Here is a 144,179-nt window from a genome sequence, read left to right on the forward strand (position 1 = left end):
GTTTAGACCCATATTATGGATTACTGACGTCATTGTTGCGTAACATTTATTTTTATTTTACGATCTTTTGTCAATAGCCGATCGTTTGCTATGGTTGACTTTTCAATAAGTCGTGGTGTGTGGTAACTGTCAGCTGAATATTTGTATGAGTATCATCTTATAACTTACTGACAACCTGATAACTTGACTGACAAACGGATCTTAATAAATAATCCTGACGTAAATGTGTTCTTCTTCTTCTTTTTCTTTTTTGGAGTTGACAGACTGGATGCAGCTTTCGTGTTATTCTGCCCCCTACAGTCTGAAGACGTATCTGCATTTAAGGGGTGTCCCATTTCTAAGTGACAAAATAACCCTCAACACTTGGTTTTGAGGGCCAGTTAAGATAATGGTTGAGCTTGAGGGTTAAGATTGAGGGTTAAGATAGGAATTGGAATTGGCCCTTATTGTCCCCAACGGTTCCATTTTTTGGTCAACCGATTGGAACGATCCGTGAGTTAAGTAATACTTTAATTACTTTAAAGAATTTCTGTCCGGATAAGGAAAATAAAGTCGCTGAGACGCTGCCAGACTCTGGTCGTCCACGTGTTATAATCTTATTTGGAGCTTGCTGTAAACCCACTTGCTTTCATGTTTTGTGATCAAACAAAATGTATTTTAAACCGCAATTAATTGGACTATCACTGTCCATCTGTCCTGTTATTTTTTGCCTCCTGAATTACAAATTGTGGTTATACAACAATCATTATGTTACAGTATGAGTAACAACAGTTATGCCCAACACTGGTGGAGACAAACAACCACAAGGGAGGAGTTGTGCGTCTGGTCCGTCTCCACCCCTTAATATTGCTTCTGTCTGAACAAAATCACACAGAGAAATTTGTCTGACATCAGCTTTCGCCATGCCTAATTTCTGTTTCAATTCACAGCGACACACACACACACACACACACACACACACACACACACACACACACACACACACACACACACAATGGGCACCCAAATGGACTCGTATCAAGGAGCAGCATGCATCGCAGGCAGACGGAGCAGAACAAGTTAATTTGTACAGTGCCAGGAAACACTAATTCCTTGTAGCGTTTGTTAATTCCCATCATGGGAGCAGAGGCAGCTCCTCTGTGAATAACAGCTTGGAGCTGTGACGGGCCAACAACCACCCATGTGTGTGTGTGTGTGTGTCCCTGTTTCTATTTGTGTGCATTATTGCTGCCGCAGAGGGACTCGGACTTTTGAGTTGAGGGATGATTATGAATAATTAATAATAAACACAAAGAAAAGTCAACTTTATGAGATGTGTTTTGAGATGTGTGCATGTGTGTCTGTTTACACGGTCACATGATGATGATTGGTCTAAATTTATATTTTCAAAAGGCATGAAAACGTGTGTGTGTGTGTTCCAAATAACTGGTGCCATTAATTAGACAGAACAAAATTGAATCAATACATGCAGTTCAAGGGCCAATTCCAATTCCTATTTTAACCCTCAAGCTCAACCCTTAATCTTAACTGGCCTCAAAACCAAGTGTTGAGGGTTATTTTGTCACTTAGAAATGGGACACCCCTTAAATGCAGATACGTCTTCAGACTGTAGGGGGCAGAATAACGCGAAAGCTGCGTCGGGTCTGTCAACTACAAAAAAGAAGAAGAAGAAGAACACATTTACGTCAGGATTATTTATTACGATCCGTTTGTCAGTCAAGTTATTAGGTTGTCAGTTAGTTATAAGATGATACTCATACAAATATTCAGCTGACAGTTACCACACACCACGACTTATTGAAAAGTAAACCACACCGGCCGACTATTGACAAAAGATCGTAAAATAAAAATAAATGTTACGCAACAATGACGTTAGTAATCCATAATATGGGCCTAAACTAAGATCATACAATGGTTTTCATCATTTTTATATCTCTATTAACAAAGAAAATACTTCATTTGTAGCGTACTCGCTTCGCTGCTTTCGACGCCATCTTTCTCATGTGAAAACAATGCATTCTGGGTCTCATCTCATATTGAGGGCGATACAGCCCTTAAACTTTCCCCTCAACTCAATTTTTCTGAGAATTGGGACAGCACTTGCACTAGAGGGAGCGCACATTTTTGAGATTGAGGGTTAAGCAAGGAATTGGAATTCACCCTAAGTATGTCTGTGTGTCCAAAATAACACATAAAGATATCTTTGTGGGGACATTTTGTCTGGGCCTCACAAATTTAAAGTGCTTTTTCAGGGTTCAGATCTGGGTTTAGAATTGGGTTTAGGGTTACGCACTTAGTTGTGATGGTTAATGATATGGTAAGCGGCTATGGGTCTATATTACTATATTAGTTTTATAGTGAAAAATACAGTATCAATTATAATATCGCGAAAGTACTCATGAATCACTGCACCATGTGGAACAACCACAGTATCTTTATTGAACTAATACATGATGGCAGGTGCTATATATTAATGTTTAAATCAAGTTCAAATAACCATAAGACATTTTCCATTTAAAAATGCCATACTTTTGCAGACTCAAATTGACAGACTTCTCGGACGATTTTTCAGTAAAAATTAAACATCTGAATACCAATTGTTAGATGCTTATTATCTATTAATAAAATGGTTTTATTTCACTAATTTTCCATGAAGCCAGCCCTCGGAAAGAATTCATCGAACCATGACACCGTCGTGGCCGGCAATAGGTGGCTGGCTCGACGACACGTATGGGAAATAATAAATAAATGAGAATGGCAGTCGGTAACAGTAACCATGGTAACTACACACCATTCTACAGCAGCTTGATTAGTTTCATATCATCTACAGGTTGTGTTAGTAACTTGTTTTGATTTGTATATATGAATATATTTAATTTTAGAAAGTTAGATAATTGTCTGGAAACAACACTTTTTCCATACTTATCCAGACCTGAAAATTACTCAAATTAAATCCCATACTTTTCCATACTTTTCCATGCTGCATAGGATACCTGCACGAAACCCATCATTCCAGACCACTTTGCTGTGTTGCTGTGTTGTTGCCCTGGTGGACTGTGTTTGTTCTGTGTGTACACTGTAAAATTCAACAACTAATAACATTATTACAACATATTTGTGTTTTGTGATGGAATTATAATGGGGGTATGAGTGCGATTTACAGTAATACACTAAATGGCATAATTGTGATGTTAAACTTAAAACAGTATGTATTATGTCTTAAAATATTGCTAAATCAGAGCATAAATGAAGTTACCGTCAAACAGTCGTCAGTTTACGTAGTACGGTAATAAACGAGCAAACACGGTATTACTTGGTCGTAGTGAAAGTCATTTTTTTAGCTGTGGATCTCTTCACATCTTCTCGTCAAATACTCACCCACTAATCATTTGACACTGTTGTGGTTACTTAGGTAGAGATGATTTTACTTTTTGCAAGTAAGAATTTTCAAATCTGCGTCATTGCACAAACCACAATCTTCTTCTTCCTCTGCTTTGGTTGTCCTTCAAGGGGAGGAAAAAAACAGATTAAACACTGCTCACAGCTTGCCAAATAGTGAGACATTTCATCCTTACACTCCTGGACATTCTCAACCTTATGGCAGGATCATGGTATCTGGTTTAAGAAGGTCTTTTCTCACCTTCCAGCTTTATCTATTTTGATGATCTGTAATATAATTAGAATTCAACATTATTTTGTGAAACTGGACCTAGCTAGGGCTGAGGAATGGACAGACGAATGTGATTAATGAGATGATCTGCTGCTGGATGACTTTCGGAAGATATTCAGGTTTTTCTATTTGGATTCCACTTGAATCTTTGATTTGTATTTCTGGATTTACATTTCAGTTGTTTTGAAAACATTGCCCATGTGTGGGGGATTTGATTTTTGCTAATAAAACCCTACAAACAGGATAAGAGCCAGCAGGATTGAGGTGTAAAGCTTGTTGAAATAATCAGCACCAGACATGCAGGGATGGTGTTATTTTTTCTTTTTTTTCTTTCCAGAGCTCTTATTATTTTGCAATTTTCCATAAATGGTACACAAAAAGCCTTTCAGCACTTGCCCAATACGCAGCGGGCAGATATGCAATCAGAAATAGTCGCACAGATTTAGCAGCAGAGTTCTTCAGCAGCAGCACCGACCTGAACTCTTCTCTTTCAAGTATTCTGCTTTCCTACCGTTCTCCTTAGCATAGCACACACAGCGACTAAGGGTGCTTTCACACCACTAGTTTGATTATTTGATCCGCACCAGGCAATACAATTGTTATTATGTAACATATGACTCCAGTGTGGTCCGCTTTCACACCAGCAAACAAACCAAAATTGGCCCGATTGACGTTTCATCAATGTGTTTATATCTTCCGGTAGAAAAGCGCCAATTTTGACTCACTATGGAGCAACACGTTCGCACATTGCTACTTGCTCTGATCTTTGTGTATTACATTCTCTGTATTGGCCATTTTTGGCAAAATATCCAATTTGAGAATGAGTCGCGGCTGCGTCTGGAGAACAGTCTGCTGATGCACTGGAGTCGGCGAAGACGTATAGCGCGTCATTTCAGGCAGAGGAGACACGCTATTTTCATGAATGTGGTCGTGCTAACTATGAGACGAAGATTGCTCCAAAAACCTACAAGGTAGGCTATGTCCATGGCATTTACTGCAGAATATGGTTTGGACCCGAGTTTGCGTTCTCACCAGAGGGAATCGCACCAGAGTCTGACATTTGGTGCGGAGTCAAGCGGACCGAGACCACCTCTTTTTGGACGGTCTCAGGGCGCTTTCACACCAACAGCAGTTTGTGCGCACCAAACGATCCATTTGAACCAAAAACTCTAGTTTGTTTCGTTTTCGTTGGTGTCAAAGCCTCAATCGCACTCGGGTCCGCACCAAATCAAGCGGGCCGAGACCGCTAAAAAGAGGTGGTCTCCAGACGCTTTCACACCAACTACTGTTGGTGTGAAAGCACCCTAAGACACATCCACAATATCTATGTACAATTATTCCCTATCTATAAAAACAGCACAAATTATTATTTCATATAAATGAGAGTTTATTAGGTGTGACTGAACATGCCCTCATTTCCTGGTTCACCTCCACCTATAGTAAGTCATCTTTCTCAAACTGTCATATTTCAATGATTAAAGAGGATTAAATCAGTGACCCACTGCATGCGGCGTGACTGTTACCCGATCTACAATGGATGACGGTGGCAAGGGGTCAGCGGGTCACAGGTAGTAATCATCTCTGAGTGCAATTTATATCCGCAATGACTCGACAGATATGTGCCGAGGTCTGCGTTGGAAGCCTTTTTACCCGTCATTCTCCGCTCTAATCACGCCTCTCCGGTTTGTCACATCTCCCTCGTCTTCCTCCCTCCCTCCCGCTTTTGAACCAGTGCTTTGATCACTCCGGTATCAGCTTGTCTTCCTGTCTTCTGACCTCCTTCACCGCCATTATCCCTGGCAGTGCCTTGTTCTCTGTTGCTATCTGTTGTCTTGCCAAGATTCATATTACAGCCCACATCCAATGAGAGCTATTAATAGCATTTCTTTCTGGCCTTTGGCATGGAATTATGTTAATATTTGAGATGGGAGTTTAAAGGCTAATTTATTGACAGTGTTTTCCTGTACACACATGTGTCATTCATCAGAAGAGTTCAGTTCATCACCTCTATCTTTTAGCACACAATATGTTAAATTTCCAGCTTTCTTTCCCATATATGTGTTGCAATCCCTATACATATCTCAGATTATTTGTAAAACCAAGTGGACAAAATGCATAAATACATAAATTCTCAGTGATGTTTTTTTAAATGTACTACTACTTGTGTGGCACACAATCTACAAATAAAAAAAAGCAGACACCCAAAACATTTGAAAAAATCGCCCACTCACAACACAACACAGTGACTTTGTTGGATGTTTCCAGAGGATTGTCACAGCTCAGCCTTAGCCACACAGCGTGGCACTGTGTGTCGTTTATGCCACAAAGAATGCTTTGCATGCTAGGAGTGGCAGCAGCTGCTAACGCGCTCTGTGTTTGTATCGCACGCTAGGTCATCGACATTTTTGGAAGTATTCCGTCACTGCTGGCCCGAAAACTGTCTGTTCATCTGTAATTCCCACTCACTCGCCGACTTTCACCTCAATTTCATAAGTTTTCTACTAACAGTTGGGCGTATAATCTACACCACATGGCTACATTATTAGGTTCACCTTACTAGCATGCAGTTGGATGCACTTTTGCTTTCAGAAGTCTTGGAATTGTATCCAACAAGGTGCTGGAAACCAAGATTATGGTCCACATTGACGACAGCATCATGTAGTTGCTGCAGATTTATTGGTTTTAGATTGGTAATAATCTATTACCAATCTATTGTCCACATTTGGTGAGCCGTTGAACTGTGTAGCTTCAGTTTCCCATGTTTAGCCAGACTGGGGTGGCACCTGGTGTGATCTTCTGCTGCTGTAGCCCATCAGCTACAAGGTTTGACCTGGTATACTACTTCCAGGTTTCCAGATTTTGGAATTGTTGGAAGAGTGCGTATAAGCCCCGCTAACCAAGCAGCAAAAACATTTAGACAACAGAAGAAGTTGTTTGTCAGGACCGTCATCCAAGCCTCGAACTTGTGGACATCCCGACTCCCCTTCCCAGCTGTGAGCCACTCGACCAGATGTGACTTCTTATTCCGTCCTATTCCCTGCGTCCAGACTTGTACCGCCACCCGATGGTGAGGTGGGATACTACAAGACCCTGACAGCATGTGCACGGGAGTATACCAGGGCCTTTTATTCAAACAAGCCTGGTCATTCTCTTCTGACCACTGCAATCACTTGGCGACCTTGAGTGTCATGAAAGGCGCCTTCAAATGTAATGCATTATTATTATTATTATTATTATTATCGACAATGCCTTTTCACCCAGAAAACCGCTTACTGGATAAAGATCCCAGTCTATCAGGAGTTTAAAAAATACTCCAGACCAGACGATCTGGCACCAACAACCATGCAACGGTCAAAGTTACTTAAATCATGCCTCAATGTTTTGAGTTGCTGCCAAGTGATTGGCAAAAACATCAAATATGCAATCCTTCCATATCCCTGGTCCACTGCAATAAAATGATGCAACGTTCTAGTGTTCCGAGAAGAACTTTCGGTAACGCTTTCTTTTACAGTCCCCTAATTACCTGGTATTTAGCTGGTAAATTCATGGTAACACTAAAGTGTTGCTAGGTAATTACCAAGGGTAATAAGATAAGTAAATACAGTGAAACCGTTGCCAAAATACTGGGTAATGCACGGTAATGTACTCGGTAAGTAAAGTAAAACTGTACTGTAAAAGAAAGCCAAGCTTGTTTCCATGTAATTACACACATTTTTAGGGTTAGGTTTGTTAGATTACCCCTTGGGTAAATAGCTAGTAATTAGGGGACTGTAGGTACCTGCTTATTACCAGTTTATAACCCAATAATACACTTACATTTACCATAGTTTTGCCATAGTTTAGCTGTACATACCTTCTTATTAACAGCAGTAACAACACGCTATAATTAACTATATAGTTACCAGGTAAATGCCCAGTATTTTGGCAACAGTTTCACTGTATTTACTTTCTTATTACCATTGGTAATTACCTAGTAACACTTTGGTGTTACCATGAATTTACCAGGTAAATACCTGGTAATTAGGGGACTGTAAAAGAAAGCGTTACCGAACTTTCCATATAGTATTTCAACTTTCAAGTTCTGCTGCTAAACGGACTGAGTAACCTTCACCTGCAGGAGCTTCTACTGCAGTTTAGAGAAATGCCTAATTTGTTTTTTTTGCTCAATGTTAACTCGCTGCTGTCCCTTTGTTTCTTCGGAACCTACTTAACATCCTCATTTCCAGTTCCTGCAGCTGAAGGGGCAGGACTGTGGTCCCCTCCCTGTCCCAGATTCAGCAGAGTTTGATGCACCACATTTTAAATACCAACCTTCAGTCCTAAGCTGCTACTGCTCACTTCCCACAGGATGTAGTGGTTCCATTTCAGCTTTTATGAGGTCAGGTATCATTCACCCAACCCTAGTTAGTTTTCATCCGAAAATATAAAATAAATAAATATATGCCGTCATCTCTTTTTATTTTATACTTTGATATTCACTCCGAGTCTGCCTTCCACCACCTTACTCTCTTCTCTACAGCTGTATATCTGTCCTACTGGGGAATAGAACAGACAATGTGGCCATCTGTGAGTCAATAATTTATAGCGCTCACATCAAGGATGTACTCTGCATTCAGTGTGTAAAATACTGCATTAGGGACATCTACCCTCTACATCTTAATGATCTCACATCTTCAAAGTCCTTTCTCAAGGCTCTTATGCCTCAACAGCAATTCTAATAAATGGCACAAATTAGCAAATAACACTAATTTAAAGGTGGATGGTTCCAAATCTACACAGACGCCCTTTCCCGTTCACATCAAGTACAACCCAATTAAGAGAATACATCGGAAAGGACCAGGAAAAAAGTTGCTTTCCACTGGACCCAGTGTCTTCCAGTGGTGACCCGGTGCTTGTTGTCCTCAATAAAAAAAAAGAAACAGAGAAATACCTGGAGTAGAGAGAGGAGAGCTTGTTTGGTTCAGGGGCTTAAACTTTACCACTTCACTGCTTCATGACATACTTTAAGATTTCTGTCAGGCAGTTTGAGCTTTTTCGAGGAAGTCGAAGTGTGCATTTGCTCATTTGAAGTTTAGTTGCATAATAATCAGCGTTGCACATTTGGACGTGTTTGATGTCGAAGTGAGACTTTGAAACCTCATTCATTGACGAGATAAAGATATAGAAACACATTTGGTGTGCAAAGGCCTTTTCCTTGGTCTCGCCACACATTGTACGTGACAAAAAAAACGTCACTACTATATAATATGTCTTTTCCCTTCAAAATTGGTTTCATTCATGGTAAACAGGGATGCTTGCTTATGGCAGATTCCATCCAAAACTGCCAGGCACTGGTGCACAGACAAATCCATCGCCTCTCACTAGATCCAACTCATCCCCCACATCAATCCCAAAGATCTCGACAACAGGGAGACACCTTTTATGTCTACCATGTCATGTTTTTTGTCCACTGTTCACCTCTACTGATTATCTGGCAAGAATGTCTGGTACATTTTGGCAGCGACATCAGGGCTGCTTTTGATTCAAGCCCACACTTAAGCCCCGCGACGACTGAGCTGTTGTTCAGTTTTAAAATCCACCGGGCGATGCGATGAGACAGAGCAACTTAGATTGCGGCGCGCCAGCTGTGGAGGCTGCTGCAATCTGGTACTCAGTTATTACCAATAGACAGCTGCAGTATGGTGAAGTAAGTCGTGTCCACGTGTCTCTATAAATGCGAGGAACATCTGTCCATCCGCTTGACTGTTGTCACATAATTCATGATGTCAGTCGCTTGACAAGCTTTTGGTGTCGGACAAGAAACGCAGGAGATATCAGTGGAAATGTAACAGCTGCCAATTGTAAATAACCAATAACCAATTCAAACTCTTCTTATTTCACATGGTCCTTTAAATCAGCCATTCTCAACCTTGGGTTCCCGACCCCAATTGGGGTCGCAAGATGATTTCTGGGGGTCGCCAAATACTTTTTGGAAAAATAACATATATATATATTTTTTTTTTAATTATTATTGATTTTTTTTTCGTCCGATCAGACGTTAGAATGACGACGAGCGGTTGGGCCGAAAAAGTACACTGGATACAGCAGCTTTTCACCACCTGACCGCCGCGAGAGACACAGCCGTGCCAGCGGAGAGTTTTACCTTTTTTTTCCTTTTCAAAATTTGACACGTGGACCTCAACAGTCAACTCTCAAAATGCTGTGTAATTCCCATCCCTAGTTATCGTTTCATTTCATTAAAAAGAAAAATAAAGTTTGCGTTATTTGTTTACATTTTAACCGGCTCAACTACCAGCAATACGATGGGATGTAGCGACAATTGTCCGTCTATTACTCGCGTGAAAAGTTACCCTCTTGATGCTGCTGTATGCTTTTAAAAAAAATCCAAAAGTGTTTCTAAATAAATACTAATAGCTGAGGTTTGTAAGTGCTTGTCTGATTTGTAAATGCGACGTAGCCAACGGTGTATTGATCGGTCGTTGTTTCAGCACCGCGGACAGTGCTTTATCCATCATATCCATCATGCGTTCACACCGGTGTGTGTATGTGTGTGTGTGTGTGTGTGTGTGTGTGGGGGGGGGGGGGTCGCGGACAGCCGTGCATGTTAAATTGGGGGTCGCGACTCAAAAAGGTTGAGAACCACTGCTTTAAATAATCAAGGTTACTATATGATCATAATGGGCTAAGAGAAAGACTGTAGCTTACAATGGCTTCAAAAGAACAAGAAAATACTCATCTAAAGCAGGGTTTCCCAGTTGTATATATGGAGAACACATCCACTTGGCAGCCCCGTTGGCTAAGTGGAAGGATAATTGGGCGTGTGACCGGAAAGGTCACCAGTTCAATCAATGGGACAGGTCAAGGGTTCGGGTGCTCCTGAGCAAAGGTACTCAACCCCTGCTGCCCCCTACGCCTGGTTTTTGTGTTCACCAGTGGTGTGAAAAGCAAGGAGAGCAAATTCAATATCACTAATCGGTGTGTGTGTGTGTGTGTGCAAATAAATAATAAAATTAGCTTTTCAAATAAGACAATCACAAAATATAAGACATACTATAGTTTTTTTGGACACATTTTAATTTTTAAAGCTGCATTGTGTAATAAATCTAAAGCAACTGGCCATAAAATCCTCCTAATATGTCACAGAGACTCAGGAATAATGTTCATATAACAAACTGAACTCACCAACAACAACAGTACAGACAAAATATTTGCATTAAAAAAAAATATTTTGCAGACTGCAAATCATGTTTTGGCGTCATGTGGCGCCACCTACCGCCGTCTACCAATCATTGCAGTCAGTAGAGTCTCTGCTGCAGAGCAACCACGGGTTGCCAGTTATGTCAGAAAATGAAACCTAAAAGACCTCGGTGTTTTGAATTTGAATGTAGTAACCGTTTTTGGCCACATTCTTACATATGGCAACTTTTTTGTCAAATTTGGACCAAAAAATTGATTTACATTTACATTATTTACATTTATCATGTATCAAAAGGCTTGAACATAACAGTAACGTGTGCACTTGATGACCTAAACTAAATCAGTGTCCATTAAGTCTGCTGGGTGAGCGATGATCTCTGGCAGAAGCAAACACTCATTGATTTTTACTGTCTTTGGCTAAATATAAACAAACTAATATCTTGGCATTTATCATCTGAAGCCGTTACAATCCGAGGTCGTCTGTTTCGAGGAGCCCGTCGGAATTTATTTCCCAGATCAGCGCACACACTGTGAAATTTGAATCACTGTCACGGTTGTACAATCGAGGTTCAATGACTGGGAAGGCAGGGCAAATTCCTGCGTCCGTTCTCGTCACTAACAATCTGTTCCTCATCGCTTCTGCCACCTCTGCCACTGTGAGGAGACGCGGCGCGGAGCTGTCCAGAAACCACCTCTATCTACGTCTTTTCACTGATGACTCACTGTGACCACAGCCGAGGTGATAATGTTTATTCAATTTTGTGTATGCACACACAGTCGTCTTGGCTCGTAGAGCCTAACACCATTAATGCAGAGTGCAGAGATTGCTTTTTTGAATCATTTAAATTTTGGATTGGACACTGTTTTAGAGCTTTACGCACTCTTTAGCGATATCGAATCTACAGGGTTTCAGCTGACACAGGGCGACAGGCAGGGTCATAACCCGGACAGTTTGCCAGTCCATTGCAAGGACACATATAGAGACAGACAACCATTCACTCTAACCCTAACCCCTAGGAAAAAGGAAAAGAGAGACAGAAAGAGGAGGAGAAAGATTAAAATAATCTAAAAGGGGAAGTATATAAGGAGCTGCAGTGGCAGACATTTCTGTGGGTCCTCGCCTGATGAAGGATCAAACGGATCTGAAACGTTCGCGATTGAGGCCCACATATGAGCTCGTTTCTTGTTTTAGTTTGTTATTTTGGGGGAATAAATACACAGTTCGACACTGGGGAACTCAAAATTATTTAATTGGCATAATCAAACACATAATAAACACAAAATGCTGTTATTATACATTGATATGCCACAAAACACATAAATACTTACCCGACCTACCTGAAAACACTTACCTGGGACATCCTGGAACCTGTAAAAAAAACAAACAGGACAAAATTAATACAAATTATATATACAATTGAGACTACGTAACAATAAATTAATGCTAAAAATCTAACCCTAACCCTATGGTCAATTTACAGAGTCCAATTTACCTAATCCCCAAATTGCATGTTTTTGGACTGTGGGAGTCGAAAAAGCCATGCAGAAAGGCCCTTGTTCCAACTCGAACCCAGGTCTCAGACCATAACGGGCAGTGCATTATCAACAATAATGGTTCCGCATAAGTCTGCAGCCACAAAAAAAAATCTGAAGTGATTCATTGTGCTGTCCTTGCTCTTTTCTTGTCTTTTATACTCACATAAAATGACTTACAGCTAATGATTCTCTTCACGGTGGACGTGGCTGGTGCTTCACGCATCACTTGACAGCTGCAGTCTCAAAAGGCAGATACTCAAATATAGCTGCTGCATCTTCACAATTTTACACTTGCCACTCTGAACTGTGGCTCGGGGATGCCAACGCCGACACTCGCAGAAAACAAGGGAGCGCGTAAAAAATCTCTGCAGCTTTTGATGGTTGACGACCGTTCAGCTGAGACTGACTTTTCCCTGCCAACACAGTTGTGTTCAGAAAAACTCCAGCGGTGACGTGAGTCCTGGTCGAGTGACAAATGTCGAGGACTTCACACCTTAGCATGCCGATCTTTACAAACCACACCGCTGATTCATTCACATAAATGCTTTTTTATTCACTGCATTCACTGGCCAAATACTCTGTGTATTACTGCTGTGTAACATCATTCCTGATCCTAAGGGATAAGTTGCCTATGTTTAACTGGAATATTAGAATATCAGTGCCCCAGGGAGTCATGAATTAAAAGGTACAATACTGCATAAAGTGGCAAATCACTGCACCAAATCTGTGTACCATAATATGGTAATAATATGGTACCTACCATTTAAAAGTAGGATTAGGGTTGGGTTAGGGTTAGGAACCCCAACGTTAGTTCCGTCCTATATGGCAAGGAAGCATATTGTCTGTCTGGGGTATACAAAAAATACCCAAAAGAGTAGAATATAGAAGAAACGCACATATAAAGTGAACGTCAAGGATTTTACACCTTAGCATTCTGATTCAGTGACACCACTGATTCATTTACATAAAATGTTTTTTTTTCCCACTGCTTTTACTGGCAAATACGCTGTGTATTACTGCTGTGTAACGTCCTTCCTGATCCTAAGTGAGAAGCTGCCAATGTTCAACTTGAATAATATCGCACTTTTATTAGAATATCAGTGCCTCGGGGAGTCATGAATTAAGAGGTATAATACTGCATAATGTGGCAAATCACTGCTGTTCCACTAATGAGTTCTATTGGAGGATATAACAATACTTTCTTTTTTTTGCCATAATAATAATGTGGTACCTACCATTTAAAGGTAGGGTTAGGGTTAGGAACCCCAACCCTAACCCAACGCTGGTTCTTTCCTATATGGCAAGGAAACATATTGCATGTCTATAACCCAAAAGAGTAGAATATAGAAGAAAAACACAAATAAAGTGAAAGGAACATTATGTTTAGAACATTATAGAACATTTTTAGAACAGTGTTTCCCACTCTGCTGTGGCAACCCGTGGTTGCTCGGCAGCTGAGACTCTACTGACTGCAATGATTGGTAGACGGCGGTAACCCCTATCCCTAACCCTAAGATGTTGTTGTTTCTTTCTTTGCTAAACAAACACATCACATACGAGTGATTAAACAGTCAGATTTGAAGGACCAGAGAGAGCGAGAGAGAGTCTCAAACATTTAGCCGATGCTCCTTTCACACAGCCTGCAAACAAATCACCACGTTCACTCCCTCCACTGTCAACTTTTTCAATACGCTAATAACAACTGTAACACCAGTTGTGCTATAAAAGCAGTACTTCTCTCATATTTGTTGGAAAAGACAGCGGGATGAAAAAAGAAAGCCTGCTATTAACTGCTATCATCCTTTTGTTGTGCGTATAAAGCATGTGCTGCCTCCCTAATTGTCATGAGCAAACACATAATGGCACAGAGGATATGAAGTGACACACACAGGCAGTGATGAGGGAGGAGAGGTTTCCGAGGACGGTTTTTAAACAGGCCAAACATTAACATAACACTGCTGCTCAAAATAAAGCAGGAAACAAAGACGTGACACTGTCTCTGACTACTTTATTTATTCATTTGTTTTAGTCCTAAAATCATTCATGCTTTCTTGGGGCACCCAGCTGTTTATCCTTTCAACGCTCAAATATACAAACATAATGAACAGCAAAGGGAGGAAAAAATATCACCTTTGTTTCTATGAGGCAGAAATACAAATGTGAAATGTTTCCAATTTTTTATTCTTTATACACTACCATTCAAAAGTTTGGGGTCACTTTTATTTTTGAAGATAAAGCACTTTTATTTCAATGAATATAACATTAAACCAATCATAAATACATTGTTAATGTGGTAAACGACTATTCTAGCTGCAATTTTTAATGGAATATGTACATAGGTGTATAGAGGCCCATTTCCAGTGTTCTAATGGTACATTGTGTTTGCTAATGGCGTTAGAAGGCTATTGAATGATTAGAAAACCCTTGTGCAATGATGTTAGCACAGCTGAAAACAGTTTTGCTGGTTCTTTGACGAAAGGGCAAAATTATTATTTCGAATACTATATTTTCTATTAATTTTGCAACTATTTTGATGAATAAAAGTGTGACTTTTAATGGAAAACAACAAAAATTGTATAGGTGACGCCACACTTTTGAATGACAGTGTATAGACTTGACCACACGTGTGAAGCAACACAGAGACAGAGACAGAGTGTTATCACTACCTGTTTGAGCAAATACTTGAATATTTTTTATATAAATCTGTCAACAAGGCCAAAGGGGGAAAAAAATAAACAGCCTGACTATTGCTAAGCTAAATTTGCTGATCTGAGAGCGCTTTCACACCAACAGCAGTTGGTGCGCACCAAACGATCCATTCGAACCAAAAACTCTAGTTCGTTTCGTTTCCGTTGGTGTGACAGCACCAATCGCACTCTGGTCCGCTTGATTTGGTCCGAGACCGAGACCGCCAAAAAGACCGCTTGACTCCACCAAATGTCAGACTCTGGTGCGGTCCCTCTGATGAGAACGCGAACTCTGGTCCAAACCATATTCTGCAGTAAATGCCATGGACATAGCCTACCTTGTAGGTCTTTGGAGCAATCTTCGTCTCATAGTTAGCACGACCACATTCATGAAAATAGCGTGTCTCCTCTGCCTGAAATGACGTGCTATACGTCTTCGCCGATTCCAGTGCATCAGCAGATTGTTCTCCAGACGCAGCCGCGACTCATTCTCAAATTGGATATTTTGCCAAAAATGGCCAATACAGAGTGTAATAAATGAAGATCAGAGCAAGTAGCAATGTGCGAACGTGTTGCTGTAGTGAGTCAAAGTGGCACTTTTCTACCGGAAGATATAAACACATTGATGAAACGTCAATCGGGCCAATTTTGGTTCGTTTGCTGGTGTGAAAGCGGACCACACTGGAGTCATATGTTACATAATAACAATTGTATTGCCTGGTGCGGATCAAATAATCCAACTAGTGGTGTGAAAGCGCCCTGAATGAATGGCAGCGGTCACTGCTTGCAGATTCAAAAAAACAAAAGAAAAATAAGAAAACAAACATTCAGAATCATATTTACAGCGGCAGTCGAACAAATCTCCCTCATATTCACACAGCTAATCCTGCCTTATTTTTTGTTTCTTTCTCTCATCTGAGTGCTGCACTGCAGCTGTGCCGGGAATCACACCAGACAAAGGCTCTCTATGAGACCCGCTGCACTCAAAATCCATTTTCTGTTACACAATGACATTACTTGACCACCTTTTTTTTGTTCCCGTCAGTACTACGCGCTCACAATGCAGTCGCTCCTCTGCGACAAAGCCCCGGCTCTTACCTGCACTTAAGTACAACACTGTGCATTAAAAGGCACTGCTTGTAATGAGTCCAAATCGGGGGCCATTATGAAGCAGCGCTCTTGAGTCGACTCTCAATGGCTGCGCTGTGCAGAGACTCTTTATTAAAACCTCTAACACCATTAGTTGAAGAGCTCTGAGATAGAGTATCGAGAGGCTCGGTGAGGGAAACTTGGCCCTTTGGCTAATGAGCTCACTTACGTAACTTGTACGATACGTAATTGGCCAAAGCACAACTCTCTTAATTTCTCATCTTGCTATGAGCACAATGACGCCGTCTTTGTTCGCCGGTTTTCAATCGCGCAGACCCTCGTCCCTCGTTTCACCTCCACTCTCTCCCCACTTCCACTTCTGAATCTATGTTTCTCACTCATGTTCTTTGCAAAGGAAAGCTTTGTCTCATACGCCCCCCCCCCAACGAGCCCACCACTCCAGTCTAAAGTGTCAGTAACAGCGAGCCATCACACCATTTGAGCCGTTAAGGTAAAGAGTTTACGATGCTGTGCTCTCCTGGTTCAGTGATGTGCGTCACTCCTCCGCTCTGCTCATTCCTTCTGTGTGTGTGTGTGTGTGTGTGTGTGTGTGTGTGTGTGTGTGTGTGTTTGTGCAAAACTTTGAGTACTCCATCAAAAAACTCGTAGACACTAATGAGTTTTACTTTGGTGGGATGTGGTGCTTTAGTCTGAGCTCGTTTCGGAGCGCTGTGTGGTGACATATCATCGAGGAAATGAAATGAGAGTGCTGTTTTAAAACACGTGCGAATTGAGAGTCGGAATTTTCTTCGTGTTTCACTGCTGCTTTTATCGATTTGATGGCGATGTTCACTCACCTGCTTCAGAGAACACATTCACATTTAAAGCGGACCTAGACCAAGTTCCAATTAACGCTGTTTTTTTGTGTGTATCTGTGTCATTACCTTGTTTATGAAGCCCTGAAGGTTCTAAACAAACAGTTCAGTCACTGCTGAGAACGCTGTGTTTTATTGTAATCTCGGGCTCAGCGAGATCTCTGAAAAAACCCGGTCCGGTTACGTAAACACCGGTTCTCCTGAGCAGCAGATCCTCCTGCTCCGGGCACTAGTCTGGGCACATCCGGTTGCGTACATTGAACCGCAGAAGAAGAATAATGTCCGTTGTGGAGGTGTTTCACAAGCGACAGTGTCTTCTGACTCTGGGTCTGACTCCGGGTCAAAGGTCGTCAAAGGGACTGCGGCGGGGAGTCGTGAAGAAGCTATTTTTAAACACTGTTAAAACAATGTTTTGATAATGAGTAGCTGTGCATCCACCGTTCCAGAGGGGCGAGCTGCGCTTCTGAGAGCGGATGTGCTGAATATGTCACTTCCGGGTACTGGCCAATCACAAGACTCTGTCTTCTGGGTGAGAGAGTTGAGTCTGAAATATCGCGACTGGGGAACAGCGTCAGAAAAGAGGATTTCTATCGGCTCGCTTACAGCAACTAGGAGGTTTTTGACCATAAAAACAAGTTAATATATGTAAGTAGACCTCCATAACTAACATATATGTGCAACAGGACCACTCTATGTGAGCTTTAAAGCCCAGGTCTAAATCTAGAGAAGGTAGTCATAGCAGGTTGTACGATACCAGTACTGGTTCCATCGAGAAATTCCTCGTTAGCTCGTGACTTGCAAAATCCAAACTCTGGTTTGGCCAAATCAAATCCTGTATTGAGTCGGTGGATGGGATAAACATAATGACGACAGAATTGCAACTGTCTGGTGTACAACTAGCATACCTGAAGTGATGCTGCGTCGAGTATTAGCTCTTCCAGAACTTGCAGGGTTATAGCAGGACTTTTTCAAGTCCCTGGGTGTCCGACAGAGTAGGCGGCTCACTGTTTATTGTTTATCTGAAACAAACCTGGTGTGTTTCTACTGCGGATAGGATTCCTCGCTCTTTTCATCCTCCACCCGTCTCCAGTGCACTGGCAAAACAATTTGCTTCTGAAAAACCTTTTCCTGAAGAAAAGGTTTTTCAAGGGTTCTTGGTAACACTAATGGTTCCAGTAAGAACCATTTTGATCCAGAGAACCCTTTAAAACCCCTTTCCTGGATAAAGGGTTTTAAATGAGTTCTTGGTGGAACCCTCAAAAGAATTCCAGGTGGAAGCTTTATAAAAAGGTTCTACCTGGAGCCAAAAAGGGTTCTCCTATGAGGACAATCCAAAGAACCGTATATGGTTCTACTTAGCACTTTTATTTCTAAGAGTGTGCTTTGGGGTTTCTGCTGTTTTTCTAAGATGATTTTGTGCAAAATAGGCAACAGTCGTTGGGCTCTGTTACCATAACATTTCTTGGCTTACAGGAATCTCTCCATTGCCCATCAGATTGAGGTATATGTGTCAGACCCAGACGACTGTGAGAGAATTTAAAACATAGTTCTCACTTGATTATGGTGAGTTTGTGGTCTCCACCGCTAGTTTCAGGTCTTCAACACGGAACCACCCTTGTCCTAACCCTAACATTCTTTTTGTTGTTGTAAATGACAGTCTCACTTAGAAAGACTTAGAGCAAAGCAGGTTAGTGAATTAAGCCATGGACAAAGTGTCATTTAGAGTTAGTACCTCCCAATGGTTGAAGGTAGGTGGACATGAAGGAGAAAAGCCCACATTCTCCTGGCAGTTTCAACAAATCTGATAAGTGTTTAGTAAAAAACAAATTACAGACCCGGGCTTTAAACAAACTTACAAAAGTGTTGTGTGACATTTTCTTTTCTAATTCATTTTTTTGTTTGATGGTTACTTACATGGAGAGAAAACTCTCTCTCTCTCGCTCTCTTTGTGGATCTGCCTTTGTGCACAGTGCTTTTGTACGACTGCCAAACAATTCATCAGTGGAGTGAAGGTGAAGCAGAGCAGCAGTGCAGTTAATATGCATGTCCTTTTTTTTCTGTGTGTACTTTGAACTTTTGCCTCTCCGAGCCATCGGAGAGTCGCAGAGATAAGGCGGCCCCGGCGAATGAAGGTCGTTTTTTATTATTTTTTTTATTTTCCACTTCACAATCGCACACATATGAAGAGATGGATAGTGATCGGTTGGCACAGTGTGTGTCGGAGCCTGTCGACCGGAGGACGTCAGCACTGCGGGGAGTCTGTAGTTCAGCTGCCTGCAGGGCTGTCAGCTGTCACTCTGTCCGCTCTCTCTCTCTTACCCACGCACCACAAGGTCGAATGTCAAAGCACATCAGGAGGCCGTTGCAGACATGTGGACAAACTAACATTTGCCGCTCTGCACAGGGACGGGCGAATGCACCAGGAGCTCTTCGGACATCTGCCTGCTTTCTATTTATATAACTAATTTGATTAACATCACGCAGCCAAAAAAAACTGTAGCAGCAGATGAATTAACATTTAATATTCCATTACATTCAAATTCAAAGTCTGGTTGGTTTTCTGTTCACGGTTGATCGTGGTTTTAATTTAAGAGTTCTTGTGAAGTTAACTTATATCGAGTGTTTTTTTTTTTTTGTGCCTCGCTCAGTGAAAATGCATAACAAAGTCTGATCCTTACATCCACTCTTTCACATTTCTGGCTGCCACTGGGGAGCTGAATTGGAAAGAGCCATCTGTCCAGGCCTGGAGGAATGGAGCGTAGCTGTTTCTTTGGCAGATCCACGACATGATATTGACCCCACTGATGTTTCCAATTAGACGCTAGTTTGCTTTAAAAAAAGAACGTCTCTCTTGGGAGTCCCGAGTGGTTTCTTTCAGCCTTGAGGCAGCAAACTTCTCTCCACACAGCGACTATTGTCAACCACATCCCCCCCCCTTGTCTTCTTCCTTTTTACTCCCTTTCAGCTGCCAAACTGCAAAATAAAAGAGTGGACTGAGTGGGCCATTCACACAAGAGGCCACACACTGTGCGTGCACGTCTTGAGCAGCTTATCTTCATGACATCAGAAAGACATGGCCGCTCTAAAAGGGTCGCATTCTTCACCACAGAGGCGCGTTGTTTAAGCCGAGGTCTTAAAGCATCAAACGTAAGCATATGACATTTCCTATGAGTCTGAATCAGCTTACTGGGCATGAGAGAGAATTAAAGAGTTTTAGCTCGAACAATAGCACGAACAATGATTTACGCGCTAAGTTACGGTAGTTAGTGGTGGAGGCAACTGTGCTCAAGTCTGGTTGAAGGTGACTATGACCTGGATGGATCTAGAACCTTCACAGACCTTGTTTAAAGGTTGCAAATGAGTTGAGTTGAGTGTGTGTGTGTGTGTGTGTGTGTGTGTGTGTGTGTGTGTGTACTTGTACTTGTGGCATACTGAGGACCAGTGAGGGTTTTTAACCAATAAAGTGAGGTTATTTTTATGGAGTGAGGACATTTTGGCCGGTCCTCACTTCCTTAGGTCGCTATATACCAAAAATTTTGGGTCAAATATTTTTTTCAAATTTTGGACGACATAGTATAGTCTGACGTTTTTGTCAAATTTTGGACCAAAAACTTTTGGCCACATTTATTTTTCAATTTTGGTCGACATAGTGTAGTATGAGGTTTTTGTAAAAAAAAATGTGCAGACATTTTACTACTGTTGTAGGTTGTTGGTTATTGTACTGCAACCAGTAGTTCAAATTTTGTTGATTTATAGTGGAAATGCTGGTCCTCACTTTGTCAGCAACCCAGTCCTCAGTATGCAGCAAGTACAATCATGTGTGTGTGTGTGTGTGTGTGTGTGTGTGTGTGTGTGTGTGTAATAAGATCAGATTGTATTGATTGAAAACAACAGGTCTACTGGTGCCAGACTAAAATATCTTGTAAGGTTAAACTTGCAATGATTTAATAATGTTTCTAATATAGAATCAGGTTATTACAGTATATGCACTTTACGATACTGATGCTATAGATTCGGATGCACACTCACAGACCGCAGGTGCACAACGCAATGCAATGCATTTAGAGATTACCGATGGAGATGAACGGTAACACACTAACACAACAACAATCTCAAGGCAGTACAGAGAACGGTCTGGGAAAAAGCGAGTGTACTTTGCCTACAGCGATGATGGCTATGATGATCTGGATGACTGAGGACTGTCACAGAGAGCTTCTGCCAAAGAAACATTACACAGTCGAGCTGCAGTTTCGTTTCTCTGGGCGAAAATGACTTTCCCCAATGCACAAACCACATGTGGATCCTTGAAGCAGATGGGCTACAGCAGCAGCAGAGGACCACACTGGGTGTTAATCCCATCAGCTACGAGCAGGAAACTGTGGCCCTAGTTCACATTGGCTCATTAAAATAGGACATGAGTGGATTGTGGAAATGTTTTCAACCTCCTGTCCTTACGCTACACTACATTAACTGAAAGTGCACAAGTGGGTATGAAAACTGTGGAACCGTCGAGTTTAAAATGAAAAAGTCATCGACGATCTGCCTCCGTCGCAGTGGCGTCGGCTCAATCTCAGAAATCGCCATTGTCCGATCATCAGTTTGTCTGATTTGTGCAACTGTGAATGGAAAAGAGAGCAAAAAAATTCCGAGCTGAGGATTTCCCATTATGTCTGTGTCAGTGTTCACGCATGAATAATGCACACATGCTTGTTGACATCTCATTAATTGATAGAATCCGCCCGCCTTGCTACCTTCAACCTTCTTGGCATGGATAAATGGGAGAACGAAGCACTGTGTGGTGGTGAGGGGGGAACTGCACGTACAATGATAGATGATAGAGTCTGAAACAGTGTGAGTGAATTATAAAAAGACAAATTGCATTTATTGTGGAGAGAATATAGTCTTTTCTGTTTACGACATAAGTGAAACACCATGAAAATGGTCCCATTATGCATTAAATGTGTCCTTATAAGAAGGAGCCGTCCCCCCAGGGTCTAAACACAGGGTCTGATGGTGGTGGCTTTTTCTCATAATGGGATTGGTGAATGAGCTGCGTCCACGTTTCCGTGCTGAGATTTTATTATTTGCTGTGCTGTGCGGACACAGAGATCCATGTCGTCAGATTTATATCCGATAATATGTGATCTCACGACATGAGTGAGAACCGTCGCATCAGAATCCGCGCGGCTTCCGTTGATGTCCCTAACCCTAACCCTATCAAACAACAAAAGTCAAGAGTGCCGTTCACTGGAGTTAAATCTCACCTAAAAAAGTTGATATTCCACTCAGTTCACTCACTCTGAACCTGTCGAGTAGTCCTTCAGTCCATAAAATGTCGAAAAGTACAGATTAGTGTTTCCCCAAAACTCAAAACGATGATTGTTTTTTTTTTAACCAAAATGAATTAGTTTAAATGATTTTTCTATCTCCTTTGAAACTATAATTATGGACATACCCAGAGAGAGCTTTGTTTTAATTATTAATTTAAAAAAAGACCACATTTGCACACCTACATTTAAGAGGTTTGCAAATATTTTATTATTATTATTATTATTATTATTACGATGGTGAATTTCAAGTCGATCCGAGATACTTTTTGTTTTTGAGACTAAACTCAGCTCACTGTCAAAGTGCATCAGGGCAAATGGATCATTTCCTGAATTTCAAAAATTAATTTAAATTATTCCTTAAGAGGTTTGCAAATATTTTCGACGAATCCTTGTTCAGGGCGATGCCGACTATTATGATGGTAAATTTCAAGTCATTCGGAGATACTTTCTTTTTGTTAGAAGAAAGTCAGCTCATTGTCAAAGTGCATCAGGGCAAATGGATCATTTCCTGAATTTCAAAAAATAATGAAAATTATTCCTTAAGAGGTTTGCAAATATTTTAAATGGATCCTTGTTCAGGGTGATGCCGACTATTATGATGGTAAATTTCAAGTCATTCCGAGATACTTTTTTTTGTTAGAAGAAAGTCAGCTCACTGTCAAAGTGCATCAGGGCAAATGGATAATTTCCTAAATTAAAAAAAATATATTAAAATTATTCCTTAAGAGGTTTGCAAATATTTTCGACGAATCCTTGTTCAGGGTGATGCCGACTTTTATGATGGTAAATTTCAAGTCGTTCCGAGATAAAACAATTTTTTAGAAGCAAGTCAGCTCTTTGTCAAAGTGCATCAGGGCAAATGGATAATTTCCTAAATTTAAAAAATGTATTAAAATTATTCCTTAATAGATCAGATCAAAATAATTTGTCTGTTGTCGCTTATAACGCATGCACAAAAGGTTCCAGTGTACAAATTGGTGTCTTTTCAGAGGACAGACATGAACATTGAATTGGAATGAATGGAATTGGAATTGGAAAAAGAAATTTACTTACCCTAACCATAAAATGTCAGGTTTTTCAAGCATGAAAAAAAAGAAAAAGTTGCTTTGACAAAGACAATTCCCCCCAAATTGTGCCATTGTAACAAACCCTGCATAATACCTGCACCAAAGCACATGTGATGGATGGTTCCCATTGCGGTGCTACTCCGCCGGATATGACGCAAGATACACACCAGATGTACGAGTCGTGTAACGCCGTGTTGGCAGCTCGATCAGTTTGCCGAGTGATTTACTGCTCCGGCGTTAAATGAAACCGTTTACTCTACACTATCATGTGTGACTTTTTTTACCAGCTGGATTAACTGTGCGCTTGATACGGCGGCGGGGATATTCATTTTCCATTAATAAATGGATGTGTTTGTATCCCGCGTCCGTACAGTACATCATCGCGGCTAAAGAACGCCGATGCCTCTTCTTCAAAGACGCTGTGCAATTTCAGCAATCGCGTGTGATCATTACAAATCACACTGTGTGGCACGGATCTAATAAACTCGGCCTGCGACATCCGTGATGCATATTAGTATGGAAAATAGAATGTAGTCGCTAGGTTGTGGAGCAGCAGACGTACTGCGAGGTAATAAGTCAACGGCCATATTTTAACCTCTGTGGAGTCTTGGAATGAATAAACACTCTTTACCAATGTCATCCCATCATGATTTGGGCAAATCTACTCTTCTATGAACGTGGACAACAATCAGACCCATGTTTTATTGATGTGTGTGGTTCTACTGTGCCATGTCTTCATGCACACTGCGATGGATTTACACCTAAGGCTCATTCACCCTGGGTTTTGCAGCGTCCAACGCAGAGGGCAAATAATTGAGAGGCGCACAGCATTGTTTAAGGAATTCATTTTGGGCAAACAAGAGTCAGTTTTTCTCAGTTGTTCATATACTAGGTTGGAGAGAATTTAGAAAAGACGCACTGCAACTTGTGCCTTAGATTTATTATCCGGAGTGATTTAGTGCTCTAACTAAATCTGTGCCAAAAACGTTCGGTTCACACACATTTGATCCCGGTGATTGGGCCACAAGATGCAGATTAAACCCCCTGCACACATATGACTGAGTTATAATCTTGGGTTAACCCTGCAGGCGTAGGCAGGTTTGGCACACTTCAAATACCGAGGAGGAGCCTGATTCAAAATGCTCTCATCCAGTTGACAGCTGTCACTCATCATCAACATTCTCCTAAAGTCTACTTTGAATATTTAATCCATAATCCATTTTTTTACATCCAGTACTTGACCCACGTGTTGCACATGCCGTGTGAATTAAATGTATGAACATTTGCATTGGTTGGAGATACCTGTGTTTTCCAGTGTTTAATCATAGTACATAGTAGTATGTTCAATAATATTGGCCCCCAAACTGCAAGATTAGACTCATATTTTATTATATATTTTTTTTATCTGTCTTTATTTGCATGTATTGCATGCATTCATCATGCATATATTTGCAAAGCATTTAAGTGCTCATGGGGTAATCAGGTAAAAATCCCCTTTGGGCTGGGATGTCATGTGGTAAGTTACGTCTGCCGACAAGTCTGACAGGATGATTGACAGCCGCACACCTTCCACTGAAGTGATGAGAATAACAGGACGGAGACGCTCATTACAATGTCATGAAAACGGGTGACAGGAATCGAACCCACAACCTTCGAGTTGAAAGGAGACTCGCTCTCCCACTGAGTGCAATTGGTTATCGGTGCAATAACATGGATGCTGGTCAATTATATATGTATTTATAAGTAAGTTCAGTTATTTATTTTTAGTTTTTGAATGGTGGGTTAAAACTGTTTTATGTTATGCCACCTTGTTATGCTACCTTAACGTTTATATAACATTTTTCAAGAACATACTAGCATTTAGCCTGCTAGTATCTAGTATCAGACACTAGTCTGCTTTCCTCTTAAAATGTAACGAACTGCTGCATCATCACAGAATATATGAAAAAGTTAGGAATCTCTACCTCGAGTTTGAAAAAATAGGGGCCCCCAAATAGTATCTCGCATAGGGCCCCCAAACTGCTAGAAACGGCCCTGCTTCTTGGGCAATTGTCCATGGATTGTATGCATGGATTTCCCAATCTCTGTCCCATTCTGAGGGAAAACCTGTCTGAACTTGTCCTCTAACAGTCTCTCCACAGCTGTTCTGTAGGATTTGAATCTGGTTTTTGTCTGGATTTGGTCTGCAGCCAGTGTTGTGTGTGTGTGTGTGTAAAGGTGAACTCTTGCCACAGTCTGAAGATAAAGTTCACTGTGTTCTCTCTCTGTGTTTGGCTGCGTTTATCTTCTCCTCAACTGTGACCCATCCTTCTGTGGAAAAAAGCCACACAGCGCGTTGTCGTCGTCGTCGTCGTCGTCGTCGCCGCCACGCTTCACCGTATTAGCCAGATAAAGAGAAGTGCCTCCAGCGGAAGTAATAAAGAGTTATGCTGAATGGGATTAATTATGAATTGCCCACTCAGATTTAATTTAGACAGCACTTTTCATACAAAGTGATGCAAATCAAAAGTGCTTGTGCGTAATAAAAAATAAATAAAGTGTCATCAGATGTATATTAATGCAAATAAGACACAACCACCAATTGGGAAAATTACAGATGATAATGAGATGATAAACATTACGCTGAACTAATGCTTCCATCACTTTCTAAATAAAAACGGGGGTAGAAACAAAGTCCAGATTTCAAAGTCGTAGTTTTCTGTTTATCGACTTTTTGAAGTCAATCAGGAGATAAGCATATATTGAATAGCCACCAGGGGGAGGCTACGCTGGTTGCATATGACAACTTTGTTTAATTAGAAGAAAATTTACCACATCACATCAGTGAGGAGTTAATGGTGCCAGGTCTTCTCCAATAGCAGGTGATATTGATTTTGTAAATTGTTCTCTCATTTGGAGGGAAAATAATTGACAAAGCCACAGTTGGTGTAGTGGTTAGCACTCTTGCCTTTGCAGCAAGAAGACCCGGGTTCCTGGGTACGAGCCCCGTTTGAAACAACTTCGGAACAAGGGCCTTTCTGCAAGGAGTTTGCATGTTCTCCCCGTGTGCGCGTGGGTTTTCTCCGGGTTCTCGGGCTTCCCCCCACAGTCCAAAAACATGCGATATGGGGAGTAGGTGAATTGGTCACTCTAAATTGACTGTCCGCCTATCGCCCAATGTCAGCTGAGATAGGCACAGCACCCCCCCGCAACCCTCTGGTGGAGGATAAAGCGGTAGATAATGGATGGATGGATAATTGACGAAGCACACTGCATATAAGTCAACCTGGTTGCAGGTGACGTGTGAACGTCCAGTTTCAGTCTATGGGCAGTTGTCTCAGTTTGGTGATGGACGACCCTGGGGCTTTGTCTCCATATACTCTGCCAATACTGACTCATTTTTATTAGAGTTTTCTATATTTAGTTGTGTGTGTAGCCACTTGTTGCCAGCAATCATTACACTGAAAGTGACTTATGTACAGAGTAGGTGTAGTGGAACTGTGCCCAGAGCCTTGGCCCTCTCTCTGAACTGTCCTGTGATTGGTCAGGTCCTCCCTGTGATGCTACAGGCAACAGCTGTGAGGTTGTAAAGTCTGTGCTGTGTTTTGTTTGCATTAGGGCTGTCAATCTGATCGGAGATATTTGCTTGTTGTCTTATCTATTCACGCGTTATCTTTAATTGCAGCGTGTTGAGCTCTTAGGGCCGACGTACGCGAGATACCTGAGTGAACAGAAGTGCCTTTTCTCTCTATTGCATTACAGGCAACTTTTTATTACTAAAGTGTATTGCAAAAAAGAAGCTTTGATCTGATACAGAAGTGGTTGGAGTGTGGTTTCTTGTAAGCACTCAGAGGGAGTATAAAAGAGGAACATGATGAATGAAGTGATTATGGACTGGTGTTTCACAGAGAGAGCAAAAAAACAGCAGCTCCAAGAACAAAAAAAATATATATATTTGATTGCTCTTACTCTGGCAATTTCCCTTAATAACTCCACAGTTGACACTCGGAGCTTTTAGAATAGAAGCATTATCACGATGTATTGGATCTTTTCCGCGTCTTTTAGTTGAGTGCTGGGGTTAGAGCACACCTTGTGACATGTGTGGCCTGATGTTGGGAAACATTTTAAGCAAACGTACCCTATGATACCCAGTTCAGTTTGGTGCAGTACGGGTGAGAATCACGGTCATCCAGGAGAGGCTCATAGTAGTAGTGCTGCTGCTCCTCCGCATTGAGAAAAGCCAGATGAGGTGGCTCGGGCACCTGGTTAGGATGCCTCCCGGACAAGGAAACCCCGGGGAAGACCCAGGACTCACTGAAGCGACTGTCTCTCGATTGGCCTGGGAACGCCTCGGGATTCCCCCGGAAGAGCTGGATGAAGGGGCCAGGGAGAGGGAAGTCTGGGCTTCTCTGCTCAAGCTACTATCCCCGTGACCTGACCTCGGATAAGCGGTAGAAGATGGATGGATGGATGGATGGATGGATGGATTGATGGATGGATGGATGGATGGTTTGAAACTGTAACGCTCAAGGTCAGCCATGTGTTTCAATTGAAAACAGTACCTTTTCACCTAATAGACAGGAGGTACCTCGAACGATGACCGAACGTAACTCAACGGACAACAATAGAGGCTGATTGACTCAACAAGAGTTTTTCTGAGAATAGACTGCAGGAGTTAAAGAAACACCGGTCGCAAAGTGGCACTTTTCTGTCACCCAATCAGCCGACTGTCGGGGGTTACAGCTAATTCACGTGAACAACAATGGAGCCACCGATTGCAATGTTTCGCATTTACCCAGTGGCTCTGTTGATGAAGATGATGATGATGATGATGAGATTAACAAAACATGTTCTAAAAATGTACCAACACAGGTGTGATGTCATAAACTATTATGCTAACCTCCAGAACCGACCGCCTGCACCACATGTGTCAGGAAAGTGTAACGGTGTAGACTCTAACTATGTCTTCCAGTATTTCTAGTAGCTCCAGTTTAGCGTCGCTTTTATCGTCCTTCATAGGGAAAAACCACATCAAAAGCAGCAGGCAGGATATGAGCTCTGCAATCGTGTGTGGTTTCTTGGAATTCTGTTCGCATTGTTGTAGTAAGCCAGCTAGCTATGCTTTGTTGGTTTTAAACCACTTTCCTGCTTGCGGTATTCCTCTTGAAAAACTTGTGTGGCTTATCGCCACAACTCGGGTGAATGGTCTTCAAGTGTCTCTTCAAGTTGCTAGGTTTTAATGCCGCCCCCCTGCCAATGTTTTGAGACACAACACACAGAGAGGTCTTTCTTCATCTCCTACCACATTCATGGGCACGTTAACGCACATTAACGCGCATGACGTCATGTTTACGTGACTCCCGATTGTAAAAATGAGTCTCTTAAGTAACGCTGGACTTTAAAAACAGAGGCACACATACGCAGTACACAGGTGCGCTGGCTATAGACCGCTCCAGTTCACTTGTAGGCGTGCTAGCGGTGCTAAAGGAGCTAACACAGTTACTACTACTACTACTAACTGGTAAACAGCCCTTTAGCCCCGTTAGCGTGGAAACCATCGTTAACGTGCCCAGCAGTAACACAAACTAAGGCCCACTTTACATTACACTTTTCACGATAGCGGCGAAATTTCCCACTGTCGCAGCGTTTTTTGACACACCGCCCTCTTTACTTGCTTGACTGTACAATCATAGCCGGCCTCCCTCAGCCGCTGTTGCATTTTTACGTAGGCCATCTTGTTCCTGGATGACTCCAGCTTCTTCTGGATCTCGTCCTCTGACCAAATACTGATCAGGCACTTGGTTTCCCGCGGTATATGCTAATTAGCGCGCGATATATGCTAATCGCCTAAACCCTGACCTCCCGTTGTCGCGAGCCCGACGCGTTCTCTTTATACGCACTTTGAAGTTGTCGGGCAACCACTTTGCAGTTGTCGGGAGACAGCGGGACTACGACATCAGGAATTCTCTTTACACAGGGTTCCCACTGTCGCGAAAAGCGTAATGTAAAGTGTGCCTAAGTGTCGCTTACTACAACTATACATGGACCTTGGGTCAGGTTTGAACAGAAACAGCAAACGACTTTGGTTCTGTGCCTGAGTGTGAAAGTTCCAGTCAGTGTTGCCGAGTGTTAGGGACAATCAGGAGGATCAGAGTTAGGAAAGGATGTGAGGGCGGGAAGAGCAACAGAAGCGCGTATTCGGGCTTTATTGTGCATTTATTATGTCGAAGCTACAGGAAACTTGATTAAGAGTCCGTAGCAGACAGCTGCAATTCAGCCTAATGACAGGCCCCTTCCTAATGATCCTTGAAGGGATAGTTATTTGCTTTCTTGCCAAGAGTAAGATGTGAAGCTCAATACCCCGTCTCATGGCTGTGTGCTAAATAGTAGGAAGCTGAAGCCAGTGGGCGATTGACTTCGCTGAGCATGAAGACTAGAAATGCGGGATAAAACAGCTAGCCCCTTTGAAGCTCACTAATTCAAATGTCACATCCCATTTGTTAGGTGGTGGCAAAAAAAATATATAAACTAAAGCATTGATTTTTAATGATGAATATTTTTCAGATCATAGGGCTGCTTTAGGAAACTGCCTTTTTTTGATTATTATTATTATTAGTATTATTGCTGGTTGGTACAGGGATAGAGAATATCAGGCCTCCAGGCCTGTGAGACAGTTTGATCTGATGCAAGACAGTTAATTAAAAAACTCCAAAAATACAAAATCCCACCCAAGCAGAGATGTCTGTGTGTTGTCTCTTTACAAGAGAGCACTGCATTGTTCTTGTTTAGTTTTTGTTGCACTGTATGCATTTATTATTATTATTATTATTTCATCCTGTCAAATCAACTCTACTGTATTTTTCTTTCTCTGAATTAGTAGGTTGATTGGTTTCATAATCAAGTGTCTAAACGTTGGACTCCAGTGTGTTTGAATTAGATTTTTTTTAAAAAGTTGTATCATAACAACTTGATTTTGATTAATTTAGTCCAGTAAACCTGTCCACATCCATAGCCGTTGATACTACTCGATATGTTGGCTGTTGACGCGTGGCGAGAAAACAACGGTCTTATGTGACACGAACTGTGATTTCATTTTTTTAATCCACTTGCTTTCAACCTGATCAATCGCTCCGTTACATCATCACGTTGACAGCGGCCCCAGTGCTGATTGGATCAGTTTACAAAGTGATGCAAACATCTGCTCGGCCACCACCATGTGCTAGTGGATGATCCGTGTTTTCTTTCTTGTGATTTTTCATGTTCTAATGTCTTACTAAATCCCTACCTGAGTGTATTTCTTTTTGTACCATGTTTTAGAAATCAGTTTTGTTTTGTAATGTCGGACCTTCTGTATCTTGTAGAGTTGACTTCCTGTTTTACTTTGTAAAGCTTCTTCCTTTGCATCTCCTTCATTTCACTTCCTACTACAGCGTAGCAATCAACACCTGGAACTAATTTTCACCTGTGTCTCATCATCTCGTTCAGCGAGTAGCAGTTGGTTTTCTCTGCTCACAGAGAGCACGCCGAAGTTCTCCTCGATGTTTATTTCCAAGCGTTTAAATCTGCCTCGTTGCTCTGGGTTTGTTTTCTTGGCACCGCTGCTTGTTTTCCCGACGAGTGCTCACCTTTACGCTGGGCCTGTTCCTACCGCCGTCCACCAATCATTGCAGTCAGTTGAGTATCAGCTGCAGAGCAACCACGGGTTGCCAGTTACGTCAGAAAAAGAAACCTAAAAGATTTTGAATTTGAATGTAGTAACTGTTTTTGGCCACATTCTTACATATGGCACCTTTAACTTCTATTTCAGCGCAGATGGATGCATTTGAAAGCCCCAATGCCAGAGTCACTGCACTTCTATTCCAAGCATATTCACTTCTTCTCCTGCTAATTACGTGTCTTGGTTTGATGCGCTCCATTCTATATCGGATTAATTCTTTTATTCTGGCAATTAATCGACTAATGGCTAATGAGCTTTGAGAAATAATATACAGTTGTAGTTGTACATAACTGCACAGGCTATTCACAAGGGGTGAGACACACGGGTCTGCGGGTGTGAACCGATGTCTTGAGCGCTGATGGGATCACTCAAAAACACGTGTTAGTGTCAGATCCAAACAAGGCCCGAGAGGGCTTCTTCGGTCGTGAGTGACTGGTCGGGAAGTTTTCCATGGCTCGCTGCCAAGGCCACCGATGTCACTCGGTTCATTAGTGCTGCTGGCAGTCGGAATCACCTGAGGCCAAGTGTGAATGGCTGTCAAATCTCCTGAAATGGGACAAAGGGACGGTGTGGCAGGTGGAAGGATAAGTGGCGGTGCAGGACCTGCGTCTTTGTGAGGAGGATAGTTCCTGTGCTTTAAAGTTGACGGCACTCCCCTGCACTTTCCCCCGTCTTATAATATGTGTCGTACGCGTGTCCCTGAATAAATGTCCCACGTCCCAGTAATTGGAGGAAAAAGTTGGTGGGGGGCCTGGACCGATCCAAAATGTCAATGATCACAGAATTGGACGGACATGAAAACAACAGAGCTGCTGGTGTCCTGAGACTTTTGCATAAATTGTAAAAGAGACGACGACCGACGTAAAAAACTGCAATAAACCGAGATAACGTTAAAAATAATGTCAATTGTAAGGTTTATTACTGCAAACAAATAATGTTGCCACACAGGTAATGAGGATTTCCGCTCTGCGTGGACAAAGGTGTCGTTTGTACACTTGTTTACTTTCATGCAACGAAGAAGATGTTGGTTTTCTGAGACTTTTTTAGCTCTCAGCTCTTGAGGTCCAAGTCTGGGAGTTTGAGTTTGACCCAGCAAGATGTCATGAGCTGTCTGTTTGGGAGTCGTGCGCTGAGATATCAAAGTTGCAGAACAGGCTGGTTTATGAATTGGAACAGAGGTGAAAGTGGGCCACGGACCCGCAGACGCTGATTGGATGGACGAGATTGCACCGATAGGAGGAAGGAGGTTGTTCAGACTACAGGGATTCTGTGCATAAAAATACAACTTCAACATTCCCCACCTTTATGAAACAGAACTAAATGTAACACTTAGGAAAATAGGACACAGAAAAAACATGCCGTACTCGAATGAATGAGACAATTATGTTGTATGTGTGTGAGTGCGAGATGGGTTGCAGCTGTGCGTGTTTGAGAGTCGAGGTGGAGCCTGGGAGCTGATTGGTTCCGGCACAGGAAGTTCACAGTATAAGAGGCCATGATCATCCTCAGCTGCAGTGAGTGGACTTCCTTGAACCACTCACAACCAGACCGGACTGCCTGCAAATATGTTGTGCTTGTTTTTTAATAAACCTAAACACAATTGGGTTTGTTTAGTTTGTTGCTGGTGGTTCTTTTGGGAGTTGGGATGAGGGAGTCTCCTTAGCCTGGACGTCAAAGTGTGTTCTCTCCACTATATTCTATGCGATTGTAGATTACAGGTAGATGTGGAGGAAGTGGATGTGTATTCAAACAAGGGGACATATTATGCAAAATCAATGTTTTAATCATTCTAATGTTTATATTTGGAGGCCTCTGGAGGCCATATGAGTAGGCAAAGTGTGAAAAAATATCACTCACACATGTTTTTGTGCTGCGCCTCAGTCTAAGTACAGGAGATCAAACACGCGATGTTGACTTCTGCACTAATTGCTACTTCACAATGAGACATTCCTGGAATTGTTGTCACACAGAGCTCCCGCTTTTTTCCTAAAAAAAAAAGTCACAGCACAGAGTTCTACACAAATGTCCAGCCTCAGAGGATTTTGTTTTATATATGACCGCTGGAGTCGGCAAATTATGGCTTTTCCCAAATGCTAACTGCTGTTAGCTGCCGTTAGCTGCCTCAGTGATGCTGACGTAGTTTCCTGTGTCTCATTTGCATATTTAAAGAGACAGACACTCAAAAGTGAGCGTTGTGAACAGGGCTGTTTTGGCAGGATGATTGAACTGCTGTGGTGCTTCATCCTTAAGGTGTTTTTGACCAAAGCATGTCACAGACATGTTCATTAGGACACCAGGGAACTCAGTTCACTCAGGTATAATATGTCTCCTTTAAATTTCAGATGCCCTTTTCCTCTACTGTAGGAAACGTGGTCTTCAAATGGAGCCTAAATGAACGTGAATCTCCAGCGATATCACTGCAGCCTAGGCTTTGCAGCTGCACCGTGTGATGTGATGTGATGATTCAGTACAAGTTTGCCCGAAGCAGGGAGCAGTGTTTATTCCGCTAATGGCGTCGGCAGAGTCGACCCAACAGAGAGTGAAACGATGCACTTGAACTCAACGCGGAGTTCAAAGTGAGTCATACTCCGTGTCTCAAAAATGGTCCAATCTCTTATGACCTTTTGCCAAATACCCACAACAACTAAGACCACAGACATTTTGGCTCTGGTCTCGCCTCTCTAAACCTGATGCCAGCCGTGATGTTCTGATTGCAGGGAGCTCTCTGTAACAGCAGGGGCGCTACCTACACACTCTGCCACTGAGGCGTGACGACGGTCTGATGAAGCTTTCGGTGGCTCCGATAAATAGAAAAGGAAACGTTAAGACGAATGATGGATGACTTATCGCCGCGTGTGTGTGTGTGATGAGCGATGGCACAGAAAAGCATCAGGCGAGGGCCCGCTACCTGTGTCTCTGCTCAGATACATCCAGACACATTCAGTGGCGCGCAGCCCTTTACCGTGCTTGTGAAAACACTGTCAGCAACAACAACCTCCATGCTCGGCAAGCCGTGTTGCTGCTGCAGTCCACGCGCCACCCCGCTGTATCCTCCGCTCAGAGATATGAGGAATAAAAATATACCTGCTCTGCTCACAGCTGCACCTCGGAGATAAGTTAGACACACAATCATGACGGGAGGAAGGTGTGTGTGTGTGTGTGTGTGTGTGTGTGTGTGTGTGTGTGTGTGTGTGTGTGTGTGTGCGCGAAAGCCATTTATTTAAATATGAAATGTGGAGTTTCACAGGTGAGGAGAGGAAAACTGAAAGCCGGAAGACGAGCGACGGCAGCACATTTCACATTTCACCGCAAAGAGATAATTAAGCTCTCGGGATGAATGTTCAGAGTTAATTTAAGGCGGCGCTTTGTATAAAAGTAAACAAGACGTTCCCCTCGTTCACGGGAACGAAAGTTGAGTTTTTAACCAGCTTGTGAAAGTGACGGCGGTTGTTTTTCTGTCGATGTCGTGTCGACCTGACTTTACCTGCAAAATCTCAAATCAAATACTCTTAAGGTCACCTGAGAACCATTAACTGCACTGAACTTAAAGGACACATGTTATACCCTGTTTCTCCAAGCTAACCTAGTTCCCTGGTGTCCTAATGAGCATGTCTGTGACCTGCTTTGGTCAAAATGAAGCACCACAGCAGTTCATTCATCCTGCCAAAACAGCCCTGTTCAGAACGCTCGCTTTTGAGTGCCTGTCTTTTTAAATATGCAAATGAGACACAGGAAACCACATCAGCTAACAGTAGTTAGCATTGGGAAAATTGGGCATCATTTGCCGACTCTAGCCGACACATTGCCGTCATTATATATAAAATGTAAATCCTCTGAGGCTGGAAGTTTGTGTAGAACTCTGTGCTGCGGTGTGCAGACAAGAATAGAACACTTCGCAGACTTCCGAGAGACAACAATTCCAGGAATTTATCATTTCTACAAAGCAACATCGCGCGTTTTATTTCCTAGACTGATTTTTTCACACTTTGCCGACTCATACTGCCTCCAGAGTCCCAAATATAAGTATTAAAATGTATAAAAAGTTGATTTCACATAATATGTCCCCTTTAAAAGAAGGCTGAGATCGGACGGCGTGTTTCACTTTATCAGGTTAGTTATCTTTTCTTTAATTTGGTTTAATCAGCTTCGCTTTCGACTGAGGCCTTCTGTTCTCCATTCATTTGTATTTTTGGCACGTCCTGGGTGAAATTACCCCCCCCCCACTCCCCCGACTTCTTCTCTTTTATTTTTTTCTAAAGTAATTCTGCACTCTCTTGTCCCTTCACTGCTCGGTCCTTGACACAGAGCCAAACCAAAAAAAAAAAAAAAGTGTTTTATGTAATTTAGTGTCTGAAATCCAGCCCCGCCGTTAGCTTTACTTTACCACTATTTCATTTGAAGGTCAGAATTTACAAGGTAAAATTTATGTCGCCTTTAAGTGACTGTACGGCCGTATACCAGGAAAGATGCACGCACGCACGCACGCACACACACACACACACACACCACACCGGTGTTGAAGTGGCGGTGAAAAAAAATGTAAGGAACAATGTGAGTAGCAGTTGTGCTAATGACTGAGTGTGGCTGTGGTTTCCAAAGGGACGACGTGGAGCACAATTTTTAAATTAAATTCATTGAACGCACACTCACAGACGGCATGCTGGGAAATCTCATACTTAATAGTAGTAAATGAAACCGCTATGAGGGTAAAGAGTTGAAAAATCTAATTAAAAGCCAAGTATATGTTTGGTTAAGTGCAATGTACAAATGATGTAATGACGTATATGTCTCAGTATGTGTTAAAGAGAATGACATAATGAATATATGTGTGTGTGTGTGTGCGTGTATGTATGTAAGTATAGGTGTATATGTTTATGTATATATACTGTATATGCATGTGTGTATATGTATAATGTGTACATATGTTTGTGTGTGTGTGTGTATGTACATACATATATATATATATATATAAACATATACAGTATATATACATATACACACTTACAGACATAAAAAAGAAAAACAATATGTGTGTATATATATATGTATAAATGTGGATGTATGTATATGTATGTTATAGATGACAGGTGTATGTGTATGTGTGTGTGTGTATATATATATGTATATGTGTGTATATATATGTGTGTATATATGTGTGTGTGTGTATATATATGTGTGTGTGTGTGTATATAAATATGTATATACATGCGTGTATGTATGTATGTATATATATATGTATATATGTCCTCCTTTCCACCACTGCAGATTACAGGCATCACACTTTACGTGCGATGCCATCACGTCGGAATCCTGAAAAGTGAACGATTAGACGCAGATTAGCTCTGATTTATTTCGCTTGTTATTCTTATCGTCCGATCACATCCTAATGTAATAGATTAGAAAAATTCATCCCAGGCTGTTTTTTCTTATTTTTCCCAGCCCACCCACCCACCCACGTGTCATAAATATCTGTATAATAAATCAACTCCACCCCATTCTTGTGGGCCACTCAATATGTATGTGGTGTGACAGGCTCGGTGGAGAGTCAGATCATATATCTACAGAGATGATGGCAAAATAAATCATCGCTTTTACAGTAGCAGTCTGGCCAAGGCTAGAGTGGCCGTCACTCTTTAACCCCCTCCCCCTTTTTCTTTCTGCCTCAGCGGGGATTTTTCCTCTATCTTTCTCCCTTTCAGGCTCCGTCCCTCAGGACAGACTATTTGTAACTCAGAAATGATGTCCTTTCAGGTGTAGAGCCCCCCCCCCCCACCCCGTTTTCTCTCTTTGTCCTGAGCCACACTGGCTCAACTGTGCTTCGCCGAGCGTTTTAAACGTCAATGAATGGCTGTCACGTAATTTTTTTTTTAAACACATTTGCATAATTGCCGCGATGAACAAGACTAACACTCGGAGGAGCGGTCGGTGTCTTCGGCAGGATTTGTCCATGTGAAACCACCAGGTCTGACTTGGCAGGAGCCCTAATGATGGCTCTACTTCAACGAGTACAGACAGTTTCTACTTTGCAGTGAAGCCGCAGCTTGACTCCTCCATCTTCAATCTCCTCTACATTTGTGGCAGACACTGAAGCCTAAAACCACTCGAGCAACGTTCATATTAATAATCTTTTTTTTTTTTGTTCCTCCCTCCTGTCCATACTGGCTTACTAGTGATCATCTCATGAAGAATACTAATCTCAGGGCGCTTTCACACCACTAGTTCGATTATTTGATCCGCACCAGGCAATACAATTGTTATTATGTAACATATGACTCCAGTGTGGTCCGCTTTCACACCAGCAAATTAACCAAAATTGGCCCGATTGACGTTTCATCAATTGGTTTATATCTTCCGGTAGAAAAGCGCCACTTTGACTCACTATGAAGCAACACGTTCGCACATTGCTACTTGCTCTGATCTTCGTTTATTACATTCTCTGTATTGGCCATTTTTGGCAAAATATCCAATTTAAGAATGAGTCGCGGCTGCATCTGGAGAAAAATCTGCTGATGCACTGGAGTCGGCGAAGACGTATAGCGCGTCATTTCAGGCAGAGGAGACGCGCTATTTATAGAATGTGGTCGTGCTAACTATGAGACGGAGATTGCTCCAAAGACCTACAAGGTAGGCTATGTCCATGGCATTTACTGCAGAATCTAATCTGTTGGGCCAATAGGCTACAGGGTAATTTCCCACTGATAACAAATGAGTCTATGTAAAATAACTGAGTTAATAGTCTAGCCTGTTTGGACCCGAGTTCGCGTTCTCACCAGAGGGACCACACCAGAGTCTGACATTTGGTGCGGAGTCAAGCGGACCGATACCACCTCTTTTTGGCGGTCTCGGTCTGCTTGATTTGTTGTGGACCCGAGTGCGATTGATGCTTTCACACCAACGAAAACGAAACGAACTAGAGTTTTTGGTTCGAATGGATCGTTTGGTGCACACAAACTGCTGTTGGTGTGAAAGCGCCCTCATTCAAAGTCCACGCTGAGTAAAAAACAACGCATCAACAACACGTTGTAGAAGCTTTAAACTTTAAATATGAATGCAGTGAGGAAAGCCAGGTTCAAGCTAATACACTACCCTTCAAAAGTTTGGGCTCACTTAGAAATGGAAGGAGGAAGGAAAGGAAAATAACTTTTTTTTCAATAAATATAACATTAAATGAATCAGAAATACACTCTATACATTGTTAATGTGGTAAACGACTACTCTTATTGCAAACGTCTGGTTTTTAATGGAATGGCGTTAGAAACCCTTGAAAACCCTTGTGCAGTGATGTTAGCGCAGCTGAAAACAGTTTTGCTGGTTCTTTGATGAAAGGGCAAAATCATTATTTCTAATCTTGTCAATGCCTTCACTATATTTTCTATTCATTTTGCCACTCTCTTGATGAGTAAAAGTGTGACTTTGAATGGAAAACACAACAAAAATTGTATAGGTGACGCCAGCGTTAGCGTATATCGCTGAAAATAAGTCATTGAATCAGCCTGAATCTTTTTTACAGACACACACACACACACACATTAACACATTGTTGTATTATTCAGAAATGTCCACGCTCCACAGAGGCAGACAATGAAACTCGGGGTCACCGCTGGTTCAAATCCCTCAATTATTCAGCCGTACAGTAAACGTTTACCAGGATCCATTTATGGGCTAAAAATGAGACTACAGGTAAATTAAGTGAATTCTGATGTTTTCACTCGTACAATGTAAAATCTTGCTTCCGTGCTAATTATCAAATTAGTTCCCATGCCAAACATCTAAGATTAGTGAACACGATGAACATTATCCGCGCTACGTATGAGCAGATTAACGCTTTCACAGTGAACATGTTGGCATGTGGCGCTTAGCTCAAAGCTGCTGTGCTTGTCTAAATATAAAACCCTGTCTTGTTTGTTTGCTGTTTTACCTGCTGCATATCCAGGCCTTCTTATATACGGCTCAGAATAGAGCTACTTCTTTGTTCTTTTCTCTGTCGGTTTGGCGCCTTTGAGAAAAAGAGTCGCTCAAAGGGGACCGTATCTATGTTCCCCGGGTCCTATGTTCCCCGCTTTGTATGAGACAGGGGAACATAGAACCCTTTCTCTAAAAAAGAGTCCTATGGTCCCCGCTGTTCACCCAAAGGGTCCTATGATCCCCGCTTTGTATGAGACCGGGGAACATAGGACCCTTTCTCTAAAAAAGGGTTCTATGTTCCCCGCTGTTCACCCAAAAGGACCCGGGTGACATAGGACCCTACCACTTACCCTTACCCTTACCCTAACCCCTAACCCTTACCCTTACCCTTACCCTAAGCCTAACCCTACCCTGCCCTGCTCTGCCCTAACCCTTTACCCTGGAGCTCCACAACATAGGACCCTTTTTTTAAAAAAAAGGTCCGAAGCTCCCCGATCTTCATTAGTTTGTCTGACACAGGTTCATTGTTATAACTTTATGGCAACTTTATTTCTCGATGGCTATTTGGACAGAGCCACGGTTACTGTTATCAGTGATACCTGAGCTTAGTGGGATTTTATTGTTCATACAATCGGCGGTCTATCTGAATTGACGGGTTTCCACTGAGTGGAATGGCTCAATACCGGTATGCATTGTTGTTTTGTGTGTTTCCGTTCCAAAATAACCGGCCCCAACAGTTCCATTTTTTCGGGTACCCTTCCCTTGGGGGTGCCAGAGTAACGGTACGGTACAGAAAAGCGTCACTCCCTTTTGCGACTGTTCCTTCGATGCCCGCAGTCTTGATAGCCACAAACTGAGCAGGAAGCTAGCAAAAATTAGCTGCTGCTGTTGTGCGGTGGGTCGCCTTTGATGCCGTATCTCGGCCTACCGATCGCCTACGGAGCAAAGGTACTGTTCTCTGTCGAACTGCAAGCCACCGTTCCAGACCGTACCGTACTGTACTGTACCATGATGGAAACGCAGTGACCCTCTCCTTGAGGTTATGAGGCTTAATGACTGGATCACCGCTTCTCATCGTACGATTTCTTGAGGCAACCTTGTCGATGCCAAGTTTCAATGTACAGTGTGAAACCTCCTGGTTCTCTCACTCCTTTACTATACTATATATCTTCCTTTGCTCCCCTCTATCTCTCTTTTTTTCCCTACACACAGTCCAGACTGATGAGATGGATGAGAATTCCTCTCTGGAGAAAAACAGGTTTCTTATCAGCTGAGGATTGTCAGGTGAGTGCAATATGGAGAAGATGGATAGACTTACTGGACAGTATCTGGAGGATGATGATTTGTGTGCTATACGTGTGTGTGTCTATGTGTGAGATAGTAATATACTGTATATATATGTTTTAACTAACAATGTAGTTCCTCCTCTGCTGGGCTGAAGACTGAAGCAAATGTGTCAACTGGATTTATACACGAGTGGAAACTGTGAATGGAGAAGGAAGCATAACCACTTTAACTGGTAGCAAAGTCAAAATCTGTTTTGTTGAGTCTACTTTCTCAGGAACTAATGTTTGCAAAAAAAAGTGTTTGCAAAGTGTTATTTTGTTAGTCGTCGTGGCAAAGGCCTGAGTCACTGCTAAAGCAGAGGAGCACAAAACAAGTTTTTAGTGGTGACACCGTGTGCACCTCCGAGTGCTCTCCGATGTCACTTTGAAAGAATATCTTAAAGTGCAGTCCAGTTCATTAGCACTCCACGCACAATCTGAAAGAAAGGACACGGCTGAAATTCAGGTGTTGATGCTTGAATCACCCGTGGCTCTGCATACATCACATTCTGTCTCATGCGTTTCATAAATGTTTACCTGCCGCTGTTAATAATATGGCTTATATCTCATTTTCCACTCTCTTCACCCTGCTCCCTTCCCTAATCCCCTAATTCCTCCTCTTCATTCTCCGCGCATCCTCCTCCTCCTAATTTCTGCAGGGGCGCGCGTCTGCTGTTCTGGCTCAGTTTTGGGGGTTTAATCATATTTATGTGGCGCCAAATCACACCGCGCACGATGTCGAGACACGCGTCGTCGTCGGGTTGAGACCTCACAAGGCCATAAAAGGCTAGTTTGTCAACTCAATCTCCAGAATCTACATTTGCAGTTTGGTCTTTATTAAAGCTCCTATAGAGCGGTCCTATCGCACACATATATGTGAGTTATGGAGGTCTACTTACATACATTAACTTGTTTTTATGGTCAAAAACCTCCTCGTTGCTGCGAAGCAGTCAATCCAAATCTCTCCTCACTGAAGCTCTCGTCAGCAGCGCTGTTTCCAGACCGAATTCTCACCTTGGCCAGCCAACGAGAGCATTCCCAACTGTCTTGTGATTGGCCAGTACCCGGAAGTGATGTAATCAACTCTCAGAAGTGCAGCTCCCCCCTCTGGATCGGTGGATGCACTGCTACTCATTAACAAAACATTGTTTTTAACAATGTTTAAAAAGGCCCCCGCCGCAGTCCCTTTTACGCCTTTGACCCAGATTCAGAAGACACTGTCGCAAGTGAAACACCTCCACAACGGACGTTCTTCTTCTTCTGCTGTCCAGTGTACGTAACCAGATGTGCCCGGACTAGTGCCTGGAGCAGGAGGATCCCAAGAATACAATAAAACACAGCGTTCTCAGCAGTGAACTGTTCGTTTCCAAACTTAAGGGCTTCATGAACTAAGTAATGACGCAGATACACACCAAAAAACAGTGTTCATTGGAACTTCCAGTCTATGGGAGAATCCTTAGAAAAAAATAACCTTTAGACTAAGTCTGGTCCTGCAGATACACTTCAAACTATATCATACATTTGCACAAGCAGTATATTACAATTAAACACACACACACACGTTTGAGCTCAGGGTCTTGCATACAGTACCTCTTTGCGTCTTCTCTCTGTGTTTGTGTGGGTGCATGCACAACCATGCATGACCACAGCTTATATGACACACTGGCCTTCAGTGATAAGAGACAATAACTTCAACCTCGACCCATAGATCACAGCGCAGGATAGAGGAGGAGGAGGAGGAGGAGATGGACAGAAATAGAGTAAATATAGGGGCTGTGTGAGAGAGAGAGGAAGGAGTGATTCTCATTAAAGTCAAAGAGAACACGGCATACCAGAACAGTTTAATCACGGCATGTACCGCGTCGTAATAAAGCTTTAAAACTTTTCATTCAAACACATTTCGGTGGCACAACATTGAAAAACTTGTGTTTCTTTCTTTCTTTCTTTGGCTGCACAATTGTGTTATGTCTAAATGTTTCCCAGGAAAAAAAAAAGGTTTTTACCATTAATACTTTATGTGAAGGCTTAGCATTTTCAGATTTGGCAAAAATTCTCTCTTTGAAGGTCAACGTGCAAAGGGCCAGAATGTATGAATAAATGTGTGTGTGTGCATTATTTGTTCCTCCTCAGGGTCTATATTTAAGTGATATATATATATTTTGCCCACAGTCTGAAGAACAGTGACAAAAGGGCGAAAAATAAGAATTTGTTATTTTATCACCGACTGTAACGTAAATGTGGGGCATGTATTTCCAACGGCAACAAATACAAAATGTTGCAGATGTTGTGTAAAGAATAGGGGGAGAAAAAACGACAACATAACAAATAAAAACACAACTCAAATGTCCCAAATATACTGTAATACAGCGTGTTAAACACCTTTTCCATGCGGCTCGGCGACAGGGTAGTCCAGCTCTCTTTGGATGTAATGTCAACATAATGCCTGCACGGGAAAGCAATAATGTTGCTTTAAAGTGTTTGATTTGGCAGTTGAGTTGCTTATTCTGCACGTTTCCAGCACCATGTAATGATCTGCGGCAGTCTAAAATTATTCAGTTTGAAAGATATATTTTTTGTGACTTTTTTTGTACGTTTCACTTATGCTCTGCTGTTTTTGAATGTGTTTGTGATATCGAACATGAGTCACAGGAGGAAAAAGCACAGGATTGCAAATTCCTCTATAGTGACAATTTGGAAAATAAGTCAATCGCACGTTTATGTGTGTTTTCTCACTTACTCATTCAGTGCATTTACATGACTAACATACTGGGATAATTTGATACACAGTTAGATTGCTCCACCATGTACACTACCGTTGAAAAGTCAAAAGTATTTTGTGTTTTCCATTAAAAGTCACACTTTTATTCATCAAGAGTTGCAAAATGAATAGAAAATATAGTCAAGACATTGACAAGTTGAGAAATAAGGGTTTCAAGGGTTTTCCAATAGCCTTCTTACGCCATTAGTAAACACAATGTACCATTAGAACACTGGAAATGGACCTCTGATTCATTTAATGGTATATTCATTGAAAAAAGTGATTTTCCTTAAACAATAAGGACATTTCTAAGTGACCCCAAACTTTTGAACGGTAGTCTGTATGCTTAGTAGGAGATGGACCGAGTTATCATTGACCCGGAAGTAGAAGGCAATGGCGTATAAACTGCAGTACATGATCTCATTTGTATGTACAGGAGGTATGAAAACATACAGAACCACAGCACCGTCCATCTCACCGCTCACTGTTCCTCTGTGGTCGTTCTGTGGTTCTGAAGTTCGTTCTGTGACATAGGGCCAAAAGCTGAGATGGGTTGCCAGTCCCTGGCCAAAGCACAGAGACAAAGAACCATTCACTCACTTTTGGATGGTCAATTATTGTGTCCAATTAACTTAATCACCAAACTGCATATTTTTGGGGACTTTTGGGAGGAAGCCGAAGTACCCGCGGAGCATCTCGGTCTAAACCGGGTTTAATTAAAAACATTAAATCAATATCATGTTTGAATAAATTGTTAATTAAAAATGATTTTGTCAGAGAGGGAGCGACAAACACTGAAAACAGGATGTATTTAGTGCATCCTGTTTCCTTGCAGATTAACCAGACTCAATGATTTTTCTATTACTCATCAAGTCAGGAAATGAGGAAGCCATTGGAACTAGCTCGTCATGGTAATAGCCATGATTTCAAATTGTCGGTTAGTAATTTGGTACACCAACTGGGGCAGGTGGTGGACATTACAATGAATACTAATTTGCCAATTTGGTGTAGGTGTGTCCTCTTGTTAAAGGTTTGTATTTGTGTTACTGCTTCTTTTACTTGGCAGAGCAAAGACCCCCCCCCCAAAGAGTTTTACTCTACAAGCTGAAATTGCTTTTAGAATCATCCAGGTCATTTGATGGAGCTCTTGAACCTGCAGCTGCAAATCTGTCCAGTCTGATTTGTGTCCTATGAATAAATGGGGGTTGATGAGGTGACTCTTTGTGGATGGACCAAGTTGCATTCAATATTTTCAGATTTATTTCCTGGCAAAGAGCAGAAAAGAGACAACTGGTTCCTGAGCTGTTCTGTTTCCCCACACATGCATGTGCTTGTAAGTAATTAAACATTTAATAAAAACGTGGTTATAGGACTTGAGACTGACAGCAGCAAAGTATCTCCACTAAAGCAGGAAGTTGTAGCAGACCTCCCGTCACATGAAGTCAAACTTTGATCTGATTAGCTCATGGACCAAGCTGTCAGGCACATTTTACGCCACGGGTGTTCAATAACTTCTTAAGGACTCGTCTTCGCTGAAAGGACTTCCTCCTGTAACACCTTGGAACATCCTCAAAGTGCACTTCCCCCCCGTCAGCCATTGTGTTAGAATTGCATATCTCTGTGGTCAAAAAAGTGCCAAATGGAATGGTGCACATTTTGGAGAAGACAGTTCGTGTTAAATCCCAGTGAGACTGAGACGGAAATAACTCAACTATAGGATGTATTTGAACCACCAAGTGAGCTCATATAAGCTCCCATAGACCGGAAGTTCCAAGTAACGCTTTTTTTTGGGCGTGTATCTGCGACATTACCGCCATTACCGCCATTACCGCCATTACCATTTATGAAGCCCCAAACGTGCTGAGAATGCTGGGTCTTCTCACTTCTGTTGCTCATTCGCGGCAGCAAACAAAAACAGGAATTTGTCCATTTGTGCATCTGAGACAGTGATGCAAAAACGTGTCCGTCCAAGCTGCTTACAATCGTGCGAACAGAAGTTCTGACTGAGTGTTGGTTTCGCTCTCTGTGAAGAGCGACTGACTACCCGTGAAGAAGCTTCTTTTATTTTTGCAACGCTCAGACAAACCACCAGTACTAAGCTGCAAAAATGTGGAAATGTGATCCACAGAATCACACGAGGACAGTTTGCACGACATGCGATAGTTAACTTCATGCATTTTTGCCTGTTATCGCCTACTATTTCCACAGAAAATATTGGAGGTGTTTTATGGCCATGTGGCACATCAAGCGTTACCTTCCACCCACCGTCTCTCATGTGCTTTGTCACATTTAATATGGAACTGGAAAAACCTGAACTTCCACAGGGAATTAATAATACCTGAAATACTGCGAGACAATTTTTTACACTTGGCTGCGGTGAAACAGTTATTACACTGAGAAAAAAAATTAATCATGACAGAGAGACTTAGTGGCAATGCAGTACGATACTCTTTAAGTGTGTTACTTATAGGGACAGGGTTCAGGATTTGGACGGCGTAGAAGCAAATTAGAACCATCTAAAGATCAGTTCTCGTCACCTCTTGGTCCAAGATTTTAGGAGAACCTATAAAGGCTTCAGTTTCAGGTGATTCTGCACTAATGAAGACCTAATTTGTGGATGTTACATTTTTAGATCCACTTAAATCCTTGTCAATGTACTTTTCAATGTCAACCAACGCATCAACTCCACAGTTATATATATACACTACCTTTCAACATATGGGGTCACCTATCCAATTTTTTTCTGTTTCCCATTAAAAGTCACAATTTTATTCATCAAAATGAATTGAATATATACATATATATATATATATATATATATATATATATATATATATATATATATATATATATATATATATATATATATATATATATATATAAATAACCAGCAAAACTGTTTTCAGCTGTGCTAACATAATTTTACAAGGGTTTTCAAGGGTTTTCTAATTATCCAATAACCTTCTAACGCCATTAGCAAACACAATGTATCATTAGAACACTGGAAATGGGCCTCTATACACCTATGTACATATGACGTTTGCAGCTAGAATAGTCGTTTAGCACATAAACAATGTATAGAGTGTATTTCTGATTCATTTAATGTTAGATTCATTGAAAAAAGTGGTTTTCCTTCAAAAATAAGGACATTTCTAAGTGGCCCCAAACTTAGTGTATAGAACCATAGAACCATAGTGTATAATCATATATTGTTCCCATATCAACACACTTTTGACACTTTTATTTTGAAGTTCAGTGAACTATCGTCATAAACATTGTTATTGCAATGTCATGATAGAATGTTGTGATTACCAGAATAGATGTAATAGCCCCCCGGCTTTTACATTATCATCCCTGGATTGGAGACAGCGCAGTGTGAGGCAGCGTCACTGTAGCAAGAACTGCAGTGAAAGCGGAGTGTTATATAAATGGACCACTTTGGTTGCGAGAGTGGCTGCGATTGGAGCGTGGCTAATAGATGGCAGTCAGTTGGGCCGTATGAAGCGTGCCCTGCGTGAATTAACACATTGGCTTCATTTAATCTATTAAGACACTAGGTGATAAACATGCATCGGAATGGACCAGGTTGTTACTCCAGAGAGTCCTGGGGTCTTGAGCTGTTCATCCTATCGTGGAAAAAGGCTGTTATCCGGTATCCTAACAGAAATAGCTCTGAGATTATCCAAGTTTAGTTTGATCATTTACTCCTTCAAATTAGGTTTTTGCTCCTTGTAATAAATGTGAGGTGTCATTAACAAGTTTCCCTGGCATTCACCTGGGAGACGGGTGATACGAAAACACCTTTGATTTACATCTGAAACCTATTTCCTACACGGTGGAGTTAACTGAGCTCTTTAAACAACGAATACAGGAGGTGAGTTGTCTCCGGAAGCGTGAAAAGTTCACAATACCCACAAATTATGTCGCTTCGGAAGAAACACAAACACAGGTTTGGACGGACACACCCTACACTAGATCTACCTTTGCTTGCCGCAGTTTCTGTCTTTTTTTCCTTCACTTAGTCATACACTCAGCTTATCTCTCTCTCTCTCTCTCTCTCTCCCTCCCTACACACACACTCTCTCACACACCGTAACTCATCTGCAACTGTCATCCTCCCAGGGATTTATATCTTAAGAGAAGGGGAGATTGAAAAGGTGAGATCAGTCGAGCATGGTGAGGGAGACAGCTCGAATTGGAGCAAGGGATGATGCACGATCTGTGTCATTCCTCCCACTATTTTCCTCATCTTACATCAGAAACCATGACATCCTGCCCATATGACTTTCAAATTCAAGTTGTGCTCCACTGAATGCTTTGAATTAACGCCATTTCCCACCAGTTCTGTTGCCGTTAATGGCGCGGCGTCGCGCTCGAGTGCACGCGCCCGCACTATGAAAGGTAGCGTGTGTCACTGTTATGTGACGTTCCAATAATCCTTTCTAATCATTTTAGACAAGGTGAAGCTAACGCGCCGAGGTGTTGGGTTTTAATGTGTGCCTGTCTGTCTGGCTGCTGCCATTTGACCAATGGATTTATGCGACGTTCCCTTTTTTCTATTGCACTTTCAGGTTGTTTTTTTTTTTGCACGCACCTGATAACAGAAGTAAAACAACTGTGAGAGGAGAGGTCAGAGGACGCAGGATTACACAGCAGAGGAGAAAACACTGCCTCGCAAGTGTCAAAACAGTGGAAGTATAAGATTTTGAAGGAGGAGTTTAATAAATACTGTGAAAAACCTATCACCGTTTAAGCCTATGTGGACATTCTGTGGCGATTCTGTTCAATGCCGTGTTCTGGTGATGTCACAGTGACCTTTTTACCTTTTTGTTTTTGACCTGACCACCACAACTCGAATCAGATAATGATTGATTTTGAAATGGATGGTTGTGCCTTCGTTTAATGACATTTCCTTTAAGTGTTCCTGAGACAGAGCCTGTCCCGTTGATGTTTGACCTCTGGATAATAACAGGCCAGATCCTTGAGACAAAGTGGACATTTGGTGGCAAATGTAATGACGTTAAAGCCTAATGTCACACAATGGGACGGATGTTATGATATGTTATGTTGGAGTCAGGTTCTATTCTGCTGATCGCAATGAAATTTACCACTCAAATGTGATAAGAAGCTACATGTTATTTCTTTGTTCTCTTTACAACTGATTTCTTCCCCATTTATTAGCTCCATTTCACCCAAAGGGAGGCATGTGCATGCAGGTAATTAGTACAATGGTCAACAGGATTAGCCTCTTTCTCTCTGAACGACTGTGTGTGGTCAAAAACTCATGCCAGTATCCTCCAACCCTGGAAAACACATTGTGCTGAAATGTTATAATGCAATAATTGCTAAGTTACGCCAAAAATAATGTTGCATGCTCCGGCTTTAAAGCTCACATAGAGTGGTCCTGTTGCACATATATATTAGTTATGGAGGTCTACTTACATACATTAACTTGTTGGTCCAAAACCTCCTAGTTGCTGTAAACGAGCCGATAGAAATCCTCTTTTCTGACGCTGTTCCCCAGCCGCGATATTTCAGACTCAACTCTCACCCCGGCTTCCCAACTGTCTTGTGATTAGCCAGCACCCGGAAGTGACATATTCAGCACACCCGCTCTTAGAAGCGCAGCTCCCCCCTCTGGAACGGTGGCTGCACTGCTACTCATTATCAAAACATTGTTTTAACAATGTTTAAAAATAGCTTTGTCACGACTACCCGCCGCAGTCCCTTTTATGACTTTGACCCGGAGTCAGACCCAGAGTCAGAAGACACTGTCGCTCGTGAAACACTTCCACAACGGACATTAATCTTCTTCTGCGGTTTAAATGTACGCAACCGGATGTGCCCAGACTAGTGCCCGGAGCAGGACGATCTGCTGTTCCGGAGAACCGGTGTTTGCGTAACCGGACCGGGTTTTTTCAGAGATCTCGCTGTTTGTTTAGAACCTTCAGGGCTTCTTAAACAAGGTAATGATGCAGATACACACTAAAAAAAACGGTCTAGGTCCGCTTTAAATGTTGAATCCTCAACATCAACAGTCGTTCAAAACTGGAAGTTTGTCAAACCTTGCTGACTACCGGGGAAGAACAAACTTTAACTCTTTAACCCACAAGCTTTCGGGGGGCCACTGCTTCCTGTGGCATGTGGCACGGAGCTGAACGCCACTTTATCAATAAACACTTTGCCACGTCCGCTCCATTAATGTTAGACTGTAAGTGCACTTGGCAAGGTTTGAATTGGCCTGTCTGGAAACTCTCCACCCTCTATGGTGCAGCGGAGAACCATACTGATGAAGGAGATAATGTTTTTGACAGGCCAATGCATCATTCAGACTTTATAATCAGCTGGCAGCAAACCACATAATGTCCATCTCCATGCGAGTCAAACACTCCGTATGATACTGTGTGTGTAAAGTGGAGTACAGAACAATAAGACTGGCTGTTAAAAAGTGCCGTGGGTGTTGCTGCTCTTTGGACTGAATCAATTTTAATACTCGGATTAAATATAAATGTCAATATCTATTGTGTGTTTAAATGAATTTGTCTAATAACATTGCCAATTAAAAAAAAGGCTATTTTTGTCCAACTTTTGGATCCGATTATGGGCTTTCAAACCCTCCTGTTGCCAAGCAGAACTCACCTTTACTTGTGACATAGTTCTATAAATGAAAACAATACATTTACACAACCACAAATAAATTGCACATTTATGTCGTTTATATGTCGACATGAATCATGTACGAGCTGATCAGCCTGAGTGTTCAATTCCACCAAATGCAATTCCTGCCATGACCTAAACAATGTCAGGTCTAATCTTGGTCTAAAACCTTTGGATTGTCATGGACATTTTAGTCACACCGCTTGTTGAAGTATCTCAAATTTGTCTCTTTTTGTTCGTCTAATAGTGGTTTATGCATTTATATTGGTCACCTATAAGCCTTGCTTTTACAATGTGATTCTGTTTGCTTTAAGAGTAAAATCAAATGTGGTTCCAGTGAAGTCACGTCGCCGCAGAACGACCACAGCAAAGACGCCCGGGAACGACCTATAACCTGCAGTGATAATCCATAACCCATTAATCCATAACACATAAACCTGAGATGTATAAATAACACACACACACAGAGTGAGAGGATGCAGGTCTAATGATCGCCTGCCTGTTAACAATGTGCGTTACAAACAGTTAATTAACCAACATCATACTTCTCCTCACCTTAGCTGTCATTTATGATGCATTGGACAAGGCTATTAAAACAACAACAACAAAAAAAGACAGTATGGATCTACACATGAGGGTCTCTGTATCGTTAAAGGTTACTCTTAAGCTCCGACGGATGTTGGATATTTCACTACATATATACAGTATTATACGCACAGTATACACTCGTATATACACGTGTAATTGCATTTATTTCTTGGTGAGATCCAAATAAAGTTACACACCTATCTTTGTGACAACACTTTGACCCTTGGGGACATTTTTGTCCCACCACTTTAAAGGGATTTTTCAGGGTTAAGACCTGGTTTTAGGGTTGGAATAGGGTCATGATGGTTAAGATTAGGGTTAGAATTGGGTTACGATGGTTAAGGTTAGGCTTAGAATCGACAATTAGGGTTGGAATAGGGTCATGATGGTTAAGATTAGGGTTAGAATTGGGTCATGATGGATAAGGTTAGGGTTAGAATTGGGTTATGATGGTTAAGGTTATGGTTAGAATTGATGATCAGGGTTAAAATAGGGTCATGATGGTTAAGATAAGGGTTAGAATAGGGTCATGATGGTTAAGATTAGGGTTAGAATTGGGTCATGATGGATAAGGTTAGGGTTAGAATTGGGTTAAGATGGTTAAGGTTGGGTTAGAATCGACAATTAGGGTTGGAATAGGGTCATGATGGTTAAGGTTAGGGTTAGGGTTAGAATAGGGTCATGATGTTTAAGGTTAGGGTTAGAATTGATGATTAGGGTTAAAATAGGGGCATGATGGTTAAGGTTAGGGTTAGAATAGGGTCATGATGTTTAAGGTTAGGGTTAGAATTGGGTCATGATGGTTAAGGTTAGGGTTAGAATTTATGATTAGGGTTAGAATTGGGTCATAATGGTATAGGTTAGGGTTAGAATTGGGTTATGATGGTTAAGGTTAGGGTTAGAATAGGGTCATGATGTTTAAGGTTAGGGTTAGAATTGATGATTAGGGTTAAAATAGGGGCATGATGGTTAAGGTTAGGGTTAGAATAGGGTCATGATGTTTAAGGTTAGGGTTAGAATTGGGTCATGATGGTTAAGGTTAGGGTTAGAATTTATGATTAGGGTTAGAATTGGGTCATAATGGTATAGGTTAGGGTTAGAATTGGGTTATGATGGCTAAGGTTAGGGTTAGAATTTATGATTAGGGTTAGAATTGGGTCATAATGGTTAAGGTTAGGGTTAGAATTGGTTTATGATAGTTAAGGTTAGGGTTAGAATTGAGTCATGGTGGTTGAGGTTAGGGTTAGAATAGGGTTATGATGGTCAAGGTTAGGGTTAGAATTGATGATTAGGGTTATGATGGTTAAGTTGATGGTTTGAATTGATGATTATGGTTAAAAATAGGGTTATGAGAGTTAAGGTTTAGGGTAAAGGCCTGGGGAATGCAGCTTTAAAGATGGATTATGTTTGAAATGTGCTCTATAAACAACTGTGGTAACTATTGGGTTAGGGTTTTGGTTATTACTAATATTATATTTCTTGATCATCAGTTTTATTTCATGAGTTGGGAAAACAAGCACCATCACAATACTCACATTTGCATATTACGAGCAGGCTTTAAGACAGAATATGTAAGCTGGAACCACACTTGATACGGGTGACCTATCGAGTTCATTGTTCTTTAAAAAAAAAAAAAAGGTAGAAACTGGCTGAATTTCATCTAATTATACTTTGGAGAGCTAGTCCTTCAGACCCCATACGCGCTTACACTTAGTGGGAGATTAAAATAGATACTATTATAGTTAGGCAACAGAGCTACAAAGCTCAGCTCCGACCCAATTAAAACTCTGAATGGTACGATATTTCCGCCAAACATTCAGATGTTTTTTTGTCTTTACAGTTTCTTAAACCACACATTTTATTCTACAGCAACCTATGATGCTGTGTTCTCTACAGTGCATTATTAAATATTGAAATATAGCTTTCAATATGTGGACTTTAATGGGTTAATATTACACCCAGTCAGGGGGAGTGTGGTCGTCTGATATGCATAGAAATTGAGTCTCCTCCAGGAATGAATATATACGAAGTAAACCCAACCCAACCCCCACACAGACTCACACTTTCTGCTTTTCTGAGGCTGTCATGTGGCAAATTATAAGTTAAAACTGCAACTAAGACGGCATCGGACAAGAAATGTGAGCATTGGTATCCAAGGAATTCTATGAATTTAGGAATAACTGATATTAACAGTTAGCTTAAAGTTAAAACCTACATTCAGAGACAGTTTCATTAAGAAGTGGAACTGTTTCAAACATGATCCGATTCTTCTCTCGCCATGTGTCTTTCGTTATCACGAGCGGTGACAGCGTCTCCTCACTAATACACACTTTATTACGAGAGCGAGAGCGTGTGCCATAAGTCAGGCCAGCTGTCTAAATAATGCGGTTGACTCGTGTGTGTGTGTGCAATACCACCTGCGTGAAAAGAAAAACTCATTTAAAAGCTTTTTTGATGAAAACCCAAACTATCAACTTGTCACCGGGTGAAAGATGTCAGTGACGCACCCCACTCTGCCTTCCGCTATGATGTTATCCGCTGACGGGGGTTTCAATTTTCACCTCGTTTTCGACTAACCTCGCTAATCCAGCCCAGATGGGAGATGGGACATGGGACGGTGGGGGGATATAACCTGATTTTTTTTGGGGGGGGGGGTTGCCTATCATTTACAGTAAAACGTCTAAATGCTTCATCTGTTGACTCTTACGCTGTCGTAACTGCTCAGCGTTTTCACTGACATGTTATTCTGATGTCTGACGATTATGATCTTAAGCCGACTGCGGCGGCTCAACTGGCTAGAGTTTGAGTTACGCGACTTCAAAGGGACGGCGCCGTTGTACGTAAAACATTAAGTGAGGATGTATTTATGGCTCAGATCGATGAAGATATTACACCACATTGTGGCAATTTGAACCACATGCAAGCTTGATTTTTCCTGCTCTTCTGTTTATGGAGGCTGAACATATCAGATATGAGCACAGAGGGGTTTGAGTCAGACTTGATGTGCCCTACGCAGAGCAATCATATCACATTGACACACACAACAGGATAAAGAGGTGGACAGGGGATCAAAAAGGCGAGGTTTCACATTTCCGCCTTCAGACCACAAGGGAATCTTGAATTTCTTTTGGTCTGTTCTTTGCTCAGACTATGTTATAAACTCAAGTTATTCATACATATATTGCAGAATTTAGAATTTAGATAGGTTAGAATAGGGTTTTCAGTGTTAAGGTAAGAATTGATGATTAGGGATAGAATAGGGTTATGATGGTTAAGTTGAGGGTTTGAAGTGATGATTAGGGTTAAAATAGGTTATGATGGTTAAAGTTATGGTTAGCATTGATGATTAGGGTAAGAATAGGGTTAAAGTTATGGTTAGCAATGATGATTAGGGTTAGAATAGGGTTATGAGGGTTAGGGTAAAGGGCTAGGGAATGCAGCTTTAAAGACTGATTACGTTTGAAATGTGCTCTATAAACAACTGTGGTAACTATTGGGTTAGGGTTATTGGGGTTAGGGTTTGGGTGATTACTAAATTGCAGGCGTTCCTCCATGCATTCACACTGTGTTATGTTGTATGTCTTCTATGTGTTCTTGTCTCCCTAAAACACTAAAACCTCACCAAGTGGGTGGGCAAACTTAAATAACGTGAAACTGTAAACAACACAAATACGCACACAATCACAGAGTGTATATCCTCTTAAACTGAAACTGCTGCATGTGTTTAAATTACAGCCCCCCCTTCCCCCAGCTCGCTCTCTTAACATGATTTACTGCATGACATAAAATTACCAACTGAATCCAAAGCTAATTATTTATCTTGCAACACCACCGATGCACAGCTAATTAGCCAAAAATGGCAAACAGCAGCTTAGCATAAAATGTGAGGGCTCAGTGTTGCATCAAAAAAATGCATCACACTGTAACTTAGCTTCTTAGTAAACACTAAATTAGAAAAGATTAACTGGATGAGCGGTTTTGATTTTGAAACACATTGTCACATTCGCGGGACATATTTTAGAACGATCTGCTTCAAAAGTCTTTGTTCCTCTCACTTTTTATTCACTCATTTGTTTGTCCATTACTTGTTGACTTGCACATGAGAGGAAAGTACAAATATGAATATTCATTTACAAAAACATTTCCGGGGGATTATTTTATGTGAGACAGACAATAACTCCCCTTTACCTTAGTTTTTTTTTTTTTTATCTTAACTTTATAACTTATCATAGCACAAAAATAATATAACACACCAGAGGGAAAGTGGAGAAAAAGCATAATGTACCTTCATAAATATAATGTTTCCACCACAGTTTTGACCTTTTTCAACATCATTCATCGTGACTTTACTTGTTGGAGTGACTTTTAGTGAAGTTTAGGAATTTTGATTTTACTTTCATCCATTTAAAACTTTTTCGTACTCATTATTTATGTTTAAAACAACAGCAGTTGTGCTGATAGTCACGCTCTCAGTTAGCAGTTCTTCACTGCAGTATTCCCAGAGACTTACTTCCATATTATTTTATGCATTTCGACCCTTGTGGTCTCTCTCGTCCTGTTTTTTTGCCAGTTAATATCACAAAAATCCACTGTAGGTTGTATTTCCCAAAGCATACAATACACTTGTGAAGGTGTCTTTGTCTTTTTTCATTGGCTTGTCCACGTCTTATCAAAGCATCCTTCTATGGATCTTGTGCCAGTGCCTGGATTTCACAAGATGCATATGTGGCCACGCAGGTCAAGCTTGTTGGCGAGCAACCTTGCTTTAAGTCCGAGCCACTTCCATCTCCTCCTTGTGTGGGTTTTTATTCTTTGGTGGCATTGTGGTCCAAAGCAGTAGTCATGTCAGAAAAGTTTCTTTTTTTGTTGGTTTGATGTTCAGCTCAAACACAGTGTGGGAGGGCCCAGAGGCCTTTCCGCGCAGAAATGGAAAGGCTATAAAATGCCACAGAGCGGGAGAAAGAGAAAGCCCTTGGCCAGGTTGGAAGCATGGGACCTTCTGAATCCCACTGTGCTACTGAATGTGAAGGAGGGAGTGGGAGATGAAGGAGACCGGTGGCACCATCGTCTTGTCATTGAAGTCCCAAAATGCTCCTCCTGTCTCTCCATCGTTGTCTCGCTGTATGAATTGAGCTCCTTAAACCCAACGAAGACATTTACAAAGGCCAATCCTGAAGCAATCTGAGTCTCATAACGCCATTCTCGAAAATCAAAGCATCTGTATTAGCCAGGTAACCCGATCATGTATTGAATAAATATTAGAAATACTAGGAAAAACCACAGCTTGTAAAATTCAGTTAGGGCATCATATAGGTACTCACACTTTAACATGTAGATGTGTTTTTATTGTGCTCTTCTGTTAAATCAGAAACAATCAAAAGTAGCTATAACTCATTGGTTATACATGCTAGCAATACTATCGGTCATGCTATTGGTGTGTTCCAGTTGTGGTCAGAAGTCTGAATTATTGCGTTTCTAATCAGAAGTTTCAACTGGAACATGCCCTCACAAATAGATACCTCACAAACTCCAAGATGGCTGCCACTCGACCCTGCTGAAAAAAACCAGCTTAGACCAGCTTAGGATGGTTGATGGTTTTAGCTGGTTTTAGCTGGTCTTAGCTGGTCTTAGGCTGGTTTAGTTGGTTTACCAAGCTGGACAAGCTGGCCAGGCTGGTGTGTCAGTCGCTGGCCAGCTGGTATGGCTGGTCACCCAGTCAGGCTAAGCTGGTGTCAAACTGCCTGACCAGCAAAATCCGGCTGGGAGGCTGGAGTCAGCTGGTCTGTCCAGCTTGTCAGCTGGACAGACCAGCAAAACCCGTATGGTAAGCTGGGCAAGCTGGTTGGATGGCCAGCCTCTTAGACTGACCAGGCTGGACTGGGCAAGCATGGCTCATAATCGTCATGATATGTATAAATAATATATCCTGATATATATATATATATATATATGCGTGTATATATATGTATATGTATATGTGTATATATATATATAAATATATGTGTGTGTGTATATATATACATATATATATGTATATATATGTGTGTGTGTATGTGTGTGTAATAGGGAAGCCACAAGGCAGTGCTGGTTAGTAGATTAAAAGTTATGGCTAAAACCTACAACAGGTCTATTGTGTTTGCTCTACAAAAATATATCAAAACAATAATAGTCCCTCTTTCCCATGAAGAGGCAAAGGCAGGTTGAGAAAATGAATTCATGAACTATTGTTTTTAGAGGATTTACATGGACTGTCCTAATACCTGTGATCCATTCAAACCATGAAGAGCAATGAAAAATATTTCCTCATATTTTGTTTCACAGTTTATATATCAATGACACACCAATACTCCAAAAAGTGATCGGTGTGGTCAAAGAGAAAAAAATATCATTATTTTGGCACATGTACTTTATGTGCCAAAAAACTTCAAAACTTGATTGGGTCAAAATCCATCAACGTTGTCTGTGCGTCGAACGTCACACTTCATCACGTCGACAGAAGATGACGCAACACACACCTCGCCAGGTTCTGAAGACCGCGAAGCGCGAGCCACCAACGGGGAAACGGACCGGCGAAGGAAAACGGGAACAAAAGGTCTGTGCACACTACATACGGTATATAATTCACACTTTGTGTTGCGTTTTCTATTAAAGTAGTATGTTTATATTGTCGAGGCTGGTGGGTTGGTTTGGATAACAACGTAGCTAGCCATTTAGCCGCTAGCATGGAAGCTCACAAGCTATCGTCTCCACCGGAACGTCTCTCTCGTCGCGGGCTTAATATCCCGAAGTCATGTAACGTTAACTCAATTTACTTTATTATTTATGTATGCAATTTATCACCTACACGTACACACACGTACACAGACACATGCACACACACATACACATTCGTACACACACGCACAGACACACGCACACACACATACACATACGTACACACACGCACACACACATACAGTTTTGAGGTGAGTTCGGAGTGGGATTCCGTCGGGGGGGGGGGTGTAAGGGGGTATGTTTCGGCGTTGATGGCAGACTAAGCGCAGAGTTGGGAAGGCTGTATATTATGTATGTATGTGTATATTACATATATATATATACATACATATATATATGTATGTATATATATACAAGGGGTATGTTTCGGCGTTGATGGCACACTAAGCGCAGTTATTGGAAGGCTGTATATTATGTATGTGTATATTACATATATATATATATATATATATATATATACATATATATATATATATATATATATATATATATATATATATATACATATATATATATATATATATATATATATATATACACATATGTGTATATATATACACATATATATATATATATATATATATATATATATACACATATGTGTATATATATACACATATATATATATATATATATATATATATATATATATTGAATGCATTGCTTTTGGCATGGTGATATCTGAATAGTTAATATAGAGCTGAAACAATCTATTGCTAAATTAATCGTCAACTATTTTGATAATCGATGAATCGGTTTGAAGCTTTTTTCATTATTAAAACAAGATTTCTGATTGTTTTAGCTTCTTAAATGTGGATATTTGCTTTGTTTCTTTGCTCCACATAACAAATAAATCATTAAAACTGAATTGTTAAGGTTTGTGGAAAAAAACAAGACATTTTAGAGCATCGTCATTTCCATGTTTGACAAACACTGATCAGGTTTTCTGTAATTTTATGGAGCAAACAATTTCTTTTTGTGTTTGTTTCAGATCAATCGCGCATTGTCACCAACACTCTGACAGATTGGCAACTGGCAGAGCTTATAGTAATATTTAAAGGTAAGAAATACCATTTTCCCCCCCATCCACAGCATATCAATTCTGCACCACTCATAGTGATAATTTGGATAGTTATGGAGTTGACTGCATTCCTTTTTTGTATAAATTCTTATTAAATATAATTTCCTTTTTTTTTTTCCCATGGGTGGGCTGCACACATTTTCAGAACATGTTTATTGTAATGATAGACCCTCAATCAATTTGTGGCTTCTTAGGTCAGTTCAGGTCTGAATCCTTTATTTAATTGTTTTCTGTAATGTGAGCTATATGCCATAACCATTAAGACTTAAACAAAAAAAGTTTGGAATATTTTGTTATGTGCAGTGAAAGGTAGACTATTAAAGTTCAACTTTTTGAATTATAAATGCACTGAATCTTTTCCAAATAGTAATCCTAACAAAGACTCATTGTTCTTGTGGGCACCAGGAAAATGGTCCTCACAATGTCTCGTTTTAATTCTACTATAGTTGATAGACATTTGGTTCTTACTCACTCACATTTGCTCTCTTGCATTCTTTCTTTGTTTCTTTTTTTTTTTAGCCTGGAACAAACATGGTGGAGTATCTTCATGAGGCCAGATCCAGACCCTACACCTATGTCCTGACACTGGGGAATGACAATCACCATCCATCTCAGGCTTTTACTATTGTTGCCGGAGAGGCTTTGGAGCATGATTCAGGCCATTGATGTCTGCTTTAAGGCAATTTCATCTTCGACATTGAATATCCAAAGCAGTGTAAGCATGTGTGGGAATTCCTACAGAGCGCAGTCTATAAAATGCCAGGAGGGGAGTCCAAACAGGTGAAGTTCCTTCAGACAAGAGTACTTGCGTGCAAGTAGAGCTAACTACCTTTTCTAATTTAAAAGCTGTTCTTGAGGCCAACAGGTGTTGATTGTTGACTTATTTTATTGTTTGTGTTCCAGTGACCTGAAATATGCTGAATTTGATTTTATATTGTAGATCATTTTCAATAAATGTTTTCCAAGATTCCAGTATTGTTTAAGTGTTTATTGCATAATATATGCTTTGCGTGACCAAACTCTGACCAGCTTAACCAGCTATACCACTCTGACCAGCTTAACCAGGTATGGTGACCAGCTATACCACTGTGACCAGCTTAACCAGCAATGGTGACCAGCTAGACCACTGTGACCAGCTTAAGCAGCTATGGTGCCCAGCTAGACCACTGTGACCAGCTTAACCAGGTATGGTGACCAGCTAGACCACTGTGACCAGCTTAACCAGCTAAAGTGTCCAAAACCCCTCTAAACCAGCAAACATCCCAGTTTAGGCTGGTCAGGCTGGCAGACCAGCCTAAGCTGGGATGGTTTGCTGGTTTAGAGGGGTTTTGGACACTTTAGCTGGTTAAGCTGGTCACAGTGGTCCAGCAAACCATCCCAGCTTAGGCTGGTCAGGCTGGTCTGCCAGCTTGACCAGCCTAAGCTGGACCATTGTGACCAGCCTGGTCAATCTAAGCTGGTTTTTTCAGCAGGGTCACACGCTACATTGACTGCCAATTGTCTTATTTGTTTCACAAAGCGCATTATTGTGTAGCGTGTTCTCATCAACTGCTATTGCTAACAATGGCTTGCCTGAGATCTCGCCTGTCACTCCAAGTTTAGACGCCTGACGGCCGATGCAACTGAAACATGCACCACGTGTGCACTAGCTAGATGCCATGCTAGATTAGCTAAGGGAGCTGTGTTTACATAGATTGCTGACCATCTCTGTGTCTCGTTTTATCCTGTAAGTCACAGCATCTATCCACTCACTCTAGTCAAAAAAGATAGGGAAACTCATCTACTTGCTAAGTCAATAGCCTCCTGTGAGCAACTACCTGCATATAAATGCTAAATAGTGGGGAAAGGTGCCTCTCTCTCACTTCCCTGTTTCCCCCCTCTGCCAGTTTTTGCTACAGTAGATGGGGAAATTGATTTAGTTCTCTGAGTTTTATATACAACAAAGAAAAGCGAGCATGCTAAGCGAAAGACGTCCTATCAATCAATCCGTCTTATCCACTCTGTTTATTCACGACGTGACACTCGAGCACAACAAACAGTCGCTGCACTCGAGTCGTTCCAGGCGTCACCGCTGGACCTTGTGATTGACAACGCTCTGTCTTGCTCAGTGGGAACTGAAAGAATGCCAGAAAATGCACCAGAAATGTGATTCGCCAGTGTCCAGATGTGAAAAAGTACCGGATCCTGTGCTTTCATATCCACATCCCCTTCAGCTTAAGCCACCTGTTGCTCCTTCACCTCCACAACTCCTCATCGAAGCACCCCTGAGTGCCAGATTAGGTCTTCGTCTGCTTTTCACTGTGTATCCGCTCTTCATTCTTTACACTCAACAAGGTCAGGGTCTACAGATGTGCTTTTGTGTATCCTGCCTCTCGTCGGTGACCCCTGCTGATCTCATTCTCTCTCTTTCAGTGCTTTTCTAGCCAGCTCACCTTCTTTTAAGCACATTTCTACCACTTGTTCAACCTCTTCTCTTTGGAATTTCAATTGAACCCCTTGATTGAAATCATTGTTCCTTCTCATGACTCTGTGTAGATGTTTGTTAACGCAGTTCTCAACTATAACCAGGCCGTGTCCCACATTTTCTGACTTTGAGCATGTGTATTCGCCGAGACTTTTTTCCCCGTGACATCCTGGTCAAAGATGGTCCTTCTTCTCTGCTGAGATCCTTCCCCGGTGAGGTTACCTTCCCTGTCCTTCAGAGCTGAATTGTCTCGTCAGAACTTTTGTTCTCTTCTCCAGGTGAAAGACAGACGCATCTACTGTAAGTTTGAGAAAATATTGACTGTGAATCATCAGACTGAGAGTTGCAGGGGGAGATGAGAGAGGATGGTAGTGGCTGTGAGACCTGAATAAAATGCGTGTGTGTGGTCATATTAGATATTAGATTTTCCAACTCAGCCGGTGTGATGGAGACGTCTGGCGGCGTTTTCAAGAAATTTCATTCAGTTCTTCTAGTTGCCGAGTTCGCTGGTGCTATGGCTAGCGCAAGTCAATGGTACCTGCTAGCATGGCATTAGAAACACTCAAATCAATTACAAATCTGTTACGGCAGACTATCGATGTACATATCTGTGTTGATATGAGAGAATAAGAGAAAATAATATTTGAAACAAAACTTTTTGAGGGACTACTTTCTCAGCACTATACTTCCGGCAGCGGAAGTATGGTGCTACCGCCACTGCCGGAAGTATGACGCGCTGCTGCTGCTGCTGAGACATAAATCCTTCAAATTGCAAGGTTGGTTTTATTTCAAACATTCTATCAACACAGATATGTACATGGATAGTCTGTCGTTACAATTGATTTGCCTCCGGTGAACTTTGGAGTCGGTATGAGTGTTTCTAATGCCATGCTAGCTGGTACCATTGACTTGCGCTAGCCATAGCAACTTAACCAGCGAACTCGGCAACTAGAAGAACTGAGTGAAATTTCTTGAAAACGTCTCCAGACGTCTCCATCACAACTGAGTTGGTAAATAGGTCTTATGTCCAAAATTCCGAACTATCCATTTAATCATTTACATGCTGTGTACCAGTTCCTCTGCTTCAATTCACCTAAGAATAGAACCAATTATGTGTTGAGAGTTTGGTTAAATGGTTAATTAAGACGAATGCTGCTGACTGTCCACAAAGACAGGGTTTGGACATTTTCCTTTTGCGCGTTCCTCAGCTTAAACACCAGACCGATCGTCTTTGGTCTTCTGAAGAGCAGAGCCATCGATGTTCAATGAAAAGAAATAAAGGGACACAAGCAGACTTTAGTCTTTCTACAAAAACAAAAATGATTTGTCTGTTCTTCAAACTGGAGCGATGACATGGAAGAAGCTACTGATGGATTCAGATCCTGAAAGTCAAGCAAGCGGAGCAGTAGCAAAATCTCTGTGAGGTTCAAACGGCAGGGATTTCCCAGAATGACAAGTATTGTTTGCTACTTACTGATGATAAAGTGCATATGTGTATAGCCTAAAAGTTAGGCCCACGACCATTGCAAGTTAAGTTTCCCTTAAATGTATAACTTTTATAAACTACTGACCAGGAAGCTGCAAATCTAGATGCCGACTTCAATGACACTAATTAATTTAAATATCAAATTTATTGGACATTTTGACCGCATTCTCCGGTGTAGATCGAGGCAAAGTATTGTAAACTGGATTTAATGTAGATTTAAAGTGCACAGTGAAATCCAGAGTTTACCGGATTCAAGGTGGTTTTCATGAGTCATATGAAGTGTGCACACTTTACACAATTCTGTATTTCTATTTATAGCCTCTGCTTGCAGAAAGTGATGTGCTGATGTGTCTGTCATGCAGTGTCATGTTCTTTCTTTCACACGTTTTTTTGCTGAAAATCTGAAAATCACTAACCCTCACCAATCCTGACAAATCAGTCATTCGTCTCAGTCGTCTCACTGACGTTTTTTCTTTCTTTCTTCGAGCCTGCATCTGTGCAATTATCACCTTTTTAGATCACACTGTGATAAATCAATTACACGCATTATTAATTATGCATTTGATTACTATACACTTCAAACTGACAGCTTCACCACTGGCACGGAGCAAATGTCCGTTAATCAATTGAAGAATTGGACCAAATTCGGGTTAAGTTTCTCTAAGCTTCTGTTCTCAAACCTGTAACCGAGGTGTTGTTGTTGTTGAGCCTGCATCTAAATATACTGTGACTGTTTCCGCTGTGCAGTGTGGCCCCCACAAAGCCTGGTGTCAACATCATTAAGTCAGTCTGGCATCACATGAAGAGACAGAAGACACTGTTCCGCAGCTGTGTTTGAGCTTATAACAAAGAAAGTTCGATTCTCTTACTATTTTAGTGTCTAAAACTTTAATATGATGTAGTTTTAGTGTTTTTTGAATTCATCAAACAGGATCACCTTTTACAGAATACATAGTATGGTGAATAATGAAATAATCCAGCACTGCAGTGATTTTCTGTTCTGTTCTGGTACTGATTGACAGAAACCCCTATGAACAGTTGTGGTCAGTTTAACACTGACTACTGTTGAGGTCATGCTCTCTCACTTCTTCTTGGGGCCAATTCCAATTCCTATCTTAACCCTCAATCTTAACCCTCAAGCTCAACCCTTAATCTTAACTGGCCTCAAAACCAAGTGTCTTAAATGCAGATACGTCTTCAGACTGTAGGGGGCAGAATAACGCGAAAGCTGCGTCCAGTCTGTCAACTCCAAAAAAGAAGAAGAAGAAGAACACATTTACGTCAGGATTATTTATTCTGATCCGTTTGTCAGTCAAGTTATAAGGTTGTCAGTTAGTTATAAGATGATACTCACACAAATATTCAGCTGACAGTAACCACACACCACGACTTATTGAAAAGTAAACCATAGCAAACGATCGCTTGTCCGCACCGGCCGACTATTGACAAAAGATCGTAAAATAAAAAATAAATGTTACGCAACAATGACGTCAGTAATCCATAATCTGGGCCTAAACTAAGATCATTTTTATATCTCTATTAACAAAGAAAATACTTCATTTGTAGCGTACTCGTTTTGCTGCTTTCGACGCCATCTTTGTTATGTGAAAGCACACAATGCATTCTGGGTAGCCCTTGCTCCCAAGGGTGGTCTCTGAAAATCTCAATATTGAGGGCGATACAGCCCTTAAACTTGGCCCTCGACTTAATTTTTCTGAGAATCGGGACAGAACTTGCACTAGAGGGAGCGCGCATTTTTGAGATTGAGGGTTAAGCAAGGAATTGGAATTCACCCTTGTAGTCACAGACTTGAGTTTTAAGTTTCTGATTTTCTGTTTTCCTCGCCTTCCTGTTTTACTTCAGTAATCTCGCTTGTGTCCTGTTTCACTTCCTGTGTAATTCCCTGCTCCTGTGATTTCCCGCCCCCACCATGAGGCGTTTCACCTGTGTCTGATGAGTTTCACCTGTGCTCAATTATCCCTCAGCAGTGTATTTAGTCTCTGTGCTGTCCTGTTCCTGGTCCTCATGTTTCTGTTTCAAGGTATTTTTGTCTCTGTTCATTTCACATCCTGTATTTTGCAATAACATGACACAAGCACTTGAAACCCTGTTGACAAGACCATCCAACCATCATTTTATTTTTTCATGTAAGTTTGCATGTCCTGCTGGAGCATCCAGAGGCAACCTGAAGTCACTCAATAAAATTATTGATGGACCACTTACACTCCCATTCAAAAGTTTGGGCTCATCTATTTTTCTTTTCCCATCAAAAGTCACACTTTTCTTCATCAACAGAGTTGCAAAATGAATAGAAAATAGAGTCAAGACATTGACAAGATTAGAAATAATGTGTTTTATTTAAGTTTGCCCTTTTGTCAAAGAACCAACAAAACTGTTTTCAGCTGTGCTAACATCATTTCACAGGGGTTTTCTAATCATCCAATAGTCTTCCAACGCCATTAGCAAACACAATGTACCATTAGAACAGTGGAAATGGGCCTCTATACACCTATGTACATATTCCATTAAAAACCAGGCGTTTGCAGCTAGAAAAGTCGTTTACCACATTAAAGGGATACTTCACTGATTTGAATGTGGCTTTGTATTGCTAGAATAGCAGTAGTATTTTTTAGAAAATGTTCTTCCGTCCCTCAGTTTTTCCCTGACTTGTAAAAAAATCTGTTTTCCCTTATCCAAATGTGCCCTACTGTGAGTCAAATGATGCGTTTTGCATCACAGTAGGGCACATTTTGAAAATGAAAAACTCAGTGAAAAACTGAGGCAGGGAAGCACATTTTCTAAAAAAAATACTACTGCTATTCTAGCAATACAAAGCCACATTCAAATCGGTGAAGTATCCCTTTAACAATGTATAGAGTGTATTTCTGATTAATTTAATGTTATATTCGTTGAAAAAAAAGTGCTTTTCCTTAAAATATAAGGACATTTCTAAGTGAGCTCAAACTTTTGAACGGTAGTGTATGTCTAGTCTTCTTTAGCGTGACCAGTGCTGGACGCAACCTGTCCTGAGTTTACTGCCACTTTAAATCCAGGGAAAACCAAACCGAGCTCTACTTGGGCCAGGTCTGGACTCCGTGGTGGTGGCCAATCATGTGTGAGAGTCATTCTTTCAGGATTTGAGGCTGACGGATCCTGGCATCGTCGTCTTTCTTGTCTGCTCAAATGAACCTGGTCGTTCAGTATATTTTTAGGAAGTGAGATGACCTCAGTTTTTTGTGAAACGTAGACCTGACCATCACACAACAGCTTGATTCTTGGGAGCTGTAGGGAACCATGACATGAAAATGTGATACAGACGTCAGGGTTTTTTTTTGTTTTTTTTTTGACAATTTGTTCTTTTACATAACAAAAGACTCAACAGGCTCAAAGTAAAGTACCCACAGAGAAGCACAAATGAGTGAATGATGGGCTTTCAGGTACGACAGCCGTTCTCAAAGCTGTGTTCACTGTTCACACCCGAGCCCAGTTGGTATTTGGTCCGAAGAACAATATATGGTGTGTGGCTTACATTGTCTCCCATATCTATATAAAGATAAATATGAGCTGAGCTCCCATTGTTTCTGTTTCTCCCCCAACTGTGCAAGCACCAATATCAGCGGGATTTAACTAAGAGTCTGCCTCTATGATCCCACAGACACACACACACTCGCAAACATACTCCGCATTAGCAGAGCAAAATTATGCCATCTTTAAACTTCCAAGCAGAGGCGAGATTAGACGACGTGCTTCTAAACTGCCGGCATATCTGCTGAGAGGAGACGATAAAACAATCCCGGAGAATATATTTCATCTGCTCCGGCTCTAAACCTGAGTGGCAGCTGCAGATCAAACGGATTTAGGGGGTTTGGAGAAGACAGGCGAGAAGTGTATGGTCGCGGAATATAGATGTGGAAATTGATCTGTATACATTTAATATGAGACACATCTGGACGTCTCTATGGATCAGCCACTTCAACTGATGATGTCTGAGGAGTGTGTTTGTATCAGCGTCAACATCTGAGGTTATTTTGTGGTAACAGAGTTTTAAAATCCCCGGGACTCAATGCTCGACGTCGACTGCCTACCGAAAAGGGAACAGCAACAAACCGTTTTAATGAAAAAAAGTTGTGTTGTTCCACATGATGAATGAAACATTGTGATACCATGTGAGGATCAGTCAGTTATCACCTGTAAAGTATTCTGTCCGTTTTCAGCACTAATTTATCTTCAGAATAACTTCGATGAACTTTGAGGTCTCAGTTTCTGACGTAACCTGGCAACCCGTGGTTGCTCGGCAGCAGAAACTCCACTGACTGCAATGATTGGAAGACGGCGGTAGGTGGCGCCACATGCCAAAACATGATTTCAAAACATAAACATGATTTGCAGTCTGCAAAATAGTTTTTTTTTAATGCAAATATTTTGGCTGTATTGTGGTTGTTGGTGAGTTCAGTTTGTTATATGAACATTATTCCTGAGTCTCTGTGACATATTAGGAGGATTTTATGGCCAGTTGCTTTAGATTTATTACATAATGCACCTTTAATCATGAAAAAAGCTTCAAACCGGTTATCGAAGCTCATCCTAATGAACAATCCCTACATCGTTAGGGCTGCAAAAGTGGCTTTTTATAATGTTATCATAGCTCCACCTCACAGGCAACCCGTCTCCACCTGTTTTTTTTCCCCCACATCCACAGGTGTCAACCTTTACAACTTTGATGAGGATGAAGCGGAAACACCGCGTCCTCCAAGTCCATGAAGAGATGGAAAAAAGTAGATGAGGGAGGGAGCTGCAGTAATCGCACTTAATGTCAGAACATCACAATAAGTGGATCAGAGTGTCACATCATCAGGATATTTTAATATCACTTGAATATTTTTTTTTTTTTTTTTTTTTAATTTTTTAAATGTGAAGACATGTTGACATGTTTTTGCAGGCTAAAGCACACATTCTAATGATCGCATTAACAATGGCAGTGAGCCAGCGCTCACCCTAAAATGAGTGACCTGTCAAAATCTGACTGCCAAGAAAAAAAAGGCATGTACCCAATTACTCCTGTAATTTACTTTGTCTGCATCAGTGGTTTGAAGGTAAGTCACTTTGGAAATGTACGAGAGAAAAGTAAACGCTCTCACAAGTAAATACAACAAAAAAAAATCAGTCAGCATGAGTGTATACAGCAGAGTGTAACCCCTAAACTCCAGAAGTGGGACACTGATGATGCTTTTCATCATTTCACTCTGAAGGAATGAGGCCAGCATTCATTTTCTGTGTTTTTCCCTTTAGTTTTTTTTTTGTGTGAGTGTTGTTTCTTTTTTACTTCTCTCTGTTCTCTAAGAAGTGGAGTAGATCAATGACTTAATCACCAAACGTATGTGCCGACTAAAATGTAGAGCACTTTTGTTCTACACAGACTCACATTTCTTTCTCCTTTTATCTCCACAATGGAGTTCAAAGCTTAAAGAAACTGCGAAGAAAGGAACAAAAACCCTTAACACGATGCTGAAGATTGTTTGTGCTGAACCTATGTTTAAAACTGCTGACTGAACTCAGAGGAAGGTTTTGAATGTTGGACATCAGAGGACACCAGAGTGATAAACCTGACTCGGGCTGCAACTAACGATCATTTTCGTAATCCATTAATAGATTAGTCAACTATTTTCACGATTAATCGATGAATCCTTTGGTCCATATAGAATGTCAGACAATGTTCAAAAACCTTGATCAATGTCTGTCAAACCTGGAAATGACGATGTTCTTGAATGCCTTGTTTTTGTCCACAAACCAAAATGATTCAGTTTTAATGATTTCTTTGTTATTTGGAGAAAAGAAACAACGAAAAATATTCACATTTAAGAAGCTAAAACAATCAGAAATCTTGTTTTAATCATGAAAAAGCTTCAAACCCTAACCCTAACCCTAAAAGTCTTCTGGCTTCAACATCAAGTTCAACAGACAGACATTCTTATGAGCTGGTTGTTCACTTAACAAAGGGTTAAGCCGTGTTTTCATCATGGTACGGTCCAGTTTGCTACAGTTTGGAACCATCAAGCCCTGGACCCCCGGCTTGCATTACGTTGCCAACGAACAACAGATGCGACACAACAGACAACAAAGGAGGACATCCAGCAGCTCTTGTTTTATTTCCTGCTCGGTTTGTGGCTGTTTATCTCAACAAGACGTCAAGACCATTTTTACTTTGGTACCCCAAGGGAAGGGTTTACCAAAAATGGAATGATAGGGGATGGTTAGATTTTCCTAATTTCTTTCTTTGCGCTTAAGTTTAAATGCTATTTTCCACCAAAAGGGTCGCTATGATTCATCTTTTAGGGAATATGGAACTCTCATGGCAATCCAGTCATTCTGAACCACGCCGAACCAAACAGTTCTTCTCTCTATTTCTAAACTCCACATTTTATTGTCTTTTTTCCTCGTGATAACCTTTCAACTGAAGTGCATCTGTCTTGATACTCCTCCTGTCAGCTGATTAAAGGTTTGTGTGTGGGATGAAGTCTGTTACCTCATCTCCTTGGGCAACTACAGGCTAAACTTTGGTCCAGTAAAAAGAAGAGAACAGCCCTCCTGAACCGCTGGCCTCTTAAATATGTTCAGCTAAGTACTGCATCTTCCATCTCCTCGCAAGGTCAATGGTGTCCGTGTGTGTTGAAGAGCCTGTGGGGTTTTATTACATCTTTGTTGAACTGCAGTGTCTGAAATGCCTTCAGTGGTAATATTCATACGGCAGCTGTTGAACTTTGAGTCCGCTGCAGTATTGATTTTTCCATTTCACATTTGGCATCGTATTTGCTTGTAGAAACAAATGTCTGTCAAATTTGGTAACTCTGTTTACAGGTTTCATGTTTTCACTCACATTCCACAACTTTTGGCACATTTGCAGATTTCTCTCAGATTATTTATTCCACCGGTTGTGTTTTGCAGGAAACCAGAAGTATGTATATTTTTTAATGTACACATGAAATATTCAAGCCTGGACTGTCCCACTGCCCCTGTATTTTCCTCTGAATATAATATATATATTATATATATATATATATATATATATATAAATAATTAGTCCAAATTCCACTTTTACAAGCTGAATTTAACAAAAAAAAATACTTTCATCACTTTGGCCTTTGGGAATTGTAATGTTCAACTGACAAAAACACCTGTTCACTTCACTAGTGAACTACACCATCTAAGTGGTTTAAAGTGGACTTTGTTGGTTGATTTTATTGATCACATCATCGTCCGCTTGAAGAACTGAATAATACCTCTGATGAATGAATCCATTCAAATCAAAATTCTTGTTCGCTGACGCCATGATGCTGAAAAAGGCAGCTGATTATCAGGGAGAGATCTGTGGTGGAAGAACTCGACTTAGAGATGTGGAGCCCGTCCACCTCAGCCGGTCTGGGATGACAGGAGTAAATGGGCGAAGAGGTGAAGATTGAAGGACATTGATTTTTCTTACAGTGCGTAGAATGGGGAGATGTGTTCGACTTGGGGATCTGTGATTGGGGGGGGGGGGGGGGGGTGATTTTTATAGCAGCCCAGCACTGATGTTTCACTGCAACCGTGAATATACAAAGATATATATTAAAAAAAAAATATGATGTTGTGTGGTCAGATCTTCCTAATAAGCATTTATTTCAAAACCAAGACCGAAGCAAACAATACCCACAACTTGTGATGTGATAGATAGATAGATAGATAGATAGATAGATAGATAGATAGATAGATAGATAGATAGATAGATAGATAGATAGATAGATAGATCACCAACTTCTTAAGGGACTTTAAAATATAATCCCAAAAGTTGTTTATTTTAATCAAACTTTGGCAACCCTGTTTTCTTTTCTCACTAATTGACGAAATAACCTATTCCTTCTCTCTCTCGCGCTCTGTGTGTGTGTGTAATGTGGCCACGTTTCCCATGTTTGTGCACGTTACACGTGACTAGGATCAAATAATATGACCATGGAGACGCAGTTATTTGATCTCCATGCCTGGTGGGCTGCACAACTAAACCAAGAATGTTTCATGTGAACACTGCTTCATTATTTCATTTTAACCCTGTGCAGTCTTTCAACCCTCCAGCTCAATGATTAATTTATCTCTTCTTCTTCTTCTTCTTTTTTTTTTCTTTTCCGAGACCAGTGTTGGACTCTGGGGAGGAGGAAAAATCAGAAGTCGTAATGTTTGGGTTTGATGTCAAAACGCAGTTAAGAAAAGAAGAAATGTTAGATGAGTTAAATGGACCCCGATCACTAATTGCCACAAAGCAGAACTGCCGGTTCACCAAAGCAGGCTCTGTGAATGTCACCCGATGGACAAAAGTAATGAGAGAGTCCAAATAGAATGATGCGCAACACAAACCTAATACTAATGCTAGAAGACAGTAGAGCAGCAATACAAATGCAAGAGAAGTTAAATATTTTGAGGGATGCGGCAGGTGTGGAGGTGATGTTTCCACTGTTCTTATGTCCCTGTAGTTGAGTCCTTGTTGTAGTTGAGAATTACAGTAAAGGTAAATCACTGTGACAGAGGCATGGTAGCATAGTAGTTAGCACTGTTTTCCCCCTAGCAAGAAAGTGCTGTGTGTGATTCCCGGTTTTTTGTGCTGAACTTTGCATGTTCTCGCTGGTTTCCTCCCACCATCAAAACATCAGGTTGGCCCCTTATATACCAGGGTCTGCGCAATGCAACTTGATGGCATGTGTGCGGAAGTACTTTACACCTTTAGAAATAAGGGTTCCAAAAGCGACCTTCTACAAGGGCTGAGGTTCTATCTGGAACCATTTGCATCTGAAAACCCTTTCCCAAGAAAGGGTTTTTCAAGGGTTCTTGGTAACACTAATGGTTCCAGTAAGAACCATTTTGATGAAGAGAACCATTTAAAAAAAACCTTTCCTGATTAAAGGGTTTTAAAAGGGTTCTTTGTGGAACCCTCCAAAAGGGTTCCAGGTGGACCACCTGGAGCCAAAAAGGGTTCTCCTATGAGGACAAGCCTGAAAAAACTTTTATGTTTCAACTTAGCACTTTTGTTTCTAAGAGTGTACAACAGGTCCTTTAGTCACAGCGGCTCTGATTAACGCTCGATCTGACCTTGCAATTTTGGTTGTATAATGACAATACACTTCCTTTCCTTGCATAATTGATCGTCATTGGTTGGGACCAAAAAATGGGTCAGGGGCCTGGAAGACGCCGCTCTCAACAAGATCTGTTGTTGTGTTCAGCCAATCCTCTCTCTCCTCTCCACAGACACAGATTTCATGCCCTCACAGAGACCACTGTTTTCCCAAGAGCATTGAACTTGGTCAGTTTGACATCTGTTGTTGTGTGGGTGTGACAGATCGCATTATTGTAGAGGCAACAAATACTCTGGATTTGCAAATTGTGTCGACCTTGTCTTGTTTTTTTTGTTTTTTGTGAGACCCATTTTTTGTATAATTCATGTTGGCCTTTTTGGATTGACACGAGTCTGGGACCTTTGAGTAAAATACCATGCAAATGTATTAGCATGGTTTGTGGAGGCCACAGTTGTACTTTTTTTCCTTTTTTTTTTAAATGCCAGGCATCACAGTCAAATAGTCGTGACAATATAGGACAAGATATGTGTGTCGGAAAAACAAAATGTTAAATGTCAACATTGTTCTGTTGTGCTCCCTCTCGTGTTCTCAGCACATTACGCTGATAAAAATGAAACCATGCGTGACATAATGTCATGATCACAAATGTATTAAACCAACTAAAACTACAATAAGTGCAAGAACTTGTTGAGTCATGTTTGAGTCACTCAAAGTACTCGCTCCTCTTCCTCACAGTCACTCACGTTTCCAGCTTCTTCTACCTGCCTCAACTCTCCGGACCTACGCGGTCTTGCATAGTCTTGTGTAGACTTGTGTAGTCTCACATAATCTTGTGTAGTCTTGAGTAGTCTTGCATAATCTTGGATAGCCTTGGGTAGTCTTGCGAAGCCTTGCATTATCTTGGGTAGTCTTGGGTAGTCTTGCATAGTCTCACATAATCTTGTGTAGTCTTGCGTAGCCTTGCATAATCTTGTGTAGTCTTGAGTAGTCTTGCATAATCTTGGGTAGTCTTGCGTAGCCTTGCATAATCTTGAGTAGTCTTGCATAATCCTGGGTAGTCTTGCGTAGCCTTGCATAATCTTGTGTAGTCTTGCACAATCTTGTGTAGTCTTGCATAGTCTTGTGTAGACTCGCGTAGTATTGTGTAGTCTTGCATAGTCTCGCATAATCTTGTGTAGTCTTGTGTAGCCTTGCATAATCTTGAGCAGTCTTGCGTAGCCTTGCATAATCTTGTGTAGTCTTGAGTAGTCTTGCATAATCTTGGGTAGTCTTGAGTAGCCTTGCATAATCTTAGGTAGTCTTGCGTAGCCTTGCATAATTTTGTGTAGTCTCGAGTAGTCTTGCATAATCTTGGGTAGTCTTGAGTAGCCTTGCATAATCTTGGGTAGTCTTGCGTAGCCTTGCATAATCTTGTGTAGTCTTGAGTAGTCTTGTGTAGTCTTGCGTAGCCTTGCATAATCTTGTGTAGTCTCGAGTAGTCTTGCACAATCTTGTGTAGTCTTGCATAGTCTTGTGTAGACTCACGTAGTCTTGTGTAGTCTTGCATAGTCTTGCATAGTCTCACATAATCTTGTGTAGCCTTGCATAATCTTGGGTAGTCTTGCGTAGCCTTGCATAATCTTGTGTAGTCTTGAGTAGTCTTGCATAGTCTTGCGTAGCCTTGCATCATCTTGTGTAGTCTTGCGTAGACTTGCAAAATCTTGGGTAGTCTTGCGTAGCCTTGCATAATCTTGGGTAGTCTTGCATAGTCTTGTGTAGTCTTGCATAGTCTCACATAATCTTGTGTAGTCTTGCGTAGCCTTGCATAATCTTGGGTAGTCTTGCATAGTCTTGAGAAGTCTTGCATAATCTTGCGTAGTCTTGCGTAGCCTTGCATAATCTTGTGTAGTCTTGAGTAGTCTTGCATAATCTTGAGTAGTCTTGCATAATCTTGAGTAGTCTTGCATAATCTTGAGTAGTCTTGCAAAATCTTGGGTAGTCTTGCGTAGCCTTGCATAATCTTGGGTAGTCTTGCATAGTCTTGTGTAGTCTTGCATAGTCTCACATAATCTTGAGCAGTCTTGCGTAGCCTTGCATAATCTTGTGTAGTCTTGAGTAGTCTTGCATAATCTTGGGTAGTCTTGAGTAGCCTTGCATAATCTTAGGTAGTCTTGCGTAGCCTTGCATAATTTTGTGTAGTCTCGAGTAGTCTTGCATAATCTTGGGTAGTCTTGAGTAGCCTTGCATAATCTTGGGTAGTCTTGCGTAGCCTTGCATAATCTTGTGTAGTCTTGAGTAGTCTTGTGTAGTCTTGCGTAGCCTTGCATAATCTTGTGTAGTCTCGAGTAGTCTTGCACAATCTTGTGTAGTCTTGCATAGTCTTGTGTAGACTCACGTAGTCTTGTGTAGTCTTGCATAGTCTTGCATAGTCTCACATAATCTTGTGTAGCCTTGCATAATCTTGGGTAGTCTTGCGTAGCCTTGCATAATCTTGTGTAGTCTTGAGTAGTCTTGCATAGTCTTGCGTAGCCTTGCATAATCTTGTGTAGTCTTGCGTAGACTTGCAAAATCTTGGGTAGTCTTGCGTAGCCTTGCATAATCTTGGGTAGTCTTGCATAGTCTTGTGTAGTCTTGCATAGTCTCACATAATCTTGTGTAGTCTTGCGTAGCCTTGCATAATCTTGGGTAGTCTTGCATAGTCTTGAGAAGTCTTGCATAATCTTGCGTAGTCTTGCGTAGCCTTGCATAATCTTGTGTAGTCTTGAGTAGTCTTGCATAATCTTGAGTAGTCTTGCATAATCTTGAGTAGTCTTGCATAATCTTGAGTAGTCTTGCAAAATCTTGGGTAGTCTTGCGTAGCCTTGCATAATCTTGGGTAGTCTTGCATAGTCTTGTGTAGTCTTGCATAGTCTCACATAATCTTGTGTAGTCTTGCGTAGCCTTGCATAATCTTGGGTAGTCTTGCATAGTCTTGAGAAGTCTTGCATAATCTTGCGTAGTCTTGCGTAGCCTTGCATAATCTTGTGTAGTCTTGAGTAGTCTTGCATAATCTTGAGTAGTCTTGCATAATCTTGAGTAGTCTTGCACAATCTTGCGTAGTCAAGTGTAGTCTTGCATAATTTGTGTAGTCTTGCATAATCTTGCGTAGTCTTGTATAATCTTGCGTAGTCTTGAATATTCTTGCGTAGTCATTGTGTAGTTCATTGTGCCGCTGTCTGTATCTTATAAAGAAATTGTTTAATCTCAATAGAAGTCAGAAATAGTCATGAGTAATACAAGTGCTACTATGAGTAATAATACAAATCCAAATGCGAACAGTATTGGAACAAAATGCATCTAAGGAACAACTAACATTATGAACAATTTTTACGACGGAACACAAGTAAACAAAACATTTTAATTGTTCTGTCAACTTTTTTTTTATCATGCTTCTCCTTCAATTAGTATTCATCCCCTTTTCCAGAGTAACCATAATGCCACACAGAGACCGAGAACACCAGCAATCAAGGCTGATTTGTATTCAAGGCGAGCATTCTGCAAACCTTTGGACTCAGATAGCTGAGTGGAAGGAACAATCTCCCCTTCAATACCACAGCGCTGTAGCTGTCATTTACCTGTTTCGGTCACTGAATTTCAATAGAAGTACTGCAATTTTACTTTTTTCTGAGTCTATAGTCCAGGTGGTTCTGTTATTTATTTTATACACTCCATTTACATCTAATTACAAATGAAGTTTGTCTTCACGATGACAGTACTTATCATCAAATACTGTTTCTTTGTGTGTGTGTGTCTCCATGTATCACTCAGAGAGTCAGAGCCTCTCTGCAGCATAAGATGAGTCACAGAACATAATTTAAAAATCAATTTTCACACTATATTTGCACTCCGGACTGTCAACACACTTGCAGTCCAAGACTAACAAGAAAATCAAAAATTATTCTTCCACACGATTCACCATCACGTATTAATTATGCAGGTCTGTTTTTCTTATTTATTTATTTTTTGTCTTAGACATGACATTTATTTTTAGTGTATTTTAATAATGTTTTTGAAACTTCCAAAATTCCTAAGCATTAACAGCGTTAAAGCTCACATAGAGTGGTCCTGTTGCACATATATGTTAGTTATGGAGGTCTACTTACATACATTAACTTGTTTTTATGGTCAAAAACCTCCTAGTTGCTGTTAACGAGCCAAATTGAAATCCTCTTTTCTGATGCTGTTTGTCAGCCGCGATGTTTCAGAGTGAACTTTCACCCCCAGAAGACAGAGTCTTGTGATTGGCCAGTACTATTCAGCACACCTGCTCTCAGAAGTGCAGCTCCCCCCTCTGGAACGGTGGATGCACTGCGACTCATTATCAAAACATTGTTTTAACAATGTTTAAAAATAGCTTCTTCACGACTCCTCGCCGCAGTCCCTTTTATGACTTTGACCCGGAGTCAGACCCAGAGTCAGAAGACACTGTCGCTCGTGAAACACCTCCACAACGGACGTTATTCTTCTTCTGCGGTTCAATGTACGCAACCGGATGTGCCCGGACTAGTGCCCGGAGCAGGGGGATCTGCTGTTTAGGAGAACTGCTGTTTACGTAACTATTACGGGATTTTCCGAGATCTCGCTGAGCCCCGAGATTACAATAAACACAGCGTTCTCAGCAGTGGCTGAACTGTTTGGTTCGAAACTTCAGGGCTTCATAAACAAGGTAATGACGCAGATACACACCGAAAAAAACAGCGTTAATAGGAACTTCCGGTCTAGGTCCGCTTTAAACTGAGCATTATTGAACTCCTGTGACACAAAAACACACACAACTGCCATATGTATGTGATTTCAAGTGAAATGATGCATTACTTTGCCTGGAAAGCAGTTGACTACATACAGTAGTTTATGTTCCTTAAAATGCATTGTTACTTACGATATTGGATGAAATAATCAAAGACAACTGTTTCTTTTATTGTGACGAGTTGAAAATAAAGTGGGGATTAAGTTTTGTGATGAAGTGAACCTCCCAAAGAGTCTTTAACACACACAGGAATCGAACCAAACCTTGCGTTGTTTGGTTACGCACCTATGTTCTGAAATCCCTATGTTCTCAAAGCCCTACACAATACAGAATGCTAACCCTACCCCTAACCCTAAAAGACATCCACTGATGCCGATTATGTCGGAACATTATGCTGGAGATGAATCCACGCTTCCCGCGTGGATTCACGCGTATGGCTCGCGTATGGCTCTTTCAGAACATAGGGATTTCAGAACATAGGGCTGTCCCTGTTGGAGCATGTGTCAAATTGTGGATGACGTCCAGAGCTCCAAACTTCTTGCAAAGACCTTTGTCCATGTGCACATTTCAAAATGAACTTTGCAGCTTAACTACAGTGAGTAAGACGGACACGTTAAGTGTTAAAACCTTGTGACTATGTAATAATGGACTAATTGAATGGCATTCTAATGGAATCAGTCGTGAAGTAAAAAAATAAAGTGAGGCAACACTGGGTTTTTTTGGGACATAACTGCTCTTAGTAATTATTTTACTTCTTCAGCATTTATTGCAGCACCACTGGATTTAATAACAACACACACACACACACGGTTTGGGGGGATTTTAATTGGATCTGCGTTCAGCGCACATCCAGGACAGATATTAATGTGATTGTACAACAAAGACAAGGGGAAAGAAAAATACACTACGGGGTCACACTTAGAACTCGCCGAGTGCGAGCGTTCTCATTAGTCACAGCACTTTTGATAATAGGAAACAGAGGCACCCGGTCAATTTTGTTTCCCCACTTACAGATCCCTGTGTTGATCAGATCTGGAATTTGCCTGCCTGTATTCTTTCCACAGCTGGTTGAGGCTCACAAGTGCACAGGAACAGGCTTCAGGTGTATCCAAATGTTAAATGGTTAAGATAAAGATGATTCCGAGAGTTCCGCTGAATACCCGCGGAGAGGCGACTCTCACTTTGTTCTTGCGATGTCTATCACTGTGTCGTGTCTGATGACAGAAAAGATGAGCTAACCTCCTCTGAGGTGCCTTCTGATCTCACTTCTCTGATCACCTGAAATGTCCCGAACTGACAATAATGAGAAAACACAAAGGTACAGAGCGACACCTCGCAGTTTACAGTGATAACAATGACCAGATATTATTAAACAGATAACCACATCAACAGCACAGGGTATTCTAAGTCACATGTGATGCTTTTCCATTCGGGAAACTATCTGGTACGTGGTACGTTTTTTTTATTAATACCTGCTCTGGCGAGGTTCCGAGCGAGAGCTGAGCTGATACTAAAATGTGACATCAACAGTCTGCCGGCCACTGATTGGTCAGAGACACAAAGAATCAAAAAGACTTTCAATATCCCTGATATTAACGTGCATTAATCTCCAACATTTAGCAAAGCAAATGTCTAAAATCTCAAAATTTAACCACAGAAATCTTATGTATTTAGCGCTACTGAGATTTGTTCATGCAGGAAGTACTGAACGATCCTGTGAACAAATCTTTTTAATCGACTGATTCCAATGATTCAGGTACAACCCAAAAAGAGTGGAGAGTTGAATGGAGTCAAGTCAAGTACTGGAATTGTATAATCGAAACATAGCAATTGTGTAGATACTTAAAGCGGACCTAGACCGGAAGTTCCAATTCACGCTGTTTTTTTAGTGTGTATCTGCGTCATTACCTTGTTTAAGAAGCCCTGAAGGTTCTAAACAAACAGTTCAGCCACTGCTGAGAACGCTGTGTTTTATTGTAATCTCGGGCTCAGAGAGATCTCTGAAAAAACCCGGTGCGGTTACATAAACACCAGTTCTCCTGAACAGCAGATCGTCCTGGGCCGGGCACTAGTCCGGGCACATCCGGTTGCTTACATTGAACAGCAGATGAAGAATAACGTCCGTTGTGGAGGTGTTTCACGAGCGACAGTGTCTTCTGACTCTGGGTCTGACTCTGGGTCAAAGTCATAAAAGGGACTGAGGCGGGGAGTCGTGAAGAAGCTATTTTTAAACACTGTTAAAACAATGTTTTGATAATGAGTAGAAGTGCATCCACTGTTCCAGAGGGGGGAGCTGCGCTTCTGAGAGCGGGTGTGCTGAATATGTCACTTCCGGGTACTGGCCAATCATAAGACTCTGTCTTCTGGGTGTGAGAGTTGAGTCTGAAATATCGCGGCTGGGAAACACCGTCAGAAAAGAGGATTTCTATTGGCTCGTTTACATCAACTAGGAGGTTTTTTAGCATAAAAACAAGTTAATGTATGTAAGTAGACCTCCATAACTATATGTGCAACATGACCACTCTATGTGACCTTTAAAGCTCCAGTGCGGAACCTCTAATGCTCCCTGTGGACATCTGAGGAATTACAACAACACTGCAAACCTCCCCCGCCCCCTCTCAAGAGACAGGAACAGAGGTGTCTCGTTCCTTTCTGTAATACTTACGTAATTTTACCGTAATGTTCCTTGTTTTACGACTGAGTCCAGGCAACCTTAAGGCTCTCAAGTGCAGACACGGACAGACTGGTTCATGGAGGTTTGTGTAACATGGATTTTTGTTGTCCTTGTGAACCCATGCTGGTCCATGAAGTCCACGATCTGTATCTTCCACTGAGATGTCATTGTTAGAAACAACTCTTTCTGTATATTCCCGTGCAAGTGGTTTGTGCAAATACAGGATTAATTGTTCATGTTAATTCCAAAAAGATTTGCTATCTTCATGGACCTGCTGGGCTCCTCGGGTGCTGGCCTACAGTAATGGCAGGGCAGCTCGAATTACAGCACCCCTTCAAGTCAGACTAATGATTAATGCAAGGTGCAAAGAGATGATCGAATTTCACCTGCGTTTAGCCACTCGCCCTCGCCTCCGCCCAGCCCTCACTGGTGTTTTGCTATTCCCAAATACAGACACAAACCCCCCCCCCCCCCCCGCCACACAGATGAGATCAGATTATTTTGGCACACCTATCTCAGATTTGTTGACTTCTCTCTCCAGATACCTGCATTTCTCCGTTGCCCTTCAACATCATTTAGAAGCATTACCCACAAATAATCTATCATGATTGCTTCTCCTCGCATCGACAGACCACTGCTAGAACCCCCTCATTTAGACTTCTATTATTGCATTTTTGTATGTGTTTTCCTCACTGTTTTATTTTGCATCCGTGCCAGTGCCTTGTTACTGTTAGAGTGACTTCCTGGTGTGTGTCTCTTTTGTTGATTGCCTTCGTCTGTGATGTATTATTTACACCTGTGTCTTGTTATCTCAGCTCAGTATATATATATATGTTCTCCCCTCACCTGTCTTCCTCCCCCCTACTATATTGTCTTGTTTTATTTTCCTGCAGGATATGCAGCGGCGCTCTTTTACTCGTGTTTTTGGACCTTTTGTTAATCTGCAGTGTTACACCCCAAAGCTCTTTGTGTGGTTGTTAACATCGTACTATCTATCCCACCATTCTGTGGTCAGCTGATAGGACACTCTATTCCCAAGTATGCCGCGATGATTGTGTCAAATGGTATCAGTAAAGTCCGCTTTGACCACTCGTCTTTAGATGCGGTTAGATAGCACTTTGTACGGTTGTGTTTTTTTTTTTTTCTCCTGTTCCGGGCAAACTGCAGTGCAGTCCTTGCCCTTCACTGGAAAAGTAAAAACAATAACCTCGCTGTCTCTCTTGACAACACATAATACTATTGTTCCATGTTTTTTTTTTTTCCTTAATGTATCAGCACCAATGCAAACGTTGTTTCTTGCCAAAAGTCCTATAACCTACTACTCATATACTACAGTGTTAGGGGTATTAAAGCAGAAAAGAACGTCACTAGAAAATGAATGTGAGCATGTGTGACCAAAACAAAACAACTGGTTTGGCTGCACACAATAGAAATGTGTTCCACTTGGAACAATACAGCTGGTGTGATACCCAAAGAACTGTTTAAATATTAATGACATGGACTAACTCTCTCTCTCTCACTCTCTCTGAATATGTGTGTGTGTGTGTGTGTGTGTGTGTGTGTGTGTGTGTGTGTGTGTGTGTGTGTGTGTGTGTGTGTGTGTGTGTGTGCAGTCTGCTAGCAGTGCTAGTAGCAGCACTGCTCGCGTTGGTAGCTGATGGTATCCGTCGTCACTTTTCCAAGAGTCAAAGAGTTTCCCCGGCCCCACCTTTGCATTTCTAGTCGCAAATATTACATTGAGCGCCGCCTGCGTCTAATTGTGTGAAATGCAGCGACACTTTTGGCGCGCCACTGTTGCTGTCGTGCTCTCGTAGTCTCGTCGCGGCGAGTAGCTCTCACATTCTCGCGCTCTCTCCCAGACTTTGAAGTACTGAAATTTAACGTACTTTCAGTACCCAACCCTAGTCACGACTGGCTTTAGGTATTTTTCCCTCTCAAAGCTAAGTCTGTGATAGAGCATGTGTGTGTGTGTGTGTGTGTGTGTGTGTGTCACATTACTGATCTATGCAGATTCCATCCCTAGTCAATATTTAGGGAGACAGGTTGATTCCATATCTGCGTATATGGATCCCTCAACACTCCAAGGAATAACTGCTCTCAGGTTCCAGAGTGTGTACAGGACAGATAAGGTGAAATGTGTGGATGGTCTTTCATTTATTTATCTCATACGATTTCCAATGTTTTCACTTTTTTGATTTCTCAGCGGTGGAAACAATTCCCCCGTGTTTGTATTCTCGGGGCATCTGACAGTAGCGAGGCGTCCCGTTTTATAGTCGGCAGCAATTTGGGCTGAGAAGGACGAGTCATTTTTGAATGTTGACCGAGCAAAGAAAATGACACTGGATGCAGCACAAATTGCATGTTTGAAGCAAGTTTTCACCCCCGAGTGGCGTTACTGATTTCCTTCTTTTTTTCTTTCAATCAGCTCAGTCAACACTTTATCTGCAGCTGATTTGATGAGAGGTGACAGCGAATGGCATATTATGTGATGTTGGACACTGAAATAATTGTTTAAAAAAAGGCAAACAAAGTAGCACCTGATTCTGGACCTTGAGCAACAACAACAACAGTATGATTATCACTGAGACTGATTTGGTGTTCCAGTTTTATTTTGCATTCACATGCATATTTTTTGCTTATTTAGTCGTTTCTTGTGTTGACTTGTGTTGTTTTAAAGTCAGCCTTCTCAGTTCAAGGTGTAATAGTAAATTCAATTCCTCTGTCTCAGAGCTACAACTGCCCATCACCCTATACCTGCCCAACACAGAATACTAGGTCCTTTTGTGTATTGTGTCTAGCCTGAACTGACACCTTCCTCCAACATCCGCAGGGAGTCGACTCCTCGATACCTACAGTAGACAAAGCGGTGTGAAAACACTGTCTGGAAAGGCAGACTCTGTCTTTGTCTATTGTAGGAATGCGAAAGGGGAGTTGAATAGCTTTGGCCTGAAAAGGCAAACTTTTTGTCTATTGGAGGAATGCAAAAGGGGAGTTGCTCAGGTTTAAATGTGGAGAGCTGGCTTTGCACTGGGTCTTTCTCCAGCTAGGATCACTGCTGTAAAGATTTGTCGGCGGGCAGAAGTTCTCTATTTCATTCTTCACCAGCAGCAGAGAATTTCCACAACAAAGTGTTGTCGTCGTCATCGCTATTATCATCATCATCATCATCAAACTTTATTATCCCACTTGGGGAGTGATTTAACTGCAGCCAAGCACGGCACACATCATCATAAAAAAGTATAAAAGTAGTATAAAATAAGACACAATGAAGAAGATGAGCTCACTCTAAATGAAAGCACCATGGTAAGAGCTCAAAAGTGGTATAAAACCAGCTGAATCTTAAAAAAATAACAATGAGAAAACGACTTTAAATCCATACATTTCTTGTTCGGTTTAGTTTCCGTTGAGCTCTACATCTATATTTCTTTGTATCTGTGTATAAGTCAATTCACTATCTTGACGAGAGAAACTTGATGATGATGTGATTATCAAGACTCACTGTATATCGTATAAAGACGATAAAGAAGACGATTTTTGCTTACTGTACAGATTCATTCGCACATATAAATGTCTCAGTACCTTTGAGGAACAACAACAACAACAACAACAACAGAGACCCTTAAGATTAAGGTCTCATCATACTTCTCCTTACATCAAAACTCCAAAACAAATATCAAGCTTTCAAGAGTCTCTGACCACACCTGAAGTTTCAAGTGTTTGCTGCCCGTGCATACAACTATCTACTTGACCCTTTGCTGAAAAGAGAGTGGTGTATAAATCTTAATCTGGTGCGTGGCCGGACACTGTGATGCTCTGATTTACGCTGTAGATCACTGATCATCTGGAACTCTGAATTTTTAAACATAGTTACGTGAAGTCGACTTTGCGTTCTGTTTTCTACTGTTCCGTTTGTTTTAGTGAAGTTAATCTGTTGCTAAGCAATGGAATGTGTTCCCTCTGTTCTCTGAGCACTGGCATACAAAAAAAGTTTAGAATATTCCTATTGTTAGAGCAGCAGATTTCCTCTCCCTCTCTCTCTCACTTGTACTTCTAAACTCCTTCAGGGAGCTCCTTTTCCTGTCACCAATTATGGCAGAAATTCAACAGAGTTTCCTTTAGATCTTTTTTCTCACTTATGTCATAAGGGTGGCATTTAAGTTGATCTCTTTCTTGCCTAAAGGTTTTTTTTTTTTTTGTACACATCTTCACTCCAATGCATGCGTCTCTCTCCACTTGAATGCGTCCTGCTGCTTCACAGTTTGCAGTTTCCTGGCCCTGGGTCCCAGTTGCTCCCTCTTATCTCGTCTATATCGCACATTTGGAGGCCTGTTTCCGACAGAAAAAAAAAAGAGGTATAACATTTCTGAGATAAAAAGTCATAATTATGAGATAAAAAGTTGAAATTATGAGTTAAAATGTCATAATTATGAGATTTTCTTTTAAAAAAGGGTCAAAATGATGTCCTTGCAGCCCGTCGGCTTCAGCTGCCATGTTTCCAGTTTTGATGATGCTGAGCTTGTGAGTCCCCACATATTAGACACGCTGTTTTTGTCCTTCACAAAAAAACCCCACAAAAACGTGTACATCTCTAATTTAAAGCGCTACATCCACCACTCAACAACTGTGTTTGGTTCACCTCGACTGTGACCCGACAGGCAGAATAAATCATTGTGGAAAAACGTGTTCTTTTGTGGCAGGAGAGGAAAAAAATAGTCTTTGTGAGATCTTTGTGTGTGTTTTTGTGTGACTGCCCCATGGAACACATAGAACATTAAGTTGTAATATGTTGAAAGCAGCGCTTAAACTACAATGGCAACAGGAAAGAACAGCAGGTGAGATTTTGAAGTTGGAATCATACATACCAAACATACCAAAATGATGGCTTCATGGCTGGCACATGATTAAATAAAGATGGGTGGTTGTTTGGTGGTAGTGGTGTTATAACATGTCCTTCTTCTGTATTTAAACATCTACGACTAATTTTCCCTTCAAGACTCAGTGACCGATCAGTCCATTTCCCCTCATCTTTGGTCTCCACCAACCTGCTCCTTCAGCCGATCAATGTTCCGACCTTTTCTTTAACCGTGTTCACCTGCTGTTTAGATACAGTTGCGTTATCTTCGTCTTAGCGTGAATACAGCTCACTCTGCTGCCTCTGGAGATTAGCTTGATGAGCATGTTGAGAAAATGAAACATGGATGCGTGGAACCACAAGAGTGAAAATTCAGACACGATATAGTGCTTGCTTCGTGGCGAGCATGGATCAGTATTGTTCTCTTTCTATTCATAAAACTTCAAAAAGGGACTTCCTGTAACAGCTGGTATTTGTTTTTAAAAAAGTGTAGTAAAACAGCAGGTTTTACAACGCTCAGGTAGGAGTTAAACATTTGTGCATTTGTACATGAATAAATAATTTACTGTGGTGTATTGATGTGATTAAAAGGAACATACCACTTCAACGTTCAACGATAGCCGTGTACCCATCATGGTACAGTTTTGGTTTGGTACGGTATGATGTGGTTTTGGGACGATAAAGCGATGAGTTCACCGGTTGACACAACAGACAACAACGGACATCGGCTTGTTTTTTCACTGCTCGACAGTTTGTGTTTGTCTCAACAAGACTTCAAAAGATTGTATGAGAATAGACGTTGGCACGTTGAAGAAACAGCCCAAAAGAACGACCAGTGTTTGGGTCTAGCTCCACTCATACCGCACAGTACCATTACTCTGGTTGGCCAAGGGATGTGGCCAGTTATGTTGGTACTATTCCAAATTGAAACACACACAAAAAAACGGTTTGTTAATGGCGAAATAAGATACATACAGGAAATACTTGGAGTCAGACATGTTTACGAACTGGTTCTTAATCTTTCTGGGGGTTTTCTTGACAGACACAAACATCTATCATCAGATGTGTTGTCCTGCCACTTATCGCATTTTTTATTTATTTTTTTATCTACAAACACCAGCTTGGAGCACACATCGAGGCATGGAAATGTTCCCATGTATAAATCAGATTGAACATTCTTTATAATAATAAATAAAATAAAAAAACATCCAAGCAGCTTTGACAAGTGGCAGAATGATGAAAAGGGACCACGCGACCATGCCAAGCCTTAAACTCAGATCAGAGTGGTGATAATAATCCAAACTCTGTTACCGCTGGCTGTTTGATGAAACTGTCTATTTGAGGAGAGGAGCCCTGAGGTCAGATACAAGGCTACAGACGGATGGATAAAACCACAGAACACACACACACACACACACACTTACAGAATCCCTTCCAGGGAAACTAAGTGGTCTTTCTTCCTCTCATGGGGCTCTCCATCCCTGCTGTTTCACCCCTCTGGCATGTACCATGCCCCCCCCCCCCTCCATGCACACACACCAAATGGTTATCAGATATAGGATCAGCCATTTCCAAAGTCAACAGATGTGAACCAATTTAGGATGGATTGCAGACACACTCCTGCTCTTTCACATGTGTAATGCAATAAGAGTGGTGAAGGCGCTGCACACAGGGGTGGGGTGGGGGGTGGGGGGGGCATGGGTTGGGGGGTAGACAAGGCACCGTTTCGGTCATTGTTTGAAACTGACATTTTTTTTTCTCTGATTGCTTGGGGGAATGAAAATAAATAGTTTCACTGTGCCAACAGAGAGAGCTGAAAACAGAAACTTTAATTAAAAGGCTCAGAAGAAATTGGCAGAATCTAAAGGGAAAGCTTGGTCTCAGTGATGGCAGATGTTATAATAGTAGTTCTCTCAAATCTCAAAAGTGTGAGGTAGGGTGTCACACTCCCTGTCACAAGATCTTCTGAGATGCCATCTGTCCACCAACCAGCTACGGTAGAGATGGACAGAGTTAGTGTCTGCTGCTCTGAGCAAATGGAAATGACTGCATGTCTTTTATGATGGCTTTTTTTTTATACGTTTGGGCTCACTTAGAAATGTCCTTATTTTTGAAGGAACATCACTTTTTTTCATTGAATATAAGATTAAATGAATCAGAAATAAGAAAGAAACGACTATTCTAGCTGCAAACGTCTGGTTTTTAATGGCATATGTACATAGATCTATAGAGGCCCATTTCCAGTGTTCTAATGGTTCATTGTGTTTGCTAATCGCGTTAGAAGGCTATTGGATGGTTAGAAGTCCCTTGAAAACCCTTGTGCAACAATGTTAGCGCAGCTGAAAATTATTATTTTGAAAAAAAATCATTATTTCCAATCTTGTCAAAGTCTTGACTATATTTTCTTTTCATTTCGCAACTCTTTTGATGAATGAAAGTGTGACTTTTAATAGAAAACAAAAAAAATTCTATAGGTGACCCCAAACTTTTGAACGCTAGTGCAGGAGGAATGAAACGAAAATATTGACAGCAGAAATTCAGTGGATGTAATTATCCAAACGTTCTTTATTCACCATCATTGTTAATATAGTCATATGTTACACACATGTTGTGTTTCCTGTGTTTTTGTTTGCATGTCGATTTGGCATTTGACGTTAAAATGACCCATGGAAAATGCCACACTTCCACTAGTCACCATTTGCCCCGTTACAAATGTTAAAGCGGACCTAGACCAGAAGTTCCAATTAACGCTGTTTTTTAGTGTGTATCTGGGTCATTACCTTGTTTAAGAAGCCCTGAAGGTTCTAAACAAACAGTTCAGCCACTGCTGAGAACACTGTGTTTTATTGTAATCTCGGGCTCAGCGAGATCTCTGAAAATCCCGTTAGAGTTACGTAAACACCAGTTCTCCTGAACAGCAGATCGTCCTGCTCTGGGCACTAGTCCGGGCACATCCGGTTGCGTACATTGAACCGCAGAAGAAGAACGTCCGTTGTGGAGGTGTTTCACGAGCGACAGTGTCTTCTGACTCTGGGTCTGACTCCAGGTCAAAGTCATAAAAGGGACTGCGGTGGGGAGTTGTGAAGAAGCTATTTTTAAACACTGTTAAAACAATGTTTTGATAATGAGGAGCAGTGCATCCACTGTTCCAGAAGGGGGAGCTGTGCTTCTGAGAGCGGATGTGCCGACTGTCACTTCCGGGGAACTGGCCAATCACAACACAGTCTGTCTTCTCAGGCGAGATTTATGTCTGAAATAGCGCGGCTGACAAGTGCTTCAAAAAGGACAGATTTCTATCGGCTCGTTTACAGCAACTAGGAGGTTTTGGACCATAAAAACAAGTTAATAATAATAATAATAATGTATGTAAGTAGACCTCCATAACTAACATATATGTGCAACAGGACCACTCTGTGTGAGCTTTAATTGTCACACTTTAGTATTATTCATATCAAAAGCGACAGATGTCACTCTTATCTCTTAGAAACACACGAGGTGAACTCAACAACACAACCGAGTGATTCAAGAACACGTTGCGACAAACCTGTGGACTTTAAGGAGGGATTGTGTGTGTGTGTGTGTGTGTGTGTGTGTGTGTGTCCACTCATAAACCCCCCCATCCTTAATTGCACAACATCAAAGTGAATGGTTATGAATATTTTTTCCTGAATGCACTGTATAATGTCCTACTGCCCCAAATACTCACCAGAGCACCAAATGTGGATTAATCCATCAGTGAAAATAGTCCCCAGCTAATGCACTCTGTGTCTGCTCCTGTTTCATTTGCTTTAAAAAAAATAAATTACAGCCTCCAAGTGTACTGTATTTCTTTTTTGTAAATAATTGAAACTATCTACTGTTCATTTCTAAAGATTGACATCTTCAATAGGAATTAGTCGGCTCGAGGCTAAGTGATCACAGAGTATTGAGAGATGGACTAATGCATTATTGATTTGGTTATTTTCTTAGGATATAACACACACACACACACACACACACACACACAGGCTTTTCCAGGCTTTTCTCTTTGATTTGAACTTTTAACTTAACTTACATTAAAGCGCATTCAAACTGCCTGTGCTTGTACAGCGTCAAAATACCAATTAGCTGACATTTAATATTTAATAGTAATACCACAAATGCATCTAATGTTATTGCATATCGGCTCATATAAACTCATTAGCCTCTAAAGTGGCATGGTTGTGTGCTGTATAGTCCAATTTGATCATCGTCATATGGAAGGAAGGGGGTTTTATTTTATCTCATCACGGTCTCTCCTGACACTCTCTCTCTCTTTAATTCTGCAGCGTTACTGTTCTTGACTGCGAGGTCAAGGACTAATTAAGAAACAGTTTAAAATGAATCACAGAATGAAACATTGATCGCATTAGCATTAACATAAATGGCCCTTAAAGTGCCCGCTAATGGATTTGATCCATATGGTGGAACCCCCCCCCCCCCCCCCCCCCGATGCCCTTAAGGGGGAAAGGGAGTGTGCATATGTCGAGTGGGGGGATGGTGAGAATCTCCACCTAGTGAGTTGGAGACAAGACAAGTGGGCTTTTGTTTCTACCGCCTATAGGTCAGATCAGCGGGAGCCTTAATCTCAGTCACACTCAGATTACAAGATGCCTGCTGCTGCTGTGTGTGACCGATGCTGACCTGATCGGTATGACAGTTTAGGCTAGGGGTTTAGGCTAGCGGCCCCCCAATCGATTACATGTGGCCCCCCACTTAATATCATGTTATAATGAAAACATGGCCCACAACCTCACCGTCTTTTAGTATGTAGCTGAGGCACAGCCGCCAGCGAGGTCATAGAATATAATTTATGCCAACAATGTTTTTTATAACAGTAATAAAAAGACATTTGGTCGTAATTATCCCATTATTAAATGCATCACATACAACATTCAATTACATATATAAATACACTTGGTAGTGCCCGAGCCACGAATGGCAGTAGCCGAAACGGCTCCTGGCACAAATTTTGAGTACAGTTGTCCACACTATTATTTACGTAATTTAAAATAAATGTCTGTTTTTGATATTAATACATTAATTTTGCATCATAAATAGTATTAATAAGTATTTGTGTGATATAGTATATAGTATAATATAGTCATGATGCAATATTGAACAGTGAACAGTTTTTGTTCTCTAGGCCGGCCCCCTCTTGACCACAATAGATGTGCATTGGCCCCCAGGTCAGGTGAGTTTGAGACCCCTGGTTTAGGCAGTGATTTTGAAGGTGAAAATATCATGGATTCTGGCAGTAAAAAGGCCAGCTGTAACTCGCAAACCACAAAGACCTCTGTGGTTCTAAACCCATCATTTAGCTACAGACTGTGCCAAACCTAACCCAACTGGGACAAAAACGATAAAACCGATATCTCAACTACGCGATCCTCCCCAATGTCGACTCTCGGTTTGAGCAGAGGAAGGTGCCTCGCGACATCGTGACCCGACTTCTTCTCCAAAAGCCCAGCTGTTCCAACATCGCCTTGTTCTCGATCATGTTTGGCGTCGTTTCCAAGTTCTTCTCTCGGATCTGAGCTGTTTCCAATCAAGCAACTTAACTCATCACTGACTCCAGAAACTCCATCCAGGGTCAAATCGTGGCACCTGATTTGACCCTGGATTTGATTATAAAGACCCCAAGGAGTGAATTGTATGTAAATTTCCAGCGATCACATAGACTCACCGTTAACCTACAATATATCTGCATTGTTTAACTCTCTTAAATGTGTATGTACAAAAAGAGGGCGTTAAAGGTTAATAACAATTTGCTGTTTGCCTCCGCACAGAAGCACCGACTAATTAACTAACTAACTAACAACTTATCTTATCGCTTTATTGATGTTGATAGGTTACCACTTAATTCTGTGTGGATGATAATGTACACTGACGCCAGAAATGTGTGTTCTTCAATAACATTACTGAAATAATTGAACTTGATGAGGACAGTATACTTACGTATACTTAGTAAAACACTGTCAAATTGTTCAAATACCTGGATGTATTTAGAAGAATAAATTAAATGCCTGTAGAATGTGGCATAAATAGCAAAAAATGTGTTGTGCAGAGTAATGGCATTGCACCTACTGTGCAGTATAACTGCAATAATAAGCTTTTATCAAAGAAGAAGGTTGATCCTTGTGTCCAAAACCATAACATATAGGGGAAAGTGAATCTCTCTGAGGGAGCCAGTAGTTTTTGGTACAATCCTAAAAAGTCCATCAGTGTTTGGAGGTGTCCAAATCTTCGAGTCGTGGAGTGCTCAAGTGAAGTCCCCAAAGGAACTGTAATTGAAGCCATTATTACAGCACAGAATGAAGTCATGATAAGTTTGTTACAAGTTACAAGTCAAATTGTTACGAGATAACGATGTGCTTAAATGTTCTTTCTCTGAAATCCAGCCTTCGCAAGCGGTCACGGGGCAAATTCACCTGCATGATTGTTTCAGTGCATTTGAAGCTTGAAATAAAATGATGAAAGATTAATTTGCGAGTACAACGTTTTTAGAATCAAACATGTTTCTCTCTTTTTCTCCGCCGTTAAAATTAGACACCCCACACATGATTCCTCCGTGCGCAGTAGACTATAGATGTTAATCATTTAAATGAAGTCCTTAGACTCAACAAGTGTCTGGTTAAGGGGGGGAGGGGGTGGGGGCTGGATAAAGACCCCAAGGAGTGAAGTGTATGTGAATTTCCAGCAATCACATAGACTCATAATAGCCGCCAGTCAGTCAGTGTGGTCTGGGAAGGCTCATTAGGCAGGAGAGCTGTCTGTGAGAATGCTGTGCAATAAATGACACGTCTTTCTCTGAGACATCAATGAGAATTTGTCCTGCAACGAAACTGAAATGGAAAAGAGGCCCAATTTCAGTGTTGCAAGCATTGTCAGACTTCTAAAATGCTTCTAAGAAATTCATAAATTCATGTTATCTGAATCGGAGGAGGAGGTTTAGGTTTGGGTCCTTAATTGGTGCCATGAATATCCACGAGGTCAATCAGTTTTCGAGATATTTCCCAGACTCACGCTCAAAAATGAAACCTGAGAAGTTGTTCTGGCACTGTTAGGAGTTTGAAAAACAAAGTGCAGTGGACATGGGTTTATAAATAAAAGCCAGGTGAAGGTTTAGGTGGAATTAAAATTCCACTATTGTTATGCACAGAGAACTAAATTGAGAAACAACGTGTGATATTAAATTGAAAACAATCACCATTAGCCATAGTATGATTAGATTTAAAAATAGTTCAACTCATCTGAAACAAAACCTGTTGACAGACTCATGTATTGTCATGAATTCGACTAACTAAAACAATCCAAACATGTATGAGATGCTTTCTTAAAACATTGTAGTTTTGTGTTGGATTGGTGCGTGTGTTTGGCTGAATGTATCTTTATTATTAACAGAGGACTGTCATTCTTCACTGACTAACAGGGGACTTAGGCTTGTGGTCTTTGCTATTGTTTTTATTTGAAAAGAAACAAAATGACCAAAGACCTAAGTCCCCGGTTAGTCAGTGAAGAATAACGGACCTGGTTAGCCTGGTTAACGTGTGTATGTGTGCATGCGTGCCGGTGTTCTTGTATGGGTGACTTTGTGACTAACAGAGAACTTGGGTTTGTGGTCTATGCTATTGTTTTTATTTTTTATAAACGACCAGAAACCTAAGTCCCCGGTTAGTGAGTGAACAATGACGGTCCTCTGTTAGCCTGGTTGATGTGTACGTGTGTGTTCTTGTATGGGAGACTTTGTGACAAACAGCGGACTTGGGTTTCTGGTCTATGCTATTGTTTTTATCTTTAAAAAATGACCAGAAACCTAATCCCCAGTTAGTCAATTAAGAATGAGAGTCCCCGGTTAGCCTTGTTAACGTGTATGTGTGTGTGTGTTACCTGGCGTGGCCTGCTTCCCTCCAGAATGACCTGTACACACCAGTTCTTGATCAGTAAATCAGCGTCAGTGTCACCTGTGTCAGGTTCTTAAGGAGCACGTTCTGCTGGAGCGTCAACACAACACCAGGGCTGCTTCTAGAAGGAGATTTAAGTCACAGTTCAAACTACATGCCACCACTCCGTTTCCTCTCGTTCAGTTCGCTTATTTATTTCTTATTTTACCACCTTTCGTGCAAAATAACATATTTTAACCGTCACATTTTGGTTTCATGTTCCTCCAACGTCTCGGTCGGTTGCTTTTACTCCTGCTGCACCACAAGCGATTTGGTACGAGCTCAAAAATCATCAAAATGCATCAAAGTGCGATTGGTTTCATCCACTTCTACACAGTGATTAGTCAAAGCCTGGTTCATTTATTATTTAGAAATGTGACCGCTCGCCAAATATTGAGATTGATTCCTCCTCTAAACATTTTCATTAGCGCCCCCCCCCCCCAAACAACCACCAAAAAAATCTGTCACTTTATGACACATATTATGCGGGAGGGGGAAAGACATGTTCCATAAAACTGCTATGAATCAAATGTCTTTTTGTGTTTTATTTTTTTTAAAGGGAGACAGACAATTAGACGGGGACAAAGACCATTTGCAAAATATGCCATATAAGTGTGAATTATAGCGACAGTGGAGCTAACCTGCCGCTGTGAAAATGTAAATTACATTTTCCTGCAGCAGGTAATTACAACACTTTGAAGCATGATTCACCGTAAACCTACAATATATCTGCATTGTTTAACTCTCTTAAATGTGTATGTAGAAAAAGAAGGCGTTAAAGGTCAACTATGAGCCTGTTATTTGCTTGTTTTTCTATCGCTATTTTTAAGTTAATTAACGATTTGCTGTTTGCCTCCGCACAGAAGCACCGACTAATGACAACTTATCTTATCGCTTTATTGATGTTGATAGGTTACCACTTAATTCTGTGTGGATGATAATGAACATTAACGCCAGAAATGTGTGTTCTTCAATAACATTACTGAAATAATTGAACTTGATGAGGACAGTATACTTACGTATACTTAGTAAAACACTTGTCAAATTGTTCAAATACATGGATGTATTTAGAAGAATAAATTAAATGCCTGTAGAATGTGGCCTAAATAGCCAAAAATGTGTTGTGCAGAGTAAGTGGCATTGCACCTACTGTGCAGTATAACTGCAATAATAAGCTTTTATCAAAGAAGAAAGTTGATCCTTTGATCCAAAACTGGACGCTGGTTCCATGTCTGCTACGTAGCTGAAGGCTGAAGCTATTAATTATAGGGAATTGGCCATGTACAGTAAATGTTATGTTCCCATGTTAGCATGCAGTCGAGCACAGAGGGAGTTAAAGTGTACTCTCGTCTGAGTGATTGTGTGTTTATGGTCGAGCATAAATGTCAACATGCATCTGCGAGTGCTCTTCTGTCTGAATGCACTGTGTGTGTGTGTGTCCTAGCTATTACTCATGATGTTGTGGGGACCTAAAGCCCAATTTATACTTCTGCGTAAAGTGCTCTGCGTAGGTTACGCAGAGTCCTCTGCGCCGACGCAGAGCCTGTCGAAGAGCCTCTGCGTCGTCTCCAACTGCACAAAATATTTTTTAAGTGTCCGTCACTCCGTCAAGGGACAACGGAGACGGCAAGAGCTACGATTGGTCCTCAGGACAGGCCGAGCGAAGCTGCTCTGTGCCGGCTCACAGTGAGCACCGAGCGTCCACAGACGCGGAGCTGATCCCTACCGATAACGCCGCTGCCGAACTATAAATACGTCATATCTTAACACACACAGCACATGTTTAGACTCTAAATGGCCAATTTCTCGCCTCAAATTATCTTAAAACTGCGTTCAGTGACACAGAAAAGTGAGAAACGGCCACTGTTTCAACAACAACAGTCTTTCTCTCTCTTTCTCTCTCGACGCCATTGCTCACTGTAGCCAGAAGAACAACAACCTTGCGCAGCGACCCCTACTGATCGGGCGGGAAATTGCAGCGCGTATCTGTCACCACGACGCAGAAGTATAAAGGCTCGAGGCGTCTCTGTGGTGACGCAGTCGGATAACGCATTACGCAGTCGGAGAAGTATAATGTGGCCTTAAATCTGTTTACACAGTCACATTATGCTGGAAACCCACGTAGGTGCCCCCCTAGTGGTAGTATAAAAACATAACAGCAATCTAGTACCTCGGGTACGTCATCATTGAGTAGCTTCGATGAGTTTTCGACCAGCATTTCACTATGACGTGGTTAAAGCAGGGGTGTTGTGATCTCGGCTACAGTCGAAGCTCGGCACAATCCATTGTGATCTGTAAGTTGTAATTCACAGCGCGTGTAAATGGTAAACTTAGGCACTAATTTCACGTTGTTTGGAGCTCTTGTTTGAATGTTATTATGCAGCTATGTTACTGATTACTGGTCCACATGGGATCAAATTGCACTGTACGTGGCCCCCTAAACTAAAATCAGCTTGACACCCCTGGGTTAAAGCATGATGATCACTCTAAATCTGTTTGCACAGCATCTTGCACAACCAGTGTGCACTTTATGTACAGTTCTTCTTGCTTGTATATATGAATATGTTTGTACTTATTTCATGCATATATATTATTTTAGTTTTTTGGTAATATTTATTATTTTTTTCTTATGTATATTATACTTTTTAAAACATTTCTTTCTACTTTATGCTGGTATTTTTGAGTGGACAGCAAAGTAAGAATTTCACTGTACAGGGAAACGTGTTTCTTTACTGCGCATATGACAATAAACACTTTGAATCTTGAATCTTGAATGATGTGACACGAGGCACGGGTTCCATTACTTTATGGCATCGTCTGTAACCTACGGCCAAAATCACCCACAGTTACGCTTCAGTTGGAAAACGGGTTGTTTTGGGGAATTATTACATTTTAAGGTGAAGACATGGTGTGTGTGTGGTTAGAATGAGGCAAGGGTTAGGGTTCATCTCTAAGACTGAGTCAATGTTACGTCCTCTGAAGACATAGAGACCAGATTCCGTGTTCATTTTACCGCCTCTTGTCATGAAATAAAAAGAAGAGTTAGAGCAGACTCACTTCAGGGTTCACAAGTATAACCATTTATCACGATGTGATTTGATTTTTTATGGTAAGGTCCCTGAATAACATGGCATTTAGCTCAGGTAGCATCAGAGGTAGATGTGTCCTTATAAGGCAGTATTATGTATTCTGTGCTCTGTGTTGAAATACTATAACCCAAGCACTCAACACTGCCTACCACAAATATCAGGGGCTCTTGTGCAGCGCTGAAGTAAAACACTTCTGAGTACTTATTACTCATTAATCTACTCGTAACTTATTTAAAGGTCTGTCGTGTATTAAGAGTGTGTCATGTAAGATCAAATGAAGTCTAATTTCTCTAAGAGGGTGTGCAAGCATGTGTGTGTGTGTTGCACACATTCCAGGTAGTGCGGTCTCACAATAAACCCTAAGTGTTAAGTGTGGCAATACATCATAATGTGTCAGTCTATAGCGAGAAGCTTGTAGCCATGTTAGAGTGCATGTCTAACGTCAACGGCGCTCTAAAAAGGGTCAGCGATAATGGAGGAGAGTCGGAAACCCGCCGCACGCCCTGGTGGATCCAGTTACTTGACGTTTCGTGCGACGTGTTAATGCAATTTTTGCGGTCACGGCTCGTTGTGCATTTTTCATATCTGCACGCTCAGACTCGGTTTGCGACGTGGACCGCGGTCGATGCAAAATCTAGGTATTTTTTAATAAACAAAATTCAGTGCAGCATTCGTTCAGATGTGTGTGAGAGTATAGTTCATGCAGCATTTGACGTATAAATAGAGTAGGAACATGATATTATAGACTGTAAATGGCTGCACTGAAGGTCAGGGTTAAGTTTGGTTACTTACGTCCGTCTATATTATGTTAAAAGCAAAACAGCATCGCTCACTGTCTGGTCAGCTCCGCTCCACTTCTGACCCTGGAATCAGCCCGGCTATAGATTGCCGCCCACAGCTAAGATGGATCTTGGCTGGAGTTATATAATCCAACACGACCACAGGTTTTTTTTTACAAAACAACAACAACAACAACAACTGGAGCCAGCTTTTCAGTTTGTATCTGGCTATTGCATTGTTGTGCACTTATTGCTTGAACCATCCATTGTAGTCTGTCAGATGGTCCACCATCTTTACCTGGAAAAGAATATATGAAAAGTGGATGTTCATCAACATTTTGTAAAAGGTATTTAGTGTTCCACAAGAATTGATACACACGTAGTTACAAATGAAGCACTTACAGGATACTTAAAGGCGCTATATGTAAGAATGTGGCCAAAAACAGTTACTACATTCAAATTCAAAACATCGAGGTCTTTTAGGTTTAGTTTTCCGACGTAACTGGCAACCCGTGGTTGCTCGGCAGCTGTGACTCTACTGACTGCAATGATTGGTAGACGGCGGTAGGTGGCGCCACATGACGCCAAAACATGATTTCAAAACATAAACATGATTTGCAGTCTGCAAAATATTTTTTTTAATGCAAATATTTTGTCTGTACTGTTGTTGTTGGTGAGTTCAGTTTGTTATATGAACATTATTCCTGAGTCTCTGTGACATATTAGGAGGATTTTATGGCCAGTTGATTTAGATTTATTACATAATGCACCTTTAATAAAGGTAATTAATATTGATTTCATTTTCAAGTGAATACCAGTTAATCCATAGCTCCATGGTGATTATAAGCCACTGATCCAACTGTTTATAGGCAGAAAAACATGCAACATTTCCTCTGAGCTGCACACAACTAAACTTGATCAAAATATTTTTTTTTGCACTTTCCTTTTGTTTTATTCAGCCACACACACACACACACACACACACACACACACACACACACACACACATGGTGACTGATCTCACAGTCGCTGTGGCTAAACCCACCCTGTGTACGGATGAGAAGCTACTGCTGCTGCTGCTGTGCTCTCAGTGCAAGGTTAACAAAACCTTCAAGCCAGAGACCGTGTAAACACTCGGTGGTGGGGGAAAAAAAACAAAAAGAAGCCATGGAAAAATGTTTTTTTGAATGCACTTAGTCTCAAAATGGGCTTTTGCCGAAAGGTATTAATTTAGGTTAGGGAAACGTATCTGTGTTGAGGCTCGGAGTTGGAGGGAGTTGAGTGCAAAGATAAACAGCAGGCGTGGAGCAGGCGTCGGCAGCACTGCAATGAGAGAACAAAAAGGTAAAAAAAAAAAAAAAGAAGAAGAGAAGACTTGGCAGGAGATCATAAATATTCTCCCTAATACTGAATATTTTTTCCCCTTCCATCAATGTAGCAATCTCCTACAAGGACTGTCCATATTGTTGTTCCAGATTGGTACGTTATCAATTAAAAAAGTGTGATGTGAGAGATTTTGCTCTTCATAATGAAATCTGAAAAGCTCTCTGCCGTGGCTCCGTTTCCTCAGCGACAACAAACAACGTCAAACTTTGGCAAACTTTTTGATTTTTGCTTTCGATGACCGCTGAGTGGTCGCTTTGCTGCCTTCAACTCTACGGAGCTCCCCCGTATACATCACCTTAAATATTCACCCATTCATCAATTACTTACTGACATAAACACTCACCGCAGACACTGCCCCTCTGCTGGCCACGTACACGTGTCCGATGTTTACCCGTGTGTGGCCCCATCGCTCGGTCGGTTTTCTTTGCTTCCTTGTACCACGATGAACGTCTAGAAGAACTAGTGCTGGGCACGTTATCGCGGTAACGGCGTTTCCATGACGGCTGACTGGAAAAAGACGACCGTGACGTCATGTTTACGTGACTCCCCGATTGTTAAAATTAGTCTCTAAAGCATTGGTTCTCAAAGTGTCGGCCCGGGGGCCAATGGCGGCCCGCAGAAACATTTCAGGCGGCCCGCGGTGAATTACAGTTGATAGTTTTAATCCAGGAGGTACTAAGCTTGTTAAATGTTTATTGGACATTACTGGATACAGACCAATAAGTGTAAACAAAATACTGGGTATTTACCTGGTTTCTATATGGAGAATTTTAGTGTATTATTGGGTTATAAGCTGGAAATAAGCAGGTAGCTACAGCCCCCAATTACTAGCTATGTACCCAGTAAATATATGGTAACAGAAATGTGTTACTTGGTATCAACCTGTAATTAGAAGGTAAGAACAATGGCCAAAATACTGGGTAATTACCCAGTAAATTATAAGGCGTAATTATATTAATGCTTAAATGACATTATATTAACGCTTATATTACTTAACGCTAAACTGTAGAACTGCAATCTGGTCATTAAAATGAATACAAATGGGGTTTATTTCTGTTTTTTTTCCTTTGGCGGCCCTCAGTCCAATGTTGGGTTCCTAAATTGGCCATCAGTTCCCCTGCTCTAAAGTAACGCTAAACTTTAATAACAGAGGCACACATACGCAGTACACAGGTACGCTGGTTATTTGTAGCGCTGCTCTTTTTCGTTTACTAAACGGACCGCTCCAGTTCGACTAGCCGAGCTAACGGCGCTAAAGGAGCTAACTGGTAAATGGCGCATGGACTCCTGAGCGGCCCTTAACTCATAAGGCTGGTTTTCCACTGACGTACAGTAGGGGGAGTGGGAGACAGGGCCCCAGTCTCCCGGCAACAAGACATTTAACCAACTCAATGACCCCGAAGCTGTTAAATTCGCGTTAAAAGCCTATACTTTCTGTGCAAAACTGCCCAAAACATGCCCTTTTTGCACGGGCATGTAGGAAGTTGAAGTAAAAATGTCATGACCCATCGGTTCAGACGTTATTGCTTTCATCCTAACAAAGCCACTCAACTCCCCCACATGTACCTAGGGTTGCCGCGCGTGTTTTTACGGCACGTATGATCGCACAGTGATTTCACTCGCAAAGTACAATCCACAGGCCATCAGCAATGCAGCGTTTTTATCCCGAGACGCAGTCAGCCCCTTCTGTCTTGCCTGAGTGCATTTGTTGTTTTGGTGACTCAGTGTTTGCTGCCGTGGGAGGAAGGAGAATCACATTAGCTTGAAACGGGTCAAAAGCATTAAGTTGCGTAGAGCAGATTTGTGTAAGACCTGTCCAAAAATCTCACAAAGACTCACCACCTTGGTTCTGTGTTTTGAAAAGAACAAACTGTAGATGGTGAAGGTGCACAGCAGCAGCAGCAGCAGCAGCACAGGGCTGAATATAAGACAACATCCTTTAAATGAAGAAAATGTCTTAATACAAAAAAAACCACATAAACCCTTAAAAATCCCACTTTCCCTCGCTCCCCCTCTCCTAGATTCTTGGAACCAGTCACAATGATTTTCTCTGACAGTTAGCATTTCCCTCTTTGACCTTCTCTTCATCTGTGACAGACATAGCTTTTGGCCATTTGATGGATGATTTGGTTCTCAATTTGTCTCTGCACTAAAGACATCAGCGGACACATCCGTATTCTCTACAGCGAGAAGAATACTTACTTTTTTCTTTCCCTGCAGTTTGAAATATCGTGTCTGTCTGGGCCGGGTCCAGAGGGTTTAAGTCCAGTTCTGACGCAAAGTCTGACAAATGAAAAATTACACGGCCAAAATTACAAAAATTCTTATTCTATCATCTGTGTAATATTTCAAAAAAAAAAGCTTCATATTGCAATCGAACTCTGAGGCGTCACTCTTTTTCACGAGATTACCAGAAATATTCAACACAAAAAACACTCCACTGGCTTCCCCTTCTACAAAGAATTCATTTTAAAACGCTTGAGTTTCCACTAAAGATCGTCTCATTAGACCTTTCGTTTGTGGCACCTCAGGTGAAACTGCAATGTACGTGACTCTGGAACTCACGTCTGGAATGCTTTACCTAAAACACTTGGAAGCAAAAGCTTCCAAGTGTATGTTGAAGTGTTTTTGCACAGGACATGTATTCTCCTCAGGACACGACTGACTTCTGACGTCTAAACGTTTTGGCTTCAAACAGACTATGAAATTATCCATGACCTCTGTGTCTACAATACGTCCTGGATGTAGTCCATATATATAAATATATAGAAGATGCATTCATGGGACGTTGGCAAAGCTAGCAAGCAATCGTTGAGCTGAAGTGGGTGTAATAAATAGCAAATTGTGCCAAATTGAGAGCCATGCAGATGTGCTCTATGACATCATTTAGGGGAAGGATTATGATAACTACAGCTCTCCAGGGCAGCATCAAAAGTGAGTACGTTTGTATATTTGTGTTTTAACGATTAGCCGTTTCTCAATATCCATACTCGTGCGTACTTGCGTACTTGTGAAAACGTCATCAGCCTCGGTCCAAGTTCCGTTCCAATTCTCAAGAACGCTCCGCCCATTTTACCAAGTATGCATCGGGTGGTAACTTGAGCGTACTTGGGAAAGCCATATATCCCAGAATGCATTTCGGCGGAACACAGCAGGATAAATTACTAATATAAACAAATTAATAAATAAATAAATTGAAGAGATAGTACTCGTGTACTCCCGTACTTGGCGAGTATGTACTCCAGTCGTACTAGTACATACTGGCATACTTGGGTATTGAGAAAGGGTCCATGTCTTTGAACAAATCCATTTTTTTCCCCCACTTTCAAAGTTCACCTGGGTGCAAGTGCAGAGAATTTCTGCCTCTCACACCAATATGTCAAAATGGCACCAACAGCTCCGTAAGTGATGCATTTCATTAAAGCAAGATTCTAAAAAGTTTCATCACCTCCTGTATGAGGAGTGATTTATCTGAGCTCCATCCAAAAAGAAGTGGCTAAGCTGTCTCAGCGATTTGCATATTTGCAAAGAAAATGTCTCGTCTAACCTTTAAAGTGAAGGACAAAGAAGAGATATGTTGTATGTTTGACCACAATCACGGGGCCCCTAATCCTACATTCTAATTGAACTAATACTGAAATAAATGATGGCATTGAAGTGAGTCGTACTCCGTAATGGTTTCACGATCTAACCCTGAAACATCACACTCTCAACCAGCGAGCGTTTGTTTTTTGCAGTAACCTTTTATTCACCTTTATCACCTCGCATGTATCCGTGTGCCTCTCACACGACAACAACAAACGCTCTCCATAACCACCTCGTCTCCGGCTTCATTCAACCCCCCGCCTCGCCAGACTGCCGCCCCGTTCACAGGGCCAGACCCTTCCCCTCTCTGCTCATTCCCCTGCTGGCTGCCCAGTCATCCTTCACTCCCCCCTGCCCAGCTCCGTGCTGCAAAACACCATCTTTTCCCTTCTGCCTTCGCCTGCCACAATCCTTATCTTCCCAATCAATCTTCACTGTATCGGTTCATCTTCAGTTCTCCAACTCCAGACTTCAGAGTGTGAGATGAAATCGCAGTAGAGTATGATTTTTGGTTAGATTCGTATACCTCGAGCCGTAACAAGCAGCATGCGTAACAGTTTCCTGCTCCTGATCCGCCGGACGGACGGAGACGGAGATCTTATGTGTTGTCAAGTCAAAGTTATGACTCATTTCATCATATCGCATTTTTAGCCGCAATGTAAAGTAGCAATAGTTGTGCAGAAGTTATAAAATTAGAACTTTTTTCTTCTGTTGTTGTTGTTAGCGCTGGGCACGTTAACCAGCGTTTCCGTGACGACTGACCAGAAAAAGACACGCGACATCATGATTACGTGACTCCCTAATGTTAAAATGAGTCTCTACAATAACGCAGTTTTTCGTGCCACGGCACCGGAGTCCAGGCACTATTTGCCAGTTAGCTGCTTTAGCTGCGTTAGCTACTTTAGCGCCGTTAGCCTGCCTACATTCGAACTGGAGCGGCGCTACAAATAACCAGCGTACCTGTGTCCTGCGTATGTCTTCCTCTGTTTTTGAAGTTTAGCGGTTAGCTAGGGTTAGCCAAGGTAAGGGTTATGCTACCTTAGCTAACCCTAGTTAGCCAAGTGAACTTTGAAGTGTGATGTATTTTCCAAATTTCACAAAAGGTTTTTTTGAGCCACAATTTGACTTTGAGCGCTGTTAACATCTCACTCTTTGCATATTATATCAGTTCCAATCTTGTTGTTGGACCAAAAAACTAAAACATTTGCTCTTATTTATTTTTTTGAACACTGTTCTTTCTTGTTATACTGCAGTAGGGAACATTTTGTTAGGGCACAGATTTGGTGGATAAAGATAGTTTAAAAAAAAAATCTGAAAACAAATGTTTTAAATGATAATGTAGTAGTATATACTTAAAAAATCTATTATCCCCACTATTGTACTCTCTCTCCGTTGTATTTCTTTCATTATTGTGATATAAAGTGCAGCAGTGTGATGAGATGTTAACGGTTACGCCTAACTAAGAAGTATAAATCTAATTTGAGCAAATCGCCATGGTAACTTTTGCTTATTTGCTGCACTGACCAATCAGAAAAACTCACTCACTAATCCATTCTGACAAAGGACAAAGGTCATTTATTTTTTTTGTCCATTCCAGCTTTAAAAAGAGAGCTCCGAGCAAACAAATGGATAATTGCATGTTTTAAGTGATTTGTTGACTCCCGACAGCGTCGATGCTTTTATTCTGTCAGTGCAACTCAACAATGACGTTTTATAAAAACAATATGCCACACACACACACACGCACACACACTCTTCAATACATCCAATCGTTACCAATGAGCATTTAACTGAGACTGATCTTATTTAACATGAATTACTTCTCTCGATTTTGGCAGCAGAAATAATTGACATTAACTTTTTTTTTGTTTGTTTTTTTGTGCTGGTGACAGTTTGTGGAGCGGGGATTTCCAGAGTCAAGTTTAAAAAAAGAAAAAGATTCATTCAATCCTCACATTTGCATAATGCATCTTGATAGCGTCACGTCGCTGAACCCTCCATCTCATAAAAAGCCCCATTTGTTATGCAGACTCTGTGTGCGATAAAATTATCAGACTCCGAACCCAAACCGTGACGTTGCCGACGGATGACGGATGCTGTGATTTTTCGTTTTCTTTTCTTTTCTCAGACTTGACAAAAGCTCCTGATAACTGACCTTGATGTGTTGAATGAGTGGATCCGCTGTCATCGGCTCGTATTTTGTCAAAGGGACGGCGTTGTATTGACTCTGCAGTGCCAGCGCATTTTTCGGAGAGCGTTTCTCTTGAGGCCACGGTGGTCACAGACTGCCAGCTGGTCTGGTGCCTGACCGTCTGTAAACCAGAGGAGAGAGAAAAAATGTTACTGATCTGCCAGACTGATCTTTGGCTCTGTGGACATGATGCATCGCACTCTGGTTTTGTTACCTCAGCCAAGTGGGTTAAGTTATTCGGTCATGTTTGTTTGTCTGAGTGTGTGTACCTCTGAAAATGATTAGAATTGGGTGGTGATTGGACACAGATATGACGTTTTCTGTGATCACGGTTTTTGACATTGGATGAATTTAGTCGTCGTTGAACCGATTGACTCTGTTCTTTTCAACTTGAAGGTTTTGAAAGTGACCGGAAGACGGAGAATTACCACCATAATCGACGGAGTGTTTTCAGCCACACACCAGGGGTGAAAGTGGATTTACCTGCAGATGCCACACAAGTTGATATTAATTAATTAATTGTAACGGTCTATCTAAATAACCCCAATTTCCCAGGAAAGCCAGAGGTGTAAGCTCTCAAATACCTTTTGAATTGTGTTCCTATATCTGCTACAGAGGCTGAGAAATCATTTAGTCATTTAGTAGTCGTTGAACCTCAGGTTTTAAAGGTCATTTCTGAAATCACCCACAGGTTTGACAGGCATTTTTTCCAGGCCTTAATGGGTTAAGCGGCAAGATTCGGAAACGGCAATCCACGCTTTATTAGAACTACTGGAATGCACTTTTCGCCTTCTCTTTTCTTGCCTCCAGGTCCAAAATGTAGCTGCTCATCTTCGAAAGAAACCCCCCAAACTTCATTGGGTGATTCTACTTTTCGTATTTAAAGCCATTAATGGCCCCATTCCAACTTATTTAGCAGAGATTTTAACAATACGTCAAAATGACCGATGAGGTTTTACACTCATAGGATCAACTAAGCTACCAGTTGTCCCCAGGTCAAGATACAAATGGAACAGGTTACCCCCTGGTTTGTGTTGCATCACTAAAATCCAGTTTCCTTCTGTGTATTTTATTACCTGCTAACTTATTGAGCTTTATTCTCTATTTTTATGTGAAGCACTTCGAGTACCTGTGCAGTTATTGTAAAGTGCTTTATATAAATAAACAGTGGATTGATGGTCCTCCATTTACAAGATCAGTCCTCAAAGATGACACAGAGTATTATTCCTCCCGTATAATGACTTTGGCGACATTTACATTGACTCGGAGGCGGAAACGTTTGGTTGTGGGTGTTTTAACCTCAGTGCACAATGGAATATGTTGCATGCTTGAAAACATACTGCATATGTACCAGCGCCTGTCTCGATCAAGACAATCTTCTCTTTCGTCCATCATTATGGCTCCTTGTTAGACAGGAATGAAGATTGTGGCGTTACTTCTGCCTGTTTTGGTCATTGTTAACACATCTTTCTTTAACACTGAGGCACAAAAACATAGACAAACAAGCTCAACGGTAAACACAAACCCTGCTCCTGCTGCTCATATTAATTCATGTAATTCATCACGTCAGGCGCACATCAAAGAACTGCTGTCGTGCTATTGTAATGTGGACCAGGGGGATTGTGGGTAATCAATTGTCTGTTGTTGCATTAGATGATTCGGGATATTCATTCATTCATATTTGTCACAATGTTCACATCACATATTAAAAAAAAAAAAAAAAAATGTATCCCTGGGCTTACGATGAACTATTATTTTTTTACTAAATACTAATATAAGACAACTTGTTGCTCAGCAGCCGACTGTTTTGGTGTGGATTTCTCCTTCTCATCCTTACAGTCTCTTACAGTCTTGTAAGACTGGTGATCCATCCATCCATTATCTACCGCTTAAAAGAGAAAATACTCAGTGTGGTCGTTTTCTAATTCCTGATTTTGAAATAAAACTTAATGTTGAGTTCTATCAGGGTCGTTTTCTGGCCTCATAAACAAAAAGGTTCCCAACCTTTCATCTGTTGAGTATTATTTCATTAGCCATCCATCCATTTCCTACTGTTTTATCCTCCACAGGAGGTCCAATCTCAGCTGACGTAGGGTGATAGACCAGGCTACAATTCAAAAGTTTGGGGGTCACTAAGACACTTTTTTTGCAATGAATATAACATTAAATTAATCAGAAAGACACTATATACATTGTTAATGTGGTAAACGACTATTTTAGCTGCAAAGGTGTGATTTTTAATGGAATCTGTACATAGGTGTATAGAGGCCAATTTCCAGTGTTCTAATGGTACATTGTGTTTGCTAATCACGTTAGAAGACTATTGGATGATTGGAAAGACCTTGAAAACCCTTGTGCAATGAAGTTAGCACAGCTGAAATCAGTTTTATTTTGAATAGAAATCATTATTTCTAATCTTGTCAATGTCTTGACTATATTTTCTATTCATTTTCCAACTCTTTTGATGAATAAAAGTGTGACTTTTAATGGAAAACACAAAATGAATTGTATGGGTGACCCCAAACTTTTGACTGATACACTCTTAGAAATTAGGGTTCCAAAAGGGTTCCTTCTACAAGGGCTAAGGTTCTAACTGGAACCATTTGCTTCTGAAAATGGGTTCTTGGTAACATTAATGGTTCCAGTAAGAACCATTTTGATCCAGAGAACCTTTTAAAACCCCTTTCCTGAATAAAGGGTTTTAATAGAGTTCTGGGTGGAACCCTCCAAAAGGTTTCCAGGTGGAACCTTTATGAAAAATGTTCTACCTGGAGCCAAAAATGGTTCTCGTATGAGGACATGCCGAAGAACCTAATATGGTTCTACTTAGTACTTTTATTTCCAAGAGTGTACTGTATTGCCAATTTATAGTGTCCAATTAACCTAATCCACATATAATTATGTTTTTGGACTGTGGGAGGAAGCCGGAGAACCCGGAGAAAAGCCACGCACACATAGCGGAGAACATGCACCAGGGTCGTACCTATGTTCCCCGGGTCCTATGTTCCCCGATCGGGGAGCATCTGACCTTTTTTTTTTTTTTAAAAAGGGTCCAATGTTCCCCGTTTTTCCCAAAAAAGGTCCTATGTTCCCCACTTTGTATGTGACAGGGGAACATGGGACCCTTTTTTTGAAAAAGGGTAGGGTTAGGGTAAGGGTTAGAGAAAGGGTCCTATGTTCCCCGGTCACATACAAAGCGGGGAACATAGGACTGCAAAGGCAAAGAGCGCAATCCACTACACCAACCATGTGGCTCCTATGTGCTTTACATATGAATCATACAAAGCACATTGCATGTGCAACAAAAAGAAAACGTCCTCTCTCTCATTGCGCCTTGCACTGACCTCCTGACTCCAACGTGCAAACCAACACATGCTCTATGTATGAGTATGAAGGCCGCTGGAGCGCAGAGCGCCACCGCCGTAACGAAGCGTAGGAGTAGCATAGTGTTCGCCACAATAGATTCATTTAAAATGTAAATGTTTGATGCAGCAACTCGACAAACACTCGCTCTCACTGACCGTGATGCACTGTGGAAATTCTATGGCTTTGAGTGAGCAACAGTTGTCACCTCAGTCAACCACAATATAAAAAAAGACTGACATTGGTTTTGAAATGGGTAGAAATCATCACTGCTGCACACTCTTAGAAATAAGGGTTCCAAAAGGGTTCTTCTACAAGGGCTGAGGTTCTACCTGGAAACATTTGCTTCTGAAAACCCTTTTTCAAGGGTTCTTGGTAACTCTAAGGGTTCCAGTAAGAACCATTTTGATCCAGAGAACCCTTTAAAACCCCTTTCCTGAATAAAGGGTTTAAAAGGGTTCTTGGTGACACTAAGGGTTCCAGGTGGAGCCTTTATAGAGGTTCCACCTGGAACCAAAAAGAGTTCTCCTATGAGGACAAGCCCGAATAACCTTATATGGTTCTACTTAGCACTCTTATCATGACCATGTGTTCAGTTATACAACAAGAACATTGCAAGCGCCGTCGTAATGTAATCTCAGTATTCATTAGGGTTAGAACACAGGATCAGGCACAACATTAAAGCAACCCGGCACGGCCTTAAATGAGCCATTAAATGTCGAGTCCGAGCATTGATGCTATTTCCATGTACAGAAAACCGCCCACCAATCATTTGAGTTGAGCTCTGACTGCACTCAGTGAGCTGTTACACAACAAAAATGCCGTTGACAGACCTCTTTCTAAAGTTTCTTCATTGAATATCACCTGATCTATGCTCCTGAGCTCGCTTTTACTGCCTGATTCGGCGCCGACTTCACACAAGCATCACATCGGATCAGAAATGGAAATTCTCATTGGAAGGAGGTGTGTGTTTTTTCTCGAGGGAGAATTGAAATAAATGAGAACAAAACACACACATCAACAGAGCGTCACTATTTTCAGGAGCTAAAATTGTGATCTTAAAGTAAAAAAAAAAAGGAGCCCTTTACTGAAAGTCCAGGTCTATTTTTAGCAGTAGAATCCATTTCTGACGCGTTCACAGCGCTGCTTCTTCTTCTTCTGCTGCTGCCGTATGAAATTGTCTCAATTCCTCATCTGTGACATAAAATGCGTCATTCCGTGTGTGCGACGTGGAAACCAAAACAAAAATATAATCGCTACATATCGGGAAACGGAGAGAGAGAGAGAGAGAGCGCTGTGGTTTGAGTCGCTGACATTAAATAACCAGCGCATTCGATTGATCACCGAGACATTTTGATGACTTAAAGGTGAGGATTTCTCAGGATGAAAGAAACATATACAACACTTAAACATCGCCATAATATCTAACACGTCTTTCACGTTGTTTAGACTGGATTTTTCTCTCTGCTTGGATTATTTATCCATCTTTTGTTAATTGTCACTGCAGGGATTACAATTAAACAGGCAAAAAGCAGGGTTGGCATTCAACATTTTGGCCATTGTTGGAAAACGGCTGGAATCACGATCCACCCACTTCCTGCTTCCTACATTATGAACTCATACGGCAAAGATGTCCAAGATGCCACTATAGCTCCTTCACGTAAAAGGGAATAATGGTTAGTCAGGAGATTGTAAAAATGCCCTTTTAGCTGTGAACTGGGCACTTTTCAAAATCCTTTCATCCTATCTTGAAATACAGCTTAAAAATACTGCTAAAGCAAAATCCAATTAAAGCAGATTAAAACAAATAGGCAATGCTTCAACTCCCCTATATTAATATGTAAGCATGCAGAAGTGTCATATTGTACCATAGCAGATTTTCTGATTCTACACGGTTTTTCCAGACACGAAAAGTGTCGTAAGTAGATATTTAAGGGTGAATTCAAATTCCTTGCAATGCATTGCTTGGGAACAAGGGCTACCCAGAATGCATTGCGTGTTTTCACATAACAAAGATGGCGCTGAAAGCAGCCAAACGAGTATGCTACAAATTAAGTATTTTCTTTGTTAATAGAGATATAAAAATGATGAAAACCATTGTATTATCTTAGTTTAGGCCCATATTATGGATTACTGACGTCATTGTTGCGTAACATTTATTTTTATTTTACGATCTTTTGTTAATAGTCGGCCGGTGCGGACAAGCGATCGTTTGCTACAGTTTACTTTTCAATAAGCCGTGGAGTGTGGTAACTGTCAGCTGAATATGTCCGTGGTTGTGGTATTTGTATGAGTATCATCTTATAACTAACTGACAACCTAATAACTTGACTGACAAACGGATCGTAATAAATAATTGTGACGTTAAATGTTTGTGCTGAGTTAGTGATTAAGAAGAAAAAAACGTCCCTGTATGTGAATGAACACTAACGTTACCTGTATGAAAACTCACCCATAAGAATATAGAGCGGTGCTGGCGTCACGTCATCATCTCAGACAATAACTGTGTGTCCTGCTCTCTTTCAGCCATTGAATAATCATCTGTTTGTTGTTTTAGTGACGATGAAGTCTGCTAACACGTTAGCATAAAGATCGCTAGCTTAAAATGCTAACAGTCCTGCAGTCTCTGTGCTGTCTTTGTGAATAAGTTCAGCCACAGGTGACTTATTGTCCTGTTCTCTTTGCCTTCCTTTGTTCAACAAAGCTTTGATGACGAATGCTTTGATGACAATGACGCTTTAATTTCGCACTGCACACACACACACACACACACACACACACTGCACACATAACTTCTGGAAGGTTCAACACACTCTCTCTCCCCTCCCCCTCCCTCTCTCTGTGCGTGCATATTAATTAGCCATGTGTATTCTCCGTGATCTTCAGCTGATTGGCTGAAAAAGCAACAAAATCTCAGGAATGTGAGATTGCCACACCCAAACTAGGAGTGATTCACAGCGATAAAACAACCTTAATTCAAATACAAAGTTCATGGTTTTAAGACCCACAATACTGTGATTTGAAGCATGTAGTGGCTTCTTCAAAACTTCAACTTGTGTAATCCGTGGCGGGTCACAAATTTCTTCTTCTTTTTTGGAGTTGACAGACTGGATCTGCATTTAAGGGGTGTCCCATTTCTAAGTGACAAAATAACCCTCAACACTTGGTTTTGAGGGCGAGTTAAGATTAAGGGTTGAGCTTGAGGGTTAAGATAGGAATTGGAATTGGCCCTAAATGCCATTTATGAGTAAATAGCAGTTAATTACAGGTAGATCCTGGTTCTAATGAAATCCTAGTTTAAACTGTATGAATATACGTACATATATAACAGGAAAGACGACACTGTTGAGCTTCAAGGGTAAAGAAACAGAACAGGAAAAAAATCATTTTCATACCAAATTCTAAAATGTTTTAGCAAGGTCATTTAAATCAGAGATGTTTTCAGACGGAAAAAAAAAAACCTCCAGAATGACACAAACCTGCCACATTTGCACTCTTTGTGGGTGTTTTTTTTGGTTCTCGAGGAGACAGGAACTAAAACTAATTATTTCACTCCAGTGTGCTATGAATCCATAATCGTTGTCCCATGTCGGATTCATTTCACTATAAATCAGGACGGCAACCTCCCTAAACTGTAAGAATCTCCCTGATACTCACCAATATAATTAGTGCAAACAACCGATCGTGTTACCTTGATCTCTAACATCCATTAATGAGGTGCGGGGCCAGAACAAAGCGTCAAACGTTCCCCTTTTCCCTAAGAAACAACTTCTTCTTCTTCTTCTTCATTGTCAACAACAAAGCACAAGCTCTAATTAGGAATGAGAGTAAACAGAAAGAGATGAACACAACAGCCAGATCATTTTAGAGGATAAGGGACAGGAGGAACCCTAATCACACAGTGAAGAGACGGTGTTAAGCTGAAATTAAATATGTGCAGTCGCTGAAGACACAGATTCTGCTCAGTGTCCTGATCAAGAAGCACAGAAAAACCTGTGTGAGCGATTTTTTCTTTTGCCGTGCCGTGCTGTGGTGAGCTGGGACACTGGAGAAGGGCCATAAGCTTCTACTTCATAATATGAAACACAGCTCATTTGTCCTTTCAGGCTGCCTTAGAAAGATGATGGTCTAATAACGTTGTATCTCATAATTTTGACTTTTTCTCGCATAATTTAGATTTTTTTTTATAAATTTTTTTATTTTATTTTATTTTTGTGACTTTTATCTCAAATTTTCGATTATCTCATAATTTCTAAATTTGTATCTCATAATTATGACTTTTATCTCAAATGTTCGATTGTTATCACATAATGATGACTTTTTATCGGATAATTTTGACTTTTTATTTCATAATTTCAACTTTTCATCTCATTATTTCAAATTTTTGATCTCATAATTATGACTTTTTATCTCATATTTTATTACTTTTTATCTCATAAATTCAACTTTTTATTTCATAATTTCAACTTTTCATCTCATGATTTCTACATTTTTCTCATAATTTTCTCATAAACTTTTCTTTCTTACAAAAACATACTTCCATACATGCCAGACTAATATCTGGATTTGCACTATTCCTTTTCCTCTCATAGTAAACATTTTTTTGTTTGTTTTTAACCTGCCTCTCAAAACCTCCATTAACTTTCATTTTAATGTGGATGTGTGTAGATGTTGATTAACTTTAATGCCCGAAATAAACAAATCATTCATTCATTCAAAGCAATTCTTCTATTTTCTAAGTATCAGATGTACAGTGCATACAATTTCTGCCAAATAAACCCCCAACCCATAAATGCTCGCGGCGTATGCAGCACTAAAATGATTCTGCCATTTTGTCTAATAACAACATTCTCTACTTTTGGTTCAGTGGTAATTACCCAGGGCTTCGCATGCTGACACTCCACTTAGATCATGGGTTGTAGGAATTCTCACAACAGCGGGGGAAAAAAAAGAAGATCAGCATGTGTTGATATTAGCATGTTGATTCGAGTCCCCGCTGTGCCCGAGCTTCACGGTGCCTCGGAGACGACACACAGTTTCACTTTAATCAACGTTTCCAGTGTTTATCGCCCGACAGACCGATCATCGCACAGCGACCACAGAGCAGCACTTCCATTATTACACGGAAGTTTGCTGCACAAGTCTGTTTTCATCTCCTGGTGTGAACTCAGCGTGGTCAGCTGGGGCCTCCCCTGTGTGGAGGTGCATGCTCCTTCATCTGTGTGGGCTTCTCCCGCTGTACACACACACACACACACACACACACACAAACACACACACACACACACACACACACACACACACACACACACACACACACACACACACACATTCCTTTTCCTCTCATAGTAGTCTCATGTGGGTGTCTGTGTTTGAAACACAGGCTCTGAACACCCACAACCATCACAGGAGAACATTATGTAAAGATTAGATTGAGGATATATTTATATAAACATGCCTGTGGAAGCAGCCTCTTTCCACACAAAAAAAAGAGGTATAAAAGTTGAAATCGTGAAATGAAAAGGTCATAATTGTGAGATAAAAAAGTGTATTATCTCGTAATTGTGACTTTTTATCTCATCATTTTGACTTTTTATCTCATAATTGAGATTATTTTATCTCATAATTATGACTTTTTATCTCCTTATTTTAAATGTGTATCTCATCATTTTGTCTTTCATCTCATAATTCGATTTTGTATTATTATTTTTTAAGACATTTATTAGATAAAGTAATAATTATGAATTTGTATCTCATAATTTCGATTTTTAATCTCATAATTTAGATTTGTATCTCATAATTATGACTTTTATCTTTTAATTTCAACTTTTTTATCTCATAATTACGACTTTTCATCTCATAATTTGACTTTTCATCTCATAATTTCGAACTTTTTATACCATTTTTTCCTGGCAGAAACATACTTCCATACTAATATACAGATTTGCACTGTTCCTTTTCCCGTCATAGTAAACGATGTTCTTTTTTTTCTCCATCTTCCACATACAGTGTAGACACCTGCCTCTGCAAACATGCTGCCTTTTGTGTGTGAGTGGCACTAGTTGCTGTAAACTGTGGCAGTCGCCGATTGTTGACAGCTGACGTCTGTCCATTTAAAGGAAAAAAAACACACAAAAACACATGAAATGGGAGTGAGTGCGGCGACGTCCGATCGTGACGTGAAATCAACTCAAATCCAAAGACTCCTTCAGCTGGGTGAATGGAATCTTTTCAGCGACATCAAGAGAAAAAGAGCAGAATCATATTCAGCTCCACATACAATGGCCGTCCACACCGGACAGAAGTGCAGAACTGAGATGTTTGACAGGTTCATATTCAAACCCTGAGGAGAATGTGATCTGTCAGTCACAGCAGAGCGTGAGGACAAAGCTGTGTGTGTGTGTGTGTGTGTGTGTGTGTGTGTGTGTGTGTGTGTGTGTGTGTGTGTGTGTGTGTGTGTGTGTGTGTGTGTGTGTGTGTGTGTGTGTGTGTGTGTGTGTGGTGTGTGTGTGTGTGTTCGTGTGCATGCGTGCGTGCGTGGACCTTTGCTGGCATAAAGACTCATCTCGTCAGGACCAGAACTCCTGGTTCAGCCTCATTTATGAGATACAGATTATGTTTTAGGGCTGAAATTTGATGAAAGATTAATGTTTGATTAATTAAGATTAATTAATTTGACCTTTTTTTATTTCATAATTTCCAATTTTTTTAAATCTCATAATTTCTATTTTCATCTCGTTATTTCAATTTTCTCACAATTATGACTTTATCTCATAATTATGACTTTTTCTCTCATAATTATTACTTTGTAAATCATAATTTCCATTTTCATCTCATAATTTCCATATTGTTCTCACAGTTATGACTTTTTCTCTCATAATTATGATTTTTATCTCATAATTTCCATTTTGTTTCTCATAATTATGACTTTTTATCCAATAATTATTACTTTTTAAATCATAATTTCCATTTTATCTCATAATTATGACTTTTTATCTCGCAATTTCAACTTTTTTATTTGAATGCCGTTCTCCAAAGGCAATACAAATATGGTCATACAGCTCTGTCTATACCTGCATTTACAGTAAAATCTCCAAAACGAATCATGGTCAGTTGCTGGAGCGTAGAAGTACTGCTCTAAAATAGTGTATAATGTTCTAAAATATTGTTATATAAGTCACTTTTATTTCACTTTTTTTGTAACTTTTCTATTTGAGTTGTTCTTGTATAAAATTAGTCAATCAAATGAGTTGAAGTCAGTGTAGAGGTGTATGTGTGTGTGTGTGTGTGTGTGTGTGTGTGTGTGTGTGTGTGTGTGTGTGTGTGTGTGTGTGTGTGTGTGGTGTGTGTGTGTGTGTTCGTGTGCATGCGTGCGTGCGTGGACCTTTGCTGGCATAAAGACTCATCTCGTCAGGACCAGAACTCCTGGTTCAGCCTCATTTATGAGATACAGATTATGTTTTAGGGCTGAAATTTGATGAAAGATTAATGTTTGATTAATTAAGATTAATTAATTTGACCTTTTTTTATTTCATAATTTCCAATTTTTTTAAATCTCATAATTTCTATTTTCATCTCGTTATTTCAATTTTCTCACAATTATGACTTTATCTCATAATTATGACTTTTTCTCTCATAATTATTACTTTGTAAATCATAATTTCCATTTTCATCTCATAATTTCCATATTGTTCTCACAGATGACTTTTTCTCTCATAATTATGATTTTTATCTCATAATTTCCATTTTGTTTCTCATAATTATGACTTTTTATCCAATAATTATTACTTTTTAAATCATAATTTCCATTTTATCTCATAATTATGACTTTTTATCTCGCAATTTCAACTTTTTTATTTGAATGCCGTTCTCCAAAGGCAATACAAATATGGTCATACAGCTCTGTCTTTACCTGCATTTACAGTAAAATCTCCAAAACGAATCATGGTCAGTTGCTGGAGCGTAGAAGTACTGCTCTAAAATAGTGTATAATGTTCTAAAATATTGTTATATAAGTCACTTTTATTTCACTTTTTTTGTAACTTTTCTATTTGAGTTGTTCTTGTATAAAATTAGTCAATCAAATGAGTTGAAGTCAGTGTAGAGGTGTGTGTGTGTGTGTGTGTGTGTGTGTGTGTGTGTGTGTGTGTGTGTGTGTGTGTGTGTGTGTGTGTGTGTGTGTGTGTGTGTGTGTGTGTGTGTGGACAGGAAGCAGTGGGGGTCTCCACATGTGCCGCCTGAAGGCCGTCCATCTGTCAGAGGTGAAAGGGGGAAAAGAAAACCCTCAGGCAGCTCCACCGTGACCCGGCCGACCTCCTCGTCGCTCTCGCTCCGCTTTCATCTCCACCGGTGAAAACGTGACGATAATGACGCTGCACTTCCTCTCCACGTTCGTTCACCGCGAGGTCGGCAACTTCACTTCACAGTCTGTTGCTGAATAAAACTTGCCTGAATTGCCCTTGCTCTCGTGTTAACAGAACAATTTATATAATTAGACACCCGTGGCTAAGCTCATCATCTATAGTGATGACATTTACATTTGGGTAAATTGTAAGAATCAACAAATTCAGTATCCCAGATTCATTAATTCATCTTCTACCACTTTTATCCTCCACATGAGGACACGCATAGAGACAAACAACCGTCCACACTCACACTCAAATTAGAGAGATGCAAACACACACACACACACACACACACACATCCTGACATCCTGTTTTCAATAGATAGTGACAGGGAAAGTTTTGAGTTTTTTGCGAAAAGAAGCCCACATCATTCTTTATTATCCCACCAGGGAATTATGTATACATATACGTATATGTATATACATATATATATATATCATTCACAGGATGTAAATAATACAGAATAATGCGGAAAAATTAATATTTCATCAGACACAAAATCCACAAAAATATAAGTAACACCTGCACGGTGTTTCAAGATAAATATTAAAACATGACATTTAAAAGCTGTTAACACAGTGAATAATGTGCAAGAGTGACGTGTCAGACTGAAGTGACAGCAGCGTGATTGACAGGATAAATGGAAAAGTTGAGATGCTTGCGTTTACGTTTGTATCACACAGCCCGATGATGATATGAACAGGTAGAAGCTTTAGATTATGGTCGATTAGGAACTTATCTACTCTTTTTGTCTTGGTAAATACAGTTTAGAATTAATCCTATCCTATCGAGGGTTGCAACTAAGGGTTATTTTCATAATCAATTTATCTGTCGAGTATTTTCAGCTTCGTTTGCTCCGAAAGATGTCAAAAAAGTGATTCGGTTTGAATGATTTCTTTGTTATATGGAGCATTTGGGCATCGCATATCACGGACCCTGGTATACTCGCACGTCAGGGTCCTGTAGTATCCCACTTCACCATCAGGTGGCGGTCTACAAGTCGTAGGACAGGACGTATTCCCTGCCAAAGAAGAAGAGAACGGTGAACGATACTACAGCTCCCTCGGACACTTCTGGTTCGAGCAACTCACAGCTGAGTCCGGAGGCCGGAGGCAGGGGAGTCGGGGGTTTCTGCCAGATCCAGGCTCGCCAGGCCGAGGCTCGCCACATCCAGGCTAGCCACATCCAGGCTATCCAGGGTCAGACGCGCCAGGTCCAAGGTCTTTATATACAGGCTCGCCAGGATCCAGACTCGCCACATCCAGGCTAGCCAGGCCGAGGCTCGCCAGGGCCAGACGCGCCAGGTCCAAGGTCTTTATGTACAGGCTCGCCAGGATCCAGGTTCGCCAGGCTGAGGCTCGCCAGGCCGAGGCTCGCCAGATCCAGGCTTGGATGACTCTTTGTGCTCTTTGTGCTTTTTGTGCACAGTACTTGGGCTTTAAGAAGCTAAAAAAAATCTGGAAACTTGTTTTAATAATGAAAAAAACCCTGTAACCCATTCATCGTTTACCAAAATAGTTGATGAATAATCAAGTAATTGTTCCAGTCCTAATCCTATCCTTGCCTATCCTAACCGAATCCATCCCGACCAATAGCTTATTTTAGCCTGTCCTTACTTATCTCTGACCATTTACAGAGTCCATCTCACTCACACACACCCAGCTTCTTTTGTTACGGTGCCATTAATGTGATCAATAAAGAAGCTCCGTCTCTGCTGAACTCATCAACTGACCACCACCAGCACACGCTGCAAATGCAATCCAAGCCTTATTGTGGTGGCCAAAGGGGATTTTTTTTTTTTTATTAACATTAGAGTTGTAGAGTTTCAGTAATGCAATACTAAGAGACATTGGTGAATTCCCATGTCGGTGTAAATAATATTTTATGTGCTATTGTAAACAGCTTTTTTTTATTGTTGCTGTTTTTTTTCTCTTCCTTGAGGTTCAGACTTTTGTCTCTGCTGGAGTCCTGGCTTTGGCCTCCCCCCGTGGCTGCAGCGGATCAGAAGTTGTCAGTTCGTCCAACTATGTAAAGTGTGCACATTGTGCAGTGATGCAACTTTCACATAATGTGTGTTACTGTGTGTAAGGGGAGAAAGAGGTCTCCACCGAGGCCATGGGGCCAGCTCTTCAAAGGCTTTGCTGCAGTCCATGAGACAAAGGCTCCCCACACTTGTCAGTAGCATTTCCTTTGCTGTGGACACACACACACACACACATCCTGACATCCTGTTTTCAATGGATAGTGACAGGGAAAGTTTTGAGTTTTCAACTTTTTCCAAATATACTCCAGTTCACACTACCATTGCCTGTTTCACCTATTCCAGTAAGATTGGTAACTTGATTATCGGTCGATCCATCAAGCGAGTGAACTCTGCTTTCCTTCAGATTTCCTGATTCCTGAGTTTATTTCATGTGCTAAAGAGAGACTGGGTTAGACTAAACATGAAAGAGCTGAATCTAATGCCTCAATGTAGGGAGTGATTGATCAAAGACTGGGTCGAAAAAAGGTTTTCACCAAATATATTTGCAGAATCTTGCCCAGCTTCCATCAGTTTATGCTTAAGTCTGAAAGGTGGCTGGTGCACCTATTCGAGATAATAGAAGTTCTTACAGGAATTGCAGTAATTTGGTCTTAAGAGCTTGGAAAACATTAGTTTAATGGCTCTTCTCCTCGGCAAAAGTTCAACTCTACACAGTTTGGTTGTTTTCCAATAGTCTATAGTGTATAGTATAGCTAAAAAATAAATAGATATAGAAAAAATTTAATGTATAAATAAACAATATATATATATATATATATTATTGTTATTTCATTCATTAATTAAGTCATTAATATATGTAAAAATACAGAAATGGCCCTTTTCATGATGAATGCATTGTTTATTAATTTTTATTTTTATTGATGTGCACTGTTTTCCTGTAAAAACCAGTAAATAACTGGCAGCTGGGTTGCCATTATGTTACTGTAAAATTAACCCTTTACTGTGACTGAAATGTACAGTTTTGCCCTGTAATGAAAAATACAGTGTAAACTGATATTTAAAATTACAAAATTGCAAATGGATAATTTTGTGAATTTCAAAAATTATTCCTTAAGAGATATGCAAATATTTTCAATGGATCCTTGTTCAGGGCGATACCGACTATTATGATGGTAAATTTCAAGTCATTCCGCAATACTTTTTTTTTTGAGAAGAAAGTCAGCTCACTGTCAAAGTGCATCAGAGCAAATGGATCATTTCGTGAATTTCAAAAATTCATTAAAATTATTCCTTAAGAGGTTTGCGAATATTTTCATCGCATCCTTGTTCAGGGTGATGCCGACTATTATGATGGTGAATTTCAAGTCATTCAGAGATAATTTTTGTTTTTGAGAAAAAAAGTCAGCTCACTGTCAAAGTGCATCAGGGCAAAAGGATCAATTTCCTGTATTTCAAAAGTTCATTAAAATTATTCCTTAAGAGGTTTGCAAATATTTTCAACAGATCCTTGTTCAGGGCGATGCTGACTATTATGATGGTAAATTTCAAGTTATTCCGAGATACTTTTTGTTTTTGAGACTAAACTCAGCTCACTGTCAAAGTGCAACAGGGCAAATTGATCATTTCCTGAATTTCAAAAATTAATTCAAATTGTTCCTTAGGAGGTTTGCTAATATTTTCAACGGATCCTTGTTCAGGGCGATGCCGACTATTATGATGGTAAATTTCAAGTCATTCAGAGATACTTTTTGTTTTTGAGAAGAAAGTCAGCTCACTGTCAAAGTACTGTACTGTGTAGAACTCCAAGAACATTGGCAGACTTATGGCTCACTCAAAGACACCAGGTTTCTCAATCCAGCAATAAATAAAAAAATTAACAATTAAACAAGCACAATGCTGACATGCAAAAAAAGAGATATGGTTACCTTTAATGAACAGAAAAGTCAATGTAGCAGAGCATTTAATAAGACCTATTCAAAAGTCCAGTCATTTTTTCAGATATTTTACTGCAGGAAAAGTTGCCCTTATTACTTAAAGTGCTGTTTCAGGGAGTTCTGTGAACCAGGTGAACCGTGTCACTGCTGTGGAAATCGCTACCTTTCTAACAAACTGTGGCACACGGAAAATGTCTCCACTGCAAAAATGGGTCTGTGTGAATGCGAGAATGACAGGTGTCACAGTGTGTGTGTCGCGGAAAAAGACAGCAGGCCCACACTGTGTATTGTATAATGCTAACAGATATAGAAATATACAGTATCTGCTGCAACTGCTCTCAAACGCTCGACCAAAACGGTGCGAGTGTGTGCGTGATAAACAGGACGCGGACAGGGTTGCATGATAAGTAAATTCAGTCTGTTTCATTTATGCTGCAATAAGATGAAAGAGTTTAACAACTGTGGTGAAGCACAGCATGATTTATTGTTGCACGTCTTTCCTCCAGGTACGTAGGACTTTCATTCGCAGTGATGCAGAGGGCACCGGCTGTGATTGGTCCACTTGTTGACCACCTGACACACCACAACCTCAACCGCTTCCTCTTCTTTGTGGGCATTTTCAAACACTTATCAGACCGAGAACGTCATGTTCCTCCTGCGTTGCAATTGTTTTTTTTCTTCGTAAAAGGTGATTCTTGTTTGGCAGTTATCAGATTCACAGATTCAACAATATCCGCTCTGCTCCGGTCACCGTTGTCAGATGTAATTAGAAGCTCACAAGAAAAACAAACAAGGGAAGGTGTATCGGCTTACGAGATAGAGGTTATGTACGAACGTGGCGGTTGCTGGTCTTTGAAGTCAAGGGGAAGCTTTTGAAGGGAAGGTTGTTGGACAAACAACAAAAATGGGCAAATCAAAAACTGGTTCCACCTTTCAGACACGTCCTCCAATCATCACACAGAAGCCCAGCGTCTGCACCCCGGAAGTGACATTTTTATGTGGAGGCTTCTACCGGAATACAAAAATCACACGAGACGTTTCTGAAAGAACGGGTTTAACACAATTCTAACCGCCTTAAATTATCATTTGTCTCTGTCTCCATTAAGCTGATAAATAAGGTGCAATAGACTAATGCGCAATAAACAGGTTAGCACTGTACCACATAGCACTGTGTTCACAAGTTCCAGTGCAATAGGGCGATATGCAATACAATATAATACTAACACTTGCACTTTCCCCCCATACGGTAGATGTCTAGGCAATACAGCAAAGAGCAATTTAATTTTTACAGTCTATCGAGCTCCATGTTGTCGATGTTACGTTCTAGCGCAAGTTTAGCGCTGAACGTTGTGAATACAACGCAATACATACAGTGTTTTGACGACATTTTAAAGGAAGCCGAGCTTCCCTTTGCTGTCGCTGATGTACGAGCACAAGTCGGGCGTCAAACTTTGATAAATGTGTCTGACCAAACAGCCGCTTCTCTTTGAGACGGCGATATTTGAAAGACTACTTACGCAGTCGTTTGCTATGCACGTTGGTTATTTTGACTGCGTTATCAAAGCGCTGCTCTCACATCCCGTCCAAGTCAGTGATTCCAAATTCCTTTTCAAACATGTGAATAGCAGTGACGCAACATCGATTTGTGCAGCTCTCCTTGAGCGACTGGAACACTGCCGCGATAGAAGTAAATCCTCGAATCTGCCCCGTCGTACAACACGGAAAAGAAGAAAGCAGCTGTCTGAACCTGTCAACTCTGCTGACACTGCGCCAAGATGGTTCTGCTCTCTGTTCGTGTCTTTCACAAGCTGTCATTTTGTACTTCAATAAGAGGATGCGGCCAATATGAGCATCAAGAAATTGCACTTGTGATTGACAAATGCTGGAGGAGTGCAAAAGCTCCGCGCCGACAGCAGACTTCAGGACATGACTTTGGCCTCAGTGTGGTCAGTGTGTTCTGGCCTCAGTAAGTGCGCTTCCTGAATGATTTAACGCAGCATCACATTCTATTACAGCGGCTTCAGAGGCAGAGCCACTGCATTCGCATGAGCAACGACGGGAAGTCAGACAGAGATGAGAAGTGACAGCGAGTGGAGCGGGGGGGGGGGGGGGGGGGGAGGTATGACAGTGATGAGACGCAGAGACACAGAGAGAGAGAGGACCAACACAGGCCAAGTCCATGCAAGTGGGGACATGGGTGAAGGCCAGATTCAATTCAGTAATGTTTGTTTGTGTTACGGCAAATCACAACATACATTATTATCTCCTGGCACTTTATATAGTCGGCACAGACACTTCATGCAATAATGTTTCTGTAATACACCGCAGTGGGTGGGTGCGGGTTATTATGGTTCAGTGATGCACCAGAACTTCGACATACATGCGTTCAAAGAAGAGAGACATGATTACGAGCTCATCGGCAAATATTAGCAGGTCAATAGTTAGAATATTCCCCACAATTCTATCCACATGCATAAGAAACTATTCCCCATCATGCATGATGTGCACAAATAAAAATGAGACTCACGTCTCTTGCAATTTCACAGTTTTACCATGATCAACTCATCAAATTCTTAATGTGTCATTGCCACGGTCATATTATGCATAGTATGTTATGTAATAGAGGCCACATGGTTTGCGTAGTGGTCTGCCTTTGCAGCAAGAACAAGGGCCTTTCTGCATGGGGTTTGCATGTTCTCCCAGTCTGTGTTCTCCGGAGGGCTCTACATAGGTTAAAGGGCTCTACATAGGTTACGCAGAGCCCTCTGCGTCGACGGAGAGCCTCTCGGAGAGTCTCTGCGTCGTCTCCGGCTGCACAAAATATTTTGTCAAAGTGTCCGTCACTCCGTCAATGGACAACGGAGACGGCAAGAGCTGCGATTGGTCCTCAGGACAGGCCGGTGCCGGCTCACAGTGTGCACCGAGCGTCCACAGAGGCGGAGCTGATTATCGCATCAATGTCGCTGCCAAACTATAAAAAACGTTATATCTTAACACACACAGCACATGTTAAGACTCTAAATGGATTGCCTCAAATTATCTTAAAACTGCGTTCCGTGACACAGAAAAGTGAGAAACACCATATCCGTCACCACGACGGAGAAGTATGAAGGCTCGAGGGGTCTCCGTGGTGACGCAGTCGGATAACGCATTACGCAGTCGGAGAAGTATAATGTGGCCTTTACTCCAATAGGTAGTAATAATACACATAATGGTCAAAATCACGCATGCAATAAAAAGTTTTCAAACTAAAATGCACATCAGGAAAAGCACAAGCCCCCCCGGCCCCCCAAGCACTGATGTGATTCTGTCCTTGGAAGTCATAGGGCGAACATGATGTTTCATTAGCACCTCAAAGAAATCATTGCACTGACCAACTGTGCCAATTTAAGCCTCTGCTGCTCTGTGTTGCTGGTGGAGTTTTGACTTTTTCTCCTTACAGAGTGTGGGAGGGGGAGGCAGAGAGTGGCACAGAGCGGCCTCGCGGTGCCAGCTGTGCAGGTTGAGCTCGTGGTGAAATATTATGGATCAGCGAAGGGTCAGAAAACCAAATAACTGTTAGATTGATGATCAAGCCGCATGACCAAAGGGCAGACCTCACAACTAACGGTTTGTATTGCCGGCCGTGCCTCATGACAGGGAAACCATTTAATGTCAGTGGTTTTCTCTGCCCAAGGCTTTAGATGGAACGAAATATGAGGTGGGCCAACAAAGACCAAGGAGAGAGGAATAAAACTTAATATAAAATGCTATCATTTAGCCAAATGAGGTGTTAGAGGAGGTATATTTACTCATTACTTATGACTAAATCGAAGGTAATTAGTTAGGAGCTCTGAAAAATGTGCCTTTGAACAATTCAGACCCAGCAGCAAAATGAGGTGTGGTAAAGTTATTATTACCAGAACTTCTCTGTGATTTTTGTCCCATCCCACAATTAAGCACATCTGACCAGAAAACAACGCATCATTAAAGGAAAAGAGCAGCACTACAAATAACCAGTGTACCTGTGCTGTTTATGTGTGTCTCTGTTTTTAAAGTCACTTTAGAGACTCATTTTAACAATCAGGAGTCATGTAAACATGACGTAACGCGCATCTTTTTCCAGTCAGTCGTCATGGAAACGCGGTGTGCGTTAGCGTCTGTTAATATTGTATTATTGTATGTGCTGCTGCTGCAGAGGAAACATGGAGAACAAAGTGCAAAAGCACTTTCATGTGAGTAAAAATGAAGGGAGATAATAATAATAATAATAATGCGTGCAGGAACAGAGTCGGGCTCTCCGAAAAGAACCCTGAACCTAGTATGAAATGAAAATTGGAAAGTATTAATACAACTGTTTGAATGTGTCATTATTCACACAAACTGTGTGTATTTTCACACACACACACACACACACGCACATAAATGCACTTCTTTAGAAGTTGTTGGACCGATCCAAGTCAATGACAAACAAACATAATAATAATAATAATAAGAGCAACAAAAGCAGAATAAAAACTAAAAAAAAAAAAAAAAAATTGTTCTCATGGTTTGAAAAATAAAAAGCCTTGAAGAAGCGGAGGCTCGTGAAAAGGCAGCTATATGTTTTGTTTTCCACCAGAGTGCTCTAAACCAGAGGGCTCCGAGTTTGCTCGAGCACTGGGACTCCAGCACAAAGAGAGAGAGAGACGGAGTGAAAGAAGGGAGAAAGGCAGGAAGGAGAAAAAAAGAAGGGAGGGGAAGATTTGAGTGCAAGGAGCAGGCTGATAAAAAGGTTTCCTCTGGACGTGGACTGGCAGCACTTGAATGCACACACAGAGGACTGTAGCCTACACAGCCTTAAAGCACAGAATTCGACTATTTATTCTGCAGCGCCTTTTGTTGTTGCCTTTGAAGGGGATGCTGCCTGCTCGCTATCTACCGAAAAGAATGAAAAAAAAAAGAAAGAAATACTCAAGTGGTTGCTTGTTCAAATGTTTCGACTTCCTTTTCTCTAGCAGCGATTGACTAAAGTGGAAAAATGTGATTTCGATCGTTTCTCAGTCCCACGACAGCGGCCGCGGATGCCTGATGAGCGCTTATTTAGGCTGTGAGTGTAAGACGGTGGACGCTTTTGTAGCAGGCGCTGCACTCGTTTACATCAAACTCGCACAACTTCACACAGAGTTTACACAAAGTTTTTGAACGCTGTGGAAGGAAACGATCGCCCCCCGACAAAGTGCTCGAGAAGTGAATGTTCATTTAGTGTTTCGGGATATGAGATGATCCAACTTTCAAAGTGTTACGTTACGATCATAGCTAAGCAGATGACACTCAAACATACACACTTCACACATTTTTAAACTATACTACAAAAGGAATGCAAGTCTCATCTCATTTCATGTCGTTTGTTCACGCTAAAGCTTTGAAAAAGTGGAATTTTAAAGTACTTTTCTTACCATTTTGAAGTCAACTTTGTCGGAGCGCTGAGGCCACACCTTTTGATATTATAAAAGTTTTTAATCATTACATGGTCTAGAACATTTATACAGAGTTTAGTGCGGCTAGCTCAAACGTGCTAGAGGGAGCTTGTTCAAAAATAAATGAAAATATTCACATTTAGGAAGCTGAAAAATGACAGAAACATGAAAATTTACAGATTACATTTTAGATGCACAGGTGGCTGAAAGTCAAGAGGTATATTTGCGTCCTCTCCTATAAAATCCATCCCAAGATATTCTGGAATATCAGCATTTTTTTGTTTGTTTAAATGTAGACATAGCACATCCACAGACGGTGGATGTTAATGTGCAGCTGCAGAGTAGAAACAGCCAATAGGACCACATCACTCTGTGTTCACCCTGTGCCGGAATTCCCCAAGGATGGACATGGAACCCGGGGAGGAGGAGGAGGAGCACAAGTCCAGTCCTCACAAAGATCACATGACGCAGAGAAAAGACAGATGCCTCAGAACTGAGTGGACAGCTCTCCGTATATCTTACATCCTCATAATCTTTGCTTGAAAATAAGAAAAAACTGCAGCGCAAGTATGTGCATTTTTAATGCCGATAACTGTTTGATGTATATAAAGGCTCTGGCATCGTCACAAGAAAACCACAAAACGAGTTCAGTCCGGCCGAGTCGAAGTAGATCATCGCGTCCGTGTAAACAGCAGCAGAAGCAGCAGCAGAGAGAGATCTTGACAGTTACAGCAGACGTACAGTAGCTTTTCAGGTGAGCATTGTGCTGCAGGCGTGCAGAACAAGAGTGAGCCGAGCGCTGACAGCTTAAATACAACATCACAGCAAAAAGGTGCTTTAGAAGAGAATTGCTTTTTGAGCACAGAGGCGACTTTGAACAACCTTTGGGGGGGGGGGGGGGGGGGTCGCAAAAGAAAAAAAAAATCTTCCCTCTTTCTGTCAGTGAAATTCAATGGGAAATTTTGTTTGGTGCCAGAGCACTTAAGATATTAACGTATTACATGTTATTAATTCTGTCCCAATGGACTCATCCCAGTGTTCTGAGGAGAGCATTTCGTCCTGTCATCGACATCAACGTCTGCGGAAATGCAGAGAGACATTTAAGAAGCCGGAGGAGCAGACAGATAAATATTGGTAGCACGGCGTTGTGACGATGATGCAACAGTATTATTGTCCTCGTGTGATTGTGACGCATTAACAGATGCTTCTGATGTAATAATGCGATTGTAATGGATGATTGTGATGCAACGGCGTGCGCTCGTTGTGGTATCTAATCTCACCTGAGCCATGTTGAGGTTTTTGCAACGTCAAGCTCACAGATCTGAGACCCGGGACTATGGCTATTTTCTATATGTCCATCCATCCGTCTGTCTTCTGCCGCTGGGGGTGCTGGTGCAAATCCCAGCTGATGTGGGGCTAAAGGTGGGGGTACATCCTGGACAGGTTGACAAAATGCACATTAATTTCAAAGAAGAAGACCTGGAGCTATAGTGACCGAGACATTACCTCCTCAGGAGAAAGGATACTTACATACTATAGTCAAATATTGGATGACATTAGAGCTGCAACTAACGATTATTTTCGTAATCGATTAATCTGTTGATTAATTTCTCGATTAATTGATGAATCGTTTGGTTCATAAAATGTCAGAAAATGGTAAAAAAAAACTTTGATCAGTGTTTGTCAAAGCTGGAAATGATGTTGTTCTCGAAAGTCTTGTTTTGTCGACAAACCAAAAAGATTCAGTTTTAATGATTTCTTTGTTTATGTGGAGCAAAGAAACTTAAGAAAATATTCATATTTAAGAAGCTAAAACAATCAGAAATCTTGTTTTAATCATGAAAAAAACTTCAAACCGATTAATCGATTTTTAAAATAGTTGGCGATTCATTTAGTCATCGATTAATCGTTTCAGCTCTAGATGACATACTATACTATGTATTTTTTGTGGAAGACTTTCAAAGTAATTTTTTCAATCAGCAGAGTCGCCCACTGCTGGCTATTTAATATATTTTTGCTTCCGGGTTAGCTTCAACCAGCAAACCCGAATGAGTCCGTCTATAGATATAACAGAGGTGATTATAATGCACCAAATATACAAGGGCCCATCTTAATGCCTGTGTTATTATTTGATTTTTGTATTTATCACGGCTCTAATATTATTTATATATTTTTTTTTCCAGTTGCCCTCTGAAACTCTCTCGCCGCTGCAACACCCCGGCGAGATCCGCACGCCTCGAAACAGACAGCCCTGTGGTGTGAGGTATCGCTATCGATTGAAAGTATTCTCTCAGGTCAAGGTGGCTGCTACAGAGTGGAACCAGAGGAGAAGGGTGAAAAGAGAGCAAACAAATACCAGCAACGTGTATCAAACAGTGGGGAGGGAGGGAGGTTGGGAGGGAGGCGTAGCTGTGAGGTTTTTGACAAAAACAGGCATGAGAGGCTGAGACAGCGATGGATTCTGGGAGATGATGTGAGTAGGCGTCGCAGGACTGTCCCTGACATCTTCGGAGGATGTTTATCTCACAAGCAGTTGACAAAAAAAGGCGTCGAATGTAAACATTTTTTTTTTTTCTTCTATTTTCACACCACTTCCGAGGTGTTCATGACAAAACACTGTGACATGTTTTTTTCTGTACTGTTTGCCTCCATATATGTGGCCCTGCGATGACCCCCCCCCGCCTATCGCCTATATGTATGTCAGCTGAGACACCCTCATGACCTTCCTGTGGAGGATAAAGCGGTATAAAATGGATGCGGTATAAGACTCTGTTTATGCAAATTGCAGTGTGCCATCCCTCCTTCCCTATTGGTGCTCCTGCTTCCTGCATTCCCGCCTCTCTTGCGCCATCTGCATCGCCCCCTCGGTCAAACTCCGCCTTTTCTACCCACCGCGATTGGTCTGCCCTGGTTCCGGCTCACCTGCCCAATCCTGCTTCACCTCGTCATCGGTCACACCTGTACATAAACCAGCAGTCGAGACTCAGTCAGTCAGTCAGTCAGTGGGCACTGTGTCACGCTGTCAGTTAGTTATTCAGTGTGTGGGCAAGACAGACTTGAGAATGCTATTGTTTTGCATTTTAGTTTGGTTTCCTGTACCATTTTCCTTTTAACACAGATTTACTTCCTCCAGTAAAATAATTTCCTCATTCCCGTAGCAGCCTCTCTATGAAACGAGACCGAATATGTTTTACGCTGGTGATTGAACAAAAGCAACAAAACCCTCACTTCCGGGGAAGCTCGACTTCCACTAACCAGTTTTTGCAGAAACAGACATGACAGCAGAGCTCTGTCTACCTTCAGTCCTGTGTGGATATTGTGAGGGAACTATCTCTCTCCACACAATTATACCGTTTCAGTTTTACGTAATTATCACATTCCCTCGTTCTCGTTGTTCGCCTGAAGAATTTGTGTCAAAATAACTGGGCCTGTAACTGGGAGCTTCCCCCTGTTTTTAAAGGCCAGCGACTGCTGCTGCATCAGAGCCACCTCCGTAATCATCGCACATAAATACATTATAATTGAAGAAAAACGATTCATGTAAATTCATATGCTAGAAAAACACCTTGAATGCACCACGTTCAGTGTAACGTGCAGCTGCAGCAAGCGAGTGACGTGTGCAGATCAATAATATGAGGAGCGAAACGATTGAAAACATGGCAGAAAGTCAGCCTTTGGTTGAGAAGAAAGCTAGAACGATATCAGTTATCTGGAAACACTTTGGCTTCAATTTGACGGACGTTGAGCAAAAGGAAATTGTGGAAAAGGCCCACACACAAGCCCACATCTGACAGGGAAAATAGCCAATATTGCAGCGAGGCACCTGGGGTGGTGAAACAGCCCCCCCCCCCGGTTATTAATGGGTATTTCGCACACTGGTCAGGTCACGTATTCTGTGAACTCCATGGAATTATTACCCCCCTCACAGTCCATTTCTGTTCCGCGTCCGGCTGCTCTGTTTCAAACTGACGATAACCCCTACGCCTTTTGGAAAATCGAAAATAACGAAAACCAAGGAGGCGATGACGGGGTAAGGGTTCATTACGCACTAAATGCATTAACCGCACGGCCGATACTATTGAGCACGAGGAACACGAGGAACACACGGTCGATACTTGTTACAGCAGTGAGACCATGCACAGGTGCATGTGAGTGTGAGGGAGGAGAGGAAGATAACAGGAACGAGCATGTATTCATCCACTGCAAGTGTCTACAACAGTGTGTGTGTGAAAGAGAGTATAAGACATCATGATATCAGTATTTGCTTATAAAGACGTGCTTTGCATACAATTTGCATTTCCAACAACTTGAATTTATGACGTTTTTGTAAGTTCATGTTCATTTTTTTTTCAATGCAACGTTTTAGGTGGTTCAATAACAATTGAACCACTGCATCAGACAGTTGTTTTGCAGTTAATCACCTTGTTAGACAACAGCATGTTGTTCAATAAGTAGTGAAACATTGAACAATTGGACATGTGCATTCAAAGGTTATACCTGTAAAGGTTATAGTACCATTTTTGTGCATTCTGAGACTTAATCAAAAAGCCAAGGGTGAATTCCAATTCCTTGCTTAACCCTCAATCTTAACCCTCATTTTCTTTGTTAATAGAGATATAAAAATGATGAAAATCATTGTATTATCTTAGTTTAGGCCCATATTATGGATTACTGACGTCATTGTTGCGTAACATTTATTTTTATTTTACGATCTTTTGTCAATAGTCGGCCGGTGTGGTTTACTTTTCAATAAGTCATGGTGTGTGGTAACTGTCAGCTGAATATTTGTATGAGTATCATCTTATAACTAACTGACAACCTAATAACTTGACTGAAATAAAATAATAAATAAATAATCCTGACGTAAATGTGTTCTTCTTCTTCTTCTTTTTTGGAGTTGACAGACTGGACGCAGCTTTCACGTTATTCTGCCCCCTACAGTCTGAAGACGTATCTGCATTTAAGGGGTGTCCCATTTCTAAGTGACAAAATAACCCTCAACACTTGGTTTTGAGGCCCAGTTAAGATTAAGGGTTGAGATTGAGGGTTAAGATAGGAATTGGAATTGGCCCCAAACACTTTTTGTGCAACTTTTTGTGAGTAGTGTATATATATATATATATATATACATAGGCATTTTACTCAAGAAGAGCATCAATGAGACATAACGGCAGTGACTGAGAAGTCATTTCACTATGCTGCAATTGCACCTAGTCTTTATTACTCTGCTCTGAAGACATTACTGTCTTCATCGGAGCAGTAGCCGCAGTTTCAAAAGTCATGTTCCCGGGGAACCAATTAGGTCACAGGGGTTGAGTTCTCCAAGGCTTTGCCATAAATACACGGATAGAGCGTGTTTTTCACTGTAGCTTTTCCACTGATATGAGAAGTCGGGGCATAACGACCGATGTCGATTTGACGCAGTTTTGAAAGGTAAACCCTGATCTCCGACAAATCTACTAAAGAAAGCTACAACAACGTTGAAAATGGCTCGACATCTGTGCTAATAATCCCAACAGAAGGGTGGAATTGAGGAATGGGGAAAAACGTGGTATTTTTTAACAATCCAAACTGACCTGAACTGTATGGCTTTGTGGAAATGGCGCTCAAGTCAGAGCTGGTGATCAGGATGGGAGGTTTAACCACTTATTCTTCTGCATGTTCAACCTATTCTTATCTGCTCATGTACGCAGACGTGTGGGTGACACTGCACTTTTCTTGGTTTTCTCGTTCCAAACGCTGGCTCCTTGAGTTACACCAGAGGTTTGTGTCTTTTATCGAGCAGCGTCGTAGCTGCAGAGAAGCAAATTGATCCGTTAATACTAAACGAGTCAAACGGGGGAGGTGGAGCTGCGTTTCCAAGACAGATTGCGGCGCAGGTTTAATGGCATTTGACAGTCGTGTTTATAGGGTTGTATCAATACCAGCAGAGCAACTTAAAGTTCAGCTCAAGTTAAACAAATGAAATGTCTTCAGTTTTTACCCCCGTAGCTTAACACTGAGGCTGCTACAGGGATAATTATAGTGACTAACTATGGTTTTTGAACACATAATATGCGCTTCTGACAATTGTTTTGATATCTGACCACTGTGACTGCTTTATCTTGCCACTTTGGAGTTAATTTAAAGCTGAAATAAGATGTAAATTTGTAGTTGTGATGATAAAACTGACAGCACAGTGTGACGGTGATAGAAAAAAACAACACTGGCATTGAAATTGGTCCCAGCTTCCACAGGCAAATCAAGCCTTTTATGGCATATTCTCAATTATAACGTAGTTATACACACACAATGAAAACTCACACACTTTCCATAATCATATATTTATTAATTGTAAAATAAGTCGACACGTAGGTGTGGAATATGCAGAACATAAAGTTTGCAAAGGCTGGCAGATGTTAAACTATCCAGGTCATGAAAAATGAGTGTGTTTTCCACTTTAACACAAACCAGCTCATAACTCACTCTGATTCACAGTCAAAGGATTATATTTAATTTTGGAGTGAGTCCAGCTGCTTCAGGAGGCCATGGGGTTTGACCCACATCCTACATGGTGTTTGATATGTGATCTTTAATCCAAAATAAAAATTTACCCAGCATCCCGGGGGGCGGCGGGTGGGGTGAGTGATCAAAAGAATGATAGATCACTTACATGGCTTAGTGCCACACATACGCAGGCTGTGACACACACGTCATCTAATGGAAACGTCGTAGTCGTGAGCTCCTGCACGCGCACCTGTAAACTAATTTCTTTCTCACATGCAGTAATTACAACAAAACAAATTAAGCCTTCGCATCTGTTTTTATCTTCTTCTTCTTCTATGCTGTAACTTTGCACGTTGCCATTTAGAAATGTTGCTTTTCCTTGGTCACTTGGTTTGAACTTTTCAAGAAAAAAAACAATTAAGTTAACAGTGACGGCAAAATTAAAGGGCAAACCCGCCAAATACAGGCAAGCATCACAATCACAAGCATCGCTCCGGAGAACAGATGGTGCCAAAATACGAGGGCAATCAAAACAACGGGTTTTTAAAAGCATCCTTTTATCCTCAGTTCACACATGAGCAACAGGTGTTTCCATGTTCATGGCCAAGAGATTATTTGTGCACAGTATATGCAGGAGTGGGTAAAATGCAGCATGTGATAGTGAGATAATAATCTTTAAAAATCGAATTTATCTTTTTTCTTCTTTTTCTTACCTATTAATTAATTATTTGCCAAACATTTTCCAGCTTGTGACCTGACTTCCCTACAAATCTTGCGATTCCTGATCGTTTTCCATGGGTCAAACGAGCCACCAATGTCTGGATTCTTTCAGAGGAAAAATTGAGATCCACGGAATTTCCCCAAACTTGGTGGGAAGATGTCATAGACCAAGACGAACAAATAATCAACTGTAACCGTGGCCTCAGCTCAACAGGAAGTTGGCCATTTTGAATTTTGGCATCCATTTGGGCGATAAACACGTCTTGGCGAACTCGTCTAAACACGTTTGTCGCACCGACATAAAAAATGTGGCAATTTGTACGAGACACATCAAAGTTGAATAGTTATCGAGAGGTTTTGCCGATTCAAATCGGCGCGGCCACGGCAACCTTCGGCATTTCGCCGAATTTTGATAATTCGCCAAAGAACAGGAAGTGCCCTATAACGTTGGCATACGTTGAGTTTCACCGAATTACCCGAAACTTGGTGGGAAGATGTTGATGAACAAAAAAGTCGACAGTAACTGTGGCCTCAACTCAACAGGAAGTAGGCCATTTTGAATCCCGGAGTCCATTTTGGCGATTTGGACCCTACGTGAATGAGCTAGGCACATCGAATCCTAATCCTAGTTTTTGTTTGAAAACGTACTGCTTTGGCAATTATTTGTATTTTTGGGGTTCATATTTCAGTCGTGTGTGGCGTTGTGGTTTGATGTTTTTTTATTGTTGTTGTTTTAATGATTACAATCCTCGTTTCTTAATGTCTTTTCTAGTTTGACTTCCCACTGATTTGTTCTCTCTGTGTTTCCTCTGTTTCCCAGACAGTTCTTTTGTCTCTGCAGTTGTTTTTTTTTAAAGATTTCTCTGTTCTGTTTGCATGACCCAGCTTCCTGCAGTATCAGTTTTTCTTGCTGATGTAAAGAACCCGGGCATTAAACCTTGGTTTTTGTTGTTGTTTTTTTTTACTTTTTGTTGCATTTAGCTTCCCCACTCATTGGAAGGTGACAGAATCATTGGGTTGTAAGGCATCACAGAAGATCTGTCAACACAAACGCAGGATGGGCCCGGCTGGTGGAAAAAATGAAAAGAAAAGTCAATTACTTGTCAAGTGTAATAAAACACATTGACTCAACAGCAGCTGTCAGAATATAGAGCTTCTTTTTAACATGTCTTTTAACAAAAGTATTTCAATGACAGCAGCTGCGACCAAATCACGTTGTTCATCACAGCCTCCAGTCTCCAGCAGCCCGGACCAAAACCCGCGGTGTCCGGCCATTGGTTGTAATCGTGGTAACCACAGCTGTGGCGTGACGCATAATTGCAATATTGCTAATCGGAGAGATGAAAAACACATCGACCACCTCCAGATGACTGTGAGAGCCGACGACCTTCACACATTCAGCTCACGTGACACAGTCCCGATCATCCTCGGATAGACTGATGACATTTTTTGACTCATTTTTAAAAGTACAGTACTGTTCAAAAGTTTGGGGTCACTTAGAAATGTCCTTATTTTTGAAGCAAAAGCACTTTTTTTTCAATGAATATAACATTAAATGAATCATAAACACACCCTATACATTGTTGATGTGGTAAACGACTATTCTAGCTGCAAACGTCTGGTTTTTAATGGAACATGTACATAGGTGTATAGAGGCCCATTTCCAGTGTTCTAATGGGTACATTGTGTTTGCTAATGGCGTTAGAAGGCTATTGGATGATTAGAAAACAACTCTTTTGATGAATAAAAGTATTTTAATGGAAAACACACTCAAAAAATTGTATAGTTGACCCCAAACCTTTGAGCGGTAGTGTATGTAAGATTAAAAGTCCACGTAACAAAAGAAAGGAATTAATATTTAGTTGTGCCACGTCATTTTATTTAGTCACATTTGAAGTTCCAGAAATTACAAAGAAAACAGACGCAGCCACAAGAACACACGGAAGAAGCGACTCGGGGGGAATGATGCGTGAAAACTTTGCTTTTATTCAAGCAAACATTGGTTTATATTGGTCCCATGTCTTGTGTGTAAACGTGTTTTGTATTCCTCTTCGGGTTTCAGATGTGAAAAACGCAGAGTTAACGCCCTATAGGTCCGAGGAGACTTGTTCAATAGCGATAGAGAGGCAGCAGCAACTCAAATATCCACGTGTTGCATAAAAGTGGCCGATAACTGTCTACGATTGAGTATCTTCACAACTAAAAAAGTCAGTGGATGTGAGGTCCTTGAGGTGTTTGGTTGTAAAGCAAAAACAATAACAATATTTATAACGGCTTCTTCAGTGTTTTCATCAGAGGATAAAACATTTAAAGTCTCTTTGTTGCAGCGTTCAGCGTCTTCTATCGGCAGCTCGGCTCTTTTCACTAAAGAGACTCCAACACCCTCATGTTCACCTTGCCTTTCACTTTCAAGTCTGATGGCTCTTCACAGCTTCTCTCTGGCACCTTTGTTCCCGCGCTAGAAGTTTCCTTGCGGAAACGGCGTCTCGCCTCCAAAGTTTCAGATGTGACGACGCCGTCGCCGTCTCCTTCTGCTCTGTTTAAATAAAGCAGCATCCGAGCGGCCCTGGCACACGCACACGAAAACAAGAAAACACACACAAAAAAAAGAAGAAAAATGTCAAAAGGTGGGGAAAGGGAAAGCAGCGCAGTGAGTCAAACAGTTTCATTATCCCTCAGGAGAATTTGTGTGGAATGAAAAACACTGGATAAGAAAGAAAACATTAAAAAAGGAAAGGCCAAACGGAACACGCTGCCTGAAATATAAATCTGGTGCATCACCGTTAAAGCGTAAATCCCTGGTCTGAAACTATGACAAATTTCTTTTTTTGTTTATTCCAATAAAAGATGCAACAGTAAAAGAACCTGCAGAACAATCACGGCCGGGAAGGTTTCACTACGTTTTTCCCCGACCTGCTCTGATTATTTTAAAAAGCCATTGTTTGGAGTGCCTGTCAGGAGCAAATTGATATAAGTGCAGTGGGATTATCAGTCGGAATGAAGTGTGGCTGCAGTGATAGATACGTATATGCGCTCTCTGAACAACGTGGAGGGGCGACAGTGAGGTTTTATGCAACACGTTGGTTTCTGGTTTGAGCCGCTGTTGGTCCTATCAGGACTGGTTATGTACGAATTTATGAAGTAAAAGGTTCACAGGGAAAGAACCTGTAGATCTTTAAAGATTACCTGAGTTAGTCATAACTACTTGATGTTTCAAATTCACATTAAAGATGGACAGAAAATACCGATTAGGCAACCTGACCAAACCATGAGGTCGTGTCTGGATGCTTTCTCTGTTCCCTGCAGTACTGAGCTTCTTCAATACTACACTCTTTTTGGCACCTGGAACCCTTTTGGAGGGTTCTACCAAGAACCCTTTTAAAACCCTTTATCCAGAAAAGGGGTTTTAAAGGGTTCTCTGGATCAAAATGGTTCTTACTGGAACCATTAGTGTTACCATGAACCCTTTTGGAACCCTCATTTCTAAGAGTGCAGTGGTGGGCATGTTAATGTGTTAAGAGCATTAACGCATGGCACGCCTCCATGACGACTGACTGGAAAAAGACGCAAGCGACGTCATGTTTACGTGACTCCCGATTGTTAAAATTAGTCTCTAAAGTAATGCTTAACTTTAAAAACAGACGCACACATTCGCAGTACACAGGTATGCTGGTTGTTTGTAGCGCTGCTCTTTTCCTTTAATAAACAGACTGCTCCAGTTCAACTGTAGACATGCTAACCGGCGCTAAAGGAGCTAACGCAGCTAACGGAGCTAACTGGTAAACGGTGCCTGGACTCCGGTGCCGCGACACATGTCAGTCGTCATGGAAAAAGCCGTTAACGTGCCCAGCACTATTCAATACATTTTTGAAAAACTTCACTCATCAACTCAAAAACAAAAAGTATCTCAGAATGACTTGAAATTTACCATCATAATAGTCGGCATCGCCCTAAACAAGGATCTGTTGAAAATATTTGCAAATCTCCTAAGGAATACAAATTAATTTTTTTGAATTTTTGAAATTTAGGAAGTGATCCATTTGCCCTGATGCACTTTGACAGTGAGCTGACTTTAGTCTCGAAAACAAAAAGTCTCTCGGAATGACCCTGCATTGTCTGTCCAAGCCTTGGAGACCGAAAACTCGACCAAACACACTCACATGCTCACTTTATTGGCAGCAACTCTGGAGTTTAAGTTGTTGGGGGAGGGGGGAAAGAGTGCTGATTGAACTGAATTGTTCATGCACAACCACAACTCTTTGCGTTTCACAGAGACCCCGGCGACGAGGGCCGGTCCTCAATAATTGAAAGACATCAGCGATCCTTGCAACGTTTACTCAAACAACAGCTTGTTTCAATCAAGTTATGCAGCGGACCATCTCTGACCGCGCAACACGCCAGACCTTGAAGCAGATGGGCTACAGCAGCAGAAGGCCACGCCGGGCGCTACTACCGCCACTTAACTAATTGTCCTGTGTACTCAATGAAGTGGTGTGTGTGTGTGTGTGTGTGTGTGTGATATTTATGCAGTTGCCATCTAAAATGCATTTATTCACACAGGTTTCCAGTTCCGTTTGAGCTTTGAGCGCACTTTGGGGTTTACATTTTTTAAGACCTGTGGGTGGCACAAGAAGCTGAGCAATCAACAGCAGAACTATTACCAGAATGGATATAAACAAAGTGAATTGAATTTTCTGCAGTGTGTGTGTGTGTGTGTGTGAGTGTGAGTGTGAGTGAATAGTCATCAATAGCACCTGAGCGTGGGTTTTTTTGTGTGTTTTCATTAATTAGTGTGCGCTTTCTCTCTCTCTGAGAGGCTGCCGTTATTGCAGAACTTCACATTAACTGATGCTGTTACACTGAGTGACATGGATCGATGTAACAATGGCAATTATTATACTGTAATATTATGTGTGAATTTGTATAATTAGAGTAGAACTGTTTTTTTTTTTGTTGTTATCGTCTGTTGTTTTGGTCTTTGTCACCTAGTCCCTTTCTGCTGTGATTCTCCTTGTTTATGCACTACCGTTGAAAAGTTTGGGCTCCCTTAGAAATGCACTTTTTTTCAATGAATACAACTTTAAATTAATCAGAAATACACTCTATACATTGTTAATGTGGTAAAAACGTCTGTTTTTTTAATGGAATATGTACATAGGTGTATAGAGGCCCATTTCCAGTGTTCTAATGGTACATTGTGTTTGCAAATGTCGTTAGAAGGCTATTGGATGATTAGAAAACCCTTGTGCAATGATGTTAGCACAGCTGGAAACAGTTTTATTTGGAGTAAAAATCATTATTTCTAATCTTGTCAATGTCTTGACGATATTTTCTATTCATTTTGCAACTCTTTTGATTTGAATAAAACTGTGACTTTTAATGGAAAACACACAAAAAATTGTATAGGGAATGAAGGGCTCATATGAAAATGTACAGGGCACAGTCACGTGACCACGGCGCCGTGGTGAAAAATTTCGTGCGGAAGCAGACGAAAACACCGTACTCCGTACTACGAATCTTACATGAGATTAGCCTGAATGGACATGTTTTGAACCCAGTTTTTATTGTTTTATTGGTTCAGGGACTCCACATGTTCCTGACTGGTGAGTTTTTAATCCGTCCCTGACTTTTTCTTTACTCAACACAACACAGAATGTGTGACCCCAGTGGTTACATCAAAACACGATTACAGATTTAAAAAACACAACACGCTGAAGATTATCCTCCAGGTGACGAGTCAATTTGGCTGCAGATCAAAAGAGACGATCTGCTGTTTTCCTGTCACCTTTGCCAGACTCCGCTGCGTTGACTCTGCATATTTAATTTTCTCTGCGCGATTCCACTTCACCACCGACTCCACCTCACCCCCCATCTCTCTCCGATAATCGCTCGCCTTTTCCTCTTTGATACCATTAAAGGCAGCTCTGTGGAGACTCGTCGCTCTGTCAATAGAAACATTTTTGCCAAATCAGATGCACCGGAGGAGGACTCGTCCCTGTGATCTGCTGCTTCAGATCAGGCCTTTATAGCTGTGATGTGGCACAATAAAAGAGTAAAAATGTGATCCAAAAAGCCTTGCTACTGTAACTGCGGTTTGATCACAGAGCAAAGACACAGCGGGGGGGGGGGGGATCCCGAAACGTTCCATTCTGACTTACTGTAAACGCCGATTTTTGAGTTTCCTCAAAGTGATTTCACTTCACTGCCGACGCATGGAGGCAGCGCGAGGCTTGCGCGACGGTAACTGGAGCTCAGTGCAACCATCGAGACGCCCGAGGCTCGATCTCTGCCGCTTCGTCAAAGACACGACCTGGGTGAAACACAACATTTTTTTTGCGGCAAATGGCATTTTGTAAGTGACAGCGCGGCCGTCACCGTGGTTAAACATGAGTTGACCTTTTCTGTTTGTCACTCAAGTGTCGCACGGCGACTCGTGGGTTTGACAGAACACAGTTGAGTGTGTGTGTGTGTGTGTGACACAGACATTAAAAGTGCTCTTCCTGTTGATAAAAAACGAATCCGTGCCTTTATTTGTCACATCTTTACCTCTCCTCCTCCTACACACACACTTATGTTTGGTCTATCTGTAATTTTTGGTTTCTCGGGTTGAAGTTCACGCTGTTTTCATTCAGCGCTGCCTTTAGACCAGAGGCATAAAAAGACTTGCATTGTTGACTGACAGTGCAGCGTTTTTCTCTTTCCTTATATTTTGTGTGTGTGTGTCTGCATTTAAAGTGCACTGGCAGTTTGTTTTGGCTCAGTGCATTTTCTTTATTAATGTGTTTGTTTTTGACTTGGCATCATCTCGGAAAATTGCAGATTTTCTTCTAAAGGTCCAGCTCAGCTCACCAATGAGTCGGTTAAATGCAAATACTGTGACATCACACCGGCGTGACACACAGCCAACCTGGCCAATTAATTCCACACAAAAAGAAGAAGAAGTGTGACACAACAAAACAAAGGGTAATAAATGCTGTTTTTCTTCTCGCCGTGTGGCTGTTTATCACAAGAAGAACACAAGCTTTTGTCTGAGGAAAAGACTGCAGGAATAAGGCTGCACATGAATTGAAAACTCTGTGTGTACAACTCCACCCTGTACGGTAGTAGACGGCCTGGGTGCTGGGTACGCATCACCAGAAGGGTTCCACAGATCAGTTATGTTGGGTGACATTTGACGGTTTTAAAGGGTTCTCTGGATCAAATGGTTCTTACTGGGGGACCATATCTATGTTCCCCGTGTCCTATGTTCCTATGTTATCTATGTTCCCCGCTTTGTATGTGACCGGGGAACATAGGACCCTTTCTCTAAAAAAGGGTCCTATGTTCCCCGCTTTCACCCAAAAGGACCCGGGGAACATAGGACCTTACCCCTTACCCTAACCCCAACCTGAACCCCGACCCTTACCCTTACCCTAACCCTAACCCTTACCCTACCCTGACCCTACCCCTTACCCTAACCCGAACCCCGACCCTTACCCTAGCCCTAACCCTTTACCCTGGAGCTCCACACCCAGGCTTCCACAAAGTGGAGAACATAGGATCTTTTTTGGGAAAAACGGGGAACATCGGACCCTTTTTTAAAAAAAAAAGGTCCGATGCTTCCCGATCGGGGAATATAGGACCCGGGGAACATAGGAGATAGAGGTAGAACCTCAGGCCGTGCCGAAAATTACGTGCGGAAGCATACGGAAAAAACACTGCATTTCGTACTACGAATCTTTCATGAGAAAAGGCTGAATGGACATGTTTCTACAGCAGCTTCTATATAGGTTCAAAATATGAATAAACTATTGAAGTATAGCCTGGATTACCTTTAACTATACAGCATATTAACAATGGCTCATTAATAATGTAAACATAAACAAAAAAAGAAGTGAAAAATGAACGCACCCCTCGGCGGTGACCTCCCTGCAGTTGTAACAACCGCCTTCCATGACTTCCTCTGTTCAAATTGACGTGGTCCCGCGGTGTTGTTTTCATGTCTGACCTCGTCAGTGTTCAACGTCCACCTTTGACCTCCTCCTCTGACACCTCTGCTCCTTCCCGCCACGCATCGGATCGACGAGGTCATTTTCCTCTCAAGTGCTGTGACACGGCGTTATCACTGCTCGAGTGTAAATATTTGATAAAAGGCAGGAAGCTGACGGAGAATACTGATGGTCAGCTTTGGTACGTGGACGGCCCGGCTGCAGAAGTGACGTGCTAACTTGGAAAATGTGTGTGTTTTATATGCCACGGCATATAATCTGCTTTCGGTTCAACATCTCCGCTCATGTGCTGTCATTGTTAAACAGCTGATCCGCGAGTCATGCGTTCAATCACAGGGTTTGAAATTAATAGCCTTTTTCCACTAATGGTCCCAGCTCACCTCGCCTCAGCATGGCACGGTTTAGGTTGTGTTTTTTCTCTACAAAATTGTACCTACACAACGTGGGCGGAGTCATCCCCGACTTTCGGGATTATTAAAGGTGCATTATGTAATAAATCTAAATCAACTGGCCATAAAATCCTCCTAATATGTCACAGAGACTCAGGAATAATGTTCATATAACAAACTGAACTCACCAACAACAACAGTACAGACAAAATATTTGCATTAAAAAACATTTTTTTGCTGACTGCAAATCATGTTTATGTTTTGAAATCATGTTTTGGCGTCATGTGGCGCCACCTACCCCCGTCAACCAATCATTGCAGTCAGTAGAGTCTCATCTGCCGAGCAACCAGGGGTTGCCAGTTACGTCAGAAAACGAAACCTAAAAGACCTCTGTATTTTGAATTTGAATGTAGTAACCGTTTTTGGCCACATTTTTACATATGGCGCCTTCAAGTATCGTTAACCAATCTACAGTTCAGCGTTGTTCAGCTTTATTTCTTGTATCGGGCGTCTCTTCCTGTACCTAGCACCAGGTGCTATCCTCGGTGGAAACGCAACTTAACCGTGCCGTGCCGAAGCGAGTCGAGTCGGTGGTAACGCGCCATTAGCAACATGTATTCGTGCAGAACAAGTGAGTTGGACGGGCTGCTGTAAACGCGCGGTTGGTCTAAAATGAACTAACCCAGCTCCTGACATGAATATAAAAGCCTCATTCCGTGCTAATGAAACACAACAATTCATACAATCAGAGGGTGCACTGTTCAACAAAACAAATGCCTAATAAACATAACCCCAGCGAAATCCTAGACACGGCACCTTTAAATTAATGTCGACGTCGCCTAATTGTCTGCTGTGATGAGGTATTGTTCGCGTTCGAGCGTGGCCCCCGCAATCACTCAGCACTTAATTACATATGCATTGTTGTGCTTCTTTTTTTTTCCTGTTCCCGCTCACAAACTGCTTCAGATTCACCCCTCGCTCCTTCTGACAATCACTCACGGACCATAAATGTCGAACTGTGAGACTCTGGACACCGGGAGCGCTGCCATCACGCTTCTGCCTCTATTTAGATATGCACATTTACAGCTCATTCACTCCCCTGTCAGACTGCTGATTGGTCGACTGAATGAACTGCTTTTTCACCCCCCCCCCCTTTTCTTGGCATGACAAGCGCAGTCAGAGCCTGCTGTTGTAATGAAATGTAGCTATAGGCAAACTCTATTTGAGGGAGTGGATTTAGAGGACACTCACTGCTGCACAGTGTCTTAAGTAGTTTCTCTATGCAGGGTTTGAATGTGAATTTCACAATAGTCAACAAAACTGTACATATTCCCAAACGGCTTAATCCATTTTGTCTGGTTTTGTTATGGTGCTAATTTTATATATTGTAATATTGAACGTCGGACACCCCCTTTCCCACACGTTGCATCATATACACGCATACATAATAATAAGCAGATGCAGACAGTGCTGTAGCTCGTTTTTCTCGATCGCATGAATATACCATTAACATTCATCATATCTGGCGTGGGGGGACGGGTGGTGGGTGTTGCACAGCTGGCGATGCGAGAGCCAGGTGTGTACCCTCAATAACTGTCTTCAAAACAGTTGCCGTGCCAAGGTTCCGTCAAACAGGACGATATGGCAACACGGATAGAAGATAATGTACGTGTTTAGGATCTTTATCGGATGATAATAATAATAATAATAATAATAATGAAATAAATGCCCTCGTGATGAAATGGAACCTAACTACTCTTTAAAGATGTACACTCTCTGGGCGTTCTTTTTTTTTGGGGACGTTGAATAATTCCGTTGTTTTCTCGTTCTTGCTGAAATTGTGAAAACACAGCATTAAATGGGTCATTTTCTGCTAAGCTGGTGGATTTTAATGATAAAAGGTGCTGTAGAAATTGGGAGAGAACGTATGTGGTTAGTGAAGTGAACTGCACTCAAAATGATACTGTATGCAACGTACCCTACCGCTCAAAAGTTTGGGGTCACTTAGAAATGTCCATATTTTTAAAGGAAAGGTGGGTGTATAGAGGCCCATTTCCAGTGTTCTAATGGTACATTGCGTTAGAAGGCTATTGGATGATTAGAAAACCCTTGAAAACTCTTGTGCAATGATGTTGGATAGGTGATCCCAAACTTTTGATCGGTAGTATATGGTTCTCGATTCGTGTGCTCCATCTCAGTTTGTATGCTGTATATATAAATACGGATATATCTGTCCTCAGTAATATCATCGGCTGCCCTCTGACCTCTCAGAAAGACTTCCTCAGCTCCTGCTGTCTCTCTCTGGAGTCGGAAAACAACACCGCCTTCACACCACCACCTGTTCAACCTGTTGCCTTCTGGCCGCAGCTACAGGTCCAATAAAAATCTGCCCCAACAGATTCTCAAAACAGCTGCTTTCCCTGGGCGACGAGGTCAGCAAAATAAGAACCGGCCTGCTTTTCTGACCCCCTCTCGTGCAATAAACACTGTTATACTGTACATTTAATTATCTGTTTATTCATAGAAGAGAGTGCAGTTGCTGTTTTTGTCTTGATATTATAGCATTTCATCATCATCATCATCATCATCATGGTGGGTTTATATCAGGGACTTCTTCATTTAAAATAACCGAACAAGACAACACAAAACACAAATTTCCCCTTTAATCTAAGAGCAAATATTGAATGTGACAAATGAAATGACTGAGTGTGATTGTTGAATGGCTTCTATAGCTCCTGTAATGTCGTTTTAAATGCCACAAAGACGTTTTCTCTGCGCCTGCCAGAACAACAGGAGAGCAAATTATGAAATTACGAGAAGGATTAGGCAACAGACCAATGAACAGATGGACTTTTTTTTGGTGAAATGGCCCAAATGGTAAATCATTTGACATTTGGCCCCCACAACTCAAATTATAGCAACATACATTGGCCAAGGTCCATTTACTTTTGGCACAGGTACGGACCTGAGGCCCAGAGATATTTACGTTCTGTCTGGGCCTTTATTTCCTGAATTCCTCAGTTTGAGAATTTCACTGGTGCAGGTTTGAAAGCATGTTTGAATAAAGCCAACAATTGAGTTGTTCCTGTAACTTACATAGTATACACACTCACTGCTCACTGTAATTAATATTCAACGTTGCCTGGGGCTTAGCCCAAGCTCAAAATCTTTAGATTTGCACATCATATTTCAAATCAAAATGAGACGGTGTGTTCCCGGTTTGAATTATGAGAAACTGTGGCTGATTCTTCTCTCCTGCAGTTCTGTTTCTCTGTTGATGTTGAAACAAATTATAAAATCAGCACACACAACAACCAACTATCAGAGTAAATTCCATACAAAATACTGGACGTCAGATACGGTCCAATATTCAAACATGTTCCCCGGTTGACATTCATTAATTTGTTGTCTACCGATCTGTCCTCCGTATGAGGGTCATGGGTCGCTGAAGCCAAGCCCAGCTGACAAAAGAGCGAAAGGGGAGGTTCCCCCTGGACAGGTCGCCAGTCCATCGCAGGGCCAACATGCAACGACAAAACAACCATTCACTCTGGCAAATTATGGGCAAAAACACCCACGAATGTTTTGCTGCAAGGCATCAGAGCGAGTATACTGTTCGCGTAACCCAAATTGAGTCATCAATGCAACCGCGCGCAAAAAGCGCATTGGGTGCTAAAAGTCTGCCCCACCAGTAGGTGGAGTATAAGACCCGCTCACCAAACAGAAAAACACATTTCGACAACAGAAGAAGTTGTCACCAATGATAGTCATCCGAGCCTCGAATCCGAGCACAGACGGACCTTTCAGACCAGACACGTCTGCATCGTTCTCTTTTTCTTCTTCTTTGGTAGTTTTGTCCAGACTTGTATCGCCACCCGATGGTGAAGTGAGATACTACAGGACCCTGACACCCTGTACCCCATTTCCCCTTTCACCCCCAACCGGTCGTGGCACAGAGTATACCACACTCGTCCACACTCGTGTGCAGCTCGTGTGTTCTGTGTTCCCATAGATAGATATATAGATAGATAGATAGATAGATAGATAGATAGATAGATAGATAGATAGATAGATAGATAGATAGTTTCCTGATTGACTCTGTGTGGTCCAAGCACACACATTGATTCATATTGTACTTTAAGAAATGTAAAAACGTTAAGGGAAGATTTACTCGCTGTGGTATGCACTTTTTGTAAATTGTTTTGGATTCTGATTTCTCCAGTACAGGCACGGCGCTTTGGCGCCTTTGGCCTCAAATGAACCTTGAAAAAAATGTGCACTCACTCCCTAAAGGAGACAAAGAGTGAGAATTTGAACTTAGCCCATATGGATTCGGCGGATGATCTGTGCTTCCTGCTAACCAGATAAACAAGTCGCTGGCATTGTCCTCGCCTCCAGAAGTCGTAATTATGTCACCATCATTGAAGATGCACAATCCAGTTTTTCAGAAGCACGCTCTTACCGGAGTTGTGTTACTCATGCCTTCCTTGAACCTTCTGAACGCGTGACATTTATGAAATGAACACTTCTGCCAACACTGCTGGTCTTGACTTTAGTCTCATGACTCAATATTTTTCCACAGCACAGTTTTTGCACACGGGGATGCTGACGTGTGTATTGTTTTCGGCAGTTTTTCTTGTTCAGTTCACATTAGAGAGCCAACAATTCCTACGCCGCTGGTCTTTATCGCAGGAAAACAAACGGTGAGGAACGATGGCAGATTTCGGTGTGTACTGCTCTGCATTGCACGTGCACTCACCTGCAAGATGCTTGGAAGGACGCTCTGACTGCGGTTTCTGTTGATGCAGCAAATCGTAATTATATAACCAGAGATAATTGTTGGGGTTGTCTTTTGCACATTTTCTCAACAGGTGTTAATGATGGACATTGGGGAAATTTGAATATCTTGT

Source organism: Microchirus variegatus, assembly GCF_963457635.1.
Source record: "Microchirus variegatus genome assembly, chromosome: 5".
Classification (NCBI taxonomy): Eukaryota; Metazoa; Chordata; class Actinopteri; order Pleuronectiformes; family Soleidae; genus Microchirus; species Microchirus variegatus.